This window comes from Leucoraja erinacea, chromosome 11, assembly GCF_028641065.1.
Source record: "Leucoraja erinacea ecotype New England chromosome 11, Leri_hhj_1, whole genome shotgun sequence".
Classification (NCBI taxonomy): Eukaryota; Metazoa; Chordata; class Chondrichthyes; order Rajiformes; family Rajidae; genus Leucoraja; species Leucoraja erinaceus.
Window position 1 is genome coordinate 8937380 of NC_073387.1, and position 144179 is coordinate 9081558.

A 144179-nucleotide genomic window follows, 5' to 3' on the forward strand; every position below is an offset into this window, starting at 1 on the left:
ATAAATAAATGTATATAGGCAAATAAATATATAAGATAACTTATATAGACAAACTGTCGAAAGCCAACTATTATGGGCTGTCAATGGTTGGAATAGACATGATGGGCCTAAGTCGATTTTTTCTGGACTGAACTATTATTTACCTCTGTGAATTTAATTTATTATTAACTTTCTCATCCTTAAGAAGTCCCAAGGGGCTCAACAGTACTTTTAACAACATGGAACCTTTTAGAAATGTAATTCATTGCTATAACGTGGAGAAACGTGTCACTTAATTTGTCCACAGTGAGGTATCAGGCACAATAATATGATAAATGACCGGGCAATATGGTTTGCATGGTACAAATGTAAAATAATGTGAATGCTAGAGATTAAAATATGATCATATTCTGCATTTATTTAGCATATCAAGTAATATCATAGAGAGAATAATGTAATCAAACTATCACTTTGCTAATTTTTATTAGTATATGCCATTGCCATCATAGCATTTCTGTTTTTAGTGACATTAATTGATAAATAATATTTGTCAAACCGTGAGGAAAACTCCACCAAACTCCTCAAACTTATTACAGAAGCTATTCTTACCTGGGTAAAAGGCCAAACTCGAATGCCTTGGATTTAGTGGACCCAATGGTGGTAAAGTTGTCTTGTTGTGTCATCAAGACGTTAATCAAGCACAGGTTTCTCTTGGTTACACAAAAAAGCTGGAGAAACTCAGCAGGTGCAGCAGCATCTATGGAGCGAAAGGAAATGGGCAACGTTTCGGGCCGAAACCCTTCTTCAGACTGATCGGGGGCGGGGGTGGGCGGGGACAAGAAAGGAAAAAGGAGGAGGAGCCCGAAGGCTGGGGGATGGGAGGAGACAGCAGGGGGGCTGAGGAAGGGAAGGAGACAGCAAGGACTAACAAAATTGGGAGAATTCGATGTTCATGCCCCCAGGATGCAGACTCCCCAAACGGAATATGAGGTGCTGTTCCTCCAATTTCCGGTGCTGCTCGCTGTGGCCATGGAGGAGACCCAGGACAGAGAGGTCGGAGACGGAGTGGAGGGGGAGTTAGAGTGCTGAGCCACCGGGAGGTCAACTTGGTTATTGCGGACCGAGCGGAGGTGTTCGGCGAAACGATCGCCCAACCTCCGCTTGGTCTCACCGATGTAGATCTGCTGACATCTAGAGCAGCGGACGCAATAGATGAGGTTGGAAGAGATGCATGTAAACCTCTGTCGCACCTGGAACGATTGCTTGGGTCCTTGAACGGAGTCGAGGGGGGAGGTAAAGGGACAAGTGTTGCATCTCTTGTGGTTGCAAGGGAAAGTGCCCGGGGAGGGGGTGGACCGAGAGGGAAGGGAAGAATTGACAAGGGAGTTATGGAGGGAGCGGTCTTTGCGGAAGGCAGATATGGGGGGAGATGGGAAGATGTGGCGAGTGGTGGGGTCACGTTGGAGGTGGCGAAAATGACGGAGGATTACTTTTTGTATGTGATGGTTGGTGGGGTGAAAGGTGAGGACTAGGGGGATTCGGCCCTTGTTGCGAGTGGGGGGATGGGGAGAGAGAGCAGTGTTGCGGGGTATGGAAGAGACTCTGGTGCGAGCCTCATTTATGGTGGAGGAGGGGAACCCCCGTTCCCTGAATAATGAGGACATTTCAGATGTCCTGGTGTGGAACGCCTCATCCGTGGAGCAGATGCGGCGTAGACGGAGGAATTGGGAGTAGGGGATGGAGTCCTTACAGGAAGCAGGGTGGGAAGAAGTGTAGTCCAGATAGCCATGGGAGTCAGTGGGTTTATAGTGTATGTCGGTCAGAAGTCTATCACCTGCAATGGAGATAGTGAGGTCAAGGAATGGTAGGGAAGTGTCGGAAATGGTCCAGGTGTAAAAGATCTCCCCCCATATCTGCCTTCCGCAAAGACCGCTCCCTCCATAACTCCCTTGTCAATTCTTCCCTTCCCTCTCGTACCACCCCCTCCCCGGGCACTTTCCCTTGCAACCGCAAGAGATGCAACACTTGTCCCTTTACCTCCCCCCTCGACTCCATTCAAGGACCCAAGCAATCGTTCCAGGTGCGACAGAGGTTTACCTGCATCTCTTCCAACCTCATCTATTGCGTCCGCTGCTCTAGATGTCAGCAGATCTATATCGGTGAGCAGCGGAGGTTGGGCGATCGTTTCGCCGAACACCTCCGCTCGGTCCGCAATAACCAAGCTGACCTCCCGGTGGCTCAGCACTTCAACTCCCCCTCCCACTCCATCTCCGACCTCTCTGTCCTGGGTCTCCTCCATGGCCACAGCGAGCAGCACTGGAAATTGGAGGAACAGCACCTCATATTCCGTTTGGGGAGTCTGCATCCTGGGGGCATGAACATCGAATTCTCCCAATTTTGTTAGTACTTGCTGTCTCCTCCCCTTCCTCAGTCCCCCTGCTGTCGCCTCCCATCCCCCAGCCTTCGGGCTCCTCCTCCTTTTTCCTTTCTTGTCCCCGCTAACCCCCGCCCCCGATCAGTCTGAAGAAGGGTTTCGGCCCGAAACGTTGCCTATTTCCTTCGCTCCATAGATGCTGCTGCACCCGCTAAGTTTCTCCAGCTTTTTTGTGTAACCTTCGTTTCTCCAGCATCTGCAGTTCCTTCTTAAACACAGGTTTCCCTTGTGCCATTTCATGCTGAGTGTCCCTGATTAATGTGTGCTTCTCCAAATAAGGCTTTGGACTTGCCCTTCGAAATTATTCCAACAATTCTCTCACCATCTAATTGTATTTACTGGCCTCCAATTGCCCAGCTAACCTCTTCCCCCCTGTTTAAAATCACCCTCCAACTCCTGTTATGAAAAGTCACAGTGGGGAATGTAGCCACTATATCCAACATCCAACAAAGTCCAATTGTAGGACATGTGGAAGAACTCCCATCCAGGATTCACAAGACCCTTAAAATAATTATCTTCTTCGATCAATGAATCGTCACAAAATACCTCTTTGGATCTGTCCATAAATATTGTAGCAAACTTGAACGCAACCCTTTAAGAAGTGATGACCATGAAGCAACAGCTATTGGTCACAACTAATAACACTCAGTCATCGGTCTGAAAGGTTAACTGATTTCCAATCTGTGGAGTCTACTAACACGGTCAGTGTTTTATTTTTAAGTTTAATCCTTGTTTTCAAATTCATCAATGGTTAGCCACTCTGTGACAGCTTCCTCCTGTTTAGCATCCCTCCAAGATGTCTGCTCTTATTCAATTTTGCATTAAATCTAACTCTACGACACACCGCTGCAACTGGACCCCCAGTTGCACCAGCTAATCTTTGCAATTTGTGTCAATGCCATCATAAGAACTTCTAGTTTCCTACTAAAGATGTCTACATTCAGCAGCAAGTCAAAGTTGGGAATGATCCACCTAAAGAACCAAAACCCTGAAATATGAACAAAGTTTTCAATCCAAAGACCATGTTGCTAACAAACTAGGGAGCTGACATCCCATTGAATCTTTATAGGGAACAACACCTGTCCACCCTGGGAAATGAGGAATGCCATTCATATTGGCTGAGGCTCTGTGATCAACAGTGGCAGAATTGCAATTGCCAATCACCATACCATCAGCTGCCATGGACTAAGGTGGTATTTCAATGGGTGACATGTTGTCAATGGTTAACTGGTGCAATGTGGCACTCTATGAGGAATGTGTTCTCTGTTTGTAAAGCATAGGCATTGACAATTCTCTGATCAATCAAACTGAGACATGTAGGGGACTTGAGAATGGGTCTTCTTATCAAGTCCACACACAAGATTAGAAGTTGTTCAGCCAGAGGATCTGCATACAATGGTTTCCTGTGCTTCTTGTGCGTGGTGGTGGAAAGATTGGTGAGAACAGAGCCGTGACTGAACATTCTATCCTTGACCCCTTGAGAATGGGGAAGACTGGCTCAAGGTGGAGGATACAACTTAGAAGCTGACATTGGAATTCAGATCCTATAGATAGACACAAAACCTGGAGTAACTCAGTGGGTCAGACAGCATCTCTGGAGAAAAGGAATAGGTGACGTTTTGGGTCGAGACCCTTCATTGGGTTTTAGCAGTAGAAAATGGAGAGTGACAACTAACCCAACCACTCTCAGCAGGAGGACAGTGACAGGGATTTCTCAAGGGAGCTGCTTACTTTTCTTTTGCGCAATACATCTGTATTACAATACATCATGATGGCATGGTCTTATCCAAAGTTGTACGGTTACTTCCTACTGCAGAATTGCCCTGCCAGAAATCGAGTATGTACTTTCTCCCCGTGACCACGTGGGTTTACCCCGGGTGCTCCGGTTTCCTCCCACATTCCAAAGACGTACATGTTTGTAGATTAATTGGATGCGGTAAAAATTATAAGTTGTCCCTCGTGTGTCGTGTGAGCTTGTGTAGCGGGAATCACTGGTCGGCGCGGACTCAGCGGGCTAAAGGGCCTGTTCCCACGCTGTATCTCTAAACTAAATTAAAGTCAAAGAAGTAGGTTCCTCTATAAGCCTTGCTCTCAGGTAGATGAACATTTAAACAATACCGTGCAAGATATTTGGAATATCAGGTCAATACAAAATCTCCGCAATGTCACAACTTTAAACATATCGCCTTGCAAATACCAGCTTGTAGTGGGCGCAGAGTTGTCCGTTAAAGAACGAGGCAGACACGAAGTTTGTCCGAAAATACTGTTCTTTATTGCTACGCTAATTCTCCTCACTCACCAACCACGTGCACGCATGATTAACACCTTAAATACTCCCCAGGGGCACCCGTGACCACACCGTGACCCCTACCTCTCGTCACTGGCGACACGTGTCCCCCACAAGAGCTGAAGGTTATATATAGTGCGTGGCCCACCACTATAGGCGTTATGCATGGGAAATGCATTATTGCAATATGCATAATATAATTTATTGTAAAATCATAACAATATCAGTGCCTATTACGTCACCATCATGATACAGATTCTGATTTAATTTTCTCTGAAATTCTCCAACGAACAGGAAACCTCTAATCTTTGGCCTTCAGTTTCCTTGTGGGTAGCTCAGCAGCGTAACTACTGGAGCCGCTGACTTGCAGCTTTTGTGACCCTCGTTCAATCTCTGTTGCCGTTTGTGTGGACTTTGCAGACATTTTTTGAATCCATGGGTTGATATGATCTCTTTCCACATCCCATAACCTGTTGATTAGAAAGTTAATTGGCTATTGTAAATTGCCCCAAAGTGTGTGGATGAGTGGCAGAGTCTGGGTGGAAATGATAGGAATAAAATTGGGATGAAAAAATTAGTTAGGCAGGATTAGAACAAAATGGCTGATTCATGGCCAGCGGGGACACAGTGGTCCAAAGGCCTTGTTTCCGTGTTGCATCTCTCTGTAAATGGAAAAAAAAAACAGCTGTTCTATCTTTTCTATGATTCCAATTATGTTATATTAAATCCATGTTTAATCAGAACACCCTCATCATCTACACTTCCCGCTGCCTCGGGAAAGCTGTCAATATACTCAAGGACTAGTCACATCCTAGTCATTCACTCTTCTACTCCCTCCAATCTGGCAAGAGTTACAAACACTTAAAAACACATTCCACCAGGTTCACGAACACCTTCTTCCCAGCTGCTTATTCAGACTATTGAATGGACCTTCCATTAGCTAAGGATGTCCTCCTGATCTCCCAATCTGCCTTAGTGCGGCTCTTGCAAATTTCCATCTGCATATTCTTTGTTGCTGTAATACTACATTCTGCACTCTGATTCCTTACTCCTTTTGAGCACCTTTTGTACATATATATAGTTTGATGGCATTTTTGTATGCAATAATTTGCCTGGATAGCACATAAAATAAAGTACCTCACTCCCTCACGGTACACGTGACAATAATAAATCAATACCAATGCCAATATAATCCTCCAAACTTTATGCTCCCCCAATTCTGACCATCTGAACATCAATGGCTTGGTTCTCTTAGTAAATATACATTCAGCCCCTGGAATTCCCCCTAAACCTCTGAGCAAGCGCCTGCTCCTTCTTTATCGATCTGTCCAATCTACCTTTTAATGAATTTTGTTTGAAAGCCCTTCTGTCAAGTCCTGCCCCTCATTCTGCTAATTAAACACACTATATCCACAGTGATTGATGTTGTGGTTCTTCGCAATGTGTAAGCAGTAGTTTTTGAATATTTATTATCTTCCTCCTTCGCAAAATCAACTACTTCCCTTTTCGTGGACGTAGAAGTTGCTGATAAGTGACAATTTTGCTGTGTCTAGCTCGACGTTGGTTTTAAGTGTTGGTGTTCTACCGCAAATGCTAGCATTGCCAGCGATTCCCACGTCGTTGGTTAACGTACAACATAGCTTGATTGCAGGAGATTGGTTTCTTCAAGGGAGCATTGTACCAACAAAGCTTACAAAGGAAAGAGGTAAGGAGAACTCTTACTGTACATTGTCATTGCAATAGTTCCAATAGCTGTATATTTGTGTGAAATCAAAGTTTACATTCAGACATTTCTTAGGAGCACAGATTTATCGCATCATGAATGATATTTGTTTCAGACAACAGTGATGATTCAAAGCTGAAAAATACTTTTCATAACACTTTCATAACACATAAAACATATCACTGGGTGGCACAGTGAGGCAGCGGTAGAGTTGCTCCCTTACAGTGCCAGAGACCCGGGTTCAATACTGACTATGGGTGCTGTCTCTACGGAGTTTGTACGTTCTCTCTGTGACCACGTGGTATTTCTCCAAGATCTTCCGTTTCCTCCCACACTCCAAAGATTTACAGATTTGTTGGTTAATTGGCTTGGTATAAATGTAAATTGTCCTGAATGCGTGTGTGTGTGTAGGATAGCGTTAATGACCAGGGATCGCTGGTCGATGCGGACTCGGTGGGCCAAAGGGCCTGACTCCACGCTGTATCTCTAAACTAAACTTTAGAAAAACATGAAGAACAGCGTTGTGCATATTAAAAGTAATTCAATGCTTTGTTAGATGCAAGGTATGCAATATTATCATGGGAACAAAGATAAAAGGTACAATTTCTCTCCACAGCAAGTTCTTATGATCCATAATGCTTTGACCAAAAGATTAATATTTTATTGTAACATTCAAAACATATGCAACCACTTTCAAAGGAAGAACATTGCAGAGTTATGGGAAACAAACAGAGGGATTGATTGGAAAGCTTTTTCTGAGAGTCAGTACCAACATAATAGACCCAATGCTCACATTCAAGAATAAGAAGGGGTGTCCAACTGGTTCAAAGATCTTATAGCTCTTATGCTCTAAGATCTTTGAACTGGTTCTTCCCGGAGGGGTTTGCTGCAACAGTCAGAATGGGATGGGGGAAAGTGGTGAAGAGATCAGGAGTAGAATAGGAGTAAATGTTGGGCTGGATCAATGTGGGAGTTTGCACAATATAAAGAAGCTGCTTACTGACGGTGATGTAACCTGTGTTTCTCAGCTGCTGTGTGCATGATCTGTCAAAGCTGAAATTCAAAGAATGAGCAGACTGCAATGTACTCTGGCACTTTTGGCCACCTGTCTTGCCCAGGGTAAGTATCCAGTTTCTCCTGTTGCTATACATAATCTCTAATGAGATTATTTTTCCTCTTCATCGGCAGCTATTTTATTGTCCTGCTCTTATGATAGTTGGCCCCTTCACCAACTGCCTGTCCTGCTAGGTTACTCCAGCATTTTGTGTCTATCTTCCATATACCATGCAATGCTGCTTGCTGGGATCATTGCTATTCCCCAGGGAACTATGCTGTGCAAAGCTAACAGTTATTAATGCACAAACTAGCAGTAATTTCTGGTGAATTAATGTATCATGGCTTCCAACTCACCTGGGTGTGCCCAGGCCGATTTAAGCTTCTTCACCTTTCAATTTCACAACCATAATTTCAACATCCTTTGTACGATTAAAAGCCTATGAGCTTGCACACTGAACCTGCCACAGAATGTTAAATTAACAGGACAGGTTCCTGATCACTTGGCAATAATGTAATCATCATTATTCTAGCAAAAGGGATGGTGATTACATTTTTAAAAAGTACCTGTACATGCACTGGACTCAACAAGGCATGGATAGTTGCAGACCAAAGTTGGTATATGGGGTTAGTATAGATGAGTACTCCTTAGTCAGTATGAACGTGGTGGGAAAAGAGCTTGTTCCTGTGCTGAAGATACACACAAAATGCTGGAGTAACTCAGTGGGACAGGCAGCATCTCTGGAGAGAAGGGATGGGTGACGTTTCGGGCCGAGACCCTTCTTCAGACCATTCGTTCTCACCAGAGATGCTGTCTGTCCCGCTAACTCCAGCATTCTGTGTCTATCTTTAGTTTAAACCAGCATCTGCAGTTCCTTCCTACACATTGTTCCTGTATGACTTTACAACTCCATTATTACCAACATTACAAATCAAAAATTCTGCCTAGAGGTTTGAAAAAGATTATCTATTCACATGGTGGCACGGTGGCGCAGCAGTAGAGTTGCTGCCATAGACCCGGGTTCGATCCTGACTATGGGTGCTGTCTGTACGGAGTTTGTACATTCTCCCCGTGACCTGCGTGGGTTTTCCCCAGGATTTCCGGTTTCCTACATACAGGTACAGTACGTACAGATTTGCAGGCTAATTGTTTTGGTAAAATGTAAATTGTCCCTAGTGTGTGTTGTTATAGTGTAAATGTGCGGAGATCGCTGGTTGGCATGGACTCGGTGGACCGAAGGGGGGTGCATCCACGCTATATTTCTAAAAAAAAATGCATTTTCTTTTCTTTATCATTTTGTCTCTCCTTTAATCCAAACTCTTTTACTTGGTTTGATAATAATGTGATTTCCTTTTTTGTTGATCTGTTTGTTTCTCCATTCCATCTCACACACTGAGGTACCAGGTGCCCTTATCAGACTGAATGTCCCCAACATAATGGGCAAACAGAAGGGTGCAAAAGAATCAGTGTGAAATATCGCAACCTGACATGATTTTGGTTGATATGTTTCATACTGTAAAGAGAAGCAGAAATGTGCAAAAGAGCTGAGGGAAGCAAGGAGAATGGGCAAAGCTATTGTAGTGATGTAAGGGAAAGTCAGCTTTTCCACATATAAGATTATTATGGAATAGTAACAAATTTAAAATTGGTCACAAATTTAAAAGTGCTTGATTTGCACCTAGAACAAAATTTAAAAATGTGTTGACCTTGTATCTCAAAGGAATAGGTGTGTACAAGTACAGAAGTTATGTTAGAAAGACCTCCACCGAAATGTTTCAAACTGGACACTGAACCTCAGGTAGAACACAGTGACCTTTGGTGACTTACTCAAATAATACCAGGATTTAACGTCTTCAAATTCAGGGGACCAAGTTGTATTTCCCTGAGTACAGAATGTTGAAGGAAATATAGTTAAATATTAAACAGAATGAATTGATTTGATACAAAGAAACTATTTGCCTCTGATGGGGTAAACCAAAACAAAGGGCGATCTCTTTAATGTTGCTGAGAAGCACCACCCATGAGGCAACAGGAAAAGGGACAGGGAGCTGGAGTAGCTCCGCAAGGTCAGGAGAACATGGATAGGCAACGTTTTGAATCGGTACCCTTCTTCAGGCTCGTGGATCCCGACCAGAATATTGTCCTATCCATGTTCTCCTGAGATGCTGCCTGACCACTGAGCTATTCCAGCACTCTGTGACTTCTTTTGTAAACCAACATCTGCAGTTCATCATTTCTACATTGGGAAAAGGGAAACCAGCTTGGGTTGTATGTTACATCTCTGCCAATAACTGAAAGCAAAATGCCATGCTCTGCATTTATGGAAAAAAAATGTACATAATGATTGAACAAAGTGCCGTTCCGCTATCCAAGTCTGTAATTATTATTCATCTTCTCTGAGAGAATACATGTTCAGTGCATGTCCCTATTGTCCCTATTTACTTTTATCAATAATACAGTTTAAACATTTTGTGCACCTGTTTCCCTCTGTCACGCCTCAAGGATCATGCTGATAATATCTCCCTGCCTCGTTTAATGAAAAATAACAAAATAAGTGCTCACTTTCAAAGACTACCATCAGCTGAAAAGATACAAAGTGCTGGAAGATCTTAATGGGCCAGCCCACATCTGTGGAGAGAGTGGACAGATAATATTTTGGGCCAGAACCTTTTTTCAGGCTCCTGAAAAATCCCGACCCAAAATATCACCTGTCCATTCCCTCCACTGGTATTTTTTTGCTGCGGATTCCAGCATCTGTCGTTTCCTGTATCATCAATTGAAAGATCTTTAACTGACTCAGGCAGCGAATATTAAATTAATTTGTCAGCTTACGAGAGTTCATACATAGCATTCCTACTATTATAGGTGAATGGACACATAAGATATACCTTTTTTAAGAATTTTGCGTGGCTTATGCTCCTGTTTGGTCTCCCCTTGCCCATGTCCTTGGACTCACGATCCATTCCAACTGTACTCTGGTGACCTTAAACCACAGTAAAAAAAGACAGTCTTCCAAACAGCAACTTGACTGTCATTTGTACCAGAAAATGATTTTGACTTTATTGCTTTAGACTTCACAAGAAGATGAAGCAAGGCTCTATTGCTAGATTTGTACAGTAAACCCTTGTTATTACAGACCTCTTTATAACAGAATTTGGTTATAGCGGACTGTCACTTTAAGAACACGGGCTGCTAGTTACACTACAGAGGCTATTGAAATTGACAAGACATTCAAATTGACAAGACATTTGGATTGACAACGCATCATTTAACTATTAAACAATGCAAAATGTATTTTTAGCTTGCAGTAACAAACATATATTTTTAGCTGTTAAAAGAACTTTGTATTTGAGAGCAACTTTTTGCTTCACAGTGACCTCTTGGTGGTTGGAGTGAATCCATACTTGGTTATAGTGCACATTTGACAATAACGGACACCATTCCCCTCCCATGGTCCATTATAACAAGGGTCTACAGTTTATATGTTTGAGGTTGTAAATGGATATTGCTTTAATTTGAAAATTGTATGGAGTATTTTCATGCAGTATTTAGTCTGAAAATTCCCCAAATAAGAAAGTGCTGTCTGCTACTCGCTCAAACGGAAATATCAGTCTTAGAGTGAAGAGAAAAAATAGGGATCATTGGCTTGACCATGAGCAGGTAGTGTACTTAAGAGATCTGAGAGGCATTCATACACAATGTGCAATCGCCCAGGCATTCATATACAATGTGCAACCAATAGCCTAAACATCACTGCTAATAGGGAGAGTATGGTTGGGGCAGGGAGATAATGCTAGGGCAAAAAACAACGTGCTGGAGGAATCGAGTGACCCAGGCAGCATCCATGGGGGCAAATGGACAGACAGAGTTTCGGGTTGAGACTCTTCTCCAGCCTGATGTAAAGTGGGCAGAAAGTTGGTAAAGAGCGGTGGGGGGTGGGATGGGGCAAGACCAGGCAATGATGGGTGGATTCATGTCAGGCAGGTGGGTGGAGATGCCAACCAAGGCTGGGGTATGAAGTTGGAGCCAAAAGGGTGCAGATGTGGAACCTGTTAAGGGAGCAAGATAGGAGTGAATGGGAAATTAGCAGAAGAGATAGTGAGTGAGAGGAATGGGGAGGTGGGGGAAAGGAAAATAGGGGCCTCAGGGCCATGAGAGGTGGGTGATGAGTGGATTCAGGAGGTGAAAGGAACTGTGTGATGAGAGCAGGGGAGGTGGAAAGAAAGGTGTGCGCATGGGGTGATGGTGGAGGGGGGAAAAGTAATAGATGAGAAGGGGTGAGGTGGATACCTGAAATCGGAACATTTTGTGTTCATGACGTTGGGTTCTACGGTAACCAAGAAGATCATGAGGAACCGTTCTTCCATTTTACCTATGGCTGCAGGAAGCAAAGGGCAAAATGTCCAGTGTGGAAATGTGAAGTGGATTTAAAATGTCTGATAACCAGGATCTCCAACGGGCCTTGGTGGACAGAGCACAAGTGTTCGGTGAAACAGTTGCCCAGTCCACCCTTCCTTCCTCTCAGAAGCCAGAATGAGAACACTGAATGAAATGTCTGAGTCTGGAGCATAAACTTCCCTGAATATAGAGCCGATGAGTCCGGATCTAGCTGAGTGGTAATCTTACATTGCACAATACATTACATTATATTACATTATGTTGCATTACATTACACTCTGGTTTTTACAATCGTTTAATTTTACATCAAGAAAAATAAACTGCTGGTGAACCTTAACGAGCAGTATCTATGGAGGGAAAATTGGTGAAAGATGTTTGGATTCAAGGCCCTGCATCAGGACTGTGTGAAGAGGAAGGAGAGCCTGTATAAAGAGATGTCAGGGACTGATGAGACAATGGGTGGCAGGTACATTAACATTTATCCTGACCTATTTCTAATTTTGACTGTAAATATTTAAATGTAATATTAAATACTCCCACAAAAGCGCAATAAAGTGGTGGTTGACCCTTAGTTTTCTGAGCCATTGCCGCAGTTGTTATATATTTTTGCACCCACCCTTGCAAGGACATGTGTGCGCTAGAATGGTAAATACAATTTATTTCCCAATCACCTGAGCTAAGCATGAAATCTACAGACATGTATCAGAACTCCAGCTCTCAGGATGAACTTCCCTTTGACCCCCTTCTCTTTGACCCCAAAGTACTATTGCATTATTGTTAAAACGACAAAGTACTTGCTCTAATGCCAGGATAAGCACTCAACCATGAAAACCAAGCTGAATGCCAAAGTAGCATCTAAACTACCTATACACACTTATGCTATAGGACAATAACTAACTTCATATTCAGTAATAAGCTATCGACCTGTTAACAAACACACAAGCTAAATGTTTAACGAAGAAACCCAATCCCAATGCCACATGAAAATCTAAAATGCCTTTACACAATTAAACTAACAAAAACGAGGGGTGTAGATACCATTATATCATTAGGGCTATCAAGTGCGCATTACTTCAGTGGTGTTTCATTGAGTTAGGCTCACATCACCTCAGGAAGGCCCAGCGGTAGATTCAGGCACCCCAGAACCATCCCATTCAATAGCTGTTATTTTCCCAGTATGCACTTCTATCCAGCTAACTTTGTAAATATTTACTAAGTAAAATAAACTACCGATGATTGATTGAACACTCTAACAAATGCTAATCACCTGCATTCTGTCTTACACTAATCCTAAGCCTCCATCAAGCAATCACCACTAATTCCACCCTCACATGTAAAACAGCAAGGAATACACTTATCACGCATTACATATTTCCTTTCTGCTCCCAACTGACACTGTTTCTTCTCCACAAAATCTACCTACTGCCTTGCTCAGCTACCGCTGCCATTTCCGTTATGGCCTGATGCAAACTCTGCACTAATTCCTAACTCGCCAAATGGCGAGGTGGTTGATCGTGTTATGAAACCTCTCCAACCCACCTCTGCCAGGCATTTGCTCTCCATCCTTGCTGCTCAACTACTGCTGCCAAATCTACATATCTAAGCATTTTCCTTTCATAAACCTTATCCACTGTGTTCTCCCAAGGCATTGTCAGTTCTATAAAATACATTATCCGCTGACTAACTGACCATAACACGATATTTGGCCTCAAACTAGTACTACAGTAATTCATGTAGATTACGCTAAAAAATGTGCAGCTTGATGTGCAGAGAATTACATCAAGAAGAGGAACTTAGTTCCATTGTAAGTGGGGATGGTTGCACAATGTTCTATTCCATTCACAATACATCAGTGAATAAATCACATACCAGCATGCAGCAAGTTGTAGACAACTTTCAGGCATGGAGTGAAGTAGCAAATTTGTCTGCAACCGTCCTGGTGCCATCGTAACAACCTGGAGTTAAATGCTATTAAGACAGTGGAAGTGATTGCAGACTTTAGGAGAGCTCCCCCTCCCCTCCCCTCCCCCCATTAACCATCAACAACACCACAGTCACATCTGTGGAGTCATTTTAGTTCCTTGGAACAATCATCTCCAGGGACATTTAAATGAGAGGCCACAATCGACTCCGCAGTCAGAAAGGCCCAACAGAGGATGTACTTCCTGCAGAAGCTGAGAAAACACAATCTGCCACAGGCAATGATGGTCCAGTTTTATACTGCCATCATAGAGTCTGTCCTCACCTTCTCCATCGTGGTCTGGTTTGGCTCAGCCACCAAGCATGACATCCAGAGGCTGCAGCGAATCGTTCGATCAGCGGAGAAGGTTGTTGGCTGCAACCTTCCCCCCCATCGACGAACAGTACACTGCAAGGGCCAGGAAGGGAATGGATTAGATCATCTCTGACACCTCTCATCCTGGCCACAAACTCTTTGGAGCATTTCCCTCTGGAAGGCGACTCTAGACTGTCAAAGCCGCCACAGCCAAACATAAAAACAACTTTGTTTCAATGAGTAGTAGCTCTACTCAACAGCCAAAAGTCTGTAGCCTCCTTTTGCTCAGGTATTTTATTTAATTCTTGACATGTTTAAATTATAATGTTTTATTTTTGAATTGTCTACTGTATATCGTGTTGTTACTTGCGAGCAAAGCACCAAGGCAAATTCCTTGTATGTATACATACTTGGCTAATAACATGTATTCAATTTAATTCAATTCAATTAAACCTCTGTCCTCTGTTTCTTAATTCCCCCACTCTGGGCAAGAGACTCAGATCTATTCCTCTCATGATTTTGTACACTTGATTATGAGACCCAGGATATAACATGGGATTCATCTGTTGTCTTCTCTGCTGTGAGGGAGCAGACTTGGTTGCGACTGCAGGAGGTAGTTGGCTGAGGGTGACTATTACACGGAGGGGGTCAAATGCATTCCAAAACCATTACTGGTGAATTGTTGCATTCTCGTGAGTTGACCTGGAGAAGACCCTGAGACAGATGATGACTGCGTAAATCCAACCCAGCATCTGAGTTTTTCTCCATCCGTTGGTCTTGGTGAGTGTTGATTGTCACGGTGTCAGCATTTGCTGACTCCAACAACTCTCCACAGCTGCAAGTAGCCCTTTCCAAAAACTGCTTATGCTGAGGGAACTCGGCCAGTTGTTGATGTCCACTCAGCTGCAAATTAGGGAATAAGCCAGCACTCAGCAAGGGAAATAACTGTGCCAAGTGATGAATCTGTGGAAAGGGAGCTCAGTTTGCAGATGCAGATCTTTGCAGCTGGCACTGTGCTTAACAATGGAACATCGCAGCTTCCCTTTATCATGAAACAGAAACTCTTCCATCGCCACTTCAGTTTCATTGGAAAACGTGCAACAATGAGCACTGTGCGCAGCACGGTGGCGCAGCAGTAGAGCTGCTGCATTACAGCAACAGAGACTTAAGATCAATCCTGACTATAGGTGCTTGCCTGCACGGAGTTTGTTCGTTCTCCCCATGACTATGACCCAAAGGGTTTTCTCCAAGATCTTTGTTTTCCTCCCAACCACCAAAGAGATACAGGATTGTGCATTAATTGGCTTGGTTACAAATGTAAAATTGTCTCTCTAGTGTGTAGGATAGTGCTAGTGTACGGGGATTGCTGGTCAGTGTAGCCTCAGTGGGCCGAAAGACCTGTTTCCTCGCTGCATCTCTAAACTAAAATAAAACGAAACAATGGCTTTCAATAGCATTTATGAAATGTCTTGATAAGCATGTGAATAACCTGGGTATAGAAGTTACAGGCCAAGTGCTGGAAGTTTGTAAGTTCAACAGTTCTAGGAGCAGAATTAAGCCATTCAGCCCATCAAGTCTACTCCACTATTTAATCATGGCTGATCCATCTTTCCCTCTCAACCCCATTCTCCTGCCTTCTCCCCATAACCTATGACACCCACATTAATCAAGAAACTGTTAATCTCCAACATAAAATAATCCATCGATTTGACCTCCACAGCCATCCGTGGCAATGAATTCCACAAATTCACCACCCTCTGACTAAAGAACTTCCTCCTCATTTATTTTCTAAAGGTACGTCCTTTTGTTAAGGGAAATTGGAATTAATATGGATGGTGCCTGCTGGTCAGCATGGACACAGTGTGCTGAATGGGTTGTTTACATGCTGTATGATGATATAACTATGATTAGTACAACTACATCAGGAGTTGGCAATAGAGCCATGACCTTGATCCTGAATGAGGGAAAGCACAGTTAAATGTCCCCAGTGCTGCACTCGTAGAGCAACATAGGTAACTCCAGCCCTTTATGCTGGGTCTACAGCCATAAACCAAGCAGATAGACTTTACTCATGAAATCAAGTAGATAGCTCCCTTCAGTATATGTAGTTCTTGAAGTTGATGACACAGGTCGACAGGATAGTGAAGGATGAAAATGGCACATTTGCGTTCATCAGTCAGGGCAACTGAGTACAAGACATGGGATGTCATGTTACAACTGTGTAGATGTTGGTGAGACCACACTTACATTATTGTGCGCAATTCTGATCATTGAGCAACAGGAAGGATGCCATAAAGCTTGAAAAGGTGCAGTGGGACTGAAGGGCTTGTGTTGTATGGGGAAGCTGAAAAGGCTGAGACTTTCCCCCCTGATGATTAGGAGACCGATAGGTGACATTATAGGGGTATATAAATCACAAGGGGCATAGATAAGGTGAATGATCCTAGTCTTTTTCTTAAGATTAGGAGGGCATGGATTTAAGGTGAGAGGGGAAAAATTTAAAAGGGTGACAATGTTTTTAACACAGGGAGTTGTGGGTATGTAGAACAAGCTGCCAGTCGAAGTGTTAAGTGCAGGAACAAGTGCAATGTTTAAAAGGGATTTAGACAAGTATATGGATATGAACGTTTTCAGAGGGATATGGCCCAGGCAAAGGCAAATGGGACTCAGATAGGCTACTTGGTTAGTATGGACGTGGGCTGATGGGCCTGTTTCCGCGCTATATAAATCCATGGCTCCTTTCTTCCACTTTCAAAGACTGGGGCCAAATCAAGTCTTGGTGGAACCAGTTTCATTTATGAGTTGATTTGCAAATCTTCTTGAGAACCAGGCCACAGATGTTTGACAAAAACCACAGATAGTTCACTTTCGACTTTACCTGTTTGTTTGTTGTTGCATGAACAGCTCTTTCAGCATTGACTCGAAGCACTCACTTTTAAGAAGTTAATTTCAGAGCCCCATTGTTCCTCACAGAAGCTGATATATATTTCCAATCATTATTTAGTCAGTATTGGTCTACTAGTATGAATTAAGCACTTACTGGAAGTTGGCTACATTTATAGGTTACAAAGTTGAAACTGGCAATAACCTATTGACAGTACAGTGGAGCTGAGGTAGAGATGCTGCCTCACGGCGCTAGAGACTCGGGTTTGATCCTTACTATGGGTGCTGTCTGTAAGGAGTTTGTACGTTCTCCCTGTGTCTATGTAGGTTTTCCCTGGGTGCTCTGGTTTCCTCCCACACTCCAAAGATATACAGATTTGTAGGTTAATTGGCTTTGGTAAATTGTCCCTAGTATGTAGAATAGAACTAGTGCTTGGGTGATTATTGGTTGACGCTGGCTCTTTAGAATTTAAACTTTAGAGGTACAGCGCAGAAACAGGCCCTTCAGCCCAGCGAGTCCACGCCGTCCAGTGATCAGCCGCGTACACCAGCACTATCGTACCCAATTGGGTCAATTTACAATTTGTACCAAAGCCAATTAACCTACAAACCCATACATCTTTGGAGTGTGGAAGGAATCCCGGAGAAAACCCACGACTCAATGGGCCAAAGGGCTTGATTCCATGCTGCATCTCTGAACTAAACTAAACCAAACTGTAAATGTTCAGCCGCCCAATCCCAATACAAGTGAATGGTAAGAGCTCTGCAGGCAGATGATGGCAGATCTCTGTCTCAAACTGGGAAAATCCCAGTAACTGGATGGGTTGATCCACAGGGAGCTGGTCCGGAGAGAAGATATGAGACAAGACAAGAGACGTTTATTGTCACATGCACCAAAAGGTACAGTGAAATTTGGGACCACCATACAGCCAAATGAATAAAAAAAGAACACAACACACGATAGACTTTAACAGAAACATCCCCAAAGAATCAAAGTTTCCCACTGAGAGTGAAGGCACCAATGTTCAGTCATCCTCCCCCTTGTTGTTCACCCGTGGTTGGGGCCTCCTGAGCCCCCCGCAGTCGCCGCTACAGACGGCCCGATGCTCTGGCCCGCTCTCCGGGATGATGGAACTCCGACGGCGGCACGGAAGAACATTGGACCTTGGACCTCCGAATCGGCCAACTCCTACAAGAGACCACGAAGACTCCTGATCTCCTGCTCACAACCTGTGATCCCCCACTTCATGGCCCACATCCCCACATCCTTTGGATTCAGCTGACATGAATGGCGTTACAGGTCCAGACAAACCAGGGAGAAAGCAGCCTTTTTATTAGTTTAGAGATACAGGGCTACTGTGCCGGCCTGAGCATCTTTCTAATTGTGCAAACACAAATTCAGTACTCACCCTGACAACTCAAACATACTCTGACGGTTATGTTCTAGTCTCCCGACTGAAGTCCAACAATCTCTCCGTGATTCCCCAGACAACTTGATACTGGTGGATGTTCACAGTCATAGAGTGATACAGTGTGGAAACAGGCCCTTCGGCCTGCCTACAGTCAACTTTCCCACACCGGCCAACATGTCCCAGCTACACTAGTCCCACGTGCCTGCGTTTTGTCCATATCCCTCCAAACCTGTCCTATACATCTTCCTGTCTAACTGCTTCTTAAATATTGGGATAGTCCCAACCTCTGCTACCTCCTCTGGCAGCTCGTTCTATATACCCACCACCCTTTGTGCGAAAAAATTACCTCTCAGATTCCTGTTAAATCTTTTCCCTTCATCTTAACACTATGTTCTCTGGCCCTCGATTCACCAACCATGGGCAAGAGACTTTGTGCATCAACCCGATCTATTCCTCTCATGATTTTATAGACCTCTGTAAGATCATCCCTCATCCTTCTGTGCTCCAAGGAATAGACATCCAGCCTACTCAACCTCTCCCTATAGCTCAAACCCTCTAGTCCTGGCAACATCCTCGTAGGTTTTCTCTGTACCCTGTCCAGCTTGACAACAACTTTCCTATAACATGGTGCCCAGAACTGAACACAATACAGTAAATGCGGCCTCACAAATGTCTTATATAACTGCAACATGACCTCTCAACTTCTATACTCTTGTGAAAGAAGCAGCAATGGGACATCCCCAGAATTGAAATCTGTTTTGTGAATGCAGCCCATTCTCAGAATCAATTTAGCATCTCAGAATCATTTTCACAAGAGCCAACATAAGCTTTGCAAGGGTTAAAATCGTCCATATTCACTCAGCGTGTTGGATGACTTCAAAAGTGTGTCAACAGAATTCTTAATATATTTTGCTCTCTCATCATTCCCCATTAGACAGCGAAGACCCTTACAATCAGAGACAAGTGAATTTATAATGGCAAACAAGGAAATGGCAGAACAGTTAAACAAGTACTTTGGTTCTGTCTTCACTAAGGAAGACACAAACAATCTCCCAGAAATACTAGGGAACCAAGGATCTAGCGGGAGGGAGGAACTGAAGGGAATCCACATTAGTCAGGAAATGGTGTTAGGTAAACAGTTGGGACTGAAGAGATAAATCCCCAGGGCCTGATGGTCTGCATCCCAAAGTACTCAAGGAGGTGACCCTGGAAATAGTGCATTCGTGATCATTTTCCAATGTTCTCTCGATTCTGGATCAGTTCCTGTGGACTGAAGGATAGCCAATGTAACTCCACTTTTTCAGAAAGGATGGGGAGACAAATTGGGGAATTATAGACCAGTTAGCCTTACATCGGTAGTGGGGAAGATGCTTGAGTTAATTATTAAAGATGCTATAGCAGTGCATTTGGAAAGCAGTGACCGGGTCAGTCAAAGTCAGGAATGGATTTATAAAGGGGAAATCATGCTTGACTAATCTTCTGAAATTATTTGATGATGTAACGAGTAGAATGGATAAAGGAGCGCCAGTAGATGTGGTATATCTGAACTTACAAAAAGCCTTTGACAAGGTCTTCCACAAGGGATTAGTGTGCAAAATCAGAGCACATGGTATTGGGGGTAGGGTATTTACGGATAGAAAACTGTTTGGCAGACAGGAAACAAAGCGTAGGAATTAACAGGTCCTTTTCAGAATGGCAGGCAGTGACTAATGGGGTGTTGCAAGGCTTGGTGCTGAGACCCCAGTTATTTACAATATATACTAACGATTTAGACAAGGGAATTAAAGTGGCATTTCCAAGTGTATGCATGACGCAAAGCTGGGTGGCAGTGTGAGCTGCGAGGAGGATACTATTAGGCTGCAGGGTTGAATAGGTTGAGTTGGATAGGTGGGGTAAGTGGGCAGATGCATGGCAGATGCAATATAACGTGGATAAATGGGAGGCTATCCACTTTGGTGGCAAGAACAGGTAGGCAGGTTATTATCTGAATGATGTAAGGTTAGGAAAAGGGGAGCGGCTACAAGACCTGGGTGTTCTTGTACATCAGTCACTGAAAGTAAGCATGCAGATACAGCAGGCAATGAAGAAACCTAATGGCATGTTGCCCTTCATTGCGGGAGGATTTGAGTTTAGGAGCAAGGAAGTCCAACTGCAGTTGTAAAGGGGCCTGGTGAGACTGCACCTGGAGTATAGTATGCAGTTTTAGTCTCCTAATTTGAGGAAGGATATTATTGCAATTGAGGGAGTGCAGCGTAGGTTGACCAGGTTAATTCCCAGCATGGCGGGACTGACATATGATGAAAGAATGGATCAACTGGGCTTGTATGCACTGGAATTTAGGATGAGAGGGGATCATAGAGAAACATATATAAGATTTGTAAAGGATTGGACAGGCACGATGCAGGAAAAATGTTCCCGATGTTGGGGGAGTCCAGAACCAGGGGACACAGTTTAAAAATAAAGGATAGGCCATTTAGGACTGAGATGAGGAAAAACGTTTTCACCCAGAGAGTTGTGAATCTGTGGAATTCTCTGCCACAGATGGCAGCAGAAGCCAATTCACTGGATGTTTTCAAGAGAGTTAGATTGAGCTCTTAGGACTAAAGGAAACAGGGGATATGGGGAAAAAGCTGGGACTGAATTTGTGTTTGCACAATTAGAAAGATGCTCAGGCCGGCACAGTAGCCCTGTATCTCTAAACTAATAAAAGGCTGCTTTCTCCCTGGTTTGTCTGGATGTGTAACGCCATTCATGTCAGCTGAATCCAAAGGATGTGGGGATGTGGGCCATGAAAACGGGATACTGATTTTAGATGATCAGCCATGATCATATTGAATAGAGGTGCTGGCTCGAAGGGCTGAATGGCCTGCTCCTGCACTAATCTTCTATGTTTATATTATCATGCTTCTGCCCCTTTCAGTATTCCGTAACACCTGCTCTGACGACCAATCTCCATATTAACTTTTGTCTTACCCCACACTCCATCCCCCTGCTCCGCTTTGAAAACTGACATCTCATCAGTCCTTAATAGAACATACAACATTCAACAGAACAGCCCAGGAACATGCCCTTCAGCCCACCATGTCTGCACCAATTTCAGTTATTCCCATGGTAGACACAAAATAAAAGAGTAACATCGTGGGCCAGGCTGCATCTCTGAAGAAAAGGAGTATGTGACGTTTCGGGTCGAGACACTTCATCAGAATGAGAGTCATGGGAGAGGGAAACTGGAGATATGAAAACGGACAGAGCAAATCAGAGCCAGCACCAATGACCAAGGAAAGGTGGAGCCCACAATGCTCCATTGTTGGCTGTGGAAGAGGTGATAAGAAATGGATATGAACAATGAATCTAGCAGGATGACTTGGGTGGGGGAGGGACGGAGAGAGGGAATGCAAGGGTTACTTGAAATTAGATAAATCAATATTCATACAGCTAGGTTGTAAGCTGCCCAAGCGAAATATAAGGTGCTGTTCTTCCAATTTGCATGCGACCTCACTCGGGCAATGGTGGAGCCCAGGACAGAAAGGTCAGTGGTGCAGCAGTAGAGTTGCTGCCTTTCAGCGATTGCAGCGCCAGAGACGCGGGTTCAATCCTGACTGCGGGTGCTGTCTGAATGGAATTTGTACGTTCTCCCTGTGACCGCGTGGGTTTTCTCTGAGATCTTCGGTTTCCTCCCACACTCCAAAGACATACAGGTTCGTAGGTTAATTGGCTTGGTTTAAGTGTAAATTGTCCCCAGTGTGTGTAGATAGTACGAATGTGCAAGGATCACTGGTCGGTGTGGACTCGGTGGACCGAAGGGCCTGTTTCCACAATGTATCTCTAAACTAAACTAAACTAAACTTCCAAAATGTAGTCTCTCAGCACTTTTTGCTGATATGGTTCAGCCACACTTTATTTGTGAAGTGTGGCTTGACCATATAGGTTAAGCATGGTGCAAGTGAAAAGCCTTAATATCACTTATCCTCTGAAGAGACCAAAGCCCCACGCAGTAGTCTAACAGCTGTCTGACTAACCAAGTATAAAACCATAGACACCAGGGACTGCAGATGTCGGTTTACAAAAAAAGACACCGTACTAGAGTAACTCAGTGGGTTAGGCGACATCTCTGGAGGACATAAATAAGTTGTAAGAAGGAACTGCAGATGCTGGTTGAAACCGAAGATAGACACAAAATGCTGGAGTACCTCAGCAGGACAGGCAGAATCTCTGGATAGAAGGAATGGATGACGTTTCGGGGTGAGACCCTTCTTCAGACATGAATAAGTGACGTTTTGGGTCAGGACACTTCTTCAGACTGAGTGTAGGCGGGGGGAGAAAACAGGAAGAGAGGTGGGGGCAGGACTATGACAAGCAAGTGATATATAGATACAGATGAGGCGGTTGATTAGCAGATGGCTGAAACATTCATTTCCTCCAGAGATGCTGCCTGACCCGCTGAAATACTCCAGCGTTTTGTGTCTTTAAGCGCACAACCATACTGTGTTAAAAATCATGCCGCAGAAGAACTCAGATATTTGTTCAGTCAAGTTGGAGCCACTTGTTCAAAACAATTTTTCTTTGCGTCCACACACTACCCACAAAGTGTGTCGGGCATCAGTGGTAAATGTCACCAAGAGAGGAAATGTTGTGACGTCAACTGTCTCCAGTTGTTACTGTGGTGGAGACTGCACTTCTGTCTGCAAATACCCTCATTATATCCATCCTGTTAAAATCAGGTGACAAAGTTCACATTTCCACACCCACACATCTCAAAAGTACTATTTGTTGTTCATGGCTTGATGATGGATTTACTTGTCCTGGTATATTTGTGGTAAAAACTGCAGTTGCAGTGATGTAAAGTCACTTTGGTCACCTTCATGACCTGATGGCAGCTAATAATGGTCTGTGTTCCATCTCTATAAATCCTAATTTTCCATCCAATATGGCAGCTTCTCTTGTTCTAGCTTCTCTGAGGCTTTTCCTGTCTATCATACAAGTCCTGTGAGTTCTGTACTGTCTGATCTCTCTCTTTCCCTTGAAGGTGTTAATAGTATGTGTTGAAGATGGACACAAAATGCTGGAGTAACTCAGCAGAACAGGCAGCATCTCTTGAGGAGATTTTGCGGTGGAACAGACGATATGTGCAGGAAGGATCTGCAGGTGATGGCTTGCAGCCAAGATAGACACAAAATGCTGGAGTAACTCAGTTCGTCAGGCAGCATCTCTGGAGAGAAGGAATAGGTGACGTTTCGTGTCAAGATCCTTCTTTGGACTGAGAGTCAGGGGAGAGGGAGATACAGAGATATGGAATACAGAGATATAAGGTGTGAAAATGACTGATGAAAGCAGACGCAGATCACGGAAATGTAGAATGGTTCATTGTTAGCTGTGGGTTGCTTGCTTAGTTCACCATTCCATGTCAAGGTTATTAATTTGGGTGGCCACTACTTTTTCCAGGAGTTATTTCTACGTTTCCCTAAATAAGTGGCTGTAGTGTAAACCATAAGGGCTACAGACTGTCAGCTACCATCTCCTTGCCTGGCTTTGACCCAAAACCAGATCTCCTTTACCTGCTAATATTCCAGCCTAAAAGCCCTGTCCCACGGTACAAGTTCATTCAAAGAGTTCTCCCGAGTTTGCCCTGATTCGAACTCAGAGATTTACGGTAATGGCCACTCGTCGGTACTCAGGGCACTCGTGGACATTTTTCAACGTGTTCAATAACCATCACGAATCTTCCCGCGCTTACCTGCCATTAGCGAGCCTTCCCGAGTACCTGTGGTTAGTGGTACGAGCCGCTAAGAGACGTCCCCGAGCTACGACATACCCGCTACATTCATCCTCCATGCTTACCACGAGTTTGATTTTTTTTAAACTCGGGAGAGCTCTTGGAATGAATTCGTACCGTGGGACAGGGCTATAACTATTCTTTCCTCCTAACTATGGCAGTACAGTGAGTCAAGGAAGCAGGTATGCTTGTTGTGGAACTCATTATCATCATTTCTCAAAGGCTTCAATGTGCTGCTACATGGGTTTTTGCAATGAACACTCTCCAGTACTCTCATTGATTGTGTGTGGTTACCCAGATATATGTATTATTATATCCCATAAGAAGAAAGTAGTGTGTGGTTAAATTGTGTAGGAGCTTACATCATCTGTCTTGCTCATACAATCTTGATCCCTGCACTTCACAAAGAAGCACTACCATTTACACTGAAGACAGGTCGATATCTGAAATGTTACTTATCCATGTTCTCCAGGGATGCTGCCTGGCCCATTGAGTTACTCAGGCACTTTGTGTCTTTCCTTGGTAAATCAGCATCTGCAGTTCCTTGTTTCCGCCATTAATACTTCATTGTGAACTCTTAATGCCTCATCTCTCAGCGTCTTTTATTGAGTTAAGTCAAGTTGTGTTTATTGTCATATGCACAAGTGTGGTGGGGTAAAACAACATTGCAGGCACTGAGACTCGGATAACACGCAAAAATATAAATCATACATCATAGAGTCATGGAGTCATAAAATGATACAGTGTGGAAACAGACCCTTCAGCCCAACTTGCACACACCGAACCAACATGTCCCAGCTTCACTAGTCCCACCTGCCTGCACAATTACACCATTACACATAAATACTTAAGGCAGCCAAAATAGAAAAAAAATGTACAAAAAAATCAAGACATTAGTGCAAAACATAATTAGAGAAAAAACAAGTCCATGAAAGTGTGAGAAATGTGCAAAAAACAATGCAAAGTTACACAATTAGAAAAACGAGTCCATAGTAGTTCAAGAGGAGGTCTGTTCCTGGAGTATGACTAGGGTTTTGCAGGTCAGTTCAAGATCCTGTTAATTACAAGAAAGTAGCTTTTCCTGAACCTGTTGGTGTGGGACTTTAGGCTTCTGTACCTCGTGTCCGATTGTAGCAGTGAGAAGATGGTGGGGGACCCTTGATGATGGATGCTGGCTTTGACCACTCTCTGTAGCTTTTTGCTGGCACGCCTTCTTTCTGATTACATTTATGTTCTGGGTTATGTTCAGAATAAATTGTCTGAGATGTTAACGCTCAGGAATTAGAAGCTGAAAACTGTCACCACAAGGAAACCACCATTGAGTAATGATGTACGCTCTCCCAACCTCCACTTTCTGAAGTCACCAGTTAGTTCCTTGATTCTGTTGATGTTGAGCGAGAGGTTATGGTTGCATCACACACTGTTCTTATTGCAAATGCTCTATTGTGTGCTGAAGGAAAATTTGACCTACAGTTCTTTACGGTTATTTGAAATGGTCACCCCATCTGTTATGCTCTCCCAATGATCAATTTTTGAATCAGGTCAATATTCATCTTTGCTTTACCTATAGTATAGAAGGTCCGTGTCTGTCAGGGTTAGACACCTGTTCTTATCTTCCAAAGTTTCAGTACATTTCCCTAACTCGGGTAATGGTTTTATTCTGCACAGAAATATCTAGCTGTCTTTCAGACAAATCTTGGCCTGATGATGAACCCTGATTTATACAACAGGAGCAATGACATGCGGGTATTGGAGAGATAGGGAGAGCAGCCAATGTTGGTGGAACGGGTGATGGTGGTTGGTCCATGGGTGGTTCCGCTTGTCGGTGTCACCTTCATTCCACCACAGGATGCAAGCCTGTATGGGTGTCTTTTGTTGCCTTGATGTTAAGAGGACTTTGCTTGATTAAATTACACAGGAAATTGTGCTCCATGGTGTATCCTTTCCCAGACTGTATTAGACACACTAATAAAGTTTTGAAAACTTCCACCATTGCACAGCGCTACATTGAAGCTAATCTATTTCAAATTCTTCTGCTGGCACGTCGTCTTTACATTTTGGCCAATAGAAAGTATACCCTTAGTGCATAGTTTGTCACAGGTGGATGCCAAGTTTTTCAATTAGAACAACCACCAACAAGTAGATTGGGGGTTTCTATCGTATGCTAGTGATTATCACATGGTGTTTGCGCATGGTATTCCAGATTTCAGGTTTCAGATGTCCCCATTCAAAGAATATCATCTTTTCCATTAAAATCTCCTTCCATCTTCTTCCTTCAGATCATTTTGAAAGTTTAATTTGTATGCTCCCAACCTCAGAGTGGTTCTGGTGCTGTAGCTAACATACCACTTCATTACCAAGGAGTTTCAGGCTGACCTGAGTGTTCCCTAAAATTACTTTGTTCGTCTGATTAAGCTATTTAGGGGAGTCCACTTAAGAAGACTTCTTTATCTAGAGGTCTGTCAGTAAATATAGTTGTCTTATATGGGAACGATGGTTCATTTAGTAAAGTCATCCGCTGACAGCAGGTGAGTGCTTGCAACGGGAATGGGTTGGATAAACGCTATCTCCATGCAGAACACTCTCCTACCTTGTCCCATTTCCTACAAATTAAAGAAGAAACAAGGAACTGCAGATGCTGGTTTACAAAAGAAGACATTGAGTGCTGGAATAGCTCAGGGGGTCAGCCAGCATCTCAAGAGAACATGGATAAGCAACGTTTCGGATCAGGGCCCTTCTTCAGACTGACGGGTTGAGTTTCTCCAGTACTCTGTGCCTTCTGCTACAAATTAAAGATGTTGCCATAGGACCCATCAAAGCTTGCCTTTGTATTCTTTATTCCAAGGATACTTGGGCACCACCACAAAATTCTTTCTCCATTACATTGCTGACTACATTGGTAATGCCTCCTGCACTTGTGCGGAACTCCTCAGTTCCATCAACTTTGCCACTAACTTTCACCTCAAATTCACAGGCTATTTCTGGCACCTATCTCCATTCTCTTGATCTCTCTGACCTTCTGAATCACTTGGGTACCTCCTCCCATCCTGTCCCTTGAAAGGGTACCTGCCCTTTCTCTCCGTTTCTTTGGCTTTGCCACATCTTTTTGTTTAGTTGGAGTTTTTAGAGATAGAGCGTGGAAACAGGCCCTTTAGCCCACCGAGTCTGCACCAACCAGCGATCCCCATCCACTAGCATGATCCTACACACTAGGGACTATTTACAAGTTTTACCAAAGCCAATTGACCTTGAAGCCTGTAAGTCTTTGGAGTGTGGGAGGAAACCAAGGCTTCATAAAGAAAAACACAAATAGGTCGACAAGAGCAGCCTCCAGAGGTGATTGTATAGTCCCGTTTAGGAAAAGTGTCTTTGGGCAGTCAGTATTTTCATATCGAGCGTCGCAGACCTGGAACGCAATACCATGCATCATACGGGATCTGCCAACCCTTATCTCATTTACCAAACATCTAAAAACGTGGTTACTGCAAAATCAAAACTGCAATCATAATCTACTTTAACATTATCCTATGGACTTTTTTACTTTATTGTCTGTTTTGTTTTGTTTTTGACTTCTGTTTTGGCTCTTCTCTTATTGATTGATTTTGTTGTGATGTGTTTACCTTGTTTACCAGAGGGACTAAAGATGGAAATTAGCTACGGGCTACACTCTCGCGTATTACATGTAAATTTTTATTAATATGCACTGTCCCCTAAATAAATAAAATTACAAATTACAAATTCTGGAGAAAACCCACGCGGTCACCCCTAGTTGTGATCGAACTCAGGTCACTAGCGGCATGAGAAAGCAACTCTACCGCTGCAGCACCATGCTACCCATCTGTTCTCGAGATAAGGCACTCCACTCCACAAATTTTAAGATGTCTTCCTTAAGCAGTCTAGATGAAGAGACCTGACCCACGTGCAGTGGCTGGCAGTAGATAGGAATGTTCAGTGCACTTTTGTAACATTGTTGGTCCCAAAATGATGCTTGTGAACTGCCTAGGTGAGGTCTGCTACACAATTGTACTGGTTGGTATGCAAAACAAAGCATTTCACTGTAGCTACGTACATGTGACTATAAAATATCATTGAATCATTTAATTTAATCATTAAACTAGGGGAAGACTAATTTTGATAGCATCTGAAATAAAGCCTCAAAAGTTGATTGGGACAAGCCGTCTCCATGTAAAAGGAACATTGGACAAGTGGGGGAGCTTTTCAAAGTGACACAGGAAGAATTCACTGTTAGTATATTCCTGATAAAGTGAAGTCCAAGGCTGGCAGGATTTAGAGATTGTTGGTGTATGAGTGATATTGATGGTCCGGTGGCTCATTCTGTATCACTCCTGGAAGAGCTGAAATGAAAACAGATAATACTGAAAAACTCAGCCCACCAAATGTTTCAGATCTAACATTGACTGTTTCTCTTTCCGTAGCTGCTGCCTGTCTTGCCGAGTGTTTCCAACATTTCCTGCTTGGATTTTAGATTTGCAGCAAGTGCAGTTTGTGCTTAGTTCCATTCTGAATTGAGAATGCTGCCTGAAGCTTCAGTTTTCCATTCCAATTGCAAAACAACACAGAGAATTAAATGTTTGCCTGATAGCCAGAGGTTGCCTTGTATGATTAACAATGGATCGATAATATAACCATGTTATGTTCTCTGTTTTTTCCCCACAGTATCTATGAATCCAAACGATTGGGATGTCTCGGTCAGGTCTTCTGTGCAAGCAATCCAAGGGATGTCTGTAATCTTTAACTGTTCTTTCCAGTATCCTTTTGAAAACATACCTTCGTCTGACATAACAGGCATGTGGTTGCATGATCCATGTGACGGATCATCAGCAATACTGTACAGCAGTGAGAACCCCAGCAATGAAGATGTGAATTTCATAGGAGATCTGGGAAGGAAAAACTGCTCTCTTCAGATTAATGATGTTAAGGCAAACCATGGCAAGACCTATTGCTTCAGATTCTCAATACAAGATAAAGACAAGTGGACAGGAAAGCCTGGTGTGACACTCAGAGTTTATGGTAATTCATCCTTCCTGGTCTATATTTTGATCTGTACAATGTTCAGAATCCAGCTGCCCAGCTGATATTTCACAAGCAATTTCAGATGCCAAATGTATCATACCGTTTAACCGTATCCCTTTCCCATTTCATTTATTTTGCAGCACGTCCAACAAAGCCAATTATCTCCTACTCCACAGAATTGGTTGAAGGGGTCACGACCAAATTGACCTGTTCCTCGTCTGAGATTGATGATGAGGTCACGTGTGTCCTCCACTGGCATGGCCTCGATGATGAGACAGCAATGGAGGGCGTAACGATTTCCAACAGCAGAAAACTGACCAGCACAGTTGATTTAATGCCTTCATACCAGAATCACAACAAGATCATCAAGTGCTCAGTCAATTGCAGAGAATACTCATTCATGGATGAAACTCAAGAGACTCTGAAAGTGAAATGTAAGGATCCGTTAAAATTTCAATTTCCCATAGTTTGAAACTAACCAACACCTTGTACTTTAGCAGCCACTTAAACACTGAGAAACAAAAACAGTTGTGATAAAGGATGGATGTTGTGTCATAGAGGGAAATGGTGAGGGACCATTGGGCATAAGCAATTGGTCAAAATGCTTGGTTTTTGGGATCGTCTTGAGAAGGTAAATTGATGTTCTCCCTTTTGAAGCGAGCACAGAAAGCATTGAGCTCGTCTGAGAACGATGCACTTATCCACTACTTATTTTCCCATTATCGCAAGTAATGACAAGCAAGCCCGTACCGCAGCTGTCAAATGCCCATCCAGTCCTCCAATTTAGACTGAAAGCATCTCTTTGCTTTCCGGGTGGTCTTATTGTGGTCGTGTCTGGAGTTTTTATATGACCATGTATTGCCAGGCTTGAATAGCCAAGATTTGGTCTTCAGTACATCCTCGTTTATCCATGGCTTCTGGTTAGGGAGCACTTGGATGGCCTTGGTAGGAACAGTCTCTTCCATGAATTTCCTTATGAAGTCGGTGACAACTCTGGCATATTTGTTCAGGTCCATTGCCAAGTCCTTGAACATCACCCAGTCTAAGAGTGGCAACCAGTCGCAATGTCACCCCTCTGCCTCTCCTGACCAGCTATGTACTATCCTCACACCTTGAGATGCACTTAGAATCTGCCTATTTGCAGGAAGAAGGAGCATGGACAATTTTCCAAAAAGAGGTCAAGGGATGGGCATATTTGATGGTAGATTAGTAGTATCCAAGGGGATTTGATCCTCTGATGTTGGCAGAAACATCCTGGTGATAAGTTGCAAGTGACTTCTCAAACTGGGCTTGTTGAATTGAGACAAAGGATTGCAGGTGCTGGAATCTTGCATGGAATTCAAAGTGCTGGAGTAATTCAATGGAGTACATGGATAGGCAACATTTTGGATTTGGAACCTTCTTCAGACAATCCGCTAGTCACGGATTGAAATCTGGAAAAGAAGTGGGAGCGAGACAAAGCCTGGAAAGCAATAGGTGAATACAGGAGAGGGGGGTTTTAGATAGTAGATGGTTAGACAAACATTAGAGATGAACAGGGAGTAAAGGAGACAAAAAGAGATAGGAAACAAAAGGGTGTCGATAAGAGGAGAAGAGGATTGAAAGTGGACTGAACCATAAAGGCAGAGAGATGGATCTAGGTGGAAGAGGATGGCGTGGGTGAGGATGGGGGTGGGGAAGGAATGTGGATTAGTGGGAGGATGGGTGCACAGTGGAGCCAGAAAAGAGAGGGGAAGGGGTGTTGGGGGGGGGGGGGGGGGGGGGGGGGGGGGGGGGGGGGGGGGGGAAGAAGAAGAAAAGAAAAAAAATGGGATGGGGTGTTACCTAAAATTTTAGAATTCAACGTTTATACTGTGAGGTTGTAAGCTACCCTAGTGGAATCTGAGGATCTGCTTGATCAGTTTGTGTGTCATCTCACTTTGGCAACAGAGGAGTCACTTTTAAGCATAGAACAGATTTTCTCTGTTCTGTTCCTGTGGAAAGCAGTCGTACGGTGTGTCTGCTTCTGAACAATGATAACAGTTTCACTGACATTCAGTGTGCAGCAAGAGACTTAACATATGTTACCTCGTTAAAGAAAATTTCCTCTTCCTCTTGTGGGTATCAATGAATTCTGATGACTCGAGATGCTGCCTAACGGGGGTGCTAATTCTGATCACACCACCAGTTGGCTACAGGGATGGTAATTTTCTTCCGATGTATTTGCGTAAAAAGTTTTACTTGAACTTAGAGCATCAAAATTAATCTGGAGGCTAAAGAGGCTGCAGACCATAAGTTCATAACGTCATAAGTGGTAGGAGCAGAATTAGGCCATTCGGCTCATCAAGTCTACTCTGCCATTCAATCATGGCTGATCCATCTCTCCCTCCTAACTCCATTTTCCTGCCTTCTCCCTGTCACCCGTACTAATCAAAATTCTGCCTTAAGAATATCCATTGATGGCCTCCACAGCCCTCTGTGGCAAAGAATTCCAGATTCACTACCCTCTGACTGAAGAAATTCCTTTTCACCTCCTTCCTAAAAGAATATCATTTCATTTTGAGGCTATACCCTCCAGTCCAAGATTCTCCCACTAGTGGAATCATCCTCTCCACATCCATTCTATCCAAGCCTTTCACTATTCAGTACGTTTCAATGAGATTCCCCCTCTTTCTCCTAAACTCATATAATGGAATACACAATTCAACCCATAGCAAAAAAAATGGAGAGATGTTGGAGGTACTTAATGGGTCAGGTAGCATCCATGGAGGGAAGTGGACAGACAACATTTTGAGTTGGGACATCATCTGGACTGAAAGGGAGAGGAGGAAAACTTCTTTAAAGTAATACCTTGAAAATACTTCACAGTGAAGCAGTAAAATGGATGCACATTTAGTTCCATACTCGCTTTTTCCCATCAACTCTTTCAATCTAAATACTGGGTCTCAATGACAACGTCATCCCTCCATTTTTCCCTCCACAGTTGAACATTGTAGTAGTTTTATTGACATTCAGTTTGCACCAAGATCCAACCTGAATTTACAAGCCAGATGGTAGTGTTAATGGAAATGTCAATGTCAAAAGTTAAGAGTGTTTTATTGTCGTATGTTCCAAACAGAACAATGGAATTGACATTTGCAGTAACACCACAGAATATATATACATACATACACATAAAAACAAGCAAACTAACAATAAAAGTGCAAAAAGACAAAACCAATGCGCATAAGTCAAAATAGTTCAGAACTTATTTGAAGGTTGTAGTGTTTTAATAGTCATGGCTGCAGGGAAGAAGCTGTTCCTGAACCTGGACATTACATTTTCCAGGCTTCTATATCATCTTCCCGATGGCAGGAGTGAAATGAGAGCATGGTCAAGGTGGTGTGGGTCTCTGATGATGCTGGTTGCCTTTTTGAAGCAGTGACTCTTGGGAATCCTCCGATGATGGGGAGGTTAGAACCTGTGTGGACTGGGCTGTGTTCACCATTTTTTGCAGTCTTCTTCGCTCCTGGGCATTCATGTTGCTGATCCAGGCCGTGATGCAACCAGTCAATATGCTCTCTATAGTACACATAGAAGTTCATGAGAGTACTCTCCGACACACCGAATTTCTGCAATTTCTCAGAAAGTAGAGGCGTTGATGTGCTTTATTATAATTGTATCAGTGTGCCGGGTCCAGGAAAGATCTTCAGAGATTTGCATGCCGTGGAATTTGAAGCCTTTGACTCTCTCCACCATTGTCCCATCAATAGGTCATCTGAGAATGTAAGAAGCCTTCATCCTCCATAAACAGATGGCATAGTAATAGTTCACTATCAGAGCTTGGTTCCAAAATTCTGGACTATGAAAGAAAAATGAGACCAGTTCAGTCAGTTGCTACCATTCAGTTGCTGTCACATACCTCAGTCTGTCCTGTTAAACCAGCCAGAATATTGCAGATATATAATGTGTCACATTTTGACAGCCTTCAGATGCAAGATCAAAAATAAGCAACAAAAACAATTATAGTGAATCATAGCTGGAAGCTCATTTAGATGACAAGGTCTTGAAAATGTACAGTTTCTCCACCATAAGCAGTAACAGCAACAAACTGACAGACTTTCCTGTGAAGGCATTGATTAGTGCTCAGTACATCATCACGTGAAATTATACTACTGCAGACCATTTGTTAATGAATCAGGACACATACTCCAGCAGGATGCATTACTGTATGTACCATTGATGGGAATTACCATGAAAGTGAAGGTCTAATCGTCTCAGGCTTTACAGGACAAATGGTAGTACACATACTGATCATTGTTGCAAGCTGAAGAGACTGATCAACTTTAATGGGGGAAGACAATGGGGCTGAGACAACTATGTTATGGTGTATTGGAAGAATTTTTCAGCATTGTCTTATTGTTGGAAAGCTAATATGTTCAAAGACTGTTCCACTGTATATTGGGGCACAATGTGCACAATTACATCAGTAATCTGGTTTTCTTTTGCAAAGCCAGTTCCACTAGCTCTAAAAGACAACGAGAAGGGGATGGATAGGCGAGAACAAATAACTTCCCTTGTGAATACCCACCTGAGTGAGTGAACATGTCAGTAGTGGTCGCACCGAAATCAAGGTGTTGGTGATGAAGAATATCTATAATCCATTCACAAGATTTGCACATTGAGTTAACAGGATCAAAGGTATCATGAAAATTGTACTGTTCCTGTACCATGTAAAGTTGTTGACCATGGTCATCATCAGTTCCAAACTATCGACACATGACAAAGGGTTCTACTCATACATAACAATACCTTACGGTCAAATCTTCACAAAAGATGATGCAGGCCACAATGGATAAAACATTGCAAGCAATGGACCACTGCTAGTGTAATAATGATGATGTCTTAATTCTCATGAACAAAGAAGAAACACATTTTCTGACTTTGGTAGAAGCTGCTGAAATTACAAAGGAACAATTTGATTTTAGTTTAGTTTAGTTGTGAATTACAGCACAGAAATAGGCCCTTCGGCCCACCGAGTCCGCGCCGTCTAGTAATCCCCGCACACTAATGCTATCCTAAACATACTAGGGACTATTTACAATTATACCAAGCCAATTAACCTATAAACCTGTGCGTCTTTGGAGTGTGGGCGGAAATCAGAGATCCCGGATAAAACCAACGCAGGTCACAGGGAAAATGTACAAACTCCGTACAGACAAACACCCATAGTTAGGATCGAACTTGGGCCTCTGGCGCTGTAAGGCAGCAATCCTACCACTGCACCACCATGCCACCCCATTTTTTTTCCTTGGTTGGACTCAAACACCCGCATGTTTTTGCAGTGAAGCTTTCCCTGAAGGTTGAATTCCACAGACTACTCACAGGAATTAAAATGTAGAATCTATCACCAATGGGGCAAACACCCAAAAGGTAACAGAGCTCTGAGTGTTTCTAGGGATGGTGCAGTAGGACATAGCATTCCTTCCAGGTCTTGCAATGGGAATCAGACCCATGCATCACTGCTGAAAATGGATGTGGCTTAAACATGGAAGAATCTTTTTCTTAAATCAACTTGGGAAGACAGAGACCATGAGTTTTAACAGTGCTTCTTAAACTGGTGAGTGGTTCACTCAAGGGCGAATTAAAATTAATTTGGGGTGAATGAAACTGGAGGGGTGAATGAAGGGTGAATTACTTAATTTATTCAGATATTTATATATTTTTTTCTATACTTAAAAAAGGCATTCCCATTAAAATGGTTAGTAAGCTCTCATTGGTTTTAATGGCAGTGGAGCTGGAAATTTGATGGTTTTGTTCTCTCTATCTATGATTTCTATGATTTCAAAGTAGCAGGATATTTCCCAAATTTACTGTAATATAACCTTTTAGGAAAGACCATGGTTTTTTGAGCTAGTTTTCCAAGAAGAAAATTGCAGTAATCAAAGCTGGAAAGAATAGGATGAGGCTGAAACCCAATGTTTAGATGTTGGAATGTTTTTTTTTTATCATTCTAATAGAATGATTTTCCAACTCCAGTGGTAATTAAACTTTGGGAGAGGCTGCGGGATTAAAATCGGAAGAATATGCTTCTGGCGCCCCTCCGGGATTAGGGACCCTGAACCTTAAGTTTCATTAGTATCATAGTAGATCTGCTCCTGCTCAAGGGTGAATGACACTGAAATATTTTAAGATGCACTGAGTTATAAGACCATTGGAAACTAAGCTACAGTGAATATTCCTGCTTCTACTAATTGCATTTGAGAAGTAATAAAGAAAGGCAAAATGTTATGAATGAGTTGTGTTTAAGATGTGTAGAGGACCCTGAGGAAATCATCATGCCCATAGTTTAGACTTCATTTCAGAATCTGAGTATCACTGGCAATGCCAACATGTTTTGACCATCACTAATAGCCCTTGAGAAGGTAGTGGTTAGTTACCACCTTGAACCACCACAGCTGAAGGTGCACACACTCTCCTAGGGATTTCAATACATTTCCAAATTAGAGTGGAACACAACCTAACACAACAAGAGCTGTGTGGGAAAAATGGGGATCTTTTATTTTCTGAAGCCCTTGCTGTGTTTTTCCAATATCAACCTTAGTGGGTCAGCTCTCTATATTACTAAAGGTCTGATCTTGACCACTTCCTGGTGTCAAAACGATGCCATTTACGGCTGTGATTTTTGGCCAACTTACTCGTAGGACAAGAGGATTTTTCCCATCCATGAAAAATAAAAGAGTTATAATAACTCTTTTATTTTCATCTATGGGAAAAGTAAAAGAATTATTAGTGTTTAAAAAATGTTGAGATTCACTCTCTTGAAGGCCACGCCCTTTCTGGAGGGAATATAAAACCCGGAAGTGTTGATGGCCTCAGTCAGTCTCTGCAAGATGGGGGAGCGAGAGGGTCACGTCTCTCATTCTGAGCTGTGAATAACACTGAGCACATGTTTACTAAAATGTGAGTGGTTTTACTGATCTGTCAGTGCCCTTAATGTGGTTTAAAAATATAATTTGGAATTGCTGTGTTGCTAAAGATGTGTTGCCTTTGGTTTGGAAATGCTAAAGCTGTGTTGCCTTTGGTTTGGAAATGCTAAAGCTGTGTTGCCTAATTAAAGTTGTCTTGCCTGATTAAAGTTGCCTTGCCTTCTATATAATTAAAAGTCCAATCTTGACCATTTCCTGTTTGCGCTTTATATTGATTTTAGAAGAAAACGCTACCACATACGGCTGTGATTTTTGGCCATTACTCCGCTCATCAGGTGCCGAGGATTTTTCCCATCGATGAAAAATAAAAGAGTTATTAGTTTAAATATTGTTGAGATTCTCTCTCCTTGCAATCATGTCATGAAGGCCACGCCCCTTCTGGTGGGAGGGGGAGGGACTATTAAACCCAGAGGTGTGGGCATGGCTCAGTCTCTGCAAGATGGAAGAGGGAGAGGTCACGACTCGCTGTCTTTAGTGGCCTTGCACCCTGCTTGAAATGGTATGGAACTGCACTTGAATTTGGTGGCCTTGTACCCTGCTGGAAATGGAATTTCAAGGAATAGCCGTGAGTCAACTGCCAGCCCACCAGCCATGAGTCAGTGAGTTGCCAGCACAACAGGCTTGAGTGACTGAGCCGCAAGCCCAAGAATCCATTCGGCCCACTTTGTCCATACTAGCCCCCCTGGAAACCAGTCCCTTCAGCCCACACCCATACTAGCCCTCCAGAAAGCCCCCCTCCCCCCCATTGGACACCAATATTTCAATTGGTGGAGAGGTGGAATATTGCATTGGGGGACCAGCCCTCCCGTGCGATGCTGGGACCCAACGGGTCCTACTTAGTCTAGTGTAATATAGATGTCAAAGCAAAGATTCCTAAAATAAACCTAATTCTCAAGCCAGGTTAAAGGGGCTGTCCCACTTGGGCGATCTAATTGGTGAGTTTAGAAGAGTTTAGGAGAGTTTGAAAAAATGGCATGTTGAAGACCTCCTTCGACTATGTAGAAGATCTCCTTCGACTATGTTGAAGACTAGCTTCGACTAACTTCGGGAAAATTGGACACCGAATAGTGGAGAGTGAAGACGACCTCCTTCGATCTCCTTTGCGTATGTTGAAGACTACTCCGACTACCTTTGATTACCCTCGATTACCTTTGATTATCCTTGATTACCTACAACTAACATGCCGACCTACTACGACCTACTACGACTAAAGCATGAGTCGAGGGCAAGCTCGCCAGAACTCGCGGATTAGGTCACACAAGTGGGACAGCCCCTTCAATGTTTAACATGGAAGCTCTTCAAGTTCTTCAGTGGATTCTTCTTCAGTACCCTGCGATGAATCTTTTTGTTTGGAGGACGAAGAGCTTTCTGTATTTCCTGACACTTCAAGATGCGGCTCAGATTAGATGAAGACCTAATATAGGGAGAAAGAAATTACATTCAAAGGTAGAGTCCAAGGGAAGACTAACCCTTCCTTCCCCCACATTCACAAATGCCTAATGCTTAATGCCAAAATGAGACAGTAAAAGGAACTTTGTTGCAATTGTGAGATTCATTATGCAGTATGAAGGTGATGTAAAAAGTGAATAAGAGAGGCAAAGAGATTGTATGAGAATGATCAGAATCTGAAAAAGGGCCTCGACCCGAAAAGTCACCCATTCCTTCTCTCCAGAGAATGTAACTCCCACTGAGTTACTCCAGCATTTTGTGTCTATCTTTGGGGTGAACCAGCATCTGCAGTTCCTTCATTATTGGAAATATAAATGCCTGTGATCAAAGACCAGTCGAATGGTTGGAGCAGTTAGTGGTCGTCAAGGGGATGTACGCATAGAGTCTGGAGGCGTATCTGAGTGTGTTGCATTTGTCATCTCCACCAGTGCAGCAGAGAAAGAAGAAGTAATACGAATCAAGATGCATAAAAATAGATGGAGGGGTGTGGGTTGTCTGTCTGTAAAGTTCATATGTCTCATGATCTTGACAAGATGCATCCAGCCTTAAGGAAGGAAGAGACAAAAAATATAATTTCGGCATCTTCCATAAACAGGGGGAGATGCTGCCCTAGATCCTTAGTGGTGGTGGAAACCACTGAGCAAAAAGCATTTTAAAAAGCACAAGATAGTAAGTGAATATCAGTGGGAAATTTAAGAAATGTAACCAATGGTTGGCTAAATTGATTGAGTTCTTTGAAAAGTACCAGGCAGAATGATGAGGGTTAGTGTTGCTGCTGGTGTGTCACGGTGACATTCGAAAGCTTTTGGTTAATGTACCAAAAAATAAACATGAGAGGAAATTAAAGCCTATATATTGGAAGAGATGGTGGCAATGTGACTATGATGATATTGGTCACGGGACAAAAAGCAGACAGTGATGGTGACTGTTTATTCCAGAATGGTGTAAAGTATTTTCAAACTGGGATCATTGGATATATGTGAACAATCGTGTTTAGGTACATGAGGTGCAATTTCAAAGCATGTGAAACATCGCACCCAATGTTAAGCAGATTAACAGGCTTTCAGGCAACATAGACTATGAGATAAGTAGGTAGATCAAATCTATCACACAGTTGCATGAAGTGTCACACCTCCTCAATACTAAATTACAGTGTGTTTAAAACATGATCTAGAACATTGTAGGTAGATACAAAGTGCTGGAGTAACTCAGCGGATCAGGCAGCATCTCTGAAGAGAAGGAATGGGTGATGTTTCGGGTTGAGATCCTTCTTCAGACTGTCTTCGGTGTAAACCAGCATCTGCAGTTCCTTCCAACACATTTTTATCAGAATGACATTGGGCTTGGTGAACTTCAACTTAAGGAGGCAAGATGGGAATGTTCTCCCTGGGGCACACAAAATAGAGGGAATGTTCTAAAGAGACAATGAATAGTAGAGCAGATAAGTTTCCAGTGGTGAGTGGAATTGGACTGAAGGGGAACAGATTTAAAGATGATTGGCAAAATGGATTTAAACCAAAATAAGGCAATATATTTTAATGCAGCAAGTTGTGAGTTTGAACATTGTGTGAAAGGGAGAAGAAGACATTTAAGAAATAAACACATAAAGTATAAAGTTTCCTTTATTGTCATTCAAACTTTTAGCTTGAACGAAATTGCAGTCATGACAGAAAATAAAATAACAGGCCACACAATGAACACAGTTTAACATCCACCACAGTGAGTCTACCAGGCACCTCCTCACTGTGATGGAAGGCAAAAGTCTTAAAGTCCTTGTCTCTCCCTCCTTGTTCTCCTTCTGTGTTGAGGTGATCCAGGCTTTCGATGTTGGGCCCCCCGCCGGGTGATGGTAAGTACCGCGGCCGAATCCGAGCTCCGCAAACGGGCCGGTTCAAACTCCGCAGCCCGGGGCGGACAAAGCTGCCACCCTCCAGTCCAGCAGACAAAGCTGTTGTTGCGGGAGCTCCGGAGAATCAGTCACCAATTGAAGTCAGGCCACCGCCGAAACACCACCACAGCCCCTGAAGACGGCCAGCTTCGCAATGGTGTGTCCTGGCTCTGCCTCCGGAGCCTCGTGGTCAGTCCCAGTTGGAGGTGCCAGCTCCGCGATTAGGCCTCAGCACAGACGGAGACAGAGACGGGGATACGACAAAGAAAAGGTCGCATCCCCCTGAAGGAAGAGACTAAATCAAGTTTCCCCCTCCCCCCATACATACACAACAAAAAATAAACTAAAACATACGTCAAACAAGACATAAGAAAACAAAGAAAAGCAAAAGACAGACGGACTGCAGGCGAGCCGCAGCCACTTCCATCGTGAAGAAGAAATGTAAAATGGGCAAGCAGAAGGATTAATTCCAAGGGCAAAGATCTAGCACTATAGTATTGTGTACAATTGCATTAATTCAACATATTCAATGTAATCTCTTCCATTTATGCCAATTGAAGATGCAACAGTGGGAGCTGCAAATTTGAGGAAATTACTACCATTTAATATCCAATTATTGTACATGATTACCTTTCCTTTCCTATGTCATTATTCACATTCCATATTATTTTTCCCAGACGCACCCAAAAACATAACCACTCAAGTCAACGGTAGATCACAGTGGGAAATCAAAGAGGGTGATTGGGTCTCTTTGACCTGTGGCAGCAGCAGTAACCCTGAAGCCTCCTACACATGGTACAAGAGGGACCAAGGTGAAGATGAAGCATTTAATACCAAGAATGGCTCGCTGCTCTTCCAAAGTATCTCACCAAGTGCTTCTGGATTCTACAAATGCACAGCAACAAACTACCTGGGAAATTTGAACACTGAGACAGTGGAGATCCGTGTCCAATGTAAGAAATCATTGTTCTTTGCATTATTAATTTCACCCTGTGATAAGCTCAATTGAATTCTCATTATATACAGTAAGTTGGCAAGAACCTTCATCCAACCTTGAATCTCGCAGAATTATCGACAATACATCGGTTGTATAATGCATCTCTTGCAACCTAAATGGATCGATCATTGCAGAAAAAAGGGACAGAAGGATTGTGTGTGTGAGAGAGAGGGAGAGTGGGAGAGAGTGCAAGCAGAAGAGAGATACCCATAGCCTTATCAAAACACAAAAGCCTTTTTGATGCAAATTTGGGCAGAGCAGCAGCTAATGAAACTTAGTTAAGACAAAGGGACCTTGGGGTGCAAGTTCTTATCTCCCTGAAAATGGTGGCATAGGTGGATAGATAGTGTAGAAGGCATTCAGCATACTTGCCTCATTGCTTGATGCATTGATTATAAGAGTTGGGACATCAGGTGACTTCTCACTTACTTTACAAGAAGGTGAACGCTACTTTATATAAAAATTGTGTTTGTGTACAGTATGTCTGGGATGAGAGCAGAAGGTTTGAGAGAAAAGCACCTTTGAGGGCCTATCCACTTGGTGATTTTTTTCGGCGATTGCAAACATCATTGACTATCAGGTCACCGAAAAATATGCGGCGTGATGGCGTATGACGTGGCGGTGTTGTTTCAAGTGTCGTAACATTTTTTTTGTCGCCGCTGGATTTTGGAATGTTCAAAATCTATTGGCAACACTGATATGACGCTGGCAAAATCGCCAAGTGAGACAGGCCCTTAAGGGATAGTTTTCTGAGAGCAAACCTTTTTCCTTGAAATATATTTCCTTAAAATAGTTCAATTATGTATTTTCTTTCTGCTGACTGGATAGCACGCAACAAAAGCTTTTCCCTGTACCTCGCTACACGTGACAAAAATAAACTAAACTAAACTAAATTAATGTGTAGGAAAGAACTGCAGATGCTGGTTTAAATCGAAGATAGATACAAAAGTCCATCTATCATCTGAAGAAGGGTCTCGACCCGTTCCTTCTCTCCATAGGTGCTGCCTGTCCCGCTGAGTTACTACAGCATTTAGTGTCTATAAACTAAACAAATGTGAGTTAAGAGACCCTAATGGGGTCTCTTAACTCACTACAGGAGACTATACAGTAGCCACATGGTCGTTCCATGTTCGCGGGTGGTTGCCGGGGAGTCGCCTTCATGGTCGTGAGGAGTTCCCGCATTCTGGGAACTAGTCGCGGCCTCATTATGCTCGCCGCAAATTTCATTGGCACATTTGGAAAAAAAACGTAAGCAGTAGTTTTTAGAACCAAGGATAATGTTAAATATCGGCCGAGCTTCACAGCCGTGTATCTCTGGCCTCTTAAAGGTTGTCTCCACCCTTTTCCCCCCTCCTCTCCTTCCCTCTTTTAAAGGACTTACCACACACTGTGCTTTAACCATCTTAAATACAGCGCCAACCTTCCTGTTCATCGCGGTATCACCTTGGCTTTGCACCATGTGAATTTCACTCAGACAGCGCTCCCCCCGGCTTGCCCTGTCTCCCGTCTGCATAACGGGCTGGTGAAAGAAGCAATGTGTGTGTGTGTGTGTGTGTGTGTGTGTGTGTGTGTGTGTGTGTGTGTGTGTGTGTGTGTGTGTGTGTGTGTGTGTGTGTGTGTGTGTGTGTGTGTGTGTGTGTGTGTGTGTGTGTGTGTGTGTGTGTGTGTGTGTGTGTGTGTGTGTGTGTATGTGTGTGTTCCACTCTGACAGTCGCTGTTCCAGTTGCTGGTTTTTCAGGCCACTGCTGGCAACTTGACAGTCGCCGGCAGTCACCTGAAAAATCGTCTAAGTCACAAGGCTGATTTCCAGAAAAGTTGTCGCCAAGATCAGCTCGCTGCTGCAGTCAGGGCTCCAGCCATGGAGTCATTGGTGCAGTGTGGCAACTGTGGGTGTGAGGGCACAGAGATACTCACTTCCTTCCCTTCACAATCATTCCCGTCACTGTTGGTTGTTGGACAACACCTTTTAGTTTACTGCACATTGTTGCACTTTCTTTCTAGAATCTGCCTTCATGTCGGTAGCGCATGGTTGACAATGTGCCACAACATGCAACTGAATCATATCAACACCTCCTCAGCAGAGCTGCATAATTCTCATTCTGAGTATACGTTTGTGATAGGGGGGCACCAAACAATTCCTCATAAACTCACACCATTGAGTTAGGTTGTCAGCTCTGTTTTGTTCAGTCCACTGATGTTGCCCAACTTGCAGGACGTTTCTAGCATTTTTCCGGCTATATTTGAATCACCCAGTATCTGCGGTTTTCGAGGTGGATGCAACTGCATCACTTCAACAGCTCCTCAGAGCTGCAGTATCCACACCCTGACTGGGTGTTTGTGACGGTCCCACCAAACAACTGCTTCAGAAACTCATCAACGAGCAGAGTTGTCAACTCTGTTTTGCCACTGATGTTATAAGTGTCATAAGTGATAGGAGCAGAATTAGGCCATTCGGCCTATCAAGTCTACTTTGCCATTCAATCATGGCTGATCTATCTTACCCTCTTAAACCCATTATTTTGCCTTCTCCCCATAACCCCTAAAGAGAAGTGTATTTGGGTGCTTGGTGTTTGACATGATATCTGACCAGCAGAGTACTTCCAGCATTTTTGAGCTGTTTGAGACATCCATCATCTGTGGTTTCTTAATTCAATTTTGGCACTGTTGAGAGGTTTATCTTTTAATTCTGTTTTTAATTCTGTTGTTAAATCTATCTTGTGCACACTCATTTGTGTTGTCCTTATACAAAGTGTCAAAAGTCTTCCTCTAATCTTCAACCGCTTAGATATGGTCACCTTTCATCACTAATTTAAAGCACCTCTTACAACTTAAATGGCCAGATCATTATTGAAGCAGAGGGATGGAAGATAGGGAGAAAGAAATTGCCATAACTTTTTCAACATACTAATGCCATTTTGTATGGAAATCTGGTTAGAGCTACAGTAAATGGAATTTCATCCAGACAATTGTGAGGTATTGATCCAATGTGAATGCATCAAACCTCCAGGATAACCAGGAGTCAGAGCAGAAGATTGACAGTGAAGCATCCTTGGGGACAGTTTCTGAGAGGAAGTCTTCTTTGTTGAAATGTCCAAGGAACGATACACCCCAAGACTAATTACCTCAAAAGTTGTCACTAAGATTTGCTATCTGCTGTGATCTTGGCTCTAGCCTGGGAGACATTGGTGAGGTGGGTCAGTTGTGGAAGTGATGTCTCAGAGGGACAGACTTCTTTACCTACAGGACCAGTCCAGTCATTGTTGGTTGGTGGTTAGTTGGTCGGTGGACTTGCTAGTTTACTGCTCGCCGTTGCATTATCTTTCTAGAACCTGGCTGCCTTTGTGCAGTCAGCCCTAAGTGGACACCGGCCACCTGACTTTCTGTATGGTCTTTGTCAAACTTGCTGAACGGGCAACTGAATTGCTTCAACACCTCCTCAGAGCTGCAGGTTACTCACTCAGAGTGAACGTTTGTGACAGTCCTACCGAACCACTGCTCAGAAACGCACATGATCGAGCTGAGTTGTTAACTCTGCTTTGCTCGGTCCATTAATGTCACCTGACCTGCAGAGTATTTCAAGCATTTTTGGGGCATTATTTGGGTCATCCAATATCTGCAGTCTGTGATGTGCTCTCCTCAGTATCGTCCATTCATGGGCTTGGCTTCTCCAGGTGTCAATGGAAAATTGACTTCTCTACAATGAACTTTGAGAATAATCTTGTTTTTCTGTCAACATGGTAATCTCGGGTGGCACTGGTGCCAGTGCTCAGAGAAGGGTATATAATCAATGTTGCCTGCATTGTTGAGCTGACTGAAGTGACTCGGATCCCTCTGGAAATGTTGTACACTCTGTATTCTAAGTCAGAAGACATTAAATACATTAAATCCATCAACATGGCCTGTCCAATAGAGCTTTGTGAGTGTAATCAGGCTGTCAATGCCGTGGATGTTCTGCTCTCTGTATTACCAGCCATGACACACAGAATTCATTTACTTTTAGATGCACCCAAAAATGTAACCGTTCAAGTGGAAGGCACATCACAATTGGATATCAAAGAGGGAGACAAGATCTCTCTGACCTGTGCCAGTAACAGTGACCCTGACGCCACCTACACCTGGTACAAGAGCGACAAAGGTCAAATTCAAACTCTTGATTCCAAGAACTGCACTTTGATCTTCCAAAACATTTCACAAAGTGCTTCAGGATTCTACAGCTGCACAGCAGCAAACTACCTGGGGAATCTGAGCTCAGAGGCAGTGGAGATACGTATTCAATGTAAGAAATCATTGCCTCTTATGTTGTTAATATCATCCCGTGACAAGCTCAGTTGTAATGTTCTAATATAAATAGACATTGTCTTCCTCTAACTGTGCTATTCGACAGCTTGCCTTATAACCCAAATGGTTTGATTTATTTTAGAAGCAGAGTGGGAGTGAGAGACCTGTTCTTAACCTTAACAATAGAATAGTGGCTTTCTGTACTGAACGGAATCAAGTTGTAAATCAATTGATAATTCTGAACGTGTAGCCATGATGCAAATACTGAAAAAGAAATGCACGTTAACATGCAACTTCTTTATTGAGCAACATTGATTGTTGCACTGCAATTGAAGCCAAAAGACCATTAGAAAGTTATTTTCTAACCAAGTTCCAGGAATTCCTGGCTGTTATCTGTAAACCTGACACCATTCTCTTTGATGCACTTGTGGCCCACTCCTTCCCAGCTCAGTCCATTTCCTTGTCAAAGCATGCAGAGAACCCCCAGGAACAGCACACTGACAGTCTTATTTTCCAGAGGCTCAATATCTCTGGGAGACAAAGAACAGGGCGGCACAGTGGTGCAGGTGTAGAGTAATTGCCTCACAGTGCTAGCAACCTGCTGTCAATCCTGACCTCGGTTGCTGTCTGTGTGGAGTTTGCACATTCTCCCTGTGACAGCGTGGATTTCCCTGCATGGATTCCCTCTCGCCTTGCCAGGTACTAATTGAACTGAGGAAGGCTTAATATTGGAGCTACAATTAATCATGTCACTTACTACTTAACTCTCTGTGGAGCTGATGCTACATAATATACAAAATGTGTTCTCACCAGGCCCCTAGTATGACCAGGAATGAGAGCAGAGGGCTTTAGGGCAAAGTCTTTTGGGTACAGTTTCTAGCAATAAATCAGCCTTCTAAAATGTCTGCGGGATAATATCTCCCAAGGCTGATTTCCACTGTAAGTTGCAACTGAGATATGCTACCTGCGGCAAGCAGCGCTCCAGCGTCAGGTGTGGTGCATGTGGTCAACAAGACTTGCCCAATATAGCTGAGTGAGTGTAATCAGGCCGTCAATGCCGTGGATGTTCTGCTCTCTGTATTACCAGCCATGACACACAGAATTCATTTACTTTTAGATGCACCCAAAAATGTAACCGTTCAAGTGGAAGGCACATCACAATTGGATATCAAAGAGGGAGACAAGATCTCTCTGACCTGTGCCAGTAACAGTGACCCTGACGCCACCTACACCTGGTACAAGAGCGACAAAGGTCAAGTTCAAACTCTTGATTCCAAGAACTGCACTTTGATCTTCCAAAACATTTCACAAAGTGCTTCAGGATTCTACAGCTGCACAGCAGCAAACTACCTGGGGAATCTGAGCTCAGAGGCAGTGGAGATACGTGTTCAATGTAAGAAATCATTGCCTCTTATGTTGTTAATATCATCCCGTGACAAGCTCAGTTGTAATGTTCTAATATAAATAGACATTGTCTTCCTCTACCTGTGCTAATCTACAGCTTGCCTTATAACCCAAATGGTTAGATTTATTTCATGTAGAGCGAGAGTGAGAGACCTGTTCTTAACCTTAACAATAGCATAGTGCCTTTCTTTTTTTTAAATAATTGTATTTATTAGAAGTACAGTACATTACAATAGTACAAGCCAAATATATCTTATTACATTTATTGTACCACTTCATTTTTTAAGCTTTAAAAAGAAGGAGAAATATAGAAAGTAAAGAAAGTGAGGGAATATCGTGATATTGTGAAAGAGATCAAAAAGAAAGACCCATTAAGCAAAGAGTTAGGGGAAGAAGTTAAGAAATAGGCCATAGAAAAGAAAAAAAGAAATAGTGGCTTTCTGTACTGAATGGAATCAAGTTGTAAATCAATTGATAATCCTGAACGTGTAACCATGATGAAAATACTGCATAAGAAATGCACGTTAACATGCAACTTCTTTATGGAGCAACATTGATTGTTGCACTGCAATTGAAGCCTAAAGACTATTAGAAAGTTATTTTATAACCAAGTTCCAGGTGTCTCTGGCTGTCATTTGTAAATCTGATACCATTCTATTTAATGCACTTGTGGCCCACTCCTTCCCAGCTGAGTCAATGTCCTTGTCAAAGCATGCAGAGAACCCACAGGAACAGCACACTGACAGTATTATTTTCCAAAGACTCAATATCTCTGGGAGACAAAGAACAGGGTGGCACAGTGGTGCAGGTGTAGAGTCATTGCCTCACAGTGCTAGCGACCTGCTGTCAATCCTGACCTCAGTTGCTGTCTGTGTGGAGTTTGCACATTCTCCCTGTGACAGCGTGGATTTCCCTGCATGGATTCCCTCTCGTCTTGCCAGGTACTCTGTCATCAAAGTCCTACTTGTACTGAGGAAGGCTTAATATTGGAGCTACAATTAATCATGTCACTTACTACTTAACTCTCTGTGGAGCTGATGCTACATAATATACAAAATGTGTTCTCACCAGGCCTCTAGTATGACCAGGAATGAGAGCAGAGGGCTTTAGGGCAAAGCCTCTCTGGGGACATTTTCTAGAAATAAATCAGCCTACTAAAATGTCTGCGGGATAATATCTCCCAAGGCTAATTTCCACTGTAAGTTGCAACTGAGATATGCTACCTGCTGCAAGCAGCGCTCCAATCATGGAGCCTTTGCTGTGGTGACTTGGTTATGGAGGTGAGGTCACAGAGTCAGTAATTTCCTTTTCATTAGGATCACTGCTGCCACTGCTGTCTGATGGATGCCACTATCTTCGTTTGCAGCCACCATTTCATGTCCTTACTAGACTCTGCCTGTCTCATGGAGTCAGAAACTCTCATCATTGAGCAGAATTGCCAGCTGTGTTTTACCTCTCTCCACTGCTGTTGCCTGGTTTGTTGAGTATTTATAGCACTTTGCGGCTTCCTTTCAGATTTCCAACATCAGCCGTTTGTGAGTTGGTGAACACCTTCCACTCTTTTTCCACATGTTCCTACTGCATTGTCCCAATCTTCTCAGCATCATCCTGAATGCTCCTTCTCTACTCCGACAGTTCATGGGACGGAGATTCCAAGAGACAATGGGAATTTTATGTTTCTACCAGGAGGTTTTGAGAAAATCCATGAATCTTTTTTTTTTCTCTGTCAGTTAATCTCTTCCTGTGCCTGAACCCAGAATCAAATGACTTATTTGAGAGTCAGGTGTGGTGCATGTGGTCAACAAGACTTGCCCAATATAGCTGAGTGAGTGTAATCAGGCCGTCAATGCCGTGGATGTTCTGCTCTCTGTATTACCAGCCATGACACACAGAATTCATTTACTTTTAGATGCACCCAAAAATGTAACCGTTCAAGTGGAAGGCACATCACAATTGGATATCAAAGAGGGAGACAAGATCTCTCTGACCTGTGCCAGTAACAGTGACCCTGACGCCACCTACACTTGGTACAAGAGCGACAAAGGTCAAGTTCAAACTCTTGATTCCAAGAACTGCACTTTGATCTTCCAAAACATTTCACAAAATGCTTCAGGATTCTACAGCTGCACAGCAGCAAACTTCCTGGGGAATCTGAGCTCAGAGGCAGTGGAGATACGTGTTCAATGTAAGAAATCATTGCCTCTTATGTTGTTAATATCATCCCGTGACAAGCTCAGTTGTAATGTTCTAATATAAATAGACATTGTCTTCCTCTAACTGTGTTATTCGACAGCTTGCCTTATAACCCAAATGGTTCGATTTATTTTAGAAGCAGAGTGGGAGTGAGAGACCTGTTCTTAACCTTAACATAGAATAGTGGCTTTCTGTACTGAATGGAATCAAGTTGTAAATCAATTGATAATTCTGAACGTGTAACCATGATGCAAATACTGAAAAAGAAATGCACGTTAACATGCAACTTCTTTATTGAGCAACATTGATTGTTGCACTGCAATTGAAGCCAAAAGACCATTAGAAGATTATTTTATAACCAAGTTCCAGGAGTTCCTGGCTGTTATCTGTAAACCTGACACCATTCTCTTTGATGCACTTGTGGCCCACTCCTTCCCAGCTGAGTCCATTTCCTTGTCAAAGCATGCAGAGAACCCCCAGGAACAGCACACTGACAGTCTTATTTTCCAGAGGCTCAATATCTCTGGGAGACAAAGAACAGGGCGGCACAGTGGTGCAGGTGTAGAGTAATTGCCTCACAGTGCTAGCAACCTGCTGTCAATCCTGACCTCGGTTGCTGTCTGTGTGGAGTTTGCACATTCTCCCTGTGACAGCGTGGATTTCCCTGCATGGATTCCCTCTCGCCTTGCCAGGTACTAATTGAACTGAGGAAGGCTTAATATTGGAGCTACAATTAATCATGTCACTTACTACTTAACTCTCTGTGGAGCTGATGCTACATAATATACAAAATGTGTTCTCACCAGGCCCCTAGTATGACCAGGAATGAGAGCAGAGGGCTTTAGGGCAAAGTCTTTTGGGTACAGTTTCTAGCAATAAATCAGCCTTCTAAAATGTCTGCGGGATAATATCTCCCAAGGCTGATTTCCACTGTAAGTTGCAACTGAGATATGCTACCTGCGGCAAGCAGCGCTCCAGCGTCAGGTGTGGTGCATGTGGTCAACAAGACTTGCCCAATATAGCTGAGTGAGTGTAATCAGGCCGTCAATGCCGTGGATGTTCTGCTCTCTGTATTACCAGCCATGACACACAGAATTCATTTACTTTTAGATGCACCCAAAAATGTAACCGTTCAAGTGGAAGGCACATCACAATTGGATATCAAAGAGGGAGACAAGATCTCTCTGACCTGTGCCAGTAACAGTGACCCTGACGCCACCTACACCTGGTACAAGAGCGACAAAGGTCAAGTTCAAACTCTTGATTCCAAGAACTGCACTTTGATCTTCCAAAACATTTCACAAAGTGCTTCAGGATTCTACAGCTGCACAGCAGCAAACTACCTGGGGAATCTGAGCTCAGAGGCAGTGGAGATACGTGTTCAATGTAAGAAATCATTGCCTCTTATGTTGTTAATATCATCCCGTGACAAGCTCAGTTGTAATGTTCTAATATAAATAGACATTGTCTTCCTCTACCTGTGCTAATCTACAGCTTGCCTTATAACCCAAATGGTTAGATTTATTTCATGTAGAGCGAGAGTGAGAGACCTGTTCTTAACCTTAACAATAGCATAGTGCCTTTCTTTTTTTTAAATAATTGTATTTATTAGAAGTACAGTACATTACAATAGTACAAGCCAAATATATCTTATTACATTTATTGTACCACTTCATTTTTTAAGCTTTAAAAAGAAGGAGAAACATAAAAAGTAAAGAAAGTGAGAGAATGTCGTGATAGTGTGAAAGAGTGATCAAAAAGAAAGACCCATTAAGCAAAGAGTTAGGGAAAAAAGTTAAGAAATAGGCCATAGAAAAGAAAAAAAAGGAATAGTGGCTTTCTGTACTGAATGGAATCAAGTTGTAAATCAATTGATAATCCTAAACGTGTAACCATGATGCAAATACTGCATAAGAAATGCACGTTAACATGCAACTTCTTTATGGAGCAACATTGACTGTTGCACTGCAATTGAAGCCAAAAGACCATTAGAAGGTTATTTTATAACCAAGTTCCAGGTGTTTCTGGCTGTTATTTGTAAATCTGATACCATTCTATTTGATGCACTTGTGGCCCACTCCTTCCCAGCTGAGTGCATTTCCTTGTCAAAGTATGCAGAGAACCCCCAGGAACAGCACACTGGCAGTATTATTTTCCAGAGACTCAATATCTCTGGGAGACAAAGAACAGGGCAGTACAGTGGTGCAGGTGTAGAGCCATTGCCTCACAGTGCTAGCGACCTGCTGTCAATCCTGACCTCGGTTGCTGTCTGTGTGGAGTTTGCACATTCTCCCTGTGACAGCGTGGATTTCCCTGCATGGATTCCCTCTCAGAAACGAATGGTTGATTTGAGACAGAAACAAAATGCTGGAGTAACTCAGAGGGACAGGTAGCAACACTAGATAGAAGGAATGGGTACTGTTTCGGGTCAAGACCCTTCTTCAGGCTGAGAGTCGGGGAAGAGGGAGATACAGAGATAACTAAGAAAGTGTAAGTTGTGAGAACGAGATATCAGGAGGGGGGGGGGTGAAATTCAAGGAAAACGTTGAATTGATCATTGCTAGCTAGAAGAAGGTAACGTGGTCGTAGGATCGGTGAGTAGGAGGAATCGCAGAGGGGAGCAGCGAGGGAGGATGTTACAGAACTCTCTGTCAGAGAGAGGAGGAGAACTTCTTCACAGTAGGCATACCTTGAGGAGATTTTGCAGTAGAGTAATCGAAATGTGTAGGCAGATGCTGGTTTAAACTGAAGATAGACAATATTTGAGAATCAGGTGTGCGGGCAAGGATATATAATCAATATTGCCTGTAATGCAAAGCTGACTGAATGTGACCCAGATCCCACTAGGAATGTTGTACACTCTGCATTTTAAGTCATTATTATCTAAATGGTGGCCGATTGGGAAAGGGGGAGATGCAGCGAGACCTGGGTGTCATGGTACACCAGTCATTGAAGGTAGGCATGCAGGTGCAGCAGGCAGTAAAGAAAGTGAATGGTATGTTGGCTTTCATAGCAAGAGGATTTGAGTATAGGAGCAGGGAGGTTCTACTGCAGTTGTACAGGGTCTTGGTCAGACCACACCTGGAGTATTGCGTGCAGTTTTGGTCTCCAAATCTGAGGAAGGACATTATTGCCATTGAGTGCAGAGAAGGTTCACCAGACTGATTCCTGGGATGTCAGGACTGTCATGAAGAAAGACAGGATAGACTTGGTTTATACTCTCTAGAATTTAGGAGATTGAGAGGGGATCTTATAGAAACTTACAAAATTCTTAAGGGGTTGGACAGGCTAGATGCAGGAAGATTGTTCCCGATGTTGGGGAAGTCCAGGACAAGGGGTCACAGCTTAAGGATAAGGGGGAAATCCTTTAAAACCGAGATGAGGAGAACTTTTTTCACACAGAGAGTGGTGAATCTCTGGAACTCTCTGCCACAGAGGGTAGTTGAGGCCAGTTCATTGGCTATATTTAAGAGGGAGTTAGATGTGGCCCTTGTGGCCAAGGGGATCAGAGGGTATGGAGAGAAGGCAGGTACGGGATACTGAGTTGGATGATCAGCCATGATCATATTGAATGGCGGTGCAGGCTCGAAGGGCCGTATGGCCTACTCCTGCACCTAATTTCTATGTTTCTATGTCTATGTAGACATTAAATACATTAAATTGTTCAACATGGCCAGTCCAATATAGCTGAGCGAGTATGATCAGGCTTTCAATGCTGTGGATGTAATGCTCTCTGTATTACCAGCCATTACACACAGAGTTCATTTACTTTTAGATGCACCCAAAAATGTAACTGTTCAAGTGGAAGGCACATCGCAATTGGAGATCAAAGAGGGAGACAAGGTTTCTTTGACATGTGCCAGTAACAGTGACCCTGAATCCACCTACACCTGGTACAAGCAAGACGAAGGAGAAGTTAAAGTTTTTAATTCCAAGAATGGCACTCTGCTCTTCCAAAGTATTTCACAAAGTGCTTCTGGATTCTACAAATGCACCGCAACAAACTACCTGGGACATCAGAGCTCAGAAACAGTGGAGATAAGTGTTCAACGTGAGAAATCATTTTATTTCTGGGTTTTCTTTTATTGATTTCATCCTATTTTAAGGTACACAGTTAGTTCTGCTATCATACGATAATTTATGCTTCTAAGAAGCCTTGTGTGAGAGCAAAGTGCATTATATAACAAATTGTATCAATGGGGAAACTGGAGTCCAGTTTCAGCTCGCAATAACAATATTATTTCTCCCACAAGATTTTCCAAAATAAGGTCTTTCCTAAAAAAACATTTTTGTGACTGCAAGCTAAACACACTAAAGGCTGTATGTAATATTGTTTTAAAAAAATCTATTAAAATCTCTGCTTTTCACGAGACAGTGGAGGTGTCACTGTTAAGCACATGTTAAATGTCTCTATTAACCTCGTATTAAGAAGATGTGTCACCAATTTGACCTTCAAGTATTACTGAAGGTATTCACAGAGAATTTCCTAAAGCTGTATAATGCGGGTACAATTACTAATTACTACAATGAACTAATTGGATGTATTGGTGCATGGGAAAGATTTAAACGGGTATCGGATTTATACGGGTCCAGTCTTTAAATGCTCTGGTCGAACGGGTTTCCTGGCTGGCTTGTAGGTAATTCCCTCACACATTATTTTTATGTTTTTCCCATCTATCTCTCTCCCTCTCCCCCCCCCCCCCCCCCCCCCCCCCCCCCCCCCCCCCCCCCCCCCCCCCTTCGAGTTCGAGGTTGGTTCTTCTGTTTGCCTTTATCTGCTTCAGTTTTATTTGTTTGTGTTATTTATCACATTATAGCTCTTGAAAGATTCAAGCAGGTATCAGACGCTTTCTAAGGGCTGAATCGACCCATTCGCAGGGGCTTTCATCGTCTCGTGCGGCTTAAAATCAATCTGCTGTGTCTAGGCGATCGAAGCTCCCGATGTTGAAGCCCCCGCCAGCCGATTTTAAGCCGCGCCAGGTGATGAAAGGCCCCGCGAATGGGCCGATTGAAACGCCGCAATTCTGGGCGGACGAAGCTGCTGTTGCTGGAGTTCGGAGTCGGTCACCAACCAGTTCAGCTCCCGATGTTACCATCCACAGGGGCCATAGCTGAAGCCTCCAAAGCCTCCAAAGCCTTGCGCATGTGCGTGTGTTAATATTGACTAAATTAGAGTTATTATAAAATGGAGGACCTTTGCATCTGCAAGGCCTGCTTGGTCTTTTTCTGTGTAAAGCTACAAGCTGCAAGCCGGTGCCAGGGAGTCTAGGTCCTAGATTGATATGTCAAATAAGGTGAGGTCCAGATGTCCTCTCCATTGTCAAAATGTATGAGGACTTTGCAGAGAAGCTCAGAGGCATTGCAGATGCATTATTGGGATTGGCCTGCTGCAGAAGGGGTGTAAATACTGTTGATAATGTTGCAAGGTGTTTGTGGTACTGTTTGATGACTGGCTGAAGTGTGAAGCCTTGTTTGAATTGTTTATACTCCCTGGGAGAATGTTGCATTACTTGGTTAGCTGACTTCTTTCCAGAAGCTTCTGTAGAAACATTGTAATGGGGCACTTTTTAATTTGGTTGGGGAACTGTCAATAACACTTTAATGTAGTTAATATCTGTGATTGGTTTGTTGGGGCTGCCACCCACATGTAGTCCGATGACCTATAAAAAGTGATCCCGCTAGGATCGTTGTCGATCTTCTGGAGAGGCACTTGGGACTGCGTAACCTTTTGGAGGTATCTGCTTGCACGAGGCTGAAGGGTTCGGTCAAGCAGGGACAAGGATCTGACCCACGGTGGTTAGGTATTGTGTAGGGAGTTTGTTATTGTTTCATAAAATAAAGTTTAGTGGTCCAGTGTTTTACTGAACTAGACTAAGGGGGGTTAGCTCTAGGAGCAGAATTACAATTGCAGAAGCAAAAGGAGAGAAAGAGATGCCCATAAACTTGTATAAATACTAATACCTCTCTGTGGTGAATAACATCAATCTGCAAATCAGCTGAAGCTCTGAAAAATGTAATGAAACAGATAATGACTGAGAAATTAAAATGAAATAAGTTCAAGAATCAACAGTAGTAACAGTTATACTAAAATTGAAGTCCTTATTTTCCAACCAAATAAGGTTATTTTCCAACCAAAATCCAGGAGTGCACAACTGTTATCTATAAAGCACCTTTCATTTGCAGCTTTATCTAGCTCAGAAATTTCCATTTTCAGAGGCTCAATATTTCTGGGAGACGAAGGAAAAACTATCACCCAGTATTACTAACCTTCTACTCTTTAGTCCGAGGGCAGTGAATCTGTGGAATTAATTGCCGCAGAATGCTGTGGAGGACAAGTCAATGGATATTCTTAAGGCAGAAATACATTGTAGATAGATTCTTGATTAGTATGGGTGTTAGGGGTTATGGGGGGAAGGCAGGAGAATGGGGTTAAGAGGGAAAGATAGATCAGCCACAATTGAATGACAGCGTAAACCTGATGGGCCGAATGGCCTAATTCTGCTCCTATCACTTATGAACTTATGAACAGTATAGTGAAAATGTTTATTGCATTGTGGATGAATTAGAGTGTAGCTTAGTTTACAGCTGTGACTTATTCAAGGTAGAGGCGAATGATCCTTTATAAAATAAAGGTGCTGTCATTGTGTTTCCCACCATACAGTTACACAGAGCTGCTGCCTCAGCACCAGAGACTCAAGTTTGATCCTGACATTGTGGAGGATAGTGTGTTAGGCTGCATGTTCTCCCCATGACTGCGCGGGTTTCTCCAGGTGCTCCAGTTTCCTCGCCTTCCCAAAGATATGCGGGTTTGTAGATTAAATGGCCTCTGTAAATTGCCCTGAGTGTGATGGCAGTGGGCGTGAAAGTGGGACAACATGGTATAACTTGTGTGAAAGGGAGATTGATGGCGTGTGTGGATTGGGTGGGCCAAACTAAATGCATTTCTAAACTAAACTTCCCATGTGACTAGCAGTATGAGCAGAGAGCCCGAGGGCAAAGTCTCTTTGGTGACGGTTTCTGAGAGAAAACCTAATTGAAATGTCTGAGAGACAATACACCCCAAGGCTGGTTTATACAAGACGTTGTCACTGAGGGCTGCTGCCAGCTGCAGGTGGGGCTCCAGCCATGAATTCAGTGCTTGGTTGCATCGGCTGTGGTGGCAAGTGGCCCCAAATTCCTTTACTTCAGGGTCATTCAAGCTGCTGTTGGCTGATGCATGCTGTGTGCCACAGTTTGCAGCCCACCATTGCCATTCACTTGCTTTATCAGCCAGTATCTATTAACCAACAAACACTGGAGAACTGCTGCCCGGTTCTCTGGACGTGTGTTTATTTCAGTACGTGTTTTTGTTAGTTTAAAATAGTTAGACATTCTTGCTATAGAGGGAGTACAGAGAAGGTTCACCAGACTGATTCCTGGGATGGCAGGACTTTCATATGAAGAAAAACTGGATAGACTTGGCTTGTACTCGCTGGAATTTAGAAGATTGAGGGGGGATCTTATAGAAACTTACAAAATTCTTAAAGGATTGGACAGGCTAGATGCAGGAAGATTATTCCCGATGTTGGGGAAGTCCAGAACAAGGGGTCACAACTTAAGGATAAAGGGGAATTTTTTTAGGACCGAGATGAGAATTATTTTTTCACACAGAGAGTGGTGAATCTGTCGAATTCTCTGCCACAGAAAGTAGTTGAGGCCAGTTCATTGGCTATATTTAAGAGGGAGATGTGGCCCTTGTGGCTAAAGGGATCAGGGGGTATGGAGAGAAGGCAGGTACAGGATACTGAGTTGGATGATCAGCCATGATCATATTAAATGGTGGTGCAGGCTCGAAGGGCCGAATGGCCTACTCCTGCACCTAATTTCTATGTTTCTATGTTTCTATGTTTCTCTATCCCTCAGAATCCTAGAGGGTGAAAATACTGAGGCTGGGTCTTTGCTCAATTTGCAGAGCATGTAATGAAAATGACTTTAACCACCACACACCTGCTCTGAAACTCAGGTCTGCAAGCTGAGCTGTTAACTGTGCTGTTCTCTCTCCAAGAGAATTTCCTGACGCAGAGTATTTTTGGCAAATTTGGGTTTTATTTCAGTTTTCCAGGATCTGTGTTGCTGGTTCATGGCCTCGATGATCTCAATACCATCCTAAATGCTTCGTATTCACCTTGTGAAGACTTTCAAAACATCCATATAACCATATAACAATTACAGCACGGAAACAGGCCATCTCGGCCCTACAAGTCCGTGCCAAACAACTTTTTTCCCTTATTCCCACCTGCCTGCACTCATACCATAACCCTCCATTCCCTTCTCATCCATATGCCTATCCAATTTATTTTTAAACAATACCAATGAACCTGCCGACACCACTTCCACTGGAAGCTCATTCCACACCGCTACCACTCTCTGAGTAAAGAAGTTCCCCCTCATGTTACCCCTAATCTTCTGTCCCTTAATTCTGAAGTCATGTCCTCTTGTTTGTATCTTCCCTATTCTCAAAGGGAAAAGCTTGTCCACATCAACTCTGTCTATCCCTCTCATCATTTTAAAGACCTCTATCAAGTCCCCCCTTAACCTTCTGCGCTCCAGAGAATAAAGACCTAACTTATTCAACCTATCTCTGTAACTTAGTTGTTGAAACCCAGGCAACATTCTAGTAAATCTCCTCTGTACTCTCTCTATTTTGTTGACATCCTTCCTATAATTGGGTGACCAAAATTGTACACCATACTCCAGATTTGGCCTTGTACAATTTTAACATTACATCCCAGCTTCTATACTCAATGCTCTGATTTATAAAGGCTAGCATACCAAAAGCTTTCTTTTTTGTGTACCTTTTTTCTCTTACTGCTTAGTAATCTCTTCCAGTGATGGGGCTTAGAATAGAGTGTCTTGGTTTGGGAGTTGAGCATGAGATCAAAGTGGCTTGCCAAATGTAACCAACTAAGTCTCACTGTGTTAAGCCATAACATACTTCTTTACTTTCAGATGCACCCAGAAATGTTACCATTCATGTGAAAGACCGATCAGAAGTGGAAATTAAGGAGGCTGACAACATCTCCTTGATATGTGCCAGTCACAGTTACCCTGAAGCTGCTTACACCTGGTACAGGAAGATGGGAGATAATGACCAAACAATGACCCTAATTGGAAACGGAGACACCATGGTCTTCCACAATATTTCAAGAAGGGACTCTGGATTGTATACATGCACCGCATCAAATTATTTGGGACATTATATCTCAGAAGATTGGGAGATTTCTGTTTATTGTGAGTAATCATTTAGATTTAATGCGTTCAATTCTATTACATTTACAGTATCCTCTCATACGCCCCTTGGCATAAAGGGCACAAGACAGTATTATTCCTATTCCTATAACCACTCTTTAATATCCACCCTTCCTCATGCATCTACACATCACGTTGCCTTAGGATAGCAGCCACCATGATCAAGGGCCACTCCCCCCCTGGTCATTCTCTATCCTCCCTTTTCAGGCAGATGATACAAACGTTTGAGAGCCTGTACCACCAGATTGAGGAACAGCTTCATTTCCACTGTTATCAAACTGTTAAACAAACCTCACATAAGCTACAGGTGTAGTCCCAATATACCAACCTACCTTTATGGCCCTTGCACTTTTTTTAAAAATCTGCACTTCCGGCACAGTGGTGCATCTTTAGAGTTTTAGAGCTTTAGAGTTGCTGCCTTACAGCGCCAGAGATCTGAGTTCAATCCTGACTATGGGGGCTGTCTGCACTGTGTTTGTACGATCTCCCTGGGTTTGTACAACTGCATGGGTTTTCTCAAGTTGCTCCACTTTCCTCCCACATTCGAAAGACATACAGATTTGTACGTCGGAGCTCGGGGACGTCTCTTAGCGGCTCGTAACGCTAACGGCAGGTATTAAGGAAGACTCGCTAACGGCAGGTAAGCACGGGAAGACTCGTGATGATTTTTCAACATGATGAAAAATGTCCACGAGAGCCTCGAGTACCGACGAGTGGCCATTACCGTAAATCCCCGAGTTCGAATCAGGGCAAACTCGGGAGAACTCTTGTAATGAACTCGTACCGGGGGACGGGGCTTTAAATTCAATTTGCAATTCCTTGGCCCATCTTCCCAGCTGAATTAGATCCTGCGGTAAACATAGATATCCTTCCTCACTGTTCACTATACCACTAATTTGCATCCTCGCAACTTTGTCATCTGCAACCTTGTGACATTGAGTTTATGGGGACAATAAGAAAGAAAATTTATAATACATAACGTCATTTTGTTCTTGCAGACAAACCTACTCATGTAAACCTGACCCGAGATGGGATGAGTTTTCGCTGTACTGCTGAAGCTAATCCCCCCGCAAGGATTTCCTGGAACAACACGGACATGACCCCAGAGGTGCTCAATGGCACATGGACCACCAGCACCCTGGTCCTGCAAACAACGACAAGCGGTTGTGTTTCATGCAGAGCTCAGAATAAACTTGGCTTTATACATTCAGAGGAACGATGTTTCAAGTCAACACGGGGCAAGTATCTACTGTATAATCGGAATTGCACACCTACCGCCAGCACCCTGGTTCTGCAAACAACGACAAGCGGTTGTGTTTCATGCAGAGCTCAGAATAAACTTGGCTTTATACATTCAGAGGAACGATGTTTCAAGTCAACACGGGGCAAGTATCTACTGTAGAATCGGAATTGCGCACGTAAGGCTAAGTGGACTAGTAAGGCAAAACTTTGCCAGCAATATTCAAACTATCTAAATATCATTAATTAACCTTGATTGTATAACCATTATACCTTGTCTAATTTAAACATTTATTGATTTCACTTTTGCCGCTGAGTTGACAGCTTTTAAGAGGAATATATTTTAAACCCACCAACATTTCATGTGAAGAGGAAACCCTTCTCATGAGCCTTGGGAATGAATGGAGTCTGGGATCCAGGGATTGGATGCACCTAGAATAAATGGGGAAAAAAAAACATTTAACTGCATATCAAAAATAATCTCTGTAACATCATTCCACAAATGACTTCTCTGCTATCAATACCTAACAGTTGAGTAAGTCTCTGATTATTTCAGCATTTCAGTTAGCCTTGAGCAATTTACAAGATACCAATAAAGAAAATCAACAACGTTTTGATTTGGATGTTTTGAAATTAGAAAATATGCAGGCAAATATGAACAGTTTCAGTGACAGGTTGGCCTGTTTGGTGCAACTGAGTGTGTAACAATGCGATGTGTTTAACCACCTTGCTTCACAGCTACTATCAAGTGTCAAACAATAGAACACACGTCAATCCGTTTGCAGAACTATTCAGGCCAAAGGATCATTGTGTCCATTTTGGGCTCCTGTTCATGACAGTCATTATTGGTGGCAAGAATTATGGGAGATACTCAGATAGAGATGAAAGAGGGTAAATAATACAATCCAATGGAAGTACAACTATGTCCTAGATTCCTGTTGCCTCACTTTGCTAAAAGTCCCAGTCACTTTCTGCAGCATGCAGAGATCACTCTCACATTAAACCAAGATATTCATCTGAGCAAATACAATTTCAATGCTGATATCATCATCAGTGGATGATCAAGTGTAAACAGCTTGTTGGTGAGCCCTAGTGTGGTTTGCAAGACCAGCCCTGAAGGCACACATTTGGTGGCTGATGAAGCCACAGGAAAGATGCTGTAGCAGTGCAGATGCTGAGGCCTTCCTGCGTGCTCTGGCTCTGGTGACTTGTCCCGTTGGCTGTGTTCAAGGTTGATGCAGCCCTTTGGTCAAAGCACACCAGCCAGTTCTGTCCTCGACATAGGACTCCAGCTCTCCTGCAGAAATGCAGCTGCAAGTTTGAGACTGTCTTTGATACAATCCTTGCATCACTTTCTTGGACACCATGGCTTCTGGTAGCCAAGAATTCCATTAAGGAGTTGGCATGGTATTTGGTGACAGTCCATATGCATTACACAGCCTGCCCTGTGCAGCCTGTCCTCGGGATTGTGGCCTTGATGCAGACCAGACCAGCTCTGTGCAGAACTTACAAGTTTGTCACGGTGTCCTGCCATTTGATGCCCAGAGATGACTGCAGAAATCTCATGTGGAAGCATTCGAGCTGTTTGATGTTTCATGCAAAGGTCATAAGGTCATGTGATAGGAGTAGAATTTGGCCATTCGGCCTGTCTAGTCTACTCCGCCATTCAATCATGGTTGATCTATCTCTCCCTCCTAACCCCATTCTCCTGCCTTCTGCCAGAAACCTCTGACACTCGTAGTTATGGTGAACAAAATACATATAGGAATGGAGAGAAGTGCAAGAGAGGTTGGGTAGGGTTGGGAACTCTATTATTGCTTGTATGGAGGAGCAGTAGCAACATGCATTGTGTAGCTCTATCAGTCAGTTACCGTGTTGTTATGTTCATGGAATTTTGTGTGAACGCATCCAAATTGATTCAGTTATCATTCCATAGGGCGTTGAAAAGTAGAAAAGAAACATAACTGTAGTTTTCCCCCACCAATAAAAAAATGTGTTTCATTGACTATTTCAGGTGCCATCTTGGGACTAGTAATTGGAGGATCCATTGCTGCAATCCTGATCGCCTTTGGCATTTTGCTTTGGACACAGAGGAAAAAAATGATCAAACGTAAGTTCTTTGCTACCATTTGTACATGTGCAGGAAGGAACTGCAGATGTTGGTTTACACCGAAGATAGACACAAAAGGCTGGAGTAACTCAGCAGGACAGGCGGCATATCTGGATAGAAGGAATGGGTGACATTTCGGTTCGAGACCCTTCGTGGACTACAGAATATAGGAGGGAGTAGGGGCCTGGAAAACAAAAGTCATTGAAGTAACAAAGGGCGTGAAAGGTGTCTTGGACATAGGTGGGGATGGATTCGACCAGGGGGATAGGATGGAGTCTGAAGAAGGGTCTAGACCCGAAACGTCACCCATTCCTTCTATCCAGAGACATTGCCTGTCCCACTGAGTTACTCCAGCATTTTATGTCTACCACTTGGGTATTCTCAGAAAGAGACCATTCAGTCCACGATGCCTATGCTGGCTCATTGAAGGAGATATAGTGTACTGTTCTGTGTCTTTTTTCTTTTTTCTCTTTTTTGTTTTGTATGGATTTATTGGCATTTGATCTGTTCAATTAATTTAATCAATCTCTGTAAAGCACTTTGGTTCAAATACTGGTTTTGTTGAAAAGTGCTAGATAAATAAAGATTATTATTATTATTATTATTATTATTATTATTATTATTATTGTTATTATTATTATTATTATTATTATTATTATTATTATTAATTCAGCTTTTGAAACTACAGCTCACACCTTCCATCTCTCTTTTCATCTCATGGTGGCTTATTCTATCTGATTTTATTTTGGCTAATTGCTTCTTTTCCCTTCTACTATTTATCTTCCTCACCATCTATTTCTTCCTCACCCTTTACCATGCCTGCTGGCAACCATAGGTTTTCTACTGATGTCAATATAGACTAGAGCTGCCTGTCTGGCAGCATCTTCCATATCAGTGATCTCCTTCACTCAGGGTGGCATAATCAATTTGTTGTTTTTACTCAATCACACATTATCCTGAACTTTATACAGAGAGGTCAAAGTAGTTTGTATGATTTAGTAGCCCAACTAGAACACCATATAGAAGATAGACACAAAATGCTGCAGTAACTCAGCGGGACAGGCAGCATCTCTGCACGGGACAGGCAGCTTCTCTAGAGAGATGGAATGGGTGGCGTTTTAGGTCGAGACCCTTCTTCAGACCAGAAGAAAGGGTCTCGACCTGAAATGTCACCCGCTCCTTCTCTCCACAGATGCTGCCTGACCCGCTGAGTTACTCTGGCATTTTGTGTCTATCTTTGGTTTAAACCAGCATCTGAGTTCCTCCCAACACAGAACCTCATACAATATATCTATGTCAAGCACCAACAAGCTAAACTAGAGGGAATACTATCTGCAAGAATCACAACAGCAACTTGGCAAGACCTCTTCCCTGGTAACCCAAATCTTTCACCATCTGTAAGGACAGAGAGACCAAGTCGATAGGAGTTCTGACTACAAATTAACTACATTCTGTGGAGGCAAAGTCAGTGGATATATTTAAGGCAGAAATAGATAGATTCTTGATTAGTACGGGTGTCAGAGATTATGGGGAGAAGGCAGGAGAATGGGGTTAGGAGGGAGAGATAGATCAGCCATGGTTGAATGGCGGAGTAGACTTGATGAGCCCAATGGCCCAATTCCATTATGATTTCTAGGATCTTCAGTGTGAAGAAGGCTCGACCCGAAACGTTGCCCATTCTTTCTCTCCAGAGATGCTGCCTCACCTGCTGAGTTCCTCCAGCATTTTCTGTCTGTCTATCTGTCTATCTGTCTATCTGTCTATCTATCTATCTATCTATCCATCTATCCATCTATCATCTATCTATCCATCTATCTATCTATCTATCTATCTATCTATCTATCTATCTATCTATCTATCTATCTATCTATCTATCTATCTATCTATCTATCTATCTATCTACCTATCTATCTATCCATCTATCTATCCATCTATCTATCTATCTATCCATCTATCTATCTATCTATCTATCCATCTATCCATCTATCCATCTATCCATCTATCCATCTATCCATCTATCCATCTATCCATCCCTCCATCCCTCCATCCCTCCATCCCTCCATCCCTCCATCCCTCCATCCCTCTATCATCTATCCATCTATCATGGAAACTTCTTATTAAGCACTGGAGTGATCGCCTTGACCTTCTGGTCCAGTTCCTGACATGAGACATGAACCCATAAGTTTGGGACAAATTAAATGAGCAATGCAGTTCACAACAGCTTATGGACCATTCTCTTTTTTTTTTCAGGAAAAATGGCAGAAAGTGAAACTCAACCTGTTATCTACACAACAATGCAGAATTTGCCAGAGGTTTGTGAAGTTGTTACTGCTCCCAAAAATGTGCGCTCGAAGGAGATAATTTGTTGGAGGATTAAACTGCAAATGAACTAGACATTCAATTTGAAAGCAGTCATGAGGACCTCACTCTTATTTGGCCTCACCAGTGGCCTTCACTGCTCCAATGCTTCAACAGTACCTTCATCAGATACCAAAAATGGCATTCCATTTCCTCCCATACTGTCAGCAAATACGCTGTTTTTTCACAGCTCCAGGGTCCTAGGTTCAATCCTGGCGTTGGGTACTGCCTGTAATGGGCTGGGCTTCCACCAGTTGCTCTGGGTCCCACCAACTTCCCAAACATAGTCTATGTAATTTACCGCTTTATGAAGATTCATTTCCAAAAGCAATCTAAAGGGAGTTGATGGGTATATGGTAAAGTGCTTAAGTTGGATGCAGGGAGATAAGCAGCAATGTTACAAAATTTTGAGATTTAAAAAATCAAGTCTGCAATTTATCCCATCAGATAAAGCATAACAATAAGTTTAATTTGACACCTAATTCACTTTCATATCTCAAGTAATAAAAAAGTTATGGCCATTTTCATACTCGGAGATTAGCATCTTGTCCCCTATTGATTTTCTATGGACATAACAAAAAAGCTGTGATCATGGACAGTCAAAAGCCCATAACCTTCTTAAAAATTAAGAGAACTGAATGAAATTTTCAGTTATCATAGATTGAAGCATTCTGAAACAAATATAAAATAATCTTACTTGGATGACCTGAAATTAAAGCATATAATTAGTTAGTTTCCCAATTGTAGCTAATTTCAAACTTCAATTACTAGATCTAAACATTTATCCATTTCTTAATAAATGATTAACATTTTTAAATAGCCCAAGTGTCCAAATAATATTCACAAATAATTCACAATAAAACATGATTTTTAAATCTCATTTACATCAATTTATAGGCCAAATGGAAGGAATTTAGTGTTCAATTGCTGTAAATTAAAGTCAATTTAAATCGGCTTTCTAGTGGGTTCCTGTAAACGCGCTGGTTTAGAACGTTCACATTGCGCTGGATTTGTGCCCTCAAGTGCCCAGAAAAATACTGCGGGATATAAAGAGCCCAAAATGAGCTACTCGCTATAGAAAACGTTATATACAGGGTTATATACAAGCCCCATTTAATGTAAAAATAAGGTACATACCTTTAATTGTTTGCTTTATAAAACCCTGGGGCTGCGAGAGGTTGCGAGTTGAGAGAGTGATTTTTAAACTACTATAAATATTATACAAGGCCATAAAAACTAATAATACCTTTTGCGACGGGGTCTTTCAGCGATTTTCCGTTAATGATTTACTAGGCTGAAAATTTTCGATTGGAACAGCCTAGTAAAAATCGCGTTTTAAACCCGCCCCCTCTAAACAGCGCCAAAATCGCGCACACGGGGTAGGGCAGATGCTCAGCCACGATTCAGGTAGGTTTTGTAACATACCTAATATAAGCAGAGGGAAAATAGAAAAGATGGGATTGCTCATGGCCTGAATATCCTGCCAAATAGTTGCAAATAGAATATATTTCTGTCCATCAATATTCTGGCAAATATGTGTTCAAAACCATGAGAGGAATAGATTGGGTAGATAGATGTGAGAGTCTCTTGCCCAGTCTAGGGGAATCGAGAACCAGAGAGCATAGGCTCATTGTGAGGGGAAAAGATTTAATAGGAACCTGAGGGGTAATTATTTCACTCAAAGGGTGGTGGGTATATGGAAGGAGCTGCCGGAGGAGGTGGTTGAGGCAGGTTTAAGAAACATTTAGAAAGGAACATGGAGAGGACAGGTTTAGAGTGATATGAGCCAAACACCGGCAGATGGGACTAGTGTAAATGGGACATGTTGGGCCTGTTTCCACACTGTATGACTCTATGATGCTCTGACTATGAATAGAACATCAATCAAAGTGTGCCAAATGTCACCACCTTTCTTGTTATCAACTCCCAGCAGGGTCAGCCATTCCTCAATACGATTGCAACCCAATGACTCTTACTTGGTTATAGAGGCAGCATTGGTCTCACTCAGACGCAAGGTTAGGCCTCTCCTGGTTAGTTTTTAGATTTAATTTTTAGTTTTGGAGATACAGTGCAGAAAGAGGCCCTTCGGCCCACTGAGTCCTTGCTGACCGTGCACTAACACTATCCTACACACTAGGGACAAGTTACAAATTTTACCAAAGCCAATTAACTTACAAACCTGTGCGTCTTTGGAGTGTGGGAGGAAACCGGAGCACACGGTGAAACCCATGCGGTTACGGGGAGAACGTCCAAACTCGCTATAGATATTAGTAACAACACAGCAACTCTACCGCTGAACCACTGTGCTGCCCCTGGTTATGAAAAGCTGGAACGTAACATTTCATATCAATTCCATTTACTTACATTTCAGAGTTCATACGTCTGACGTTTCAGCAAATGATATTTATTTGCAAATCATTATTTATGGAAATCTAACAAATCATTTGTGGTTCCCAAAAACACAATCTTTCATGGTTTCCTGTGAAAGACAGAAGTTGGCCAGCAAAGTGGGGAAACCCCTCTGCCTTTTAGTTTAGTTTAGAGATACAGCGCAGAAACAGGCCCTCGGCTCACTGGGTCCATGCCGACCAGTGATTACTGCACATTAACACTCTCCTACAACTTCTAGGGACAATTTTTTTTTAACATTTACCAAGCCAATTTACCTACAAACCTGTACGTCTTTGGAGTGTGGGAGGAAACCGAAGATCTCAGAGAAAACCCACGCAGGTCACGGGGAGAACGTACAAACTCCGTACAGACAGCACCCGTAGTCAGGATCGAACACGGGTCTCCGGCGTTGCAATCGCTGTAAGGCAGCAACTCTACCGCTGCACCACCGTGACCACCCTCTCCTTCTTTATTTATGTAATGAGATAGTAAGGTAAAGCTGAGTGAAAAATCTTCTCCGCAGATTACACATTACAATCACTAAACTAATATGTCCTTTAAACTTACAATAGTCTTCACCCTTGCACCTAATGTTTGAAACAGTTTGCTTCTAATTGTTTTCATCGATTAAACCCTGTGAACTGGCCTAATTAGCTGCTCAGTTCAAGGATGATAAAGGCTCATTTTGCAAATGTCACCCAGATTCCAAGAAATAAAGAAATAATTTGATGAAACTTATCTTTTCCCTCTTGATCCTCCGAGTGTCTGATTCACTAATATACTTGGGTATGGAAAGGTAAAGAGCCTACGGATGTTTACAACTGGACTAGAGCAGGGTTTCGATTCAAAATAATCAATAATTCCTTTCCTCCTCAATGTGCTCCTTTCCCCACATGCCCTCCATCCAAACCCCCATCCTCACCAAACTTTAGAAAGCTCTGACTTACCTACTCATGCATGGATGGATAGAAACATATAATAATAGCTGCAGGAGTAGACCATTCGGCCCAATATGATCATTGCTGATCATCTAAAATCAGTACCCCGTTCCTGTTTTTTCCCCATATCCTTTGATTCCTTTAGCTCTCAGAGCTAAATATAACTCTCTCTTGAAAACATCCAGTGATTTAGCCCCCACTGCCTTCTATGGGAGAGAGTTCCACAGATTCACAACTCTCTGGGTGACAACGTTTTACCTCAGCTCAGTCCTAAATGGGCTACCTCTAATTCTTATAATGTGACCCCCCTGGTTCTGGACTCCCCCAACATCTGGAACATTTTTCCTGCATCTAGCCTGTCTAATCCTTTTAGAATTGTATATGTTTCTGTAAGATACCCCCCTCATCCTTCGAAATTCCACTGAATACAAGCCTGGTTGACCCATTATTTCATCATATGTCTGTCCCGCCATCCTGGAAATTAACCTGGTGAACCTACGCTGCATTCCATCAATAGCAAGAACGTCCTTCCTCAAATTATGAGACCAAAATTGCACACAATACTCCAGGTATGTTCTCACCAGGGCCCTGTACAACTACAGTAAGACCTCCTTGCTCCTAACTTACATGGCATGGTAACATGGTAACATACCAGGCTTGCATGGCTGGATACCTCTTCCATCATTACTCCCCTGAATGATGTCCCAGCCCACCAACTCATGATCTATCTATCCCCTTGTCACATTTGTCTCTACCTTTCACAACAATCAGTGACACTCTTCTCCATCCCTTGTTCGCTGGTGGCAGATCCAGGAAAGACATTGAATGTCCTTAGCAACTTGAACCATTTCCATTGCCTATGATATGTTTGATTGATGCGCAGTGGAAATTTATAACAACTAGGCTGCAAAAAAGAAATGGATGGCTAACCACTTCCTATCTATTCAATGCATCTTTTCAGATACTGAGGACTTTCATCCAATTTTAATCTAATGTTGTTGTCAGTTGACTGAAAAAATCTAGAGCAACAATGTCTAAATTAATGGCTGGAGCTTAGTGGCAGATCCAAATGCAACAATTCCAAGCAGGGAAGTTCTGAACTTAATGATCTGAGCTCAGTTGGTCCACTACATGGAATCTATGGTATGTCATTGAATAGGAACTTGTAAAGATGCCCCACCATTTAGAGTGGGGAATCTTATCTCAGATCCTTTAGCAAGATACAGGCCGCAGGCTCCTTCAAGCCATTCTTTTTGAATAGAGATTTTCAGGCTGCAAGAATAATAATGGTAAAATATGCTTTTTAATGATTTACAATACAATATTTATTCAATGTCATTTGAACCCCAGTGAGGCTCAAACGAAACTCTGTTTCTACAGCCATACAAACAAAACAATTCCTACAAGACACATAAGCAATTCAATTTACACAAACATCCATCACAGTGAATCTCCTCCTCACTCTCCCCTGTGCACCATTTTTCTCCCGTGTTGAAGCCCCAGGCGGGCGATGGTAAGTCCCACGGCCGTTAAGACCGCGCCGGGGGATGTACGGCCCCGCTCCAGGTCTAAATGTCTCAAGGTTGGAGCCCCCGGCGGGTGTTGGAATGTCCCGCGGCCATTAAATCCGCGCCGGGTGATGTACGGCCCCGCTCCGGTTCGTTCCAACCCCGCGACATGGGCTGGAGAAGTTGCGTTGCGGGAGCTCCAAAAAGCGGTCTCCCACCCGGACCCACGAGCCCCTGATATCACAGTCCACCGGACCTGCGGCTGGAGCCTCAGAGCTCCGGAGTCGGGCCGCAGCAGCGAGCCACCACAGCTCTTCGCGCTCCGCAGCCGGCCAGCTCCACGATGGTAAGTCAGCAGCTCCGCAGGCTCCGCGACTGGAGCTCCCAGGTTATTCCGGTTGGAGACCGCTCCACGGTGCTAGGCCCCAACTTCAACGGAGACCTGACAGGGAAAAGGTCGGGTCTCCCGTGCAGGGAAGAGATTTTAAAAGTTCCCCCCATCCCACCCGCCCCACACATATACACAGTTAAAAACAGTATGAAAAAACACAACAACTACATTTAACTAGACAAAAAAATAAAAAGAAGACAGACAGGCTGCAGGGACCGCTGCAACGTGAGTAGCACCACCAACTATTGTGTTTAAGTTAATTTGCCTTTTATTTTCTGGGGGTTTATTTCAAGTGTTTAATAACTTCTACATTATGGTAATTATTTATAGAAACATAGAAAATAGGTGGAGGAGTATTCGACCCATACAAGAGTACGATGCCTTGAAAACGGTTTCACTTAAAGAAAATGAGTTGAAGTGATGGTTTCTTCTGCAGGCCTGCCAAACAAGCAATTCTGACATCACTGGTGTGGATGACAACTTGTGCAAGACCACGAGTGGAGAACGGAAATGGACATTTTCGAAGAAAGGCGCTGGAGATGTCTTGGAGTATGCATCCTTAAAGTTTGCCTCTGTGCGTAAGGGTTTGAAAGCAGCAAGACGCAACCCAAATCAAGGAAAACCTGATGACGCACAGGTAATTCCATTGACACCCAACTACAACAAACTCAGAATCAGGTCATTGGGACAACCCGGGGTGTATGCTCATGGGCTATCTCTGTCCTGCCTGCGTCTTATCATCACCTCATTTTATTCCTGTCTCTGATTTACTTTGCAACATAAGTGAACTGAAATGTATCTATGACACTTGCTTCAAATGCTTGATGTGGCACTGCATGCTATATGCTATGCAAGCAAGAGGATAAGCTTCTACTAAATTCCTTACTGGAAATTGGTGGTGACTGCCTCATATTTATCACTAGACTAAGTGGGGACCGTTATGTCCCAGTCACGCAGGAGGCCTGGTACCCCAACGCAATATTCCACCACTCACCCGTTCCCCCAACGTAATATTCCACCACCCACCCATAGCCCCTCACTGCGCAGGCGAGGCTCATATCCCCTCATCGCTGAGCACTCCCTCCCCCCTCCTCTTCATGTGGGGGAGGGGAGTTGGGGAGGGGGGAGGGAAGTGGGGTGTGTGACGGGAGGGTGTGGGGTGGGTTGTACAGGGTCTTGGTGAGACCACACCTGGAGTATTGCATACAGTTTTGGTCTCCTAATCTGAGGAAAGACATTCGTGCCATAGAGGGAGTACAGAGTAGGTTCACCAGACTGATTCCTGGGATGGCAGGACTTTCATATGAAGAAAGACTGGATAGACTCGGCTTGTACATGCTAGAATTTAGAAGATTGAGGGGAGATCTTATAGAAACTTACAAACTTCTTAAGGGGTTGGACAGGCTAGATGCAGGAAGATTATTCCCGATGTTGGGGAAGTCCAGAACTAGGGGTCACAGTTTAAGGATAAGAGGGAAATCTTTTAGGACCGAGATGAGAAAATCATTTTTTTACACAGAGAGTGGTGAATCTCTGGAACTCTCTGTCACAGAGGGTAGTTGAGGCCAGTTCATTGGCTATATTTAAGAGGGAGTTAGATGTGGCCCTTGTAGCCAAGGGGATCAGAGGGTATGGAGAGAAGGCAGGGATGGGATACTGAGTTGGATGATCAGCCATGATCATATTGAATGGCGGTGCAGGCTCGAAGGCCGAATGACCTACTCCTGCACCTATTTTCTATGTTTCTATGTTTCTATGTTTCTATTGTGTGAAAAAGTTACCTCTCAGATTCCTATTAAACCTTTTCCTCCCCACCTTAAACCAATGTCCTGTGGTCCGCGATTTACCTGCTCTAGGTAAGAGAGCCAAGAGAACCTAGGGTGTATAAGCCTGAAGGTGTGGCTAATTGTTTCAGTAGCAGATGACTGAGGCAAAGGAAAATCCAGACATGATTTCACTTGGAAACATAATACTTTCCTTTCCACAGACGATTAATTTCATAATTTCTCTAGCAGGTGACTGTGTCTGATGATGATGATGTCTCGTATGAAAATATGGAGATGATTAAGACCACTGTTGGAGAGGTAGGAGATGCCAACAAGGATCCAGGGGAGACCACCCTATACGCCTGTATTAAGGGTGATGATCTGCAGACTAAAGAGGAAGTAAAATAAGAACATAAGAACATAAGGAATAGAAGGAGAGCAGTCCATTCAGCCATGTTTGATGTGCAGTTAGATTGTGACTAATCTTTAACTTCAATGCACTAACGTCATTCCATTAATAACTAACAAATTGCTGAAAATTCCCAATCAATTTATCATAAGAGGAAAGCATCTTCAAAATACAGACAATTATTCTGGGGCGAAATAACATTTTCCAACCATACCATACTCCAAGAGATGCTTACCTGGCTGTCTGTGTGGTTCCTTTATTCATTTTTTTTTTCTTGACCTAGAAATTACATGGACAAGGCTGCGTCTGCAGCCCAGGTCCAATGGCCTTGTCAGGCGTTTTCCTTCTACTTCTGAGGCCCTTCTGATGATGGCATTCCCAAAGTTGGTGGGAATTTATGGGAATTTATAAGACAACCAGGCAAACATGTAATATGAGAGCCTTACATACTGGAAAAGCAAGATGGAAAATTAAGCCAACAAAGTGAAGGTCATAAAATGCTGACGTAACTCAGCGGGTCAGGCAGCATCTTTGGAGAGAAGGAATAGGTGACGTTTCAGGCAGACCCGATATATCACTTTCTCCAGAGATGCTGTCTGACCCGTTGAGTTAGTCCAACCGTTTTTGGCTATCTTCGGTGTAAACCAGCATCTGTAGTTCTTTCCTACACAGAATGAAGGTCATGTTAGGCGAGGAGATAATTAGAGATTGTGAGGCCTAGTTAGCTTGAGCAAAGATAAACATAGGGTCTTTGTAAGCAAGGGTGAATGCAATATTATTGATCAGAAGATAAGATGATCAATGACACCCAGTTACAGACCAAATAGGGATGTGGCTTTTTATGCACAGAAAGAAAAGTTGGAGCAGATCAAGGTATCTCCCACAGAGATAAAACAAGGATCAAAGACTACAAAGAAAAGAGGATTACTGCTAAATTATTGTAAAATCTGTATGTAACCACTAACACAATGTAACCATTAAGGCAAAAAACTAGTCAAGGCAGCACTTTGAATCCTCCAACAGGGCTTCCCTGTATATACCGACAAGCTCTGAATAAAATGACTTATTTGAGAAAATGACCACTGGTTATTGAGATTTTTTTGTGCACTGCACTGATCTAATTCATACTAAAGAGGGCAACTGGGACCCACGTGCAAGCCAGATTCAGGTGAAACACACATATCCCTCCAACAAATCCCTGCAACAATGCTCAATTCCTGGGTACAGGCCTTGCATTGGGAAAAGGTTGGGTCAGGATGGAGTGTACTCTGTAACGGCTTTGGAGAGATGTTCCAGCATGAACTCAATGGGCTGAATGGTCTTTGGTGGCATTATGATTCTATGACATTGAGGACCATAAAATGACAGCCAGGAAGGAGGTATAATTCAACTGGGACACATGGAGAAAAAGACAAGCAGGGCTAGGGATAGGGAGAGGAAGAAGAAGCGAGAGAGAGGAAGAGAAAGATGAAGGAAGAAAATGGGAGGGGGGGGGGGGGGGGAGAGGAAAATGGGAGATAAATAAAGAAATGGGGGAAATGTTGGGGAGGGAGAGAAAGGGACAGGACGGGTGAGTAAAAAAAAATAGGGGCAAGAGAACGAGAGAGAGAGATGGAGAGAGAAAGAGAGAGAGAGAGAGATAGAGAGAGAGAGAGAGAGAGGGAGAGAGAGAGAGAGATGAGAGAGAGGGAAAGAGAGAGAGAGAGAGGGAGAGAGAGAGAGAGAGAGAGAGAGAGAGAGAGAGAGAGGAGGAGAGAGAGAGAGAGGGAGAGAGATTCTAGTGGCAAGTGCGACCTAACGTGGTCGCTTGAGCCGTACGGCCTCGCGGGGCCGGTCCCACTTCAATCGCCAGAGCCTTATGGAGTTGTGCGGAGCTGGTCCCGACATCGCACGGGGCTCCGAAAAACTGACACTGTCCAAACATTCCGCGTGGCAACGGCCTGCCGGCCCGCAGTCGCATTGAGGCCGTACGCACCGCCTCGATGGGCGTGCGCAACGTCTTGATGGCGTACGCCTAACGTGAACTTCCCGCGGACTTCGCTCGAACTTCACGTCAACTCGTACGGGATCACTCGACCTCTGCGCGGCCCCTGCTTCCGGTGTGGTTGCGCTCGCCGCATGCAGTCGCATGCTCGTGGGACAGGCCCTGTACGAGGATCACTCGACCTACGCGCGGCCCCCGCTTCCGGTTTGGTCCGCGCTTGCCGCATGCAGTCGCATGCTTGTGGGACAGGCACTTTAGTTATTGACTTCGGGAAATGAGGCAGTGCACATGCATCAGTCAGAATCAATGGTGTTGGAGTGGGGATGTTCGAAAGCTTCAACTTCCTAGCATGAATATCACCAACAATTTGACCTGGATCAAGAACCTTGAAGCTACAGTCAAGAAAGCACACCAATACGTCTATTATCGCAGACAATTCTTACCAACGTCTCCAGATGACCCGTAGAAAGCATCCTATCAGGATGCATCACAACATGGATTTGGAACAGCTTTGCCCACAACCTGAAGAAATTGCAAATAGTTGAGAATGCAGGTCAGTCCACCACACAACCCAGCCTCTCTCCATCTACATTTCTTGATGCCTCCATGGAGCAGCCAACATGTGGTAATTAAGGGCCATTTATACCTCAGTCATTCCTTCTTCTTTTAGAATATACAAAAGTTTGAAAGCACGTACCACCATATTCAGAAACATCTTCTTCGCTGATGTTATCAGACTACTAAATGGTCCTCCCATAAGTATGTAGTCCTATTCTTCTATCCTAACTGCACATTCTCTAAAACTGTAATACTATAACACTATAAAACACATTTGTACTCCCTGGCTTTTGACCATGCCTGAGGCTTTGCTTCTGTTTGTGGTGTTTTTGATGTTTCTTTATTTTACCTGTCTTTTCCTACTATTTCTTTTGATTGTTATTTTTGGTGTGTATTAACTTTTTTGTCAATGATTAGTGATGTACAGCACTTTGTTGCAGCTATGTTTGTTTTTAAAGTGCTCTATAAATAAAATTATTATTATTTTTATTATCATATTTTACTTCAGAGTCACGTGAGTGACTACGTGAAGACCCCGCCTGCATGTGTGCGCGACATTGCGTCTCACGCAGTGCAACAGCGACTGGCGGGGGTGCAGTGCTCCCGCAGGAAAAATTCACACAGACCTACACAGGTAAGGAAAAACTGAAGTTGTATTCTTCCCCTTGCTGTGCTTTATGTCACAGCACGTTGGACAAGGGGAAGAAAAAATGGACCTGGACCGCAGGCTGCCGCGGGGAACCAGGTAGGTCCCGGCAGCCGACAACTCTAAACGTCCAGCTGCTCCAGGACCGCAGGCTGTGAGGAACTAGGAAGGTTCCGGCAGCCGACAGCCTTGGGCAACCAGCGGCTCCAGGACCGCAGGCTGTGGTGAACCAGGTAGGTCCCGGCAGCCAACACCACGGACGCCCAGCGGTTCCAGGACCGCAGGCTGTGGGGAACTAGGGAAAGTTCTGGCAGCCCACAGCCATGGGCAAACAGCAGTTCCAGGACCGCAGGCTGTGAGGAACTAGGAAGGTTCCGGCAGCCGACAACTGGGTACGAACGGCACAGGCTGAGCCCAGCACCGCGAGCTGTACACCTGGAAACGACACAGCGGGCTGCAGGCGGGCAGGAGTTGGTGCGGCCGATAGACTCAGGGAGTCCGGCCAGGAGGACGCACTGCCCAAGGGCAGTGAAAGTGACCGTTGGTGTGGTTACTAAGGTCCACTTACCGACTCCAAGCTGAATCCAGCGCCATGAGTCGTACAGTTCAAAGCAGCGCAGCAGGCTGGAGGCAAAGCCCAGCAGGAATCAGCCCGGCCGATCATACTCATCTGAGTCCGGCTGAAGATGCGCGCTGCCCGAGTGCAGCAGAGGTCCGCCCGTTACTTGCTCCGGGAGATGGAGCAAGCTCACTATGGGAGTCTTCGCACTCCCACAACAGCACTCTATCGAGGGCTGTAAAACAATGCATCTCCTTCGATAGAGGAATGCATTGTGGACCAGGGCTGGGCTGGTCCAGAAGAAGGGGATGTGGCAGAAGAAAACGGCAGTGTGCAGGGGGTGCAGAATCCTAAGGAGCTACTGGGAGTGATCACCAAAATTACGGATCAATGAAAAGTACCATTACAGACCAGGCTGGCGGCCAGCATTGACTACCTGTACTTCCATCTTCTGCAGGAACAGGCAACAAAATTACGCAGAAGTTTAGGCCTCCTGTGAACTTTACTTTGTTTAAAAATGCCTGCAGCAGATCTGGGGGTACAGTGGGACTGGCACAAAAACCCAGGAGGTCAAACTACAGAAGGTTTCAAAACTTCTGACAGCGGGCATATCATTGGTTGCTCGCTCAGACGATGGTGCAGAGAAAAGGTCGATGAAGAGATTAAGCCGTCGGGCTCATAACAGCGTCATCAGCAACGACAGCACCCCTATGCATCCGCCAGCAGGTATCAACACCAGGACGCTGGTGAAAACATGAGGGCCGCGCAGCACCACCAAGGTTCTTTTAGGCCAAGGCCCAGAGCGAACCTCATGGAAAATGTGCCAACCCCGCAATCTGGCGCCTCTTCCACAGAAGAGGCAGAATTTGAAGAAAGGGACGTACTACCGGCAACCAGGTAAGTAGGTGGATCTGGTTCCTTTCAGAACACAAAGGTGTACGACCTGTACTAACAGCGGGAATATTACACTTGTTTTGGGAGACATGGAGGGATCATTGTCGATACCTAAAATTTAACTGGATGGGGCAAATCGCAGGGCATAGCGTTGCCTAACGAGCTAACTTCAGCCCCAAGACTTTTCACCAAGATATTAAAACAGGCCTTGGCAATATTAGAAACAAAAACATATTGTCATGGCATATCTTGATGATATATCATTTGTGGGGAAAAAACCCTGGATCTAGCTAAATCAGCAGTTTTAGCTACCAAACATAGGGTGAACCTCTGGGGTCATCTCCATCCAGATAAATCTAAGTCGACGGCATCCACAAATGGACTTTCTGGAATTTACAATTAACGTTGTCCATATGTCTGTAACATTGCCAAAGAGTAAAGCAGACTTGGATAAACCTACAAAATAATTAATTACTAAAAACACTGGTGTTGGGTGCATTTTATGGTCTAAAAGCCTACTGCTAACAATGCACCATCTGCATGTCCGCCTACGAATTGACAATATCATAGTGGTGGCATATATTAATCATATGGGAGAAAAGATCGATACCATGTGTCAATCTGGCCAATATATTTGGCTATGGTGTGTTAACATACATATTTGGCTATCAGCAAACTTACCTATCAGGTAAGCTCAATACTGCGCCACACACCAGGTCATGATAATTCAATGACAGCATCGAATGGTTGTTGGACCACAAAAAAGTTGCTGATATTACCAAAACAGGGATACCAGATATCGATCCATTTGCATCTAGACCCAATCACCAGTCACCAACATATGCCGCTTGTGAACCACACTTGGGGCAGCAGCAATGGACGTTACTCACTTAATGCGGAATAATTGTTTACAATGTTTTTCCTTCCTGCCTCATCAGTCAGATCCTAAGCAAAAACACATATGGACTCAACATCAAGTGTCTTGAAAGTACCTGATTGGCCTACACAGCCATGGGTCCCTGTGGTCTCGGACATAGTATCTGAACCATAGTCCACCATGCTAGAGTCCTGGTGGACAGGACATCCGGGCTGGTGGACAGGACCATGAGCTTGATCACGGCAGCCTTTCAAGAACCAACAAGGACTGGTGTAGCGTATAATACAGCTACAAACACCAACGTCCTGGGAATTCCTATCCAGCCTTCATGTAGATGAAGGACTGAGCTGCAATACTATAATTATGCAGGAGTGCCCTGTCAGCTTGCTGGTGGCAGGCACCACACCAACTCTCCATGGGTTCGCACCCTCTAGTTGTCAAACTTATGAGGATTATTTTCAACACCAACCCTCCTGGGGAAGTACTCCCAGATCTGGGACGTCAGTGGTGTACTAACATTGCTAGGGGCACCAGCAATGTCCCTGTGGGGGGGGGGGGGGGGGGGGGGGGGGGGGGGGGGGGGGGGGGGGGGGGGGGGGGGGGGGGGGGACTGACATTTAAAAACAGTATGCTGATAGAACTGGTCTTAGCTCTAGGGGTCCAGTTTCTACATAAACTGAGACTGGGATAAATGATGGCATCTCCAGAAAAGATACTTCGCATATTAGAGCTTGTTATACTAGATAGACCATGATCATCAGGACAAAATTTGGAATTCCAGATATACCCAACTGACACCCGACTATGTGTAATGACACACCTTCTATTATACCTTAAAACTACTAAAACTTAAGAGGAAGTAAATTAGCACTATGGGCAGCCATAAACAACCTAATGGCCGGGTATCAGCACTAACCATCGCTAGATGGCTCAGACAGGCTTGGGAGCGGCTGGGGTGGATACTGACATCTTAAGTTTCTATCCACAAGGGCAACAGCAACACCGGCAGCTAGAGACAAGGAAGTTCTTATGGACCATATCCTGGCTACAGCAGGATGGTCTAGAGAAAGACCTTCCAATTCTTTATAATAAGCCAATAACCAAACCTGCGGTGTTGCAGAATCAAGTTTGAATTCTGAAATATATTTAGCCCTAGGGAGAATTATTTTGTTAAAATAAATTGTTATTGCCTGAATTGGATGCATGTCTGAATACAATAACATACTTCCTCCATTGAATGATTTCGGCAGTGAGTGAAGCATGGACTGTTCCACGGCTTGAAATCACAGAGCTTTAAAATCTTCACGTAGTCACTCACGTGACTCCGAAGTAAAATAGTAAGATTAAATGAGAACTTACCAGTTTAAAGTTTCATCTTTATTTTATGAGGAGTTACGATGAGGGATTACGTGCCCTCCGCTCCCGCCCTCAATTGTAAAGGTCAACTGGTATCTTAGTTCTCCTTGTCTTTACTATGTTTACTTCAATTACTATTTTCTGTGATTCCACACCGCTGCTTTGAAGAATGTTTCGCACGCATGCAGGCGGGGTCTTCACGTAATCCCTCATCGTAACTCCTCATAAAATAAAGATCAAACTTCAAACTGGTAAGTTCTCATTTAATCTTACTATTCTACACTCTGGCATTTTTCTCTCTGCACTACCTGTTGTACTTGTGTAAAGCTTGAGTGCTCATGTGTAGTATGATTTGACAGGATTGCATGCAAACAAAGATTTTCACTGTATCTTACTACACATGACAATAATGGCAACCAGCCAACCAAGCACCATTGTGAATACAGAACCACGGGTGCTGTCTGTACGGAGTTTGTACGTTCTTCCTGTGACCGCGTGGGTTTTCTCCGAGATCTTCGGTTTCCTCCCACACTCCAAAGACGTACAGATTTATAGGTTAATTGGCTTGATATAAATATAAAAATTGACCCCAGAGTAGGATAGTGTTAATGTGCGGGGGTCGCTGGTCGCCGCGGACTCGGTGGTACGAAGGGCCTGTTTCCGCGCTGTATCTCTAAACTAAACCTAAACCCAGCGGATAGCAGCACCGTCATTAATTATACAGCATGAACACGGTGCTTTCCCCCTCTCAGTGGATTCACTCTCCCCTGACTCTCAGTCCGAAGAAGGGTCTCGACCCAAAACATCACCTATTCCTTCTTTCCAGAGATACTGTCTCATCCGCTGAGTTACTCCAGCTTTTTGTATCTATGAACACAGTGACATCTTTTCACTGAAGCAGCAGTAACACAGTTTTTTTCCATGCGCTGGTTGTGGGGGTCACCAATAATGCATAATTCATTATCTATTCCTAATTGAATCTAAAGCTTGCGAGTCTTTTGAAAGTTAGTGCGGGTGTCAGCGATTATGGGGAGAAGGCAGGAGAATGGGGTTAGGAGGAAGAGATAGATCAGCCATGATTGAATGGCGGAGTAGACTTGATGGGCCGAATGGCCTAATTCTACTCCTATCGCATGACCTTATGATCTTATGATGTTAATCACATTCCTGTGGGCCGAGAGTTATATCCAAGCTGGAGAGGCAAAGACGACAAAGACTTCCTGAAAGTACTTAAATGAACCAGTTAAAATGTTATAGAAATTCGCTGTGTTTTGTGGTCAACATGCTTGCTTTTTTATTCCAGATTTATTTAATGAACCAAATTTAAACTCCCCACTTCCTGCAGGAAATCGGCGAACTTGTCTTCAGGGACCATTGTGTTATCATATCACAAACTGAATTAATTGTGCCAGCACACTAATTAATCATGCCCCCACACTAATATAAGACCAACACAGAGAGTAACACCATGGAAATGTCAAACTTACCACAGACGCACAGTGAGAACATGGCACTAGTGTGGTTCTAACGCAAAACAAACAAAAGTGTAAAGAACACAATTGCATTAGGCTAGGGATGTCTACTTATTCAGTCATGGTTCAGTAGCACTGGTGAACAGTCCATATATTGAAACATTAAAGTGCATGTGTGGGTATTTCAGCTAGATTGCTGGCCTCTGGGACTGATTTAAAGGGCACCTAACATTCCTGGGATAGCACAATCTGAGAGCTCAAAAGTCACTGGGATTCAAAGAATGTCAGGAATTCCATCGAGTGCGAAAGAACTGTGTTGGGCCAGTTACATTGACACGAGCCTTTTACTCTCATGGAGGGACAGGCTCTGTGGAGAGACCACTGAAATATCTCCTTACCCTTTACTCTTCCAACTCGTCATCCATAGCCTCCTTTGATGCCAAATGATCCACAAATATATTCCTGCTTACGTCAGATTTCCCGCAGTTACCCTTGCTCTGCACTTTAATTTATTGGAAATTAAAGTGCTTGTACCCTTGGCATGCCGCCTGCAACCCATCATTAACAAACACAACACTGGCCATTGGCTTTGTTAACCCTTATCTGCACTGAAAGCCCTCAATGGTATTTATTTAGACAATGAGGGACCAAAGGTGTAGGTGAAACATCTATATGTGGAAATGTTATCATACATGTTACACAAGTAACATTTCCATAATGTACGGAACAAGTGTCCCCGTTTTGACTACTCAGACTGATGCCGGCTGTAAAAGGAGTATTCAGGATCCTCAGATAAGCCTGCACCTAGTGTAAGGATCTGGCAAGGAACTACATCAGGAGAAACAGCAAATGCCCTGACCACAGACACATAGGCTGTGAATGATGCAAATGATTCACAAGTTGGGGAGGTGTTACTGATTTGTTACTTTGTATTGCTGCACAGTGTTATTTAATGGGCTTCTTGTTCGATATAACCAATCTGATGTGCCAAAGGACCTGTTTCCGTGCAGTGTGACTATAAATCCTCTGATGAATGGATTCAAAGGCTTTAATAATCTCAAAGGAGGCCATGGATAGTGGATGGTGTTGCTTCTCACGAGAAAACATGGCAGAGAATTACCACTCAGCATTGGTCCAAATAAAACAATTTGACAATAATCAGATAATCTGTTATAGTGATACTGGTTTCGGGTGGAAAAATATACCTGGAAAAAAAGATGTGTTTTCGTTCATGTGTTTTTAATTCCTTAGTTCCACTGAGAGAACACAGTATACTTTTACTCTTGCATTAAGATTGAAAAAGACACCACTGGCAGTGCAACCCTCCCTGAATGCTGGACCTAAACTATCAACCTTCTTTTTGAGTCTGAAGAAGGGTCTCAACCCGAAACGTCGCCTATTTCCTTCACTCCATAGATCAAGTGTCAAGAGTCAAGCGTCAAGAGTCAATTTAATTGTCATTTGGACCCCTTGAGGTCCAAACGAAATGCCGTTTCTGCAGCCATACATTACAACAAATAGACCCCAGACACAACATAATTTACATTTTACATAAACATCCATCACATTGCTGTGATGGAAGGCCAAAAAAAAACTTATTTCTCCACTGCACTCTCCCCCCCCCCCCCCCCCCCCCGATGTCAGAGTCAAAGTCAAAGCCCCCGCTGCTTCTTCACCCGCTGAGTTTCTCTAGCATTTTTGTCTACCTTCGATTTTACAGCATCTGCAGTTCCTTCTTAAACCTGCATTTTATGCTCAGGTCACTGGGCATACTACATTCCATTCAGTGCATTGGGGTTGTGTGGTTCTCCACAACCAGGTAGCAAAGTAGTCCCATGCTCATTGCAGGACTTAGGCGGCAGCTTTCAAAGAGGAAGCTTGTGCCACCGTGCTGCCCCCAAGGTACAGTGTATTTTGTGACCTTTCCTGTTTATTGTGTAGTGTATATTTATTGGCCATTTTCCCATTAGGACTGCACATATTAACTCCCTTATTCATTTATAGTGGACAATTTGTAATAACGGACACCATTCCACCCCCTCCATGGTCCATTAGAGAGGGTTTTTTGTAAGACATTTCTTTACTCAAGCCCATCAAAAAAACCTTGAATGATCCGTGCACCAAGATATTGACTTTGATAACTGGTGGCAAACAGCACTAAGGAATCCTTTAAAAAAGCTTCATAAAGGTAAAAAGGTGCAGTAAACACCTTTCTGCCTGGAAGTCCAAACCTTCCAACCATGACAGCTTAAAGCTTGGTTGGCGCTGGTTTAGTTTAGTTTAGTTTAGTTTAGAGATACAGTGTGGAAACAGACCCTTCGGCCCACCGGGTCCGCGCCGACCAGCGATCCCCGCACATTAACACCATCCTACACCCACTAGTGTAATTTTTACATTTACCAAGCCAATTAACCTACAAACCTGTACGTCTTTGGAATGTGGGAGGAAACCGAAGATCTCGGAGAAAACCCACGCAGATCACGGGGAGAACATACAAACTCCGTACAGAGAGCATCCGTAATCGGGATCGAACCTGGGTCTCTGGAGCTGCATTCGCTGTAAGGCAGCAACTCTACCGCTGCACCACCATGACTGCCCGTAAAGTGAATTGAGTGAATCCATGAGGAATCCAGTGGTGGAATGCTATTGCCCCTGGATGAGGGAATATTGGAACTGCACCATGATTCTGACCATCTGCCCAGTTACTGGGGCAAAAGCCACCAGCCCCAAACCAATCCACTGGCCTGTCATAGGGAGAGCCAACTAGGCACAATTTAACCATGCAAACTGTGTGCATTTCCATTCTGGACCTTCACTCCCACTCATTTGTTTCTCCATACTGGCAATGGATTGAACCCCACCTCAGACCTGACAAAACCCTTCACACATCAACAACTGAGCGGCACGGTGGTGCAGCGGTAGAGTTGCTGCCTTACAGCGCTTGCAGCGCCAGAAACCCAGGTCCGATCCCAACTACAGGTGCTGTCTGTACGGAGTCTGTAAGTTCTCCCCGTGACCTGCGTGGGTTTTCTCCAAGATCTTCGGTTTCCTCCCACATTCTAAAGACGTACAGGTTTGTAGGTTAAAGGTAGACACAAAATGCTGGAGTAACTCAGCGGGTCAGGCAGCATCTGAGGAGAGAAGGAATGGTTGACGTTTCGGGTAGAGACCCTTCTTCAGACTAGAAGAAGGGTCTCGACCTGAAACATCACCCATTCCTCTCTAGAGATGTTGCCTGGCCCACTGAGTTACTCCAGCATTTTGTGTCCGTTTAAACCAGCACCTGCAGTTCTTTGCTACACCGGTTTGTAGGTTAATTGGCTTGGTATAAGCATAAATTATCCCTAATGTGTGTAGGATAGTGTTCGTGTGCGGGGATCGCTGGTCGGCGCGGACCCGGTGAGCTGAAAGGGCTTGTTTCTACGCTGTATCTCTAAACTAAACTCTAAACTAAACTAAACTAAACTAAACTAAACTGATCGTTATCCTGTCCTTGTGTCTGAAATGTATTTTCTAATTGTAAGGCGAAAAGAAATGTCAGGATTTCAACATGGGTGAAGTAATCCAACAGTGTGTAGGAGCACTTTCCATTCGAGCTGTGCAGTGGCATTTTCTGAAAGGGATCAGTGTGCAAGCCCAGAAAGCAACAATACCGCTTTCAGAAATAAATTAGTTTAACGACAACTGATGAGATCATCAGATAACCCCTTCTCTCCCCTGTTGTAGATAAACAAATTTGTTCATGAAAGAAACCAAATCCTTGGGGGGGGGGGTCACCAGAAAGGAAATGGTAAACACTGCCCAGTCCATGATGGGATTGAGCTCCCCACCATTGAACAGAATCTCAGGAACTGCTGCCTCAAGAAGGCAGCTCATATCTTCGTAGACCCACGCCACACTGGCTATACTATCATCTCGCTGCCACCATCAGGAAGATGGTACAAAGAATACCTCCAAGTTCAAAAACAGCTTCATCCCATTAACTCCTGGGCACTTGTGACTATCCTTCACAAATCTATCCACAACCCAGCCTCGGCAACTAACTCCTGTAGACTTTCTACAAGGTTTATACATCCTTGAGCTATTATGGTCAGATCACCTAGTATAACTTTTGTGTTATTGTTTATTATAGATTTATTTGTTATTATGTTAATGGGCTTGTAAAGTCATGGTAAGTAAGAGTTTTATTGTTCCATTGTCAGTGCATATAACCATTAAACACTCACCCTCAAGGCAAGAGTCACGAGTGATTTATTGTCATGTGGTTTATTGTCATATACAATGGAACAATGAACGATGGTCGTTTTAAAGATAAAACACACAGATATCCTTACAAAACTCTTGTATGTGGATTATTATGTGTGCGTGTGTGTGCGTGCGAGAGTGTGTGTGTATTTATCTGTTCGTGTGTGATCATATCTTCTCAAAAAAAATGACATGCTAACGGTAACATTTTTACATAATCCGGTATAGATTTATCCCGTGGTCAAAAATCACCTTATCTGAAAAATTCATGCATCATTTCTCGAGTTATTAATCAAAATGTTCTTAAATCCGATAAAACTTTGAAATCAAAAAGCCTGTTTTTCGCTGATGACCTCACAATGGATCTGCCTGCCTGCCGTCTGCTCGCGCTGCGAGTGACATCACCCCCCCCCCCCCCCCCCCCCCCCCCCCCCCCCCCCCCTCCCTCCCCCCCCCCTCCTCCCCCCGTTATTCAACAGTCGCTTGTCGACTGAAGACTAAAGATCAGAGCTGAAGACTGTGCTGCGAGTGAAGAACGAGCAAGTCGGGCCCTGTACTAGAGCTCTCCCCTCTCTCTCTCCCCCTCGTCCTACCTCCTTTTTCTCTCTCCCCCCCTCTCCCCTCCCCCCCCCCTCCTCCCCTCTCTCTCCCCCTCCCCCTCTCCCCCCCTCCCCCTCCCCCCTCTCCCCCCCTTCCCCTCCCCCCTCTCCTCCTCCCCCCATTCCTCCTCCCTCTCCCCACCCCCCCACCCCCTCTCCCATTCTCTCTCTCTCTCTCCCCCCTCTCTCTCCCCCCTCCTCTCTCTCCCCCAGCCTCTCATTTTCTCCCCCTTTCCCCCCTCCCCACCTTCTCTCCTTCCCCCTCTCCCCCTCCCTCCTCTCTCCCCTCCTCTCTCTCTCACCCCCCTCTCTCCCCACCTCTCCCCCCCCTCTCACCCCCTTTGTCCCTTTCTCCCTGTCTCTGCCCCTCTCTCTCTGTCTCTGCCCCCTTTCTCTCTCTGCCCTCTCTCTACCCCCCTCTCTCTCTAGACGCGCCTGCAAGTTGGGGGCTATGCGTCAGTGGATAGGTTGGGGATGGGGTAAAATAAGCCAATGAATAATATTAATATGATATCAAGGGGGGTGGTTAGTGTGTGTTTGTGGGGGGGGGTTGGTTAGTGTGTGTGTTGCGCCGAGGGAAAAGGAATGGGTGATGTTTTAGGTCGAGACCCTTATTTTCTAAACCGGCACCTGCAGTTTTCTTACACATTCAATCGTGGCTCATCTATCTCTCCCTCCTAACCCCATTTTCCTGCCTTTTCCCCATAACCCCTAATACCCGTACTAATCAAGAATCTATCTATTATCTCTGCCAAATATATCCACTGACATTGCCTCCACAGCCTTTTGTGGCTAAAGAATTCCACAGATTCACCACCCCCGGTATATAATGCTCAAGTGCCTGATAATTGCTGGAAAGGACTGTTCTTCAACCTGGTGGTTACGGTTTTCAGGCTCCTGTACCTTCTTCCCGATGGTAGCAGAGAAGAGAGTATGGCCAAGGTGGTGTGGGCCTTTGATGATATGAGCTGACTTCTTAAGGCAGGACAATCTGGCATTCCCTTTGGTCATTGGGAAGGTCAGTATGGGTGAAGTACCAAGCAGTGTCCACAACTCCCATCGCTACAATTGCAATGATCCCAAAGCATTTCATTGCTTCCATGTACACATTTGTTTATCTGTACCAGGAGTGAGAAAGGGTTATCTGCTTATGGATCGGACAACGTTTACCACTCCCAAGATGCCGCGAGGCGAAGGCTTTCCTGTGTGACCGCTGTCACGGTGCCCGCCTGGAACACCCAAAGGGTTGCCGGTCGGCGGGACCCTGTCCGAAGGTCCAACGGACCACTGACCCACCCCAGGTCTCATTGGTCGGCGAGGGTCGGCTAATGACGTAACTGGGATCCTGCCCGAAGGCTCAGTGGGCGGTAGAACCGGGAGGGAGCTGGAGATGTTGCACGTGAGGAGCAAGGAGCAGTAGGAGGGTCAGGTCTCTAGCACCTGCAAAGTCGGCTGCAGGACGTACCCCCGGCCCACAAAGATGGCCGACGAGGGGAGGGTCATCGGTTCATGGACCGACCCGGTCAAGGATGACGGAGGAAGGCTCTGCAGGAGCTTGGGGCATTCCTGGATCGGGAACTGCTCCAGTAGACCGAGTGCGCAGGTGGACCGGACTTTGCACTTTGGAAATGGCGTCAAACCATGGCAGTGCCCGCATGTGTAAATATGCAAAAAGAAATTCACTATGTAATAAATAACCATTGGACCAACCATTGGACCATTGAACAATTGAAGCACATCAGCGCCTCTACTTCCTGAGAAGATTACGGAGAGTCGGTATGTCAAGGAGGACTCTCTCTAACTTCTACAGGTGCACAGTAGAGAGCATGCTGACCGGTTGCATCGTGGCTTGGTTCGGTAGCTTGAGTGCCCAGGAGCGAAAAAGACTATAAAAAGTAATAAACACTGCCCCGTCCATCATCGGCTCTGACCTCCTTACAATTGAGGGGATCTATCGCAGTCGCTGCCTCAAAAAGGCTGGCAGCAGCATCATCAAGAACCCACACCATCCTGGCCACACACTCATCTCCCCGCTACCTCAGGTAGAAGGTACAGGAGCCTGAAGACTGCAACGTCCAGGTTCCGGAACAGTTTCTTCCCCTCAGCCATCAGGCTATTGTACTCAACTCAAGCAAAACTCTCAACATTAATAGCCCATTATCCGTTTATTTGCACTTTATCTGTTTTATTTATTGATGTGTGTATATATTAATATAATGGTATATGGACACACTGATCTGTTCTGTATTTATGCCTACTATATTCCGTTGTGCTGAAGCAAAGCAAGAATTTCATTGTCCTATCTGGGCCACATGATAATAAACTCTCTTGACTCTTGAACATTCTAGTCTCCTTTGTTTCTGGATATTCAAATTGCCAAATCAGGCCAGGATGCAACCAGGGCAGTTGTGTTTATGGATTTTGGGGAGAAGATAAAGCCAGGCCGTGTGGTGCAAGGGAGCAAAAAGGCTGGAGGCTGGCGGAGGGCAGACAGCCGGAAATGATATATTGGAAAAGGTCTGTGAGAATATGGCCTGGTGCTCATCTGTGGGGTCATGGTCCAAGGATAAGGAGGAAGGTGTGACTGGTCTGAAGAAGGGTCTCGACCCGAAGAGTCACCCATTCCTTCTATCCAGAGACGCTGCCTGTCCAACTGAGATAATCCAGCATTTAGTATCTATCTTCGATGGAAACCAGCATCTGAAGAAAGACTGGATAGACTTGGTTTATACTCTCTAGAATTTAGGAGATTGAGAAGGGGCTTGAGAAGATTGCTCCCGATGTTGGGGGTCCACAGGGGCTTAAGGATAAGGGGGAAATCCTTTAAAACCGAGATGAGAAGAACTTTTTTCACACAGAGAGTGGTGAATCTCTGGAAGTCTCTGCCACAGAGGGTAGTCGAGGCCAGTTCATTGGCTATATTTAAGAGGGAGTTAGATGTGGCCCTTGTGGCTAAGGGGATCAGGGGGTATGGAGAGAAGGCAGGTATGGGATACTGAGTTGGATGATCAGCCATGATCATATTGAATGGCGGTGCAGGCTCGAAGGGCCGAATGGCCTACTCCTGCACCCAATTTCTATGTTTCTATGTTTCTATCTGCAGTTCCTTCCTACACATAATGCAACCAGTCAGTATACTCTACCGTACTCCTGTAGAAGTTTGATCTTATTCATTGACAGACCAAATCTCTTCAATCTTATCAAACAGTGAGATTTATTTGTGTATATCGGACTTTGTGAGAATATGTGTTCGGCACGGACTAGAAGGGTCGAGATGGCCTGTTTCCGTGCTGTAAATTGTTATATGGTGTTATATGGTTATATGATGTACCAGGCCCAGGAACTTGAGGCTGTTCATTCTCTCCAACGGCCTTCCATCAATGAAGACAGATTCATGGATCCCTGGCTTCCCCTCCCCCCCTCGCCCATCGAGGTCAATAATCAACTCCTTAGTGTTTCTACCATTGAGAGCAAGGTTGTTGTTATGGCACTATTTTATCAGATTTTCAATCTCCTCCCTATACTGTGATTCATCGTCATCCATTATTCAGCAACAATGGTGGCATTGTCAGTAGAATTAACGATGATGTGGCACAGTGGCTGGCTACACAATGCCTGGGTATAGAGAATGTACAGCAGGGGACTGAGCACGCAGCCTTGAGCTTCTCCTGTGTTGATGGTAATCGAGGAGGAAAGTTGTTATTGCCAATGTGTACTGATTGTGGTCTGCCAATGAGGAAGTTAAGGACCTGTCCCACTTGGCGATTTTTTTCACAGGATTGCATTCAGTGAGTGTAGACTGAACTCCCCTCAATCCCCCCCGCCGCCCCCATCCCTCCTTCTCCACTCCCCCCTCCCCTTCTTCCCTCCCCCCTTCTTCCCTTCCCTTCCCCCTCTTCCTCCCTTCTCCCCGCTCCACTCTTCTCTCCCTTATCCACTACCCCCCCCCCCTCACAGCCCCTTCCTCCTCCTCTCCCTCGTTTCTCCCATTCTCCAACCCCCCCCCCACTTTCCCCGACGCCCCCCCCCCCCCATTTGTAGACCCAGCCTCCGCCCAGCCATCCCCCACCCACTCTCCCACGCACGCCACGGCCAATATATACAAACCTGTGCACCTTTAGAGTGTGGGAGGAAACCCAAACCCTAGCCCTAAACCCTAACCCTAACTGTAACCCTAACCCTAACTCTAGGGTTGATAGGCTTGGTATAAGTATCAATTGTCCCTAGCGTGTGGGGGGTAGTGTGCGGAGGATCGCTGGTCGGTGTGGACATGGTGGGTCGACGGGCACTGTATCTCTGAACTAAATGTGACACCGGCGCCCCATGGGTTGGACGCGACCCCCCAATGTTCTGCCTGCCCCTCTTGGGAACTCAACTGTTGGCCAAGAGTTGTCCCACAGGCAGATCTCTCTTCCAATGGTCTCTCCAACCCCCCAGAGGCAGCGGGGGAGAAGGGGATGTGAGGGGAGGGGGGGAGTGGAGAAGGGAGGAAGAGGGCGGAAAGGAAGAAGGGGGGGGGGGGGAGGGGGGGAAAGGTAGGGGGAAGGAGAAGGAGGGATGGGGGCGGCAGGGGGGAAGAGGGGAGAGGGGAGTTCAGTCTACACTCACTGAATCCGTCGTTGTGAAAAGTTATAGAGACGGTGATTAGATCTGGAAGCGGACCAATACACCTATAAATAAAACTGAACGACTCAAACATCTTTTCATTTGCACAATTGATTTTATTGTATTCATTTTAATATATTAATGTTTAAAATCCATGCATTGAAGGAAGAATATTTTACAGTCCAGCAGTGGTCCCTAACCCCAACCCTAACCCTAACCCTAACCCTAACCGGGCATCACCCACAGGACAGCATACGTCAGCATGTGGCAGGGAGCATGACATGATGAGACACCCAAATGTCGCCCCTGGATTTTGAACATTCCAAACTCCTGGAGTGACAGGGAAGCACCGCGCGTTACCGTGCGTCATTGCATCCGTCGCCTAAATGTCGCACAAATGTCGCACAAGTGGGACAGGCCCTTTAAGGAGTCATTTACATAGGGATGAACAGAGACTCAGTTATCTGTATTTGATGACAAGTTTAGGAATGATGGTGTTGAATGTGCAGGTGTGGTTGATGATGAACAACACATTCCTTCTCTCTAGAGATGCTGCCCGTCCCGCTGAGTTACTCCAACATTTTCTGTCTATCTTCGGTTTAAACCAGCATCTGCAGTTCCTTCCTGCACATTTAGCCTGAGGTCGGTGCTGTTTTTATCCATGTGGTCCAGTGCAGAGTGAAGGCGCAGCATGTTCACATTCTCTGTCGATCTTCATTCGCGGTAGGAGAAATATAGTGGGTGTAGCCGGTCCTTGCTAAAGGCAGAAGACTGAAGAGTGGCCTTGAAGTTGTTTATAAAATCATGAGGGGCATAAATAAGGTGAACGGCCACAGTCATTTCCACAGAATAGAGGAGTCTAAAACTGGAGGTTTTGCTCCAGCCAGCTTTTTGTGTCTATCTTCGGTTTAAGGCAGCAAAACCAGCACCTGCAGTTCATTCCTACTAAAACTGTAGGATACAGATATAAAGCGAGAGGGGAAAGATTTAAAAGGGACCTGATGGGCAACGTTCTCATGCAGAGTGTGATGCGTATGTGGAATGAGCTGTCAGAGTAAGTGGTAGAGGCAGCGACATTTAAAGCTCATTTGGACAGATACTTAGATAGGCAAGTGAGGCCAACTCGATAAGTTTCAACCTAATTCTGTGCTCTATTGCTCTCTGACTATAGAGAGAAAGTTTGGAAAATATCCACATGCCCATCCAAAGGCCTCTTAAATGCCGCAATCAAATCTGCTTCCACCATCTCCCCTGGCAACCGTGTCACGATAAATAAACTTACCTCACACATCCTTAAAACTTCCCTCCTTTGACATTAAAGCTATGCCCTCTAGTGCTTAACAGTTAAATGGAAGATGACAATTAATGCTGACAAATTACCAGAACAAAGATCACAGAAAATGGAAAATAACAATTGTCATTAAGTTCTCTCACAAGCTTCTTCCACACACAAAAGTGCACCAGTCCCTGCTCCCAAATTATCTCTCTTGGACTGACCATTGTAGTTTGCTTAATTGTGATTGTCAACTGTTAGCAGAGAGATTCTAAGCAGGACACAAAGTGCTGGAGTAACTCAGTGGGTCAGGCAGCATCTCAGGAGAACACGGATAGGTGACATTTCAGGTCTGGACCTTTCTTCGGACTGATCTGTATTTCAAGATGCCAAGTATTTGGTGAATTCTTTTGTCGAGGGTTTACCAGGCAACCACGAAGGACCACGTATTCCTGTTTTCTGTGATGAGTTTCCAGAAACATTGAAGAAAAAGACTTGATTAGCTTTATATGATCATCATGAGGAAAAGGTCATATTTCTATTTTAGTTTAGTTTAAACTCTTTACTTTGCTTATTTCAATCAAAATTTTAAATAAAAAATTAGTGGCAGAAATGCAGCATCTATGTCTTTGAGACTGAGAGATGAATTTGCCCATTGGAGGCTTAACTCCACATAACATTTGTAGAATTTGCTGGCCAGGATTGTTGGGAACACATTCAAATGGTCCTTTCAATAAAGATTGCTGGTGATATGACTGGAAATCTGTTTTAGTTTTGTCAACCATCACTTTTATTCATACGTATAAAACTTAGTGGGATACTAGCTGACCTTGCCAAAGTCACTCACACCCCCCTTGTATGGGAGTGTCAGCTTACACAAAGCAAATGGTCATCAGAGGAGGTCCAGAAGATGGCATCTACTATAACATCAAGTATTTTCACCATCTACACCATGCCCTCCTCTCAGTGTTACCAACAGACAGGAGGCTTGGAGCCTGAAGTTCCACACCACCAGGTTGAGGAACAAGCTACTTTCCTACAACTAGTAGGTTTTAATGTGGAGGAAGGAACTGCAGATGCAGACATAAAATGCTGGAATAATTCAGCGGGACAGGCAGCATTTCTCGAGAGAAGGAATGAGCGATGTTTCGGGTCGAGACCCTTCTCAGACTGTTCTTCAGACAGGTTTTAGCTTTTAGTTTTAGAGGTACAGCATGGAAACAGGCCCTTCAACTCTTCGAGTTCACGTTGACCATCGACCATCCATTGACAACAGCTCTATGTTATCCCATTTTCACATCCACTCCCTACACATTAGGGGCAATTTTACAGAGGCCAATAAACCTACAAACCCGCACATCCTTGGGATGTAGGAGGTAACCGGAACATCAAGAGGAAATCCACTCGATCACAGGGAGAACATGCAAACTCCACACAGGCAGCACCTGAGGTCTGGATCAAACCCTGGTCTCTGGTAAAGAGTGGAAGAAGCTCTACCAGCTGTGCCACACTGTACTGCCCACAAAGTCGCCGAATCTTGACAACAGTCGACATCTTGCAATACCATAGTCTTGCGGTATTTTTTTTAATTGTGCATTGCTCTGATGTCTTGTTTCTTTTTATCACTTTGAGATCTTCTTTCTTTGAGAAATTTGAAATGTAATTAATGTATAATTGATGAATATTATATTTTCGAGTATTCGTCTGAGTCGGTGTGGCCGTGATGTTGCATGGAAGATTTTAATTTTGCCTGTACTTTACAGCACTTGTATGTAAGACAATAAACTCAACGACTCAATGAGACGACTAGAGATTGAAGCAGGGGAGAACAGAACATAAAAAATAGCAGCGATAGGCCATTCTGCCCTCCGTGCCTGCATTCCCATTCCATAAATTTATGGCCGATCTGTTACCTCAGCACCGCACTCCTGTTCTTGATGCTTTTTTTTTAGGAATGGTTGTATGATAATTCAAATATCACTATACCTTTATTGGGACATGTGACAAGAAAAGATATTTGAAACCTTTGTTCTAACCGTGTATGTTTTGATTCCCCTAAAATCAAAAAATACTTTTGTGACAACACTCAGCAAATGCCCCTCATTTTTTTCTCTTTTTTTTTTTTTTTCTTTTTTCTTTTTTTTTATTACAACAAAATGTGTTCAATTATTAAAAATAATATTTACACTACAATAAAACAAGCCAGAACCCACCACCATAATACAATACAAACATGTATCCATAATAAACTATTATACAACTATGATACAATCCTTATTGAGGATACATTCAACACCCTGCGGAGCCCAGCGGTCCCGGAACTCCCTCAGGCAAATGCCCTCTTGGGCAGGGACTTCAAAGACTTACCGCCTGCTGGGTGAAGAGATTTCTTCCGATCTTATACCTGAGAAGCCGATCTCTTATTCTGAGACTGTGACGCTTGGTTCTGGACGCGGTGCCGAGGGTAACAGCAACCTGCATCTAGCCTGCCAAGTATCATCTCACTCTTGTGTGTTCTGTGGGCGAGCCTTGCTCTTCGCCACCCCCACTGCAGTGAAATGGAACAAATTCCTCTAGTTCCTGCCACAATTCGGGTTGCTCTATTTAAGTCACTTAAGCACGCAAGTCATAGAGCCACACGTTTACTAAAGAAAGAAGACATCTCGGAAGTCCTTGAAAGGAAAGCCTTTATCTTGGGAGCAGATGCGGCAGAGATGGAGTGATTAAGAGAGGAAGATTGGGTAGGAGGCAGCGCCACCAGCAGGAGAAATATCAAGTTGCAGCATTGTACAACATTGCAAAATAAACTTGCCCTGTTGCACAGTGCACAGAACACTGTCATATCAATCTGCTGGATCACACAGTGCGCGGAAGAGCATTGCATCAAACTATTGCATGACAGTGCACAGTATATCTTCACATCCAAATGCTGTATCATATAGTGCGTAAAACATTGCCACGTCAAACTGGTATATCACACAGTGCTCAGACCATGTCACATTAAATTGCTGGGTTGCACTTAATTAGAGGTTTAAAAGAGTGGAACAATTGCAATACATGTATATAGATTTTCTGTTGCCAGCTTGCAAAAAGTGGCCTCGCCTGAAGCCATCTTGCGTTAAACACCAGGCCCACCTCAATAGTGTGCAACCGAAATACAATCAACATCAAGAGAGTCAGAGGCACACAAAAATGCTGGAGAAACTCAGCAGGTGCAGCAGCATCTATGGAGCTAAGGAGACAGGAGTCAGTGTGGATTGGAGTAAATGGTGTTTAATAGATCAGCACAGACTTGGTGGGCCGATGGGCCTGTATCACTATATATAAGGATTCAAATGCATATGATCCAAAGTCTAATTGCCAAGAACTTGCATTTATATAGTGCCTGCCTTTCCTGTGAAGTGTACAACCAACAGTTACGTTATGTGTGGAGAATGCAAGATTTCAGAATTACCGAGTTTGCAATATCTTTCAACTCATAAAATTACTTAAATTATTTTTATATTGGTTTCCACCCATCGCAGGTGTGTGAACAGGTCATTGTAATGAGTTCTAGTCCAAGTATGCTCTCCTCAGAAAGTTCACCTGATCGGTTGTCATTGAAATCATTGTGTGCCTGTTCCTACCAGGAACCCTGCGATTCATGTTCCTGATGGGAGCTGCAGAGAATCCATGAGACTATGTGTAGGAAGGAACTGCAGATGCTGGATTAAACCGCAGCTGGAGAGAAGGAACGGGTGACATTTTGGGTCGACCCAAAACGTCACCCATTCCCTTCTCTCCGGAGATGCTGCCAGTCCCTGCTGAGTTACTCCAGCATTTTGTGTGAATCCATGAGATTGTTGTGATCATCACTGGGATGATCGGAGGTAGACAAAAATGCTGGTGAAACTCAGTGGGTGAGGCAGCATCTAGGGAGCGAAGGAAATAGGCAACATTTCGGGTCGAGACCCTTCTTCAAACTGATGTGAGGGTGTGGGGGGGGGGGGGGAAGAAGATAGGAAGAGGCGGAGACAGTGGGCTGAGGGAGAGCTGAGAAGGGGAAGAGAAAGCCGGGGCTACCTGAAATTAGAGAAGTCAATGTTCATACCGCTGGGGTGCAAACTGCCCAAGCGAAATATGAGGTGCTGCTCCTCCAATTTACGATGCCCTGGTGTGGAACACCTCATCCTGGGTGCAGATGTGGCAGAGTGGATTCAGTGGGTTTATAGTGGATGTTGGTCAGTAATCTATCACCTGCGATGGAGATAGTGAGGTCAAGAAATGGTTGGGAAATGTCAGAAATGGTCCAGGTGTATTTGAGTGCCGGATGGAAGTTAGTGGTGAAATGGACTATAGTCCTCATACCCGCTTCCCCCCTGACCACCCTCCATCAGACATTGTCTCGACCTCAGTCCACTCACCTGCCTTCCTCCAGCCCCAACCCTCATCCTTGCCATGTGTTCACCATCCCCCCTGACCTCCCCCTCTCTGATACTGAACGGTCTGTCCTCAGCAGGGGGCTCACCTCATTGCCATCATCCAGCTTTAGACCTTTGTATTTTAAACTTCTGGCAGCACATCAACCACCTCAACTTCTCCACTCCCCTGTCTCACTCTAACCTCTCCCCCCCCTGGACGTACAGCCCTCCACTCACTCTGCAACAACCCAGACTGGGTGATCAAACCTGTCGACAAGGGAGATGCCGTGGTAGTCTGACACGCTACTCTCTACAAGGCTGAGGCCACGCGCCAACTCTCAGACACCTCCTCCTACTTATCCTTGGACCATGACCCCACAGACGAGCACCAGTCCACTATCTCTAGTACCATCACTGACTTCATCACCTCCGGCTCCCTGACCTCCCAAGCCTCCAACCTCATCGTTCGGACCGAGATGAGGAAAACATTTTGCACACAGAGAGTGGTGAATCTCTGGAATTCTCTGCCACAGAAGGTAGTTGAGGCCAGTTCATTGGCTATATTTAAGAGGGAGTTAGATGTGGCCCTTGTGGCTAAGGGGATCAGGGGGTATGGAGAGAAGGCAGGTACAGGATACTGAGTTGGATGATCAGCCATGATCATATTGAATGGCGGTGCAGGCTCGAAGGGCCGAATGGCCTACTCCTGCACCTAATTTCTATGTTTCTATGTTCCCCAGCCCTGCACGGCCCGATTTTACCTTCTCCCCAAAATCCACAAACCCAACTATCCTGGCAGACCCATTGTTTCTGCCTGTTCAAGTCCTACCGAACTTATTTCTATATACCTCAACCCCATCCTATCCCCCCTGGTTAAATCCCACCCCTGTGTTCAAGACACCTCGTCTAGTCCAGGACTTCCGTTTTCTAGGCATCATTCCCTCATCTTCACCATGGATGTCCAGTCACTCTACACCTCCATCCCCCACCAGGATGGTGTCAAAGCCCTCCGTTTCTTCCTCGACCGGAGAACCAACCAATCCCCGTCTACTGATACCCTCCTCTGCCTAGCGGACGGAGCTGGTCCTTACCCTCAATAACTTTTCATTTGACTCCTCCTATTTCCTCCAAATACAAGGCGTAGCTATGGGCACGCGCATGGGCCCCAGCTATGCCTGCCTCTTTGTTGGGTACGCCGCACAATCCTTGTTCGAGACGTACCAGGGCCCCATCCCCGACCTCTACGTCCACTACATCGCCGATTGCATTGGTGCTACCTCCTGCACCCACACACAACTCACTGACTTCATCCATTTCACCACTAACTTCCATTCGGTACTCAAATACACCTGGACCATTTCCGACATTTCCCTACCATTTCTTGACCTCACTATCTCCATCGCAGGTGATAGACAACTGACCGACATCCACTATAAACCCACTGATTCCCATGGCTATCTAAACTACACTTCTTCCCACCCTGCTTCCTGTAAGGACTCCATCCCCTACTCTCATTTCCACTGTCTACGCCGCATCTGCTCCCAGGATGAGGTGTTTCACACCACGGCATCGAAGATGTCCTCATTCTTCGGGCAACCGGGATTCCCCTCTTCTACCAGGGTCTCATCTATACCCCGCAACACTGCTCTGAATCCCCATCCCCCACTCGTAACAAGGGCAGAGTCCCCCTTGTCCTCACCTTCCACCCCACCAGCCGTCACATCCAACAAATAATCCTCCAACATTTTTGCACCTCCAACATTGATCCCACCACTGGCCACATCTTCCCATCTCCTCCCCTGTCTGCTTTCTGCAGAGACCACTCCCTCCGTAACTCCCTGGTCAATTCGTCCCTTCCCACCCAAACCACCCACTCTCCTGACACTTTCCCTTGCAACCGCAGGAAATGCTACACTTGTCGCTTTATCTCCGCCCTTGACTCCATTCAAGGACCGAAGCAGTCCAGGTGTGGCCGAGGTTCACCTCCAACCTCATTTATTGCATCCGCTGCTCTAGGTGTCAGCTGCTCTACATCGGTGAGACCAAGTGTAGGCTTGGCGATCGCTTCGCCCAACACCTCCGCTCGGCTCGCAATAACCAACCTGATCTCCCGGTGGCTCAGCATTTTAACTCCCCCTCCCATTCCGAATCTGACCTTTCTGTCCTGGGCCTCCTCCATGGCCAGAGTGAGGCCCACCGTAAATTGGAGGAGCAGGACCTCATATTTCGCTTGGGCCGTTTACACCCCAGTGGTATGAACACTGACTTCTCTAATTTCAGGCAGTCCCTGCTTTCTACTGCCCTTCTCAGCTCTCCCTCAGCCCATTGTCTCTGCCTCTTCCTTTCTTCTTCCTGCACCCCCCCTCCTCTCCCCCCCCACCCACACATCAGCCAGAAGAAGGGTCTCGATCCGAAACGTTGCCCATTTCCATCGCTCCATAGATGCTGCCTCACCCGCTGAGTGTCTCAAGCATTCGATTTTTTAGCATCTGCAGTTCCTTCTTAAACATCACTGGGATGATTGTCAGAGCTTAAAGCACTTCTCCCCAGAGCAACAGACTGCCATCGAGGTGAGGGGACATGGTTAGCCGGGGGGGGGGGATCAATGCAATGTTCAGTGTTTGGGTCATCTCATCCCCACACAATGCACCGTATGGACAGTATCCTCCACAAATGACTGCACATTGCATGCAGGTATCGGTAAATATGAGAGGCAGAGTGTATTGTACAGTAGCGTAAATTAGAAAGGACGTGAATAATGATGGATCAAGGGAAAATGGCTGGAGCCCAATTATGACCATCGGAATATGAGCCTGTTAGATGTTGTGACTGGAACATCAGCGTCTGCACAGCGACTCTTTATTTAAATCATGATTCACTTGTGCTACTTGGTTTTTATTAGTTGTGTCCGACAGTGTTGCTCCGTAATGAGGTACAGTAGCAGGGTGGTGAAGTTACAGGACCGGCAGCCAGAGTTCTGAGCCATGGATCCTCAGAAATGAATTCAAATCCCACCACAGAAGCTGGGGGATGTACATTCAAATAACTTAAATAATTCCGGACTTTACAGAAAGCTAATGAATAGCTTTCGACACTTCGTTGGAGAACTCATTGAAGGGGAAGGTGAAATTCTAGTGCAAGTCACCATAAATTAGTAAGTGGTACTCGATGTCTTAGCGAGCTTAAAAGTGGGTAAAACACGAGGGCTATATGCAAACTATCCCATTGTAGTCTAGGAGGCAGAGGAAGAAAGTGCTGGGGTTCTGGCTGACATTCCCAGCAAGTGACACCCTCTTGGTTTGGCAACTTGGTGGGCATGGGTAACTTAGGCTGAAAGGGCTATTTCCGTGCTGTAATACTCCGGGACTCTGAGAATGTTTTAAAACGTTGCTGACCACAAGTGATGTACCCCAGATTACTGGTCGACAACACATATGGTCCCACTATTCAACGAGTGCAGTGAAAGGCCTAGCAAATACAGACCTATGAGCCTAACATCAGTAAAATAACTAGAATGTTTAGACACCCAACTGGTTCGGCATTCCAAGGTACTGGGACTCCGGAACTGACTTGAGTCTTAACTACCCTGCTCAATTCAGAACAATCGGTTGCATTGAAGTGCTGGCATTGCACATCAGGCAAATATATCTAGCTTTGAGGACATAATTTCTCTTGGAAACCATCACTATCCTGGTTCCCATTTCATAATTCATTTTGGATCATTGAAAAAAAAAAGTGCTGCGATACCTGACTTCTAAGCTTAAGATCGTTCAGAAACAAAATGTGAACAAGTGACAGAACATGATATGGACATGTATAAAAGTATTAGGTTTTGCCTTTAATTTTATATGCTGATTTCTATGGACATATCATTAAAAGATTAAATAAATCATGTCTTTATGAATAAAAGATTGTTCATACTTCATTGAATTTCCATTTCTGTATTTGTCCACTGGGTGGTGATTGAAGAACAGTTTTGATGAAAGTCTCGCCACATGCCCTTGACTTGCAACTTTATGTAAGGGAGTCAAGGCAGCTGAGGCAGGAAACATAGAAACATAGACATAGAAAATAGGTGCAGGAGTAGGCCATTCGGCCCTTCGAGCCTGCACCCCCATTCAATATGATCATGGCTGATCATCCAACTCGGTATCCTGTACCTGCCTTCTCTCCATATCCCCTGATCCCTTTAGCCACAAGGGCCACATCTAACTCCCTCTTAAATATAGCCAATGATCTGGCCTCAACTACCTTCTGTGGCAGAGAGTTCCAGAGATTCACCACTGTGTGCAAAATGTTTTTCTCATCTCGGTCCTAAAGGATTTCCCCTTTATCTTTAAACTGTGACCCCTTGTCCTGGACTTCCCCAACATCGGGAACAATCTTCCTGCATCTAGCCTGTCCAACCCCTTAAGAAACACACCAAGAAATGTCTTATTAAATGTCTATGATAAGCTTAACTTAAGAAAAGACGCTGTGTTTGTAATACATGGTGACAGAATGGAATTGAAAAATCGTTCATACATCCATGTACTAAATTAGCAATGTTGCTTCTGTATCTCAACATATTATGCCACAATAGTTGACTTAAAATAGGTTCTCTTCCTACTCCACTCCTCCTCATTTCAGTTCATACAAAAACCTACAGGAACTGTGTTATCTCTTTAATGTGGTTGAACGGGCCAAATGCCCAGAGGCTGGGGTTCATTCAAGGTAATGTATGGGGATCGCTGGTCGGCATGGATGCAGTGGACCGAATGGATGCAGTGTTTCCTCGCTATATCTCTAAACTAAACTGTATCTAAATGAAGCTACAGAATCAATGCCATAAACTACATGTAACACGAGCAAGAAAAAAATGACAAATACAAATGTCTTTGTGAAGCCATATTTGCATAAATTTATTAGTCCAAGGCATGTACAAACATAAATACAAGAAAAGATTTCTAAACATCAACCACCTTGGTAATGTTGTCCTTACACCTTTTTGAAACAAGATTTTGGAAGAAAATGGCAATTAAAAGTCATCAGCTGTTCAAACCTCATTAACGGCAGAATTTAACCTTCCTTTTTTTGGTTAAAAAAACTCTGTGCCTGCTAATATGAGCAGTACATCCCAAAACACAGACTCAAAAAGCAGCCTCGTATCACTCTATTGTCTAATAGTAAACTGTGAAATAATGCATTTCTTATTAATAGGAATTTTTTTTTAAAGCAGAGCATTAGATATTTGAAGGTAACAATGAATAAATATCTGGTGATGAGATCGCCCTCTTTAATTAATGAGCATCAAAACGAGATAAAATGGTGGGAATAGGGAGTCATTTTAAAGTCAAATAAAGTACATTTTATGGTGTCCTAATTTGTATCATTCTCATAGCACCCAGCTCTCCAGAAAATGTTTAAGTAAAACGTAATCACATTTCATTGGTCCCTACCATTGCAGAGATCCATGATGTGCTGTTTTGGTACACTACCCATGGTGCAATCTTATTAACCCTTAAAATAATTTTAATTCACTTGTTTCCTGAAATTTAAAAATGGGCTCTTTATCTAAATGTGTTTTCAATTAGTCACCATCAGATGGACAATACATTTTGATTGGAATATTTCTCAGATCTTATGAAATTGTATGAGGGAAAGGCGTCAATAGGCCAGTCGTAAATAAGAAGAAAGTCTTACTGGGGATAGTTGCTAAGATGCTTTATCCAAAGCAAGGGAGGGTTCTGGAGGAGCAGCCTTAGATGTATTTTTGCATGACTTTTTCGTGGAAAATTGCACGATCAGAATTGGCTTGGATCTGACTAAAGGGAGCACACCTACTCAACCAAAATTCCTCGATGTGTATTTGGGGATGGAAAAGATGCAGCTTTTTACACAATTTCTCCCAGTTGCTTATAATGAAGCTTCCTATATGTTCGACTATAAAGCAGGAACCCGAACAAACAGTAGGTATGGGAAGAATTTATTCAGGGGCCCTCAAGTCAAGTTCGTGATGAATATCCCTATACACCAAGGGAAATAATCTGGGGGGGTGTTCAAAAGAACAAGCTGCTTGAAGGCTGGATAACATATATCCATTAAAATTGATACAGAGTCCTTTCTAAATAGGTCATGATGCCGTAATGTGTCGATGAAATACCTCGTGGTTCTAAGTGGCATGGAGTGGAGAGGGAGTCTGTCAGTGTGTGTGTGTGTGTGTGTGTGTGTGTTCATACGAACACACAGGCAAGCAGCAAAATTAAAGTGTAAAAGCACTTTAGGTCTTTGAAGTAATGCAATGTATGACTTTTCAAGCCGACTCCTGGAGGATTCATCAGCATGCACAAGATTTAAAGTGAATACAGATCAAAGGCTACTCTTCCTAAAAAGGATGCACTGATTACAGTTATGTGGAACTCACAAAGTACAGAAAAGCATAGGTGGAAAAAATCACAAATTTGTTTTTAGCTACCTGGGATGTTCAGACATCAGGAACATTCAAGCTTCTTCTCACTAATTAGACCCTCCCTACTATTAATTGAACGTGCAAGAGTACAGGGAGCTGCCAGACTATCCCACTGCAAAAGTCCTCACAGTCATTTCCAATCCGAGTCTCATTTACCACACATGGTTATACATTGGCATCAGTGGACAGCAAACAAGCAGTGATGTGTGTTGGATTATTCCCCACCTTGAAGTTCGCTCACATCATTGGTATACCGGATCTTCAGCAGTTGATACAAATATCTCAGCAGAAAAATAAGTTTCTAATTCGGGACTTCTGATCTGCACTGCTTAGAAGTTGATTAAATTGAATCAACTTGGGCAGACCAACTGTAGAAACAAGTTTTGAATCAATCTATTCATTTGCAAAACATTAATTTACAAACTCTTTCTGACAGCTATTGAATTCCATCGAGAACCCATGCAGTGGATCTTATTTGCTTTCCCTCTTGTCTCCCCGTGGGGAAATGTGATGGCCCTGTCATTTCCAATCAACAGTCAAAGGAACATTTGAAATGATGAATCGCGCTATTGAACAAGTTAAACATTGGTATTTCATGGTGAATGACTCGTCTCTTGTCCAATTTATCAGATGTGGTGGATGTTGACATCATTGCTATCCAGCAATCTCTGGCTTGCTAAGAAGGCATTCACGGTGGATTTGAGAAGTTAGCGTAGAGCACTGTACTGTCAAAATATCACTAATTCCAATTAAATTTAGCTAATTCCCTAAAGAAAAAACAACCAGAAATCTCTCTCTTTCTCTCTCTTACAAAGAGCCAGCACTGACAGAATGGCTTCAGCAAAGGTTGGATCCACATCTTTGGTTTGCACCAAAGTCTATTGGCCTGGAAACCAGTAAATAAGATTCCTTGACAAAGCTGATACTTGCGATCAAAGTGCACAGAAACAAATTTTAGTCAGCACGATGAGAAATATAACAGTTCCAATAAATTAGGGACCATCTGAAGAAGGGTGCTAAAAGTAGACCAACAATGGTTTCCCTTAAATTAAGCAAAAGGATCATAAAGGTAACATGTAAAACATGGGCTTGTTATTGGACCTGACCTGAAGCCTATTCTGACGGGCATTTCACTACAGATATAAAAGGAAGTGGAATATTCATTTCCAGATTGGCAGTGTTACACGATAAGGCAATGGGATACAACAGACCTGATCACATCTGTTGGAACCTCTGCAAACAAGAAGTTTGGAATGGAAGTCGAGAAAAGCAGAGGCCCTGGAATTGTTGGAACAAGTAGCAATGGCAGGGTTTAATTTGCTGTTGAAATCAATTAATAGGCAACTGTAATCTTTGCATCCTTACTATCAACAGTTAAACTCCGATGACTTAAGGCTAAATAATAAAACAACAAGACTTTATTAAAGCAATGGCAAAGTAGCTTTCTCATCAATAAGGCTTGAGGCAGCACTGTCAATATTCAATTCAAAGTAACAATTTATTTTTTAAGTAGGACAAACAATTTGCTTTTTGATTTTTTTTTTTGCAACGTGTCATCGTTATGGCATGATTTCTTTCTTCCCCACCCACCCCTCCCATTCCCCTTTCTCTCTCCTCTCTCTCTCTTTCTCTGTCTCTCTCCCCCTTTCCTGCCGCAGACTTCAGCTGAGCGAGGTGATGTTTGAACGGCCGCCGGGAGGCACGACGATGCGGTGACCACTGCGGCGAGGCCCGTCATCCACTTGAGCTCCTGTGAATGAGAGGATAGGGAGGCATGAGATGAGAGAGGCCAGTGGGAGGCGAGGGGTCCCCATTCCCCTCACACTCTATATCTTACATTGTTCATCGTGAAAATTGCCCTTAGTGTACCAACGAGTGATAAAATCTGGGGCGGGGGGGTTGGAGTAATAAATTGATTGCAATATGGGCAGTATAACACTGGTTAGTGTAGGAGTGCTGTAAGAATTGGTGGCCGATGGCCAGCATGGATTCAGTGGGCTGAAGGGCCTTTTCCTATTCTGCAGCTTTATCTGCCCCATTCCATATTCCATTATGATGCAGAATGAAGTCTTTCAGCCCACAGTGTCAATGCTGGCTCACAGAGCAATTCCATTTCCTGACTATTGTCCCGATACCCACCCACCGATGTGGGGGCGGGCAATTTAGAGTTGACGACTAACCAACTGACTGTGACTCTTTGGGACATGGGAGATAACTGAGGCACCCAAGGGAAACCCACACGGTCACATGGAGGACATGCACATTCCACACACACACAGACAGCACCCGAGGTCAGGATTGAACCCAGGCAGTTGGGAGTTGTGAGGTAGCGATCTCCAGTTGTTGCATCACAGTGTCATCTCCCCAACCCCCGCCCCCAACCCCCGCCAACATGCACCAGGCGGTTTTGCCCTTATTTTCGGTCAAGGCAGAGCTACATTTATCTGATATCATGTCAAACCTTCCCTGCATGATCTGTTACCCACTTTACCCACAACATTTAGCCCCCCAATTCTACAGCACCAACCAGCACTGCACGTCAAGTGTTGGTACACTGGACGTCAAGGCATCTCAAATGCATCATCCCCTCTGGAGAGATGAACAGTCAACGCCTCAGGTCATTTGATTAAAGGATACTCTCCTGCCGCATTAACTCTATTTCTCTCTCCATAGACGCTGACTGACTTGCTGAGTATAGCCAGCATCTTAAGAAGCGTCCCAACCCAAAACGTCACCCATCCAGAGACGCTGCCTGACCTGCTGAGTTACTCTTTCTTTGGTATGAACCAGCATCTGCAGTTCCTTGTTGTTGCATCCTGCTAGCATGGAACAAGTTTCCTTCCACCTTCCTTCCCATCACTGCAGCTTCCCCATCTTTACTTATATTCGGCCAACAGTGTAGGGATACTTGATTTTCCTTAAGGCCAAATGATTTTACTTGTAGGAAGGAACCGAAGATAGACACAAAATGCTGGAGTAACTCAGCGGAACAGGCAGCATCTCTGGATAGTTTTGGGTTGACGTTTCAGATCCTTCAAGACCCTTCTAAATCAGTACAAGGAACTGTAATTCTTTAACTTAAGAAACTAGGAAATAGCCACAGGAGTCGGCGTTTTAGCCGCTCGAGCCTTGTACCACCATTCAATAATGCCAGGGGCGGCCTGCTCTGGCCTCAGTTCCATTTCAACCTCCCCTGAATTCTAAAATAGACACGAAAAGCTGGAATAACTCAGCGGGACAGGCAGCATCTCTGGAGAGTAGGAATGGGTGACGTTTCAGGGTCGAGACCATTCAGAATTCCCTGAATTCTATACCCCTTAACTCCCTTAGATAGTTTACGACACAGTGCATGAGGCAGAGAACTCCAATGGTTCACAATTTGCAGAACAAAAATTGTTCCTATCTCAACATACGATCCATAACCCTGAGGTAATTCCTCGGCAGTTCCATTACCCACACCATTTACCTTGCTAAGCTTTGTTTAAAAACCCTATCAATGCACAAATCAGCAGCTTCTAAGTGTTGGGACTGGCTGGTGACAGATCATGGTTTGGGTGCAATTTATTTCAGTAGAGTAAATCCAGTCAGTGCAATTTGAGCTGTTTAACACAAGAAAATAAAACTTCCTTGGTCTCCAGGACCAATATTATTTTTGTTTTACTTTTAAACTTGTTTGTTCCATACCTGCATTAGATTTTGTTAAACCATCAGAAGTTCTTCCTATTGAAATGAACGGAAATGTTTAATTGACAACGTAAAGAGGCCAATTTTCTGAAGGGCTCAAGTCTATATACTAATTACGGCTTCAAATGATCATATCTGGAGCTGTTTTTGCTCTCATTTATAAAAAATATAATGGCTTTACAAAGTACATTCAGGTATTTTGGCGAACAGGAATATTTTTTTAGGCAGAAAAAATATCGAGATTTCATTTTAATTAATAGGAACTTAAATGAAAACAGCTACATGCATTAAAAAAGCACTTTAATGTAATACAACATCCCAAAGCTTCAAACAAATCAACTATTAACGTCAGGCCCTGGTGGATTCATTCCATGTTCCCACCACAATACGGCAATTGCCCCACATCCTGAGGAACAACCGTTAATCCTGGTGGAAATCAGGTACACTTGGGGGTGTCCTGTGAACCATTACTCTAATAACCAGCTCAGAGGCAGTTGAATCTAAAGGAGTGGGTGTGTGAGGGGGGTGGGGCTAATGCAGCTAATACCACATGACTAATGCCCCACCAAGGTACATTTAGAAGCAAGACGTTTCTATTAGATTGTATGTTAAAGTAAGGCTATAACTTAAGCTGGAACCAAAACCGGTAAGAAGGGGGCACGGTGGCGTAGCGGTAGAGCTATTACCTTACAGCGCCAGAGACCCGGGTTCGATTCTGACCACGGGTGCTTGTCTGTAAGGAGTTTGCACATTTTCCCCGTGACTTGTGTGAATTTTCGATTTCCTCCCACACTCCAAAGACGTGCAGGTTACTAGGCAATTTGGCTTGCTATAAAATGTAAATTGCCCCTTGTGTGTATAGGATAGTGTTAGTGTGTGGGGATCGCTGGTTGGTGGGCCGAAGGGCCTGTTCCCGCGCTGTATCTCAAAAAAAAAACTAAACTAAAAAAAAAACACTAACAAGGGCAAAGTTAAACCCTGAATCAGTTCCTTCTTGTTCAATTGCTAATGTGAATGAGTGCCCTGTTCTTGTGGTACTGGGCTGCATAGTGCCAGAACAGCTTTGGGGAAGGGAGAAGAAAAATAGCAGGGAATAATGCTGGGTTAATAATAATAATAATAATAATAAAGTTTATTACGGACTCAAGGTCCAGACAAGGGGCAACATTACATTAAAAATGCATTGCATATCAAATATCATAAATATATATATAAAATCATGGTATATCACATAAAAACATCATAATTTATATTTAACAAAAACCCACAATACTTAAGTTAAAAATCCAGATTAAAAGATGATCAATATCCTACAATGAGACAACGATACCAGTGTCTCCACAGCTGGGATTCGTAGCGTGTAGTGCTAACCCTTATGTTTGTCAAGGCCACAATAAGCACATTTTTAGTCATTTATCCTGTAAATGAATTTATACATGTGGTGTCTTAGGATGGCTTCTAAAGTACTGACTCCTGCAGCCACAAACATATTACTGGCACTACACCATCTAGGTTGCCTTAGCAGTGTTCTCATGGCATCGTTATATGCCACCTTTAGTCTCTGCATACTTGTCTTTAAATAGTTCGACCACAAGTGCGCAGTGTAGAGTGGTGTGCAGTATGCTCTAAATAGTGACATCTTCACCACATCTGCACACGCACCAAATTAACGCCAGAGGATATTTGCCTGTACATACAGTATGCTTCGTTGCCTATAAATATCCTCATCATCTGTCATTTGTTCTGTAATAATATGCCCTAGATATTTTATCTTATTACAGACACTAAGATTGTTGTCACACAATTTAAAAACAGGATATTTTACGGATTTATCCTCTTTGGTTCTACAGACCATAACAGCACTCTTACTAGCATTATATTTAATGTCATGTTCCACTACATACACGGAGCATATAGTAAGGAGCTGCTGGAGACCAGCGCTAGATGGGCTAAAGACCACAAGATCATCTGCATACATAATATGGTTCACTAAAATATTACCAATCATGCACCCAGTGTTACAGGCTTTCAATTGTTTAGACAGATCATCAATATATTGATTAAAAAGGACTGGGGACAAAATTCCCCCTTGTCTAACACCATTGCTAACCCCAAATGGTTGAGACCCAATTGCCCCATTTTATTTGCATAGTCTGGTGGGCATACCAGTAGGCCAGAATTCTCACAATGTAGGCACCCCTCTTTGACTCATTTTACCAAACAGCTTTCTGTGATTAACACGGTCAAAGGCTTTGGAAGCATCAATAAAGCACATAAGAATTGAAGAGGTTTTGCCTCTATATTTGTTTACAATCTACTTTAGGGCATATATGCATGTCAGTGCCATGTTTAGCTTTAAAGCCGAACTGGTTATCTGTGGAGTTAACAAACTCATTTATTCTATCCAGCAGAACTCTTTCTAAGACTTTTGACAATATGCTGGCCTGTAATTATTTAGGCTGCCTACTTTACCAGCTTTGTCCTTAATGACCGGCACTAACAGGACAGACAACATTGAGTCTGGTAACAAGCCATGAATCATAAAGCCAGTAAAACAAATAGCTAGGAGAGGAGCTATCCTCATACTCGTATACTTAAGATGTTCAGCAGAAATATGATCCAAGCCACTTGATTTGTTGTTGGGACAGCTTGTTCATGGCATGATACACCTCATGTGACATAATCACCATCGAGTCATTACTCAATATTTTCCACCCTATACAAGTCACCTTGGACACAGTTGAATAAAGTACTATAATGTTGTTGCCATAACTCCGCGATATTAGCTGTTCCGAAGATTCCATCTACAGTACATGGTAGAGATGTTTTGCAACTGCTAAGAGCTCTCACTTCCTTCCAAAAATCTGTAGCATTGTTACTTAGCATCTTCTTAGCCATGGGATCAGCCCTCATAGCTTGCTCATTTTTACAGATGAAGCGAACAGCATACTTATACCTTGCATTAGTGAGCTTCTTGTGCTCAAACACAGGCCCCTGTCTGGGTCTACCTGCCATAGCCCATGATTTGGTGGCTTCACGGGCTTCAGTATGATACTCAGCTACATACTTATTCCAGCCAGGCCTGATGTTATGTGTCTTATTTTTATGCTTGCAGTAGGGCTTACTGCCTACATATAAGGCGCTTACTATATCATTATACATGGAGCAGATATCTCTCCTATGCTTCATATCTTTACAATTAACATTGCTACATATTATTGCATCTTTAGGTAGATGAATATTGCTTAAGGATTTATCTGTATGGGCATAATAGGCTAGGATGTCTTCCTTTGTAAGCGTTGACCAGTCCAGTTTTTCTGTATTAAAGCTATTTCTATCTCTGGATACCACAGGTATGTGTTCAACATTTATTGTCATAGCAACAGGTATATGATCAGTCATTGCTGCCCCGTACAGAATGCTCATACACCCCAATGAGGCATGTGCATCACTGGAAATCAGATGAGGGTCCTTCCTCTGAGACAGAACCACCTGCCTGCCCTTATACAGGAACACCAGTTGCTTGAGAGAGTCAATTTTGAATGGACAGGCTGAAGAGAAGAAACTTAACAAAGTGGGGAAAGGAAACCAAAAACAAAATTAAGTTCACTGAAAACAACTATATTTAAAATTCATTTCTATAAAAAAAAGACAAGAATACTCACCAAAGCTTGTGATAACTCTCACTCTTCCAATCAAGTTCTCCTTCAAATGCAATGGCCAATGATCCAAATCGAGCAGAGACTAAGTAGTTTCCAGGATGCCTGTCCTTTGAAGACACCCTCCTTCCCTGTTCTGCTCCCTTCACAAAGATCACTCACTTTTTCTCCACTCTAGATGGCCACAATCGCATTTGCCAACCACAATAGAACAAGCAGCTGATACCTATCTATTTACAAGCACGCTAGCCAACTTAAATAAAAGACCCAGTTTCTTCTCATGTAAGGCAATAAATTAGAATTTTAAAACCTACAAACGCAGGAATTAATTTCCAATCAAGATGTAAAGCCACACAGAGGTACAGAACGTCATCTGGGGAATATCAAAACAACTTAGTTTTCCATATTAAGCTATAAATCACCAGCTGGGAGAAAGTCTGTGTCTCTACGAAGTTCACAAAAGGGATGTGACTGGATCTATACAACAAATATGAATTAAGATGTATTCTCCAAACTAACATTCTTATGTTACATCTGGGTCAGCTGAGATTTACTTCAATTACTACCCTCCCATACACTGCAGGTACAAGATGGACCTCATCACTCATATTACAACTCCCTAAATGAATAGAGGAACCCAATAAAAGGCTATCACTGACGCAGCCCACCCACAGTGGGCTGTCTGCTGCCTGGAAGTATATAGAACAGTAACAGGCCATTTGGTACACCTTGTTTGGACCAGATCTTGGAAAATGGAATCCAGATACCTCCCATCCTTTGCTCTTTCCACAATGTCCTTCAAATGTCATACTTTAAAATATTTATCCACCATCTTTTATGTGTTCATCATGCTTTCAGGCAAGGCCAGAATATATCTCTCTATCCAAAAAAAGATGTTTCTGTCCTTTTCACTGATTATCTTAAACTTGTGCCCTCTAGTTACCAATAGTTTTAGAGCAAAATTCAACCTAATTTTGAACATATCGACATCATAACAGTCCCTGCTTCCTTGGTCTCTACAAGCAACTAAAAATCCTTGTTTAATCCATTGTCCTTCAAACCCTCAGCAAAGCCTAGATATCAATTTTATAATGTGGTGTCCACCATTAAATCCATTAAACCTAGCTTAAGGTTAAGTGGCGATTTATGAAGGCAATTATAAACTACTAAACTGGCAAGTACTCTTGAAGTGACAGCAACCCCACCTTGCTTGTTGTTATCTTAAATCTGAACAATATGGTGTATGTTGGTAGATGAATCTCAGATGACATGTTAGGAGTTGAAAATGTTTCCTTCAATGTTGAGTTCTTACCGGAAAGGCTGAAGCCAGACTGGTGTAGATTTCGAACTGGTTGGGGCTGTTTCGAAGGAGATGTCTTGGCTGAAGCCGAGGGGGTTCCTGCTTTGGGGGTGCCTAAGTCGTGCACTGGACCATCATACATTCCTCTGGGTACACCACGCACCTGTGCCAACTTTGGAAAGAAAAGGGAACGCATTAGATGAAGATTTCAGCTACGCAAGGACAATGCTAGGAACACACCAGCCATGTCAAGATAATGATGAAGACATGTTTCCATCGTCTCCTTGACAACAATACAACGCACTTCTCTCTGGACCTGCTCCTCCCATAGTGAACCATACCTCCGCCAACCCCTCAACATTTGGACACCAAATAATCTTCCAACCAAGATGTCGGATGGGCATCTTATCAACAGTCCCGAACTTCATCTAGAGACAATCAGTCTCATTCTCCAAAATCATCTATCATTAGTAAGCCTGCGTTCTGACAAAGCTCATGATGCGAATAACTACTGAGAATTAAGGTATCTTCTCCCAGTAAACATCTCTGTTCAATATAGGTTCACTGGCATCTGTGCCAGTAGGTTAGTTGGGTAGTTCACCCAGCAGTCTCACCTCAGATGGACATCACCAGGGCATCTGGCCCTGATCCTTCAACATGGCTGTCAAACAAGAATGGGTTTATAGGATTGGAAGTGTGCAGGACAGAACCATGGTAATCCCTGCATATGCAATGCCTCTTGTGGCCAATAATGAAGCAGAAGCAACCAAATGAGATTGTAGATGTTCACCAGGCACGTGCCGTTAGGGTAGGCAATGTAGGCAGTGCCGACCCTGAATACAATTATTAAATGGCAATTATTAAATGTAAATAGTAAAGGTACGGGAGAATTATGCTTACCCAAGAGATCGACCTCATAGGTAGGCATAATTCTCCCGTGCCTTTCATCCGCAATGCATTTAAAACGCAAAAATATGTGCAACACACGTGCCGTCGATGCTGCTTCAAGCCATCAGTGGCAACGGTCTATAAAGTAGGTATGTTGCAAAACGTATATGATGGTCGCTGAAAATCTGTCCCAGCCCGTGTGCGCGATTTTGGCGCCGTTTAGAGGGGGATGGGTTTAAAACGCGATTTTCCCTAGGCTGTTCAAATTGAGGTTTTTCAGCCTAGTTAATTATTAACGAAAAATCACTGGAAGATTCCGTCGCTTGAGCTATTATTAGTTTTAAGGGCTTTATTTACTTGTTATAGTACGTTAAAAATTAACCTCTAAACCCGCGACCGCCGACAACGGGCCGGATCTCATACAGGGGAAAACGGAAGGTAGGCTGTTTATTTTTACGTTAAAAAGGGCTTCTTAAGATCCCTTTATACAAAGTTTAATGTTGCGAGTAGCTAATTTGGGGCCCATTATATCCCGCAGTATTTTTCTGGGCATTTGCGGGTACAAATCTACTGCAATCTGAACGTTCTAAACCAGCGCGTTCACAGGAACCCACTCGAAAGCTGATTTAAATGCCATTAATTTACAGATATTAAACACTAAATTCCTTCCATTTGGCCTATAAATTAATGTAAATGAGATTTAAAAATCATGTTTTATTGTGAATTATTTGTGAATATTATTTGGACACAGGCTATTTAAAAATGTTAATCATTTATTAAGAAATGGATAGATGTTTAGATCTAGTAATTGAAGTTTGGAATTAGGTACAATTGGGTAACTAACTAATTATATGCTTTAATTTCAGGTCATCCAAGTAAGATTATTTTATATTTGTTTCAGAATGCTTCAATCTATGATAACTGAAAATTTCAGTCAGTTCTCTTAATTTTTAAGAAAGTTATGGGCTTTTGACTGTCCACGATCACAGATTTTTTGTTATGTCCATAGAAAATCAATAGGGAACAAGATGCTAATTTCCGAGTATGAAAATGGCCATAACTTTTTTAAATACTTGAGATATGAAAGTGAATTAGGTGTCAAATTAAACTTCTTTTTATGCTTTATCTGATGGGCTAAATTGCAGACTTGATTTTTTAAAATCTCAAAATTTTGTAACATTGCTATATAAAGGCAGCTGAAATTCTGCCTTTACACCGTGGACTGCGTGCATGTGCCGCGCTGTGCATGCGCAACAGCCTACTGCGCATACGCAGAGCAGGTTTCTTGGCGGGTTTTTCAAATGATGAATAGTGATTACCTGACGAGTTTCTCAAAGCAAATTTACGAAGAAAAGATCAAACTAATTAAAAATGGCAGACAACGCCGGACCTTAGCGAACTTCAACTGCGCAAAGGAACAAAAATAATGAGAACATTTAAAACAGCTTGGTACAACAGGAAAGCGTGGCTATGCGGTTGTATTTCAACAAATAGAATGTGGTAAGTAAATTTCTTTGAGCTATATGTTTTTATATACTTTAGAAGACAAATTACTTTATAAAGGTCATGAGAACAATCCGCGCATGCGCGGTTTACGGGATTTTTTAAAAAGCCGACTGACCAAAGATACTGACTGCCTACCCTGACTCACGGCACATGCCTGATGTTCATCCTGTGAAACCCACTCATCATGCATAATCTAAAAATGTCAAACCAAGTCCAACTCTCAACATTCACAAGTAACAGCTCTGGCAAGTGTTACGGTGGTTTATGAGTTAACTGACTTGCACATCACAATAACCTGTCATTATTTTCCCAATCATTTATATCACTATGTAAAGAGAGAAGTGATAGTTGTGGCACGTTGGTTAAACGAGAGCCACAAGTTCAAATCCCACCCCCACCACTATCAAATCTAAATGCAGATTCAGGGGTTATAGGGAGAAGACAGGAACGGGGTACTGATTGGGGTGATCAGCCATGATCACATTGAATGGCGGTGCCTACTCCTGCACCTATTGTCTATTGTCATATTGTTCCATTTCAATCAATGGTGCATAACCTGAGATGTATAAATGGAAAATAGAAGATGGACACAAAAAGCTGGAGTAACTCAGCGGGACAGGCAGCATCTCTGGAGAGAAGGAATGGGTGATGTTTCTTTCCCGTATCATGTATCTATACACTGTAAATGGCGCGATTGTAATCATGTAATGTCTTTCAGCTGACTGGGTAGCATGCAACAAAAACTTTTCACTGTACACGTGACAATAAACTAAACTGAACTGAACTGATTTATGTTCTGGAGATAGATACAAAATTAGTGTTCTGTACATTTCCCTGGTTGTAATAAAAGAGGTTTTATAATCACGAGCTGTGGGAAGGTGCATAGTAACCCTGGAGCTGGTAGCACCTGGTTCGCAACGTTCGACACAAGGACCCCTTGTTTGCTTGCTCCTTTTCTGTCTGCCCTTCGATGCTGAAGCTGGCAATGTTTAACTACCATAATTGTAGGTATCTCAAACAATTTCCCTGCCACTTCACTGTGGCTGTGCCTCTGCTACAGGGCTCCTTCACTCAAGAAAGGATAAACCCCTTTCATCAGTTCCATTTGTCAAAGATTGAAGATGGCAGGTTGTTGATCCGTCTATTAGCTCAGCATGAATTCAGCTGTAATTCTCACTAATCCCGTTGGGAATGTATTTTTCTGTGGGGCATCTGGCTTTAGTTTGCCAAGCACCGTGCTGCACGATAGTTTAATTAGCACGGACTTGTAATAATATTTATGTGTGTGCCTGCGACACATAAAATAAATTACTTCTGGCTTATGGATACTATGCGCATCTTCAGCAGTTTTCCATTGGGCATTCCACACTCTTGGTAGTCGTGAAGAATCTTGCAATGATGACCAGTACATTCCACAAACTTAACCATTAAACTTTATTCCACGGCCAGCCTAGTTCTAAACCTGCCTCATTTGGGCAGAGAGGGATTAGATGCTGTTTAGGCAATGAAAGCAGTCAGATTGCTTTTCATGGGCTTGTATACTTTACGTTGTTCGATATGAACATTGCTGTATAAAACACATAGGAAATGGGGGCAAGACGAGACTATTTGATTAACCCGAGGCCACCTGCCTTTCAACAAGATGGCGGCTGCTCTTCTGCCTCAGAACAGTTTTTTGTCCTGCCCTGTCCTTCTTAACCCCTCTAAATCCACTAATCTCTGCTTTGAATGACTCACCAGCCCTCCTGGGTGGAGAATTCCAAAGATTCTTTTTCCTTCCATCCTAGATGCATACCCATTGTTTGAGTCTGTGACCCATAGACCTTCACGATTCCGCTAAGAGACACATTCTCCCTGCCTCTAACCCATTGAGCCCTCTAAGAATTTTGTACATTTCAAGATGCTACCTCCCCTTTCTACTCAGCTTCAGAAACTGGCTGCTCAGCCCACTTAATTCTTGCTCCTCCGAGTCCACATGTCCGAGGATATGACATGGACATCACACGCCTCAGCACTCGTGCCTTTACCACCTCAGGCAATTGAGGAAATTCAGAGTGTCTCCGAGGATCCTCCAGTGCTTCTACGCAGCGGCGGTGGAAAGCATCTTGTCCGGGAACATTACCATCTGGTTTGGGAAGTGCTCTGCCAAAGACAAGAAGGCTCTGCAGAGAGTAGTGCGTTCGGCTGAACGCACTATGGGAACTTCACTTGCCCCCCTGCAGGAACTATACATCAGGAGGTGCAACACCAGAGCCAACAATATCATGAGAGACCCCTTCCACGGGCTGTCCCAGCTGCTACAGTCAGGCAAACGCCTCCGTTGCCATGCGGTGAGAACGGAGAGGTTGAGAAGGAGTTTCTTCCCAGAGGCCATTCGGACTGTAAACGCCTATCTCACCAGGGACTAACTCTACTGAACGTTTTTCCTTCCATTATTTATTATGTAAAAGAATATGTGTGTTATGATTGTGTTTATAGTTTGTCTGGTTGTTTGTCTTTTGCACACCAAGTCCGCGAGCATTGCCACTTTCATTTCACTGCACATCTCGTATGTGTATGTGACAAATACACTTGACTTGACTTGGAGTTAAGAGAGAGAGAGAGAGAGAGCAGACAGATGGAGAGAGAGGCAAATGGAGAGAAAGAGGTGAAAAGAGAGATGAAAAAGAGACAAATGCATGGACAGACAGATGACCAGTAAGAGACAGACAGAAGGAGAGAGATTGCCAGACAAATGAAGAGTGGCAGACATAGCTAGATTGACAAACGATGATAGAGAAAGACACAAACAGAAATAAATTGTTTGTAGATCTTATTTAATGAATGCCAGATTCCCAAGATATTTTATAACTAATGCAATGGTTTTAAAATGCAATTACTGCAATGAGGAAATTGTGCCAGCAAATTGATGCACAACAAACTACCACAAGGCAAGGGCATTCTAATTGTTGTACTTTAATAGTCCTGGTACTGAGATAAATATTGCCCAGGGCTCTGGGGAATAGAGGCCCAGCTCCTATCTCCTGTTTCACTTTCACTCAAGAACATTGTCCTGCTGCAATCTCCTAGGAACTGCAGATGCTGGTTGAAACTAGTCTCAACCCAAAACGTCACCCATTCCTTCTCTCCAGATATGCTGCTTGTCCCGCAGAGTTAATCCAACATTTTGTGTCTATCTTCGGTGTAATCTTTTGGTATTTTTCCAGCCTCTACGCTAGCACCTTGTGTAACGTTCTGACTCAATGGTAGAAGTGACATTGAAACACTGCCATTATTGAGAAGTGATAATCAACAGGAACAGTCGCCATAGCAATACCTCGAAACCCCCTACTGGAGGGAGACAGAGGTTGGTGTGTGATTTGGATGGGGAACCTGTATGAGGTTGCTTGCTGCATCTGTTCTTCTGGGTGTTGACAGTCAGAGTTTTGCAAGGTACCGTTAGATTCGCCCGGGCAAGTAACTACAGTGCATTTAGTAGCAGGTGGCCACGATAGCTACTGTGTGTTCATCAGTGGTGGAACTAAAGAACCTGTCCCACCAGCATGCATTTGCATGCATCTAGCGCGACCAAACGTGATCGCTTGAGGCGTACGGCCTCGCGGGGCCGGTCCCAATTCGAACCGCGGAGCCGTCTGGAGTTGTGCGGGGCTGGTCCCGACATCATACTCACCAATCAGCTGGGCAGGAGGCGGGCCGACTGAATTTGGACATCGCACGGTGTCGGGCGGTGACGTCATCACACAACGCCACGCGCTAGGCGTACGCTGCCAAGACGCTGTACACCCATTGAGATGCTGTGTACTCCCTCCATGCGCCTGCGGGCCGACAGGCCGTTGCCGTGCAGGATTTTCGGACAGTGCAAGATTTTTGGAGCCCCGCGCGATGTCGGGACCAGCCCCGCACAACTCCATACGCCTCCGGCGATCGAAGTGGGACCGGCCCCGTGAGACCGTACGCCTCAAGCGACCACGCTTGGTCACGCTAGACGCATGCATACCCATGCTGGTGGGACAGGCCCTTAACAAATGTTTATGCAGACACAAACACCTGGAGTAACTCAGTGGGTCAGACAGCATCTTAGGAGGAAAGGAATAGTTGATGTTTCGGGTCGAGACCCTTCTTCGGAAAAGTCAACAGGGTGCTTAGCCAGCAGACTTGGGTCCAATTGCACATTATGAACTAAACTGAACTGGGTCCTGGATGAGCAAATAGTTTTCCTGCCCAACATGTACCCGTGGAGTCGAAACTGTTATTGATTAGGCAGGGGGAATGCTGTATTGCGGAATTCAGCTGAATGTTTTAAATGGCGACAGTGAACAAGCAAGCCCATGTTATAACTTGGTGTGCAAGCTCCCAAAGAATCAATCACCAGCCCCAGAATGGCAAGGTGCACAGGTGAGATACTGACCCAAACAATTACCACAGAAGAGCAATGGAGGAGATCAATTAACAGCAGGCAGTGAGGTTTTAAAAGGTGCAAGTTAAAACACACGTTTTAAAATGACCAACCCTTTAATTTGGGAACCATGTTACGTTTGCTATAATGCCATAAATTCGTTAGGGTTGGTGTCCTCCATGTACACAATTATTTTCTGTTATAACAAACAGAGAAACACTCTCTGCCCATAGCCATATCTTTATCCAGAATACCCATAGTACACATCTGTCAGTTTGTCTTTGTCATGAAAGTTTGTGCAACAATATGCTTTCAGGATCAGATCCCTTCGTACTCCAACGAATGGTAATATGGTCAAACCGCACAGAACAAGACCCTTCAGCCAACTTTGTCTATGTTGCTCAAGTTGGTAATCTGTGTTATGGCCCTGACCCACAGTACGAGTTCATTGCAAGAGCTCTCCCGAGTTTAAAAAAAAAATCAAACTCGTGGTAAGCACGGAGAATGAACGTAGCGGGTACGTCGGAGCTCGGGGACATCACTTAGCGGTTCGTAACGCTAACAGCAGGTATTCGGGAAGACTCGCTAACGGCAGGTAAGCTCGAGAAGACTTGTGAAGATTTTTCAACATGTTGAAAAATGTTCACGCGAGCCCCGAGTACCGACGAGCGGCCATTACCGTAAATCTCCGAGTTCGAATAAGGGCAAACTCGGGAGAGCTCTTGGAATGAACTCGTACTATGGGACAGGGTAGTCCCATTTATCTGCGTTTGGCCCATATTCCTCAAAACACTTCATATATCTGTCCAAATGACTTTGAAAGTCATAATTGTATCCATTTCTGTAGCTTCCTCTAATTGCTCATTTCAGATATGAACTATCCTCCAAGTGAAAAAGGTTGCCCCCAGAGGTTCTTCTTAAAACTCTCCCCTCCCGTCTTTAGCCTATGCCCTCTAGTTTTAGAATACGCTACTGCGGGGAAAAAGACCGAGTGTTCACTTTATCCATGCCCCTCATGATCCTGTACTCAATAAGGTCACCCTTGAGCCTCCTACGCTCCAGGGAAAAAGTGCCAGTTGATCAAGCCCCTTCCTGTAACTCAAGTCCACAAGTCTAAGTAACAACCTGGTGAATCTTTCCCACACCCTTTTCAACTTAACAATACCCTTCCAATAGCTGGGCGACCAGAACTGCACACAGAACAGTTTCTTCCCAGCTGTTATCAGGCAAATGAATCATTCTACCACAACCAGAGAGCTGTCCTGAATCTCATCTACCTCATTGGGGATAATGGGACTATCTTTGATCGGACTTTACTGGCATTACCCTGCACTAAACGTTATTCTCATATTATGTATCTGTACACTGTTAATGGCTCGATTGTAATCATGTATTGTCTTTCCGCTGGCTGGTTAGCATGTAACAAAAGCATTTCACTGTATCTTGGTATACATGACAATAAACTAAACTACTCCAAGTGAGGTCTCACCAAAGAATTTTACTGCTGCATCATGATGTCCCAACATTTGTATTCAATACCCTTCCTATTGCCTTCTTCACTCACCTGACTTGCCACTTCATGCATTTATACTTCTAGATCTCAATGTTCCACTCTCCAGGGCTCTACCATTTACTGTGTACATACATAAATAAGCGCAACACCTCACATTTGTCAACTATATTCCATTTGCCATTCCTTAGCCCACCTTCCCTACCGATCTGGGTCCAGTTGTAATCTTAGATATCCTTCCTCACTGTCCACAATACCATCAGTTTTTACATCATCTGCAAATATACTAACAAAGAAACATGAAAGAAACCAGAACTCCATGACACAAAAGCATGCATCCTTGGATCAGCTTACACCAATTAGTAGAAAGACCTGCAACAGAACTATAGGAGCAAGATAATTCCTATCGTTTAACTCACCGGGAGTTGAGCAGGGTAAATAAACTAACCAACAAGCAATTTAACGCAGTGCCTTTCAAGCACTTTTCAGCAACACATTTTAACCAAATAGTCCACCCAGTAATATTAATTTCTCCAATCTGTACAGCAGACTTTGTTTAAAGGATCAGAGATAGTAACCATTTTTTTTAAAGCATTCAGAGGGTCAAAGCGCTCATTTTGAAAACTGCTGGTTTGAAGCCTAATTGTAGATGGGTTAAAAGGGCTGTTTTTCTTTCAGTCAGCAGGATGACAGAGTTCACCCTCTTTCCAGATTCCGCCCTCGATCATAATCAGCTTGATGCAATTTTGCAAAATGCTCAACCTTTGTGGAAATTATAATTCTGACGGGGTAAGGAGTTGCTTTATAGGAGAAGTAAAAATGAGTGCAAAATTCAACAAAACGTTTGCAAAGTTGCAAACCTCGCAGGCATAATGGAACCAATATCGTCTTATTTTATGTTGGTTACATGTGCAATGCTTTTAAAAGATTTAATTAAGTGACATTTCCAAAACTGCTTTGCAACAACCAAGGCATTGTGCCAGAGTAATGACCCTGAGGTTGGTGAAAGGAGTCATTGTAACTGCTGCTCCATGTAAAGTGGTGTCAGATGTTAATGTGGAGATCCAATTTAAAGTTACACTCACTCATTTTGCCCCTTTACCAGGCAAAAGGTAGAGCCAATCCCATTGACAACTTTGATATGGTCACTATCATTGAGGGAGGAGACTGGGATGGAGAATGAGGCGGGGTGTCCTGATAGTAGGTTTAAGGGCAAATAATCCCGTCTAACCTCGGTCCCAACCTCGGGTGCTGTCTGAGTGGAGTTTGCAGGTTCTCTCTGTGACAGTGTAAGTTTCCTACGGGTACTTCTCTCCCCTCCAAAATCTTAAAGAACACATGGATTTGTTGGCTAATTAGCCTCTGTATAACACCCCATAATATGTAGGGAATGGATGAGAAAGTGCAAGAGCACAGTGTGAATAGGTACTGGAGGTCGGTGTGGACTTGGTTGCCCGAAATGGCCTGTTTCCATGCTCTATCTATAAACAAAACCCTTCCTCAGAGTCCCCCCGCCTATCGACAAACCTCAACCCCTCTCTCAGCCTTAACTGTGTATATGGTTAAGTCTTTAATCGCCAATGCTCACTGTACAAGCGTGAGGTACAGTGACCCAAACACCCGTCTTCAGCTTGCATCGTATCCCCTATTTTTCCATTCACATTCAGGTGATCGTGGATAGGCAAAGCCACTTGGCATTCATGATGTAGAGCTTGCAAGATTTAGGTCAGGTCTGTATTTTGATTACATATTGGGGCTTGGGCTGTGCTGCATCATAATTTCATCAGGTTTGTTTAATATTACTACATCTGATGCCTTTCTTTGATCAATGTTTGCTGTTTGAACATATTGGACTCCCGAGACCATTGTATCTATGGTGATGCTGTGATTGTTAAGGAGAAAAAAATGGTTAAAGCCTTTCGCTGCAGGATAGGCTTAGACTGAAACTGGGTTTGAGCCTGATAGCTGGACAGACCTTGCTCTTAGTATGGACACAGTGAGGAGGTGAAGTAGGAACCAATTTGGTGAAATATGTCCACTTAGCTAAAAGAGTCAAGTTCATACGATCCAACACAGAGACTACGTCCGCCATCGTTCACTTCCCACGCTATAGTTTCTGGATTCCCATCGATTCCCCTCAGAGACACCACTTCCCCACACACTTGGGGCAGTCTGCAATGGCCAATTAACCGACCAACGCCCATGCCTCCGGGAGCTGGTGGAGTACAGACAGCACCAGAGGTTGCGATTGAACCTAGGTCGCTGGAGCTGAGGCAGCAGCTCTACCCGCTGCACCACTCCTCCACTCCACAACTTTGAAGTTAAAGGAGTGGATTGTGTAGTCCTAGATTCAAAATGGGAGCCAGATTTAAGATATTAATTCATTGAAGTAGCATCCTTTCTCACAAAGGGTGGTGGTTGTATGGAATGAGCTGCCAGTGGAGGTAGCTGAGGCAGGTACTATTGCAATGTTTAAGAAACATATAGGTGATGCTCTGATCTATATGGATCAGATCTATATGGTACATGGATAGGACGGGTTTAGAGGGATATGGGCCAAAAACAGGCATGTGCGACTTGTGTATGTGGGACATGTTGGTCAGTATGGGCAAGTCAGGCAGAAGGGCCTGGTTCCACACTGTATGATTCTGTGACTAGTATTGTCAATATAAGAGTATTGGTAGTTCTGCTATGACTCGTGTTTCCATAATGCTAATTGGATTTAACACAAACAATGCGTTAGGGAACACTATTTGTAACATGTTTTCAATTGTGGAAAAAAAAGAACCACTTAAAAGCTATTTTGGACACTGACAAGAAAAAAGTTGCCTTGCTAATATAAAATCAGTTGAGGATAAAAATACAGTAGCCATGAAGCCATCGTCTCATATGATCGCAGTCTCTCAATTGTTATCAAAAATAATTTTATTTGTGAAGATCTTGCAAGGAAAAATAACTTTGCTATTGTGAGTCTGAAACTCTCTAGCCCGTAACCCCATTATGACGACTGAAACGAGGAACTGCAGATGCTGGAATACTAAGCAAAACACAAAGTGCTGGAGTAGCTCAGCGGGACAGGCAACATCTGTAGAGGACGTGTTTTTCAATAATGCAAGGTTTCTTAGGAATGCAATTATTGCTATATAGCAATTTTTTTTAATATTGTAGTGTGTATCCTTTACATGTGTCCCACACATTACGGTGCCCTGGAAATGGGGGGGACTATATATAAACACTGCTGTAATTTCTACATGGTGAAACAAAAACGTATAAAAATGGCTTTTATTAAAATCTGACAATGTGCACTTTGACCACGTGATTATTTCTATTACAAATTTCAAATTGTGGAGTACTGAGGCAAATAAATAAATGATGGGTCTTTGTCAAAAACATTATGGAGAGCATTGTACATCAATGTTAGCTCAGTGCTCCCTTATTGATCTATTGCATATTATCTCAGCTGCCATCATTTAGTGTGGTAGATGTGATCCATGCAGCTTGCTCTTAAAATGGACATTTCACAATTCACACAACCTTGCAGGCACTTGGGCACGTTGTGGCTCAGGGAACGGATGTTGCAACAGCATTGGGGAGTGGGAGAACGTTCACACAGAGACAGAGAAACCTGGACAGGTTGGTAAAGAGGTGTCCAATGAAGCAAGGCTTGGCCACAGCCAGTTGCCTCTGGTATGAGGCTGCAGTGGGATCTTTGTGAAGGCTACTGTGGAGTTTGAATACCTGAATCTTTGGGAAACTTCTGTTGGAAGTTACTGCAGATGCTGGTTTACACCAAAGATTGACACAGAATGTTGGTGTAAGATTGACACAGAATGCTCCAGACAGCATCTCTGGAGAGAGGGAATGGGTGACTTATGCCCCTGTCCTACTTAGGAAACCTGAACGGAAACCTCTGTAGACTTTGTGCCCCAGCCAAGGTTTCTGTGCGGTTCCCGGAGGTTTTTGTCAGTCTCTCTACCCGCTTCCACTACCTGCAACCTCCGGCAACCACCTGCAACCTCCGGGAACCGCACGGAAACCTTGGGTGGGGCGAAAAGTCTCCAGAGGTTTCAGTTCAGGTTTCCTAAGTGGGACAGGGGCATAAGTGGGACAGGGGCATTATAGTGATAGCTAAACCCTGTGGTAGCTACTAAAATCAAACCATTCCTCCAATTCGATGACCGTGAAAAGATCATCCACGCATTTATCTCCTCCAGCCTTGAGTACTGCAACTCCCTTTACACTGGCATTAGCCAATCATCCCTGTCCCGCCTGCAATTGGTCCAAAACGCCGCAGCGAGACTTCTGACGGGCACCCGAAAAATGGACCATATCACCCCGATTCTGGCCTCTCTCCACTGGCTCCCAGTGCGGGTCAGAATCAATTTCAAGCTTCTCCTTTGTGTATACAAAGCCCTTAACAGGCTTGCCCCCACCTACATCCAAAATCTGCTAACCCACCATTCTACCTCCAGGTGCCTCAGGTCAGCCGACTTGGGGCTACTGACTATCCCGCGGTCCAGGTATAAGCACAGGGGCAACTGCACTTTTCTGGTTAACTGTGGAACAGCATCCCTCTTCTCATCAGAACTGCCCCCCACCCCCCTCCATCGACTCCTTATTTCTACTCACAAGCATTTCTTGAGGGCCTCGGAGGGAGTGCTGTACATATGTATTTATGTATGTATTGTTAGATCTATGTACCACTGTATGTAGCACGTTAGTACCTGCACCAATGCAAAGCACTTTGGTCAACAAGAGTTGTTATAAATGTGCTATAGAAATAAAATTGACTTGACTTGACTTGGGAGCCGAAGGGGGAAAAAAAGGATGATGTCTCCTCTCCTCGCTGGGTGTCTTTCCTAATGCAGTAACAAGCAACAAACTGGCAGAAAGTTTCAGCATCTGTCTCTCAAATTCCCCAAGGCTAGATGGCCGTGAGTGACCATGGCTACAATCTATTTGGGCACAGCCATCCAGCTACAGGCAAGGTCACAGATATCAAATAGTCTCAGGAATTGAGACTTGAGCACCGGTCATTTTAAAGAGGAAAGTCTCAGGACAAAGAAGTTAATAAAAGTTAGCCATATGGTGAATAAGTAAGAGCTGTCAGTTCTCAAACCTATATTGTTGACAATCTAACAGGAGATATAGCCTGGGTGTTGCTTATGAAATCACTTTGGGAGAGTTTTATACTGGTGAAAGAAAAAGATGCTGGGGTAAAGAAATTGCTCCTCATCTACCTAAAGGATCACCCCTAATCCAGAGGTCATAGCCTCAGAATTAAAGGATGTTCCTTTAGGACGATGAGGAATTTCTTTAGTCAGAGGTTGGTGAATCTGTGGAATTCATTGCCACAGAAGGCTGCGGCAGCTAAGTCAATGGATATTTTTAAGGCAGAGAAAGATAGATTCTTGATTAGTATGGGTGTCAGGGGTTATAAGGCAAAGGCAGGAGAATGGGGTTAGGAGGAAGAGATAGATCTTCCATGATTGAATGGGGGAGTAGACTTGATGGGCTGAATGGCCTAATTCTGCTCCTATCACTTATGAACAAAAACACCACCAAAAAGTCAGTTGAGTTTCTGACAGGTACGAAGCAAAAGGCTTTGCTCTGCTCTGGGTCAAGCTGATTTTCAACAACAATGCACTTTAATTTCATTTCTTGCCATGGATTCTAAAGGCTGATTAACTGATTCAGAGTCGGAAGCACTCGGTATTCCAACATTCTGTTACTTCTTGTCACTGCACTTGGTAGCTGCCATATTCACAGGGAATGGGAACAAGCAATGTTCCTGCAGGACTTTAAAACTGAACGTCTCCAATGCTTTGATTTCCTCTAACAAGTTAAGGCTTATTTTAATTGAAGCTAAAGATCTTGCGGCTGCATCTAAAATACCTGAAGCAAAAAAATAAATGAAACGCATACACGTTTTCTACAAACTAAAACAGAAATTCCAGGTTGACAAGATTGATATAGATTGTCTTTTAAAAAAAATAGCAAGGGATGTTACCAGTCTGAGTTGGTTGAAAAAGCATTGTTTTATATGGTTAAGTGGCCTAACTGAAGTGACAACTCCTGACATGAGTTAATACACTTTAATAGATGCAGAAGTGCTTCAAGCTCTATCCTTAGGAATGTTTCACTATTACACCTTTGCCCAGTTGCTGCTATCCAAGAGACAGCTCCATATATAGTGCATTTGTACCTCAATTAGAGAAGAAAAATCCTTTGAACTCTTCCCTCTGTCTGCTGTCAGGTGCTGACATCCTGTTGCAGACGCACATTTGTAAAGCATTACGCTCTGATGTGCTGAGAGGTCCGTTTAACATAAGGAAACTATTACTGCCTGTGTACTTTCGTCTGGAGATATAGGGAAAGAAATAGTTTGTCAGGCCCATCAAGGTCTGCTCCACCAGCTTATAAAACTTGCACATTCTTTATCCCCGCCAATGATATTTTTCAATCCTTTTACTATATCCATTCAAACTCCGATTCTTGGAATATTTCTCTCCTTCATAAACTTTGCATTTGATTCTAGGTTTCCGAAACAATGCCTCACCACTATTTTTAGTTTGGAGTGAAGAAAATCTGTGGGGCAGCAGTAGAGTTGCTGCTTTACAGCGCCAGAGACCCGGGTTCGATCCTGGCTACGGGTGTTTGTCTGTACGGAGTTTGCACCTTCTCACCGTAACCTGAGTGGCTTTTCTCCGATAACTTCAATTTCCTCCGACACTCTGAAGATGTACAGGTTTGAAGGTTAATTGGCTTGGTATAAATGTCTTAAAAAAAAGTCCCTAGTGTAGGATAGTGTTTATGTGTGGGCACCGCTGGTCGGCGCGGACTTGGTGGGCCGAAGGGCCTGTTTCCACACTGTATCTCTAAACTAAAACAATATCTTGATTGTAAATCATCTTGTCTTAACCCCTCCCTGCTCATGTATGTTGCTCGTGACCCAGTGCCAGGCAGGTACTCTGATTTGACTGTTTTGGTCTCTTCCCTTTCTTCAGCACAGTACCTGAACGCTTACCTCAGACCTCGACACCCAAAACCACCCAACTCTCAGGCTCTCCTCTGTTTAAATCCCAGCTTTTAGAACAAGATTTTTGGCACCTGACCTGACATTGTCAACCTGCCTCAGACGACACTCATTGGAAAGGACCTCAAGACATTTTGCTATCTTGAAAAATTATTGCTCCATGTTTTTTTTTTTGCCAAGACTGTGCCAATTCATCTACAGATCATGTGCATTGTAACCATTGTCATCCCTTTAGCAAAAGATTTCAGGAAGCACTTAAAAAAAAAAAAAAAACTTTTTTGACAGTCATAATGCTGCCTACCAAATGATCTGTCCGCACATGTGCTCCATCAGAGGGTGCTCATCCACAAGGGAGGCATCAGGGCCCAATCTGCCTGCATTTAGGTGCAGGCGTGTACACAGTACACCGTTTTACAACTGATAATGAAGTGAATGGTCACAGCACCTCTGGAGGATGTTACTGACAAGAACTGCCTTCACTTCCCTGGACGTTACATGTGTCTCTTTTAGCAAAGCAATCACAACACACAGGCTCTAACGAGCACAAAATATAACACATGTAAATATTGAACGTGATATGAGTGGAATTAGGCCATTCGGCCCATCAAATCTACTCCACCATTCAATCATGGATGATCTATCTCTGCTTCCAAACCCCATTCTCCTGCCTTCTTCCCATAACCTCTGACACCCGTACTAATCAAGAATCTATCCATCACTGCCTTAAATATATCCACTGACTTTGCTTCCACAGCCTTCTGTGACAAAGAATTCCACAGATTCACCACCCTCTGACTAAATAAATTCCTCTTCATCTCCTTCCTAAAAGAATGTCCTTTAATTCTGAATTCTATTACTTTGGGATAATACAATATGTTTCCTTAGATTTTGACCACTGCAACTCTTATCTAACATCCATGAAGGTTACTCTTTTGTTAGGTTGCTTAGCATTGAAATTATTTTGAGGCGTTTCCCTGCAGAAAGTCCCTATGCTATTTAAAAGAAAAAATATCGTGCAATATCTTCTCCCAATGTTCTGGCTTCAATATTTTATTTTTGGTTAGTCTAATTTAAAATCCGAATTGTAATGTCATCATTTCATCTTGATATTTCTTGTGATTCTGCACACATTATTGTAGTTTGTTTCCGAGGGTTCTTTAATTGAATTTATGGCATTTTACATTTGCTAAACAAGTGCTGACTTTCTTGAGCAGTTATGCTGTTTGGTTTTTAAGTATGAAGAACTGAAGTACTCATGTCTGGAGTAGGTAAAAGATACGGGTAGTGCATTTTCCTGTAATGCCGTGTATATCAAAATAAACTGGTGCTGATGCAAGACACCTAATCCTCGTGTTAGATGCTGAAGTAGAAAATGCTGGGAACACTCAGCAGGTCAGGCAGCATCTGGAGAATCAGAGCCAAGGTTTTATCATAAAGACCCGGCTGCAGGTTATTCAACTGTAATATTAACGCCGTTGTCCTGATCTCACTGGCCATTTTTTCTTTTAAATAGCATAGGGAATTTCTGCAGGGAAACGCCTCAAAATAAATTTCCCATAACTCTGACCTGCATTTCCAAGCTTTCACATAGCTCTTAGTTTGCATTCCCTCTCTCTCTAACTTCCCTCATTCACTTGTCAACCAAATGGCCTCTCTCTGCCAGAGGTAGCACCCTATCCATTCTTACCCCACCTTCTCCGCAACATTCAGCCTCATTTGTTTTTCCCTCACTTTCCAGGTTTTGATGAAGGGCCTTCGACCCAAAATGTTAACTGTTTCTTTCTTTCCACAGAAGCTTCTTAATTGCTTTCAGCATTTTCTGTTTTCATTTTGGATGGATTACTTTTGAACTATCTTTAATCCGACTTTATGTTGAGGCTTATAAGATGATGGTCAGGCTGCATTTGGAGCATTGTGAGCATGTTTGGGAACTATATCTGAGGAAGGATGTGCTGGCTCTTGAGAGGGTCCAGAGGAGGTTACAAGAATGATCACAGGAATGAGTAGGTTAACTTAGGATGAGTGTTTGTCGGCACTGGGCCTGTACTCGCTGGAGTTTAGAAGAATGAGAGGGGACCTCATTGAAACATGCAACATAGTGAAAGGCTTGGATAGAGTGGATGTGGAGAGGATGTTTCACTCGTGTGAGAGTCTAGGTCAGGGGTGGGGACCTTTTCATGTTGGAATGCCACATTGTTAGCTATAATCTAATAAGGCCGCATCCAAGAAACTTCAATTAGATATACTTCACGACATTTATCTTGAAAGTTGTTGAAGAAATCTATTCCTCGTGTTCTACCTGTAAGACTGCCCAAAGCAAGTAACTCTTTATAGCAATAAAATAGCTCTCATGACTTACTAATTGTTAACTGTGGCCATCAGTCGGGGAGGATTATTTTGTTGAATCTTCTTTTACTTCATCAGGAGGAGGAGCCATCTTGGGGAACGGTTGCTAACCAGCAGCCGTCCGTTTAATTCATTTTTTTTTCAGTTTTTAGTTAGTTATGTTCGTCGTTTTTTCGGAGAAATGGACTTCTTATTGTGGGGGGAAGGAGGTAACCTTATTTCTAGGTCCCTATCTGGTCGGTGAGGCAGCTTTTTCTCTGGGCTGCCTGTCGACCCGTCCTCGTGGCCTACCAGCGGGCGTGGAGCGCCGTTTCCTGGTGGGGACCGCCCAGCACCTCGGCTTCGGTGGCGGCACAGCGCTGGAGCGCCATCGCGGAGCGGAGCGGGCGATGCCTTGCCTGGGTCGCCGCGCTGGATCGACACGCTGGAGCTAGGAAGCGTCCGTTCCAGGTGGCCCAGCTGCTGTGAGGACTCTCCCGATGCCGGGGTAAGACCACCCGGCTAGAACGGCCAGGAACATCGGGCCTCCGTTGAGGCAACAGCGGTGGCCTTAATAGGCCTGACTTTTGGGAGAACTGGAGTTGGGGACTGGACTTCTGTGCCCACAGTGGTTACCACTGTGGGGGGGATGATTTTTCTGTGTGTAAGGTACTTTGTTAGTCTATGTCCAAGATGGGTATCGGAAGAGAGAATGGACGCTGGCGCGCTTTAGCTGCCGAAGCTCTCTCTTCACATTGTGTTTTTTTGATTTTTTGATTTTTGTGTTTTTGGAGCGATTTCTATCTTTAATTTGTGTATTGATGATGTCCTTATTATTTATTTTTCTCCGACTATATGTTTTTTTTCTCTTCTGTTTAATCTTTGTAAGGTGACCTTGAGAATTGAAAGGCGCCCGAAAATAAAATGTATTATTATTATTATTATTATTATTACTTTTTGGTATTTTATATACGTTCATTTTAAGATTAAAATTAAAATAAAAGACGAACAAAAACATACGAATAAAAATAAAAGGATGTGTTCTACAAAATTTGGATTCATTCAAAAGACCACACTTAATGATCTAGAAGGCCGCAGGTTCCCCACAGTAAGAGCTGTCAGTTCTCAAACCTATATTGTTGACAATCTAACAGGAGATATAGTCTGGGTGTTGCACGACTTATGAAATCACTTTGGGAGAGTTTTATACTGGTGAAAGAAAAAGATGCTGGGGTAAAGAAATTGCTCCTCATCTCCTACCTAAAGGAACACCCTTAATCCAGAGGACATAGCGCAGAAATAAAGGACGTTCTTTTAGATAGGAGCTCAGGAGAAATTTATTCAGTCAGAGGGTGGTGAATCTGTGGAATTCTTTGCCACAGAAGGCTGTGGAGACCGTCAGTAGATATTTTTATAAGGCAGAGATAGATAGATTCTTGATTAGTACAGGTGTCAGAGGTTATGAGGAGAAGGCAGGAGAATGGGATTAGGAGGGAGAGATAGATCAGCCATGTTTGAATGGCAGAGTAGACTTGATGGGCCGAATGGCCTAATTCTACTCTGTTCCTTATGACCTTAATCTTGCAATAAATGTTGTACACTTATCATTAATCTGTACACTGGACAGCTTGATTGTAATCATGTATAATTTTTTTCTTTAACTGGACAGCACGCAAACAAAAGTTTTTCACTGTACCTTGGAACACGTGACAATAATAAACTAAACTACCTCGTCTTGTCAGGTTAATGATGTAGGTATGACCCACTGCAGGGGGGCAGAGGTTTAAATGTTTTGGGCCAAAGATGCAAAAGGCCAGTGGTGTGTGCAGAAGGAGAAGTGTTTAACTCAGAGAAATGGGGAGCTGGAACTCACTGCCAGCTAGGAGAGTGAAAGGGGAATTTGATTCTAAAGAGGCAGGGCCTGGAGAGAGAGAGTGAATAAATCATGAGGATAGAACGAAGGAACAGGACTGACAAAATCCCCCTATTATGTGCCGGCAGTCAATGATTGTAACATTTCAGTAAAGGTGCTCCAGACACTGAACTGTCCCTTACCCAGATGAGGAGATCTGTGGATAATTGACCTTGACCCCAACTCAGGCTGAGATCCAAGACCACCATCGTGGTCTGTGTTCTGCCTAGAACAGTGCGTCTGCTAACTGCTGGGTCCTGGGACCTCCTGGCAACTATGTTGGAGCAAAGCAAAGTGCTTGCTGCATGCATGCATCCACCCCACAGGGCAGAGGTGGGTGTCCCTCTTCCCTGAACTCCTGCACACAACTCATCCGCTTTGTTCACAGTACAGTCTGCTTGAGACTGTCTGGGGCACTTGGGTCACAGTGCCCCAATGGCTGTTAACAATGTATAAATTCCATTAAGTGCTCACAAAAATAAAAATAATATTAAATCTCCGATCTGGCTTTAAATGTGCTGTCACCTGATACATTGCAAGCACAGGGCAGAGAACCTTTCTCTTTTGGCTTCAGATATCAAGGCTCACTGTTCTGACCCGCTAATGCTTTGCACAGGGGGCTTATAACTTCTTTGTTTGACAAGAATTAGTGGGAAGAAAATCGAGAGGGGAGATTGGAAAATTCCATGTTTTTCTTACAGTGAAATGAAAGGCAGTGGGTGAGGTGGCTGTGTTGGTTTTGTTCTCGTTGCACAAAGGCCAATGCACTCTCGTGTTCTGTCGCCTCCGAGTACCCAGCGCTGGGACGTAATGTGATATCCCGTTACATCCGGCCGCATTATACATAGCACTGTTCTGCTCGCCGCACGTTCCAAATTAAAACCTCACGACTGCAGACCTCAAATAAAAATTAATTAAAACCAACAGAGTACTCGCAAGCTGAAGTGGAAGTGTGCCACTCCAAACCTTTACATAATAATCCATCCCAGGGGCCGTCAGCCAGAACAAATGTGGAGGGGTGAACGGACTGTAAGTGCAGATTGTCCGTGGACGGCCCACAGACTTGGTTGTGATCAGCATAACGCTGGGCACCGCGGTCCGTGGAATGTGTCCTCGATAAGAATTGTATTAGAGTTATTTGAAAATTTAGTGTCATAGATAATTTAGTGATCTTGTATTATGGCAGTGGGTGTGTTACCATGGTTTTGTTTGTAAATAGTATTTTGTATCGTAATTGAATACATTTATTTTTGATTGACAAAAAAAAAAGCATGATAACGCTGGCAGTCCAAAGGTGACCCCACAGTGTATCGCACTCACTAAGCCTGTGATACGGCACAATTACCATCACAGTACAGTGAACAGATCCTGCTGCATACCAGTGTTTGCAGCAGGCATGTGCCGTGAGGAATTACTCAGGGTAGGCAGTCAGTCGGCTTTTAAAAAATCTTAAACCGCGTATGTGCAGATTGTTCTCCTTTCCGTAAGCTGTTAGTCAACTTTTGTAAAGTCTTCAAAAGCCATATCTCTTAATAAAGTACCATATTTCCCCGCAATGAAGACGCACCTGCGTCGAAGAGGCACCCCCCATTTTGAGTTGCTAAATTTTGAAAGAAGGCTGGCGGGATGTAGAATTTCTCACGCTCAAAAAAATTAAAATAAAGAAAGTAACAATTCAATTTGCCCAAGGTTTCTAAATCTCCTTCATTCTGAATTACTGAATCGTTCTTGATGTTGCTGTACTGAGGGATAGCCAAGTCTATCTTTCTTGGCTAACAACCTAACCTTCTGCCTCCAATATGTAGGTATATTTTCCTGCCTTATTTTTTGGTAATAAATAGTGTCTTCATTGCCGGGAAATACGGTATTTAAAAACATATAGCTCAAAGAAATCTACTTACCACATTATTTGTACACAAACTCCATTCTTCTCTCTTTGTTTCTTAAGATAATGACAATCCATGTTTGAAAAACCCGCCAAGAAACTTGTGCTGCGCATGTGCAGTACACAGTCCACGGTGCAAAGGGAATTTCAGCTGCCTTCAGCTCCCCTTGAAATTGATGGCTTGAAGCAGCATCGACGGCACATGGGCTGCACACACTATTGCAAGCACTGCGCATGAAATGCACGGAGAATGAATCCTACCTAAGAGATCGATCTCTTTGGTAGGCATAATTCTCCCGTGCCTTTACTATTTATATTTAATAATTATCACTTTATAATTTTAGTCAGTGCATACCTTCCTTACCCTGACAGCACGTGGTTGATTTGCAGCTTCCAAGAATAACAAGGTGTCTCTGAAGAAGGGTCCTGGCCCAAAACGTCACCCATTCCTTCTCTCCAGAGATGCTGCCTGTCCTGCTGAGTTACTCCAGCATTTTGTGTCTACCTTCAACTGAATCATAAGCTAAAGCAGCCTGTGCAACACCACCCCACACAGTTTAAGGTCATAAGGAATAGGAGTAGAATTAGGCTATTCGGCCCATCAAGTCGACTCCACCATTCAATCATGGCTGACCTATCTATCCCTCTTAACCCCATTTTCCTGCCTTCTCCCCATAACCTCTGACACCTGTAACAACCCCCCAGGTTGTGCAGCACCTAGACAATCAGGTGTTGAATCCTACAACATATCACATATCCTACCACAACAGCAGTGCTGAACTACCACCTCCCTCATTTGTGGCCGTCGGACTTTCCTTGATCAGACTTTGCTGGCTTTACCTTGCATTAACGTTATTCCCTTTTCATGTATCTGCACACACCGTAAATGGCTCGATTGTAATCATGTATTATCTTTCCGCTGACTGGATAGCACGCAACAAAAGCTTTTCACTGTACCTCGGTACACGTGACAATGTACAATAAACTAAACTGATGACGTTACAGGCTATTGAATAATTGTGCCACACCGCACCTGTATAACTACTAAAAATTTAGAGACACCTTAGACGGAGACAAAATGCTGGAGTAACTCAGCGGGACAGGCAGCATCTCTGGAGAGCAGGAATGGGTGACGTTTCGGGTCGAGACCCTTCTTCAGAAACACCTTGTTATTCTTGGAAGCTGCAAACACTGTAATGCAGCAGAATCTGTGGCTGAAGCAGAGAAATGATGGGTTTCCATGAGACTTGCCATCTACCGCAGTGGATGACAAATACGTAAATATTGAGCGATTAGATCATAAGTGATCGGAGTAAAATTAGGCCATTCTGCCCATCAAGTCTACTCCACCATTCAATCATGGCTGATCTATCTTTCCCTCCAAACCCCGTTTTCCTGCCTTCTCCCCATAACCTCTTACAACCGTACTAATCAAGAATGTATCTATCTCTGCCTTAAATAAATCCACTGATTTTGCTTCCACTGCCTTCTGTGCAAAGAATTCCACAGATTCGCCACCCTCTGACAAAATAAATTTATTCTCATCTCCTTTCGAAAAGAATGTCCTTTAATTCTGAATCCTATTACTTTGGAATAATTTGTTTCCTTAGATTCTGACCACTGCAACTCTTATCTAACATCCACGAAGGTTACTCTTTGGTTAGGTTGCTTAGCATTTAACTTATTTTGAGGTGTTTCCCTGCAGATAGTCCCTATGCTATTTAATATCTCCCAATGTTCTGGCTTCAATATTTTATTTTTGGTTTGTCTGATTTAAAATCCGAATTGTAATTTAATCATTTCATCTTGATATTTCTTGTGATTCTGCACAAATAATTTACCGCAGTGTCATAGAATGATAGTGTGGAAACAGGCTCTTCGGCCCAACTTGCCCACACTGGCCAACAATGTCCCAGCTATCCTAGTCCCACTTGCTTGTGCTTGGTCCATAACCTTCCAAACCTGATCTATCCATGTAACTGTCCAACTGTTTCTTAAACGATGGGATAATTCCAGCCTCAACTACCTCTGGCAGCTTGTTCCATACACCCACCACCCTTTGTTTGAAAAAGTTACCCCTCGGATTCCTATTTAATGAACCTATGTCCTCTGGTCCTTGATTCCCCTACTCTGGGTAATAGACTGTGCATCTACCCAATCTATTCCTCTCATGATTGTGTGTACTTTTATAAGATCAGAAGATCATATGGAATAGAGGCCCAGCCTATTCAACCTCTCCCTATACCTCACACCCTCGAGTCCTGGCAAAATCCTTGTACATCTTTTCTGAACCCTTTCAAGCCTGAAAATATCTTTCCTATAACATGGTGCCCAGAACTGGGCACAATATTCTAAATGCGGTCTCACCAACATATTATTTAACTGCAACATAACCTCCCAATTTCTATACTCAATGGATGAGGAATACTGTGGGCAGGCAGCAAGGTTGGGTAGTTTGTGGGGGTCGGGGGAGACATTATGGGAATTAGAGGAACTGACATGCAGGAGTACATGCTGGGGGGAAGCGTTCCATTGGGCTGGGGAACAAGGCAATCTGTGGGGTGTTGGGGAAGCAGCTGGAACCACGATCAGCCAGGCCCTGGCACATTAATAAATGGAGCCAGAACCTGTGGACATCCACAAATAAATGACAAAATCACGTTTCGCTCCAACCTCGCTCGATGAAACGTTTTAAACTTGTCGATAAGATTTTTAAAAGCCTGCTTTTGACAGTGTTCTGCCAGTTTAGTCGGAGGTGAATGCCCAGCATTTGGAAGGTTCAACCTGATCCTCGGAGTGAGGCTACAACTCACAAAAAGCCTTGGCAAGCTGCTGGAATTAAATGCTGAACGAGTGAACAGACACCCGCTGATCCCTTCCTGATTTAGCAATGGGCCTTTCAGCTGGTTACTCTTCTTGACAGTGTTTATCTTTCTTGAGCTCTTGCACAAATACTCAGCATCTTCAGATTGTGGAAAGTGACGTTGCAGGTTGGGGGGGTGAGAGAGAGAGTGAGAGAGCGAGAACGCAAAGGCAGACATTCTGCATACCCGCCACTGGCCACATCACGGCATTTAAAATTGGGGGGGCGAGAGTAATAAATCGTCTCTTAGGCCGAGTCCAGGACTGCCTGTCTGTTGCTCTCTGAATCCCTTCCTCGTCTCTGGGAAGGCAGATTTATCGAAGCAAAGCCTGTCTGAACAGGCCGTCATTGCAGGGCTGATCTCGTGGGTGTGAAGGGAAGGGTGGAGGGCCATGGAATTACCATTGTTTGCCAGCACCAGGTGCAGTGCTGGTTTACCTCGCCACTCTCCTGCTCCCAGCATGCACTCCTCCCAGCACAATTTAGTTTAGTTTAGTTTAAAGATACAGCGTGGAAACAGGCCTTTGGCCCACCGAGTCCGTGCCAACCAATGTTCACCTGTACACTAGTTCTATCCTACACACTAGGGACAATCTACAGACAACAATTAACTTACAAACCTGCACGTCTTTGGAATGTGGGAGGAAACCGCAGCACCCGGAGAAAATTCACGCGGTTACAGGGTGAGAGTACCAACTCAGTACAGACAGCACCCATAGTCAGGACCAGACCAAGGTCTCTAGCGGTACAAGGCAGCAATTCTACGGTGTCGCCCTAAATCTCTGGTCTGCAATCACTGCCTAGTAACAATGGCAAACCTCTCACCGGTGATCGGCAAGTGGCACCCAGCCGCTGAAGCACCAATTCTGGTTGCTCCCTTTCAAGCACTCGAGTCATAGAGCTACACGGCACAGAAGCCAGGCCCATCAGGACCACCAAATCCACGGAAAGCCTAACCCTCCTTCTCCAAGTGTAACTCTGCCGTAGAGGACTAAATGAGCACCACATTGTCACTGAACCAAGCCGTCATTGAATGATCACACGAGGAGGTTGCATATCTGCTGCTGGCTTGATGTAATACGATAGAAATATACTTACCCCAGGAGGGAAATGGGTCTGCCAACAGTGATAAAACGCAACAAGATACATGCAAACATGAAATTAAAGTCCAGGATTGGGGATGTGCAAAGATGGGGGGGGGGGGGGGGGGGGGGGGGGGGGGGGGAAGGGGAGTCAATCCATCCCATGACAGAAGGGGGAGGAGTTGTACAGTTTGATAGCCACAGAGAAAAAGGATCTCCTGTGTTTAAGAAGGAACTGCAGATGCTGGATAATCGAAGGCAGACAAAAGTGCTGGAGAAACTCAGCGGGTGCAGCAGCATCTATGAAGCGAAGGAAATAGGCAACATTTCGGGCCAAAACCCTTCATCTGACTGACCTGACTCAGACTGACTCAGTCTGAAGAAGGGTTTCGGCTCGAAACGTTGCCTATTTCCTTCGCTCCATAGATGCTGCTGCACCCGCTGAGTTTCTCCAATACTTTTGTCTACCAAGGATCTCCTTTGGTGTTCTGTGCTGCAATACCTTCTTCTGCCACCAACCACTCTCCAGTTCAATGGGTTTTTAATCAACTGCAAAAGCCTGCCACACATATAGAAGTGGTTTAACTTATTTTTAGATGAGCCGATGAATATGCAGGGAATAGAGGGCTATAGTTCCGGCGGAGTAGTTTAAGTCAGCATCATGTTCAACATGGACATCGAGGGCTGAAGGGCCTTTAGGTTAGTTTTAGTTTAGAGGTACAGAATGGAAACAGGCCCTTTGGCCCACTGAGTTTGTGCCGACCCTGGGAAAAAGGTTCTGACTGTCTATCTGATCAATGTCTCTCATCATTTTACAAAACCTCTAATAGGTCTCCTGTCAGCATCCGACGTTTCATCAATTGTTATTCCTACCAATAACCTACATTTTTATTGCGCATCCAGTAAAGAAAAAACATAGACACTTCAAAGCAACTTGATCAGACACTCAACCATACAGGGCATAGATCAGGGGTTCTCAAACTCTTTTATCCCGTTTACCCCGGGCAACTTTAAGAGCATATAACAATGGTATTTCACTTATTTATGAACAACTAATGATGAAGAGATACCGGTATACTGGGACCAAACACAGTTCAGTCAATGAGAAAAAATATGCACAAATGCAGTAAATTTACCCCAGGTTGGGAACCCTTGGCAGAGATGATCATTAAATAAGTTGATCAATACGGCAGGTTGTAAAGAAGGACTTAGGACAGGAGTGGAGATTAATTCCAAAGAGCAGGATCTAGGGATCTGAAGGCATGTGTGTCAATATCACAGCCATGATACAATGTTATTCAAAGACTATTCCAGTGGACGGTGGACGGTGGGCACTTTACCTGTTTCCGTGCCTTGATACGCTTGTGTACGTAGTCTGAGAAGGGCTTGCAGGGGACAAAGCGGCCATTTCCTGGGGTGACATGCAGATTTCCATCTTCCAGCACGATCTTCCCCATGCTAATGACAACAACAGGAGCCCCGCACAAATCTGTCCCTTCGAAGATATTGTACTCGGCAGCCTAAGTGCAGCAAGGAGAAAAAGAGCACAAAGAAACTATTAACAAAGATATTCACATGCTTTAAAATCAGCATAAAAATTACAAAGTGCTAAATCTTAATTAATTTAGACGGGCAGTAAAAATGAAGCCAAAATTGTTTCAACAATATTACATCAACAATAGAGCCCTTTCATTAACAGTGCAAAAGGAAGGCAGAAAAATGGTGGGGGATGTCGAACATGTGGCTGACACAACTACCGTTTATCTTGTATGAAAGTCAAAGTGTTCCCATTACGTTCCAGCAAACAAACAAGTAGAATGTAAAAAATTTAAAAACACATGTTTGAAACCTCTTATAAAAACATGCTGGAAACACTTATCATCATCAGATTGAACACCCTTGTCAGAGCTGCGAAAGTGAGAATGAAACAAAAAGAACTGCAAATGCTGGAATCTTGGGCAAAACACAAAGTGCTGGAGGAACTCAGCGGGCCAGGCAACCTCTGTGGGAGGAAGGGGCAGGCAATATTTCGGGCCGGGACCCTTCTTCTGAGCTTCTTCAGGTAGAAAGCATGTTGCAGTTCCCGGATCCCAGCATCCGTGGTCTCTTGTTGCAACTTAACACTGACCTGCTTTCTCTCGTTTCCCAGCTCGGTAGGATCTTTGACCTGGAGCGTTAACGCTATTTCTCTCTCCACGAGTGTTGTCTGGCTTGCTGTGCATTTCCAGCATCTTTTGCTCTTACTTTTAAAACATTCCCTCCAAATTTGTTGCCCATTTCAGGAAACTTTGTCTCTGCACATCCCTTTGCAAATGGATCCTGGACTTCCTCATCAACAGACCGCAATCGGTAAGAATTGCCAACAAAGTCAAAGTATCTTTTATTGTCATTCAGACCTTTTGGTCTGAACGAAATTTTGTTGCCTTGCGGTCATACATATAATAAAATAACAAAACCCACAATAAAAACATTCTCCTTAATAACCATCAAGTCTGTGTGCCCTGCCCTCTGCTGTACTCACTCTATACTCATTACTATGTAGCTGGACACAGTTTTAACTCCATCTAAAAATTTGCCGACATCACCACTGTTGTTGGATGAATTACAGATAATGATGAGACAGAGTATAGGAGGGAGGTCGATTGTCTGATTGTATGGATCCAGAATAATAACCTTGCTTTCAACATCAGTAACATTGAGCTGATTGTTGACTTTAGAAGAGGAAGGCTGATGATCCACAAACCTGTCGTCATGGACAGGTCCGTTGGTGGAGAGAGGCAACAACTTCAAGTTCCTGGGCATGCACATCTCTGAAGATCTGTCCTGGACCCAGTACATTGATGCAATCAAAATGAATGCTCATGAATGCTTCTAATTTCTTAGCAGATTGAGGAGATTTGGGATGCTGAACGTCTTCAGGTAAAGGTCATTTTGACTGGTTGCATTAAGGACTGGTTCGGCAACACAAACACCAAAATACATAGAAGATTACAAAAAAGCGCTGTACACTGCCCAGTCCACCATGGGCACTGACCACCCTACCATCAAAGAAATCTAGGAGACGAGCTGCCTGAAAAGGGCAGTCAGTATCGTCAAGGACCCAGGCCCCCACACTGGCCCCGCTCTCATTTCACTCCTCCCATCAGGAAGAAGGTATAAGGGTTGAAAAGTGACCTCCAGGTTGAGGAACAGCTTCTTCCCAACAACCATCAGGCTATTGAACACTACAAACGCCAACTAAAGTTCAAACTATGAAGAGTTTTGGTTGCACTAGGGAGGCTTTTGTTCATTTTTGCGATATATTGTTTTTTATTTATTGACTTTTTTGTGTGTTTATTATATCCATCTATCTATTATCTATATATAAAATCATGAGAGGAATAGATCGGGTATATGCACAGGGTCTCTTGCCCAGAGTAGGTGAATCGAGGACCAGAGGACATAGGTTTAAGGCGTAGGGGAAAAGGTTTAATAGGAAACCGAGGGGTAACGTTTTCACCCAAAGGGTGGTGGGTGCATGGGACAAGCTGCCAGAGGAGGTAGTTGAGGCTGGGACTATCCCAACATTTAAGACACAGTTAGACAGGTACATAGATAGGACAGGTTTGGTGGGATATGTACCAAATGTGGGTAGGTGGGACTAGTGTAGCTAGCCGGTGTGGGCAAGTTGTGCCGAAGGGCCTGTTTCCACGGTGTATCGCTCTATGACTCTCAACTGTTTACAAATCTGCTGTGCTGCTGCTAGTAAGAATTTCATTTTTTCGTTTTGATATATATGAAAATTAAACACTCTTGACCTGACGAGGTTGACATTTGATTCCATCTCCTGATAAAAATCAAGGTACCCTTTTGTGTAAATATTTGGCTCAGTTTGATCTCTCAATAAAACTGCTTTCAAACAAGGCTGCCTCGGTTGAAGCACAGTATCTGATCACTGGCTGTGAATCCTGCAAAGAGTTGGAGGCTGGGTCCAATTCAGATGTGAGCTACCACAATATGGATCAACCTGCTCGCACTTACCATCCAAACCTACACTCGAATACCATTCACTCTCACTTATTTCCCCAGGGTAGCAAATTTGCCTTTGCTCCCAAAATGGGAAGAGGTTTAGAACCAGCAAGGGCAACAAACAGACTGTATTTGAAAGATGGGAAACAGCTGGAAGAAATGCTGCAAAAGCAGCGATGGGTTTGGGGGAACCGTGACCTGAAGACATCACTGAGACAACCCAGAAAGGATCGACTAGGCTTATATTCACTGGAATTTAGAAGGATGAGAGTGGACCTTATAGAAACAGATACAATTTTTAAGGGATTGGACAGGCTAGATGCAGGCTACATCCATGTTGGGGGAGTTCAGAGCCAGGAGCCTTATTAAGAATAAGGGGTAGGCCATTTAGAACTGAGATGAGGAAAATCATTTTCACCCAGAGGGTTGTGAATCTGTGGAATTCTCTGCCACAGGAAGCAGTGGAGGCCAATTCACGATGTTTTCAAGAGTTAGATTTAGCTCTTTGGGCTAACAGAATCAAGGGATATGGGGAGAAAGCAGGAACGGGGTACTGTTTTGGATGATTAGCCATGATCATATTGAAGGGCTGAATGGCCTACTCCTGCACTTATTTTCTATGTTTCTATGTTTACACAGCTGGGGTAGCACTTTTAAGAGACGCTTTGCTGAACAATAAAACCAGATGAAGTTGCTTTATATTCAAAGGTGCTTCCATAAAACAGTTAAATAGAGAGTCAAGTTTGAAGTCTTGCTTCCAGTGTATCATGAAAACTCTCAGCTATGAATTTTCACCTCAGCCGCTCTGAAAGGGACAACAGAACGAACTAGAATTCACAGCATCCCCTTTGTTATTGTATTCAAGAGAGAGTTAGATATAGCCCCTAGGGCTAACGGAATCAAGGGTTATGGGGAGAAAGCAGGAATGGGGTACTGATTTTCGATGATCAGCCATGATCATATTGAAAGGCCGAATGGCCTACTCCTGCACCTATTTTCTGTTTCTATGGTATTCCTAACGAGGAGATGCTGACTCCAAGGGCCACAATCTATGACAGGCCGAGCTATTGGCAGCTCACAGTAAAAAAGACACACAAAGTTATTTTCGGTCAAGATCCTTGGTCACATGGTTTCAAGCTGTGAACTTGGGTTCTCGGTTCACCCACGCCGTTACTTTGAACTCCCTATGGGATTATGTACTTGAAGCTAGTCCAGGATAATGGGCATCAAGGAAACATGAAGAGAGGGGGGAGACAGAACAACAGCCAAGATTCATGTGCCTCCTGGCAGGCTAGTTCTGCAGAGATCATTCACAGTATGATTCAGGGCTATACGGATTTGACAGCACCAGAAGATGGTAAACAACACTTTACGGGGAGGGAATTGAAACAATTTGAAAACAAAATGGATTTTAATTGTCAAGGTCTCTTCAGGAACTTGGAGTTACAGTAACTTGTATTCACATTAGGAACAAAAGTTACACAACCAGTTATATTTCTAGCTGATAGACCATGTAGGTTTAAAACCAGCCCTCTGGCAGAGGGGGAAATGGGGAGAGATTCTAATAAGGCAGAGGGTATCAGAGCACTTAACAGGATGGAGTGCTTCTGGGGCATCTCACAGTGTTTTTTGCTGGAGGTCTCCAAACTCTGGGTGATTGTGCAGGTGAAACGGTGTTGGGAGGATCCCAAACAAGATGGCGGTCACCAAATGGGGATTGTGGAGTGGGTGGGTGGGAGGTTGCTGGAGAACTCCAAAGAATGGGGTGATAGGTCGTGGAAATCTCCAACTGAGGCTGGGAAGACACCAAACAGCTTCCAATGATTTACAGCACGAAAACAGGCCCTTCTGCCCATCATGTCTGCGCCGACCAGCGATCCCCGCACACTATCGCTATCTTACACACACTAGGGACAATTTACAATTTTGCCAAGCCAATTAAATGATAAACCTGCACGTCTTTGGATTGTGGGAGGAAACCGAGAGAACCCGATGAAAACCCATGTAAGTCACAGGAAAAACGTTCAATCTCCATACAGTCAGGATCGAACCAGGGACTCTGGTGCTGTAAGGTAGCAACTCTACCGCTGTGCCACCGTGCCAAAGGAAAAGCGTTTCCAGGCTGCTTGATGACAAAAACCACTATGTTGGCAGAGAATGAGGTTGAGGCGCACAAACTGGCAAACAACTACAAGTTTGGGTTTAGGAAATGGTTAAGCCATGTGGCTGAACGACCCCGGGAAGATGATTCTGCATTAGTGAAAGAGCTGTTTTTGGATTTCTTACAGTGGCAAGTGTATTTAGCAAGAGAAGCTCTATACTCACAGTCACTTGATTCTGCGGCTGGCACGGACATTTTAATAACTGGCACTGGCCACTTTAATAACTGGCACTGGCCACTCAAATCAGCTGCCCCGGACAGTTTTATGATTGGTTTATTGTATTTTAACGTTGTGTTTTACCTGCTTTTAACTATTTATTTATACTGTTCCATCAGGGACTGGATTGTTTTTAGTGTTATTGTGTGTGAAACGTTTTAAATTTCATGTGCGATGCTCCGCTATTCCCTGGGAAAGGTCTTTTCATTTTGCACTGTACAACTGTTGCTTGCAAGATGACAATAAAGGTTGATTGATTGATTGATTGATTGATTGAATATTACATGGGAAGAGTCTAAGGGAGGAAAGCATACTGCAGTAGCAATGAGAGGGCAAAGATGGCAGACGTGAGATGATCTGGTGGTACAGAGCTCACCTTGCAAGGTTGGGTAGATCTATCGGAAGGATACCATGGGTGCAAATTCATATCCAGGAATCTCTACTGTCAAAATCTAGCAATGTGAATTTCAAATTTGGATTGAGTGTAAAACACAGTTAAACTTTACATCATGAAGTTTCTACATTATTGACCCAAATGGAACTGATGATAAGTTACGCAATTCCTCAGGAGACCAACATCTGATCTGCGCCTTTGAAGAAGTTGAGATTCGGTTGCAATAATCTCAAATGGCAAACTTTTTTCCAATTCCCAGAATAGGATCACTACACAGAAGAGCCATTGTAACAAAATAGAACTGCGTGACACAGCTGCTGTACCATCACATTTGAAGCAAATACAGCGCCCTCCATAATGTTTGGGACAAAGCCCCTTCATTTATTTATTTGCCTCTGTACTCCACAATTTGACATTTGTAATAGAAAAAAACATGGTTAAGATGCACATTGTCAGATTTTAATAAAGGCCATTTTTATACATTTTAATTTCACCATGTAGAAATTACAGCAGTGTTTATACATAGTCCCCCCATTTCAGGGCATTATAATGTTTGGGACACAGCAATGTCATGTAAATGAAAGTAGTCATGTTTAGTATTTTGTTGCATATCCTTTGCATGCAATGACTGCTTGAAGTCTACGATTCATGGACATCACCAGTAAGGCCATCAAAAAGGCTAAAAGGGACTTCTCCTCCAAGCTGGAGGTTGAGACGGTTGTTCAGCAACTGTGGCAGGGCTTGAATGCCATCACCTCCTACAAGGCAAAATCAGTGGGCAGCTCAATTGTCAGCGAAGCATCACTCCCAAACAAGCTCAATGCGTTTTACGCACGCTTTGATAGGGAGGACACTGATGTGCCTTCCCGAGCCCCCATTCGCTGTGATGGTATTTCAGTCAGAGTCACGGAGGCCGATGTCAGAAGATCCTTCAGGGGGGATGAACCCTCGGAAAGTGCCTGGACCTGATGGTATACCCGGTCATGTTCTCAAAACCTGTGCGGACCAACTGGCTGGAGTTTTTACGGACATTTTCAACCTCTCACTTCTGAGGTCTGAGGTTCCCACCTGCTTTAAAAGGGCATCAATAATACCGGTGCCCAAGAAGATCAAGGTGACGTGCCTCAATGACTATCGACCAGTGACACTATGGATGTGGTGATGACGTGCTTTGAGAGGTTGATTATGGCACATATCAACTCCAGCCTCGGCAAGAACCTCGACCCACTGCAGTTCGCTTACCGCCACAACAGATCAACGGTGGATGTGATCTCACTGACTCTCCACTCTGCTCTGGACCACTTGGACAACAAAAACTCATATGTCAGGCTGTTATTCATGGAGTACAGCTCGGCGTTTAATACCATCATCCCCTCCAAGCTAGTTACCAAGCTCTCAGATCTGGGTCTCTGCACATCCCTCTGCAATAGGATCCCCGACTTCCTCATGCACAGACCACAGTTTGTCCATATTGGTGGAAATGTGTCATCCTCGATAACAATCAGCATGGGAGCACCTCAAGGCTGCGTGCTCAACCCCCTGCTTTACTCACTCTATACTCATGACTGCATAGCCGGACATAGTGCAAACTCCCTCATCAAGTTCGCCGATGACACCACTGTTGTGGGACGAATCATTGATGGTGATGAGCCATGTATAGAAGTGAGATCTACCGATTGACAAAATGGTGCCAGCACAATAACCTGGCCCTCAACACCAGCAAAACCAAGGAACTGATTGTGGACTTTGGAAGGGGTAGGATGGGGACCCACAATCCTGTTTATATCAACAGGACGATGGTGGAAAGGGTCAAGAACTTCAAATTCCTGGGCGTGCATATTTCCAAAGATATCTCCTGGTCCCAGCACACTGATGCAATTATAAAGAAAGCACATCAGCGCCTCTACTTCCTGAGAAGATTACGGAGAGTCAGTATGTCAAACTCTCTCTAACTTCTACAGGTACACAGTAGAGAGCATTCTGACTGGCTGCATCCTGGTTTGGTTCGGCAACTTGAGTGTCCAGGAGCGGAACAGAATGCAGAAAGTTGTGACCACTGCCCAGTCCATCATCGGCTGACCTCCCCACCATCAAAGGGATCTATCGCAGTCGCTGTCTCAAAAAGGCTGCCAACATCATCAAGGACCCACACCATCCTGGCCACACACTCATCTCTCTGCTGCCATCAGGTAGAAGGTACAGGAGCCTGAAATCTGATACATCCAGATTCAGGAACAGCTTCTTCCCCACATCCATCAGACTATTAAAATCGCCATCAAACAAAGCTCTGAACTATAACAGCCTATTGCACTTTACCTGTTCATTTATGTGTATATATATGGTCTATGCTATATAGACACACTGAACTGTTCTGTATTTATGCTTACAATATTCTGTTGTGCTGCAGCAAGCAAGAATTTCATTGTCCTATCTGGGACACATGACAATAAACTCTCTTGACTTGATCTTGGCAGTTCCTTCTCTCCTCCATACTTTGCTCTTGCCATCACTCTGATATGTTAATCTCCTTCTCATCTGCCCACAAGACCTTTGTCCACAACTGTGGTGGCTCTTTTAAGTACTTCTTGGCAAACTTTAACCCGGCCATCCTATTTTGCGGCTAACCAGTGG

The 144179-nt window shown here is 43.8% G+C and overlaps 2 protein-coding genes across 2 annotated transcripts in view; one reads left to right on the top strand and one right to left on the bottom strand.

The window, feature by feature from the left end:
* Positions 1-4919: 4919 nt before the first annotated feature.
* LOC129701445 (B-cell receptor CD22-like) lies at positions 4920-71879 on the top strand. The gene is made up of 14 exons (XM_055642628.1): positions 4920-6405; positions 7452-7542; positions 28896-29249; positions 29393-29686; positions 40214-40489; positions 45929-46204; positions 49519-49794; positions 52184-52459; positions 57397-57678; positions 58695-58934; positions 60950-61045; positions 63296-63357; positions 69068-69268; positions 70644-71879. Exons 2-14 carry the CDS (start codon positions 7491-7493, stop codon positions 70803-70805), a joined length of 2847 nt encoding a protein of 948 aa, XP_055498603.1. The 5' UTR covers positions 4920-6405; positions 7452-7490; the 3' UTR covers positions 70806-71879.
* Positions 71880-99148: 27269 nt separating this feature from the next.
* LOC129701888 (dihydropyrimidinase-related protein 3-like) overlaps positions 99149-144179 on the bottom strand; it is a 202377-nt gene continuing 157346 nt past the window's right edge. The window contains exons 15-18 of the mRNA XM_055643375.1: positions 136109-136288; positions 109378-109537; positions 104407-104442; positions 99149-102472 (exon numbers count right to left, since the gene is read on the bottom strand). Coding sequence (XP_055499350.1) covers positions 102384-102472; positions 104407-104442; positions 109378-109537; positions 136109-136288 — 465 coding nt within the window. The 3' untranslated portion in view covers positions 99149-102383. The remainder of the gene's footprint in view (positions 102473-104406; positions 104443-109377; positions 109538-136108; positions 136289-144179) is intronic.

Excerpts from the sequence above, each read along its gene's own strand:
- LOC129701445 (XM_055642628.1), top strand. The coding sequence starts at position 7,491 with ATGAGCAGACTGCAATGTACTCTGGCACTTTTGGCCACCTGTCTTGCC. Across the intron at positions 29,687-40,213 it reads AGAGACTCTGAAAGTGAAAT|ACGCACCCAAAAACATAACC; the intron begins GTAAGGATCCGT and ends TATTTTTCCCAG. Across the intron at positions 63,358-69,067 it reads CAATGCAGAATTTGCCAGAG|GCCTGCCAAACAAGCAATTC; the intron begins GTTTGTGAAGTT and ends TTTCTTCTGCAG.